General features: G+C 39.1%; 1 pseudogene; it reads left to right on the forward strand.

The window, feature by feature from the left end:
• Nucleotides 1–18024: 18024 nt before the first annotated feature.
• LOC101603797 lies at nucleotides 18025–92924 on the forward strand (annotated as a pseudogene).
• The last annotated feature ends 51255 nt before the right edge of the window (nucleotides 92925–144179 follow it).

Raw genomic sequence — 144179 nt, forward strand, 5'->3', positions numbered from 1 at the left:
ATCTCCACCCTTCCTTGAAATGGAGTCTCTCCCTCAACCTGGATCCCTCAACCTGGATCTGCCAATTTCAGTCTGTGGATCTCAGTGATTTTTTTCAGGTCTTGCCCTCACATCGTTCATAAGACTAAGGTTACAGACATCTGAGACCAAGCAAAGCTTTTTGATTTGGTGCTGGGAAATCTAACTCTAGTGTTCCCAGCCCTAATGCTTAAATGGCAAGTGCTCCTACCTGCATAGCCATTTGCTCAGCGCAGTTGTTTGACTTTTAACAACATTGCATAGGTTATGAATTTAAAGAACATACATAATACGTATATACATATATACATATATATGTATATATTATACATATATATATCTGAAGACTATGAACATTAATAAGTGACTATAAAACCAACTGTAAAACCATCTGCTGTGGCCATTTATTAGAAACTTAAAGTTTCCTAAAAGTTTGTACTTTTTAGCATAAGGCATAAGTTTAGACTTCTACATCTCACTTCATTTGTGTTATTTTGAATATATAAACATTCAAATATTGTTTTTTGAATATCTTTCTTCAGATCACAGAAAAATTATCATGTAATGGAGGAACTGATATAATTTATTGGATAAAATAGGAAGGTATAAATCCTTTCATTTTGGGGGAAAAAGTTATAACGGATTCATTCATTTGTTTCTTTGCTATTTAAAATATTGTTTTCTTATACCTTGGAATTACATGAAGCCCCACATACATATGGTATGAAAGAGAGAGAGGGGGAGTTTGACATGGAACAGAATCCAAAGGAGCTGTGATAATGTTCAATATAAGTTTTACAAAGAGCTGGCTGGCACCAGAAAGTCAAGAACAAAATTGTTTCAATGAGCCTTAAATAAAAAGAAATTTATATATCTTTACACAGTGTACAGAGAGGAAAGTGAACAATTTAAACAATTGTAGTGACACTATGCACACTTGTGTTCCTAAAATTAATGATTCTAGAAACATTTTTCCCTACTTTACATTACTTCATCAAAAGCATTGTGAATAAATGAATTTTGATGATAGGAAGTCACATGACTTAACTGTCTCAGAATTTTGTTGTAATGGTTTCACAAAAATTCTAACATTTTTACAAAAATCTAATAATTTTTATAAAAATCTGGTCATTCCTAACATCTACACAGAGCAAGGCATTCAGATATCAGGTTGCTAAAAATATTCTTGAACTATGAGAAATAATTTTTAAATTCACTTGGCATCTTCTCTGAATAAATACATTTAAAAAATTGTTGCTGGGCAGCAAGGGTTGATGCTGTCCATTGTTTGCAAAGATGTTATGGTTGGCAAATATGGTGTCAAATTTGCAAAGATATTGGGCTATCAGTGTGTTTACATTGGATAAATGAAAAAAGCCAAGTTTACTCAGTGAGTTTCATTAAGTCAGCTGTCAATTTGAATAGCATAGGCCTAAAAGTTTGCATTTTCTTATCAGAATTTTTGTATCAAAATTATTGGGAAAATATTTCATCTCATACTTTGCTTGGCTTATAATGAAAGAGGATAGGTATCAAGTTTATAAAACATCCAGTATGTATTATTAGATAAGACTAAAAGAACTTGTCTTTGAAAATTCATGCTGGCAGCATACTGTATGATTTTCAGGAAACCACTACTGAGTAATTGGGTTTTTGTTTGTTTGTTGATGGTTGATTTTTAGTAGCCCTGAACTTCATAGACACGAAGTTGTATTCTACTTGCAGTAACTCTTTGTAAATAGCCCAGATAATTAAACTCTGAATCTAAATATCCATCCAGTCACTTCATTTTGATAATTTCTGTTTAGTGTGTTCTGCCAGCAACATATTAAGTAGATGTGACCCAGATGTTCCAGGTCAATGCAGGAAAGTAAACAAAGCTGGAGGGATTACAGGCTGAAACAACTATCTTCTTGGCTGCTTTGTCATTTAAAGTATAGACCTGCAGAAGTTTTCATAAAGAATTGGGAAGTATATAGTTTGGGGCAAAGCATTCCCAGGAATGTTTGTCTGTGTTACATGTTAGCCTTGCCAACATAGATCTGCTCAAAAAAGTCTTAGCAGTACTCCCTACACGGCTGAGGATATGGCTCAGTGGTTAAAAGCACCTGCTTACAAAGGCCTCCAGCCCTGGTGCAATTCTCCAGTACCCACCTAAAGCCAGATGCACAAAGTAATCCATACATCTGGAGTTTTATTTACAGTAGCAAAAGGCCCTGGTTTGCCCACTCTCCCACTCCACACCTCGCTCTCCTCCCTCTTTTCTCTCTCTATCTCAAATTAATAGGTAAAAATATTTTAAAAAATCTATATGCATGCCTAGTTTCTAAGGAAGCCATTCAGGTCTAAACAACAACTTTTATCTTATGGAACAGTTGATAAAGAAGGCCACTGCTAAGTAATCAAAGTGAGTATGGAAAACACTTATTAAAACTTTCAGTTAAAAGGGACTTACTGTATCACTTGTCCCCCAATATCAACATTTAATTGGTCCCTTAAAAGATTAATGGCATAACAATCTCATCTTACTTAGTATAGTAATGAAAATAAAGATCAATGGAAAAGTCAGTATTTGTCTACAACATTGAATTGTCCAGGCAGGGTGGTATACACCAGTAATCCCGAGCAGTCAGAAGGCAAAGGGAAGAGAATTTTCACAAATTTGAAGCTAGTCTGGTCTACTTAGTAAGCTCCAGGCTAATCTAAGCTACAAAGCAAGAACTTTTCAACCAAAAAGAAAACATTGATTTAAGTCATTGAATTAAATTTACTACAATTAGAATCTTTCTCCCCCCCCCCTTTTTTTTGAGCCAGGGTCTTACTCTAGCCTATGCTGGTGACCAGGATCTCACTATGTAGTCTCAAACTGGCCTTAAACTCATGGCGATCTTCCCATCTCTGCCTCCCAAGTGTTGGGACAAAGGCAGTGAAAAGCTTTTCATATATGAAAATAAAATTGTGCCAACATGCTCTATATGTAGTACTGGTGATTAAATCATTACTAACAGGAAATGAATCCCTATAGTATGTTTTCATTCTTAGAATTTCATGGTTGGAGGGGTGGGCCCTGAACTTTAAACAATTTCCCTATCAGAACTGGGCAGGGATGAGATAGATGCTTTTGCCTTTCCCAGTAGGTTGTATTGTCTTTGGAGTCAAATTCAAGTGGAACCTAGATACTTTCATACCTGCTGCTCCAAATCCTGCCCTGATTTTACAGCCTGTGGTTTTCTTGAGCTAACTCATATTCATTGTTAAGATTACTTCAAGAAGAATCTTCTGGGCTGGAGAGATGGTTTAGCAGTTAAGCGCTTGCCTGTGAAGCCTGACCCCAGTTCCAGGCTCGATTCCCCAGGACCCATATTAGCCAGATGCACAAGGGGGTGCACGCATCTGGAGTTTGTTTGCAGTGGCTGGAGGCCCTGGTGGGCCCATTCTCTCTCTCTCTCTCTCTGCCTCTTTCTCTCTCTGTCACTCTCAAATGAATAAATGAAAATAAACAAAAAATTAAAACAAAAAGAAAACCCTTGTCTCAATAAAGTATTTTCTCTAAAAAGAAGAAGAAGAAGGAGGAGGAGGAGGAGGAGGAGGAGGAGAAGGAGGAGGAGGAGGAGGAGGAGGAGAAGAATTTTCTATCCACAAAGCGCTATTGAGATCCATGGACCTCACTGAAAACTTTGAGGAGAGAAAAAGAATGTTTTCACTGCATACCTAATAGAAAACAACTTAAAATTTATATACACACACGCAGATATATCTACATATATAAGACTACTCCCTCCAAGCTCCCTCATTAGACATTGCTTACTCTTCTCTTTTTTATCTCGATATTCTCTATTCTTTTTTGTATCAACCTGTGAAAATTTCCCATAATATTGAACAGAACCAGTCAACTTATCCTCCATGCCAAACACGGCACACTAAAACCCAGCTTGGTATACTGACAAAGGATCTTGTCAAGAGATGAGACCCACATGCCTTGTATATCAACCTACTGACCCACAGGGATCTAATATTCTATACTAATCAGTTTGTTCATCTCCCTAAAAGAAATTCAAAGGAATAAAAATGTCTCAATTTCTTTAAATAAAGCAGCCACTTGCCTTTCTCAAACAATTCCAATAGCTTGTAACTACATAGTAAGAAATTCCAGGAATGTGGTGGGTACATAAACATATTGATTAGCTTCCTGGAGATTTATATCCTAAGATTTACTCCAGGAAATCCTAATGTTAAAGTATATTTGGTCACTCTAAAAAAGTGCTTGTTTTTGAAAGATATCCTTGTTGGATAATGACATCTGATTACCTATATCATACCTCTATTCTGATCCCAGACATTACATAATTTTTGAGACAAAATGCTTCAGAAAATTTTGTATTTCATAAGCTCATATCAAAGAGATCTAAACCATTTGACCGAACACATTTAACCAATGAAAGTTTATGTTCAGGGAAGTCTTTTTTTAGACAATATCTAGGGAAATTAGACTTATAAATATAGGTGGTAAAGATGTAGCTGCAGGATTGAGTAATTGAGAAAAATGAAATTAGCATAATTTGTTAATCTATAAAAGGGCCTTGGTATGATGATTGTAAATGATGCCTGTTTGATTTTCTAGTTGTTGTGCTGTGATGAGTGTTTAGTTGGTAAGAGAAAGGACTTAGCTATTTACAATCACACTCCCAGTTCTGATTATAGACCCATCTCTAAGTATGTGGTATTAGTGATTTATTGAAGGTTTCTTTTTTAAAAAAATATTTTTTTTATTTATTTGCAAAAGTGGGGGAGAGAATGGGAACACCAGTTATTGCAAACTAACCCCAGATGTATGAGCCACTTTGTGCATCTGGCTTTACATGGCCATTGGAAAATCAAACCCAGGCCATTAGGCTTTGCAAGCAAGTTCCTTAATTAATAAGCCATCTCTGGGCTGAAGAGATGGCTTAGCGGTTAAGCACTTGCCTGTGAAGCCTACGGACCCCAGTTCGAGGCTCGGTTCCCCAGGTCCCACGTTAGCCAGATGCACAAGGGGGCACACGCGTCTGGAGTTCGTTTGCGGAGGCTGGAAGCCCTGGTGCGCCCATTCTCTCTCTCTCCCTCTATCTGTCTTTCTCCCTGTGTCTGTCGCTCTCAAATAAATAAATAAATAAAAATAAGCCATCTCTCCAGCCCCTTATCTAATATTTCTGAGTTCCAACTTTCTAATCTGTAACCAAAAAAAGATAACAAATCCTGCCTCAGAACATAATTCTGGGCATTAGTCATAAGAACGCTTTACACATGGAAAGATGTTATATGACTTTTCTGAAGACATATGAAAAAACATCTATTCAGCCTAGATAGGGCACTAAAGACAAACCAAAACCATAATTCCATCTGAATCTACCTTGGTGAGCCAATGAATTCATTGGAGTTAGTGATAGGAGCATGGATAACTGAGACAGCTGCATTATGGAAAAGCCTACCTTAGCAAGGGTGATGACTCAGCAACCTTGCATCTCCCAACTTCCAGGCAGCTCCACTGAAGAATCTCCTCTCCCCAGCTACTGCTTTAATAAACAGTCTTGGGAAAGGCCTTGTGAATCTTGTCACTTTCTGAGCTTTCAGAGCCTCATGAGTTCCAGGAGCTTCCTATGCCTTGAGAGTTTCATTAGCTTCTTTCCTTTTATGAACCTCAGTTCAAGAAGGAACATTTCAATGAGGAACACTTAGCAGTACAAAAGATGTCATAATCATAACTGCTGTTAGATTTTTCACAAATGCAGACTGGTCAGGGACTCCTGTTTTGTTTATAAATGGTTTATTTAAAAATTTATTTATTTATTATCATGCATTTATTGTGAGCCACATCTCCCTTCTCATTTTAGTTCAAGGTATCTCCCTCCAAAACCTACAAATCTGCATTTAGCATTCAACATCCTTTCATGGATTTGATTTAAAATGTGCAGTTAGCTGCAAGTTCACATTCTATAAGTTCAAGGCATTTCTGCTCTATGTAACTCTTCCTTTATAAAACATATTAAAATGATGTTTTTAGAATGGTATATTTATAGAATGATATTTTACTTTTTAAAAAAATTTTTTATTTATTTATTTGAGAGTGACAGACACAGACAGAAAGACAGATAGAGGGAGAGAGAGAGAATGGGCGTGCCAGGGCTTCCAGCCTCTGCAAACGAACTCCAGATGCGTGCGCCCCCTTGTGCATCTGGCTAACGTGTGGCCTGGGGAACCGAGCCTCGAACTGGGGTCCGTAGGCTTCACAGGCAAGCGCTTAACCGTTAAGCTATCTCTCCAGCCCTAGAATGATATTTTAGACTGGTATAGAATGATATAGTTTGGGCTCAATACATTTTACATGTAAATAATAGTAATAATAATGTTTTAGTTTGATCTATAGAAAACTTAATACTTTTTTGTTAGCCCCTAAAAGAAGCTTAGGAACAACTATACCTAATGGAGAGAAGTCAGTCCTGGTGGGCTTTTTGTGGGGCTCCAACTTTTCATTTCTGGACCTTTTCTCAATAACTAATGGAAAGTTCTGTACCCTTTCTTCATTTTCTCTTTGTTGCACACATTAATATTCTCTAATCTCTCTTCACAGACTCAATCCTCCTACCCTTTTATCATCTGGGCTCCATTCTGTGGATATTTTTGGATTCTAGCCAAGGCATTGATGTTTCTTTTTCTTCATGTAAGACTATACATGATATCCCTGGTCACCTGATGATGACCATATTCAGTAAAATGATTTATTTCCTCTTTGGACATTTGAAACTTTGCTTCTTAGCTTTTCCAAGAGTATTGTGATTTTTAATTTGCATTTGTTTTTAGAAACTGTCAGGACATATTAGTTTCTTCTGAACTCTTGCCCCCAAGTTTCACTGCTTGCTGAATGTCATTATTTCACTTGTCTCTTTGACTTCATACACAGAATATTCCCAAATCAACAATAACTCAAACACTTAGCTATGGGGATTGAACACACCATCACTGGTCTTGAAACTGTAGGCATTAAAAGAAAGCAGCAACAATAGGGACTGAATTTTTCACAAGAGCATACAATGGACTAGAATGAGAAACGTGACATAGTCCACCTTTTACTAGTATTTGGTGATCACATAACCTCAAATATATACTTCACAAAATTCAGAGGGTGATTTATAATTATTGTGTATTATTTTATTTACTAGTTAATTTTAATTTTAATTTTATTCCTTTATTCCTGGATTTTACAGTAGGGTTTAATTTTTAAAAAGTTGTTTATGGCTGGGCAGATGGTTTAATCATTAAAGTGCCTGCGAAGCCTAAAGACCCATGTTTGACTCTTCAGATCCTACATAAGCCAGATGCACGAAGCTAAGGCAAGAATAAGGTCATAAATGCCCACTAGATGGCACAAGAATCTGGAGTTCAATTGCAACTGCTGAGACCTGGTGTGCCAATTCTCTCACTCTCTCTAAAATTAAAAAAAAATGTAAATAAAAAATATTTTAAGAGGTTTGTTTTCCTCCTGTACAGTTTCACCAATGACCAGTAGATCTGTAGTCTTAAAAAATTAATAAAATAAGTTTTACTTACACTAAATCTTTTCATACAGAAAAGATTTAAGGTGACTTATAATGAGGTTTATTGCCATACAACATGGTAATAAAATGAATTTAAGATTCATTTAGGGGGAACTCATGGAGGAAATACAGGAGTGTGTGTTCTAAGTTCATAGACTCTTGCTGGAAGCAGGCTTGACTTTTAGTTCAACTTTTGGATTCTATATAAGGTTATCAATTGAGGCTATATTTTTCCCACCTAAACTCTGGTGGGAAAAATAACTGACTAGACACTTACATGATGTAATAGAAATAATATTCATTTTAAATGGTTGTGATGTCTTTAAAGAAAAGAAGAAATGCTATGTTTACAAAATTATCTTTGAGCCCCCAACTTTTCACCACCTAGATCTGATTTCTCTGAAACACAAGGAAAACAGTCAATTTTATAGAGTCAGAAATTCTTGTCTGCATTTAAAAAAATTCCCAGGCTGTGCACACCTAAATTACAGAGGGAACTATTTACAAATTACATGGTAGAAATAAAATAGTTGGAAAATATAAAACTATATAGAATATATAGGATACTATAAAATAGCATGTTAATTATGCATAGATTTCACTTATAATCATCATATCTTTACAAATTTAAAAAAAACTTTTTATTTTTATATATTTGCAAGCCAAGAGAGAGAAGCAAAGAGAGAGTATGGACACACGAAAGTCTCTAACCCCTGCAAACAAACTCCTGTTGTATGCAGCACTTTGTGCATCTGGTTTTATGTGGGTACTGGGAAATTGAACCCAGATCATTAGTCTCTGTAGGCAAACACCTTAACCACTGAGCCATCTCTTCATCCCTCTTTACAGTTGTTTTTAGGACAACTTGCTAAAAAGATGATTTTATGTATCAAAACATATGATTATTTTTTAAAACCTTTGAGGCATTTTGCTGGCTCATCAGCCAATCTGTAATGTTACACATAATCACTGCAGTAACCCTTGTATCCTTAGCATCCTTGGCTTAGTTTCCTTGTTTATAACAAGGCTGTCTATTCAATCTGCTCATAGTTTCATTTGCTATACAGAAGCTTTTTAATTATATATAATTCCATTTGTTAATTCTTAGAGCTATGTATTAGTTACTTTCTTGTTACTGTGATACAAAAAGCACCTGACCAGAGCAACTTAAGGAAGGAAGACCTTATTTCATATAGCTTGAGGTTACAGTTCATTATGGTGGGGAAGACATGGTAGCAGGAGCAGGAAAAAAAAAAAATAGCCAGTCATGGTGCATCCACAGTCAGGAAGCAGAGAATGAGGGATGCTTGTATTCATCTTACTTTCTGATTTTTATTCAGTCCGGGACCTGGACCCATGGAATGATGCTGGCCACAGTTAAGATGGGTCTTTCCATCTCAATTTACCCAACCAAGACAATCTCTCCTAAGCATGCTCAGAGGCTTGCCTCCTAGGTGCTTTTAGGTGCTGTTGATAATCACTATAAACCATCATAAGTTATTTCCTGTGCCTTTTGTCCTGTTCAAAAAGGACTTGTCTATTCCTGTAACTTGAAAAACTTCTGTGTTTTTCTCTAGCAATTTCAGAATTTTAGAGTTTTTTTTTTCCATCTATTTAACCTTGTACTGGAAATCCACGCAAGTTAAATATATCAGGGAAAAAAACATAAGTTATGAGGACTAGAAATAAAAGAACTTAGTATTATTTACAAAAGATATGATGATATTAGTAGGAAATTCAAAGCAATCTACAGAAAAATGATCAGAATTACTAACAAGTTATCTAATTATAAATTTAATATATGATAATCAACTATATTTCTATGTATTACTAAAACTTATATAAGAATTTGCAATGGGATCAAAACAACAGATACTCTGAAATAAACACTACAAATACTTAACACTTCTACACAAAAAATAAAAATTATTCACAGACAATGTAGCATTTCTCAATAAATGGAGGGTTATGCCTTGTTTCTTGGTTAGAAATATAAGTATATACAACATCCTAACAGATCCATAGGAACTATTCAATATTTAGTTAGGTTTGGTTAGGTTTAGTTTTTGAAATGACTGGCCTTGAACTTATAATGCTCTTGTCTCAACTTCCCAAATAGCTGGAATTACAGATGTGCAGTTTCAATGTACTCTTTTTTTAAAATTTTTTTGTTCATTTTTATTTATTTATTTGAGAGTTACAGGCAGAGAGAGAAAGAGGCAGATAGAGAGAGTGACAGACAGAGAAAGAGGCAGATAGATAGAGAGAGAGAGAATGGGCATGCCAGGGCTTCCAGCCACTGCAAATGAACTCTAGATGCGTGCGTCCCCTTGTGCATCTGGCTAACGTGGGTCCTGAGGAGTTGAGCCTCGAACCGGGGTCCTTAGGCTTCACAGGCAAGCACTTAACCGCTAAGCCATCTCTCCAGTCCTCAATGTACTCTTAAACTGCAACCAAATATTTTCGAGAATCATAAGCTGATCTTAAAATTTATACTGAAATACAAATGAACTAGAATATCTAATGGATTCTTAGATGGCAACACAACTGCAGTAACAAAAACAAATAATATGACACAATGAAATAGAATTATAAGTCAATGAACATAAATTGTAACATTTGGTTTATAGCAAGGGTGTCAGTACAAGACCATCCAGAAATTATGCTCTTTTTCTGGGGGGGGGGGCAATCTTTCTGTCCCTTTTTATTTTTTTGTATTTTTTTTCTTTATTAGTTATGTACATACTCAGCAAATGAACAGCCATATTGGTACCATCCTTAGCCTCCTCCCTGTCCCCCCCACCCCAGCTGAAGGGACCCTCCTCACTGGGGATTGTGGGTCATGCATTGTGAGGGTAGCCATCAGTTATGGATAAGAGACCATGTCTTTGTGCATAATACCCTAACTTGTGCCTCTAACAACCTTTCTGCCTCCCTCTTCTGTGAATTTCCCTGAGCCATTTTGGGTTCTTTTAGGTCTACTTCAGTGATGAGGTCCTGGGAACCTCTGTGTCTCTGGATATCTGGTTTGGTAGGAGTTGAATGTTCTCTGTGTCTATCTCCTTCACGCTTGTGCTGGTACCAGGTTCACCAAGAAAGCAGCACTCTTGCTCATTTCCCCAATTACTCTATGGTTTCAGCTGGGGGCCTGGTGAAGTGTGATGGGCTGCTTCTCTCTTCAGATTCTGCCTCCGTCTGAAAAAGAGAAGCAGATTCTCCAATGGAGAGTGAAATAACACCTTATACATGGTATAACCATTATAATTTTAGAGAGAATTTAATAGGTGTAGGCCCTCTTGTAGCTCAAGATTGGTGGGAGCTTGATATTGGAAAGTTAACTTGCTTTTTTTTTTTTTTTTTAATATGGCTCTGACTTATTTCCCATTTCCAGTTATAGGTTCCATTCCACTGAGTGGATCCATTAGCCAATTCAAGAGTAGTTGGTTACCCACCATGGCTGTGTGCCCCGATTACACTTGGGTGAGCATTATGTAAGGTTGTTCGCTGCTGTGTCATTTAGAACACAAGTTGCTCAGATAGATGTTGGCCAGTTTCCCCTAGTAATCACATGCTCTGACAGAAATCTGTCTTCTTTTGGGAAACCTTGTAGGTCTCTCTGATCAACAGCTCATTTTGGATGTTAACCACATCCTGGTACTGAGAGTTACAGGCCAGTACCAAGGGAAGAAAAGGAAAAAAAAAGACAGGTAATATAAAAGTGAAAGAGAGAAGAGAGAGAGACAGAGAGAGAGAGAGAGAGAGAGACAGAGAGACAGAGAGACAGAGAGACAGAGAGAGAGGAAAAGATTAAGGTTAGTCTTCATCATACTCTCTCCAGAGCCCTTTGATTCAGGTGTTCCCTCTAAGGACCTGATGAAGGTTCATCCTTTTAGTCTTTCAGGATATAGGATTTTATGGTATCAGTTCCATTTGAGCACCCCCCACAGACCTTATTCTCCCCTCCAGCCCCAACCTCCCTATTGTCCCTATGTCAGAATCTTGGGAAGATTCAGGTTAGGAGCCACAGATGAGTGAGACCATGTGCCAATTATTTTTCTGTGATTGGGTAAGTTTGCTGAGCATGATCTGTCCCAAGTTTGACCAGTTTTCTTCAAATTTCATTGGGTGTTTTTTCCTTATTGCTGTGTACAACTCCATCGTGTAGATATACCACATGTTGGTTATTCATTTGTTTATTGATGGACATCTGGGTCAATTCCAGTTCTTAGCTATTATGAATTTATCAGCTATAAACATGGTTAAGCAAATCTCTCTGAACTGAAGCATGGAGCTTTTAGGATAAATGCCCAGTAAGGGACTAATTGGGTCTGTTGGTAACTCTAACCTTTTTAGGAGTCTCCATGTTGCTTTCCATAGTTGTTGTACCATCTTACATTCCCACCAAAAGTGAATGAGGGTTCCTATTTCTCCACATCTTCACCAGCATTTGTTTTCAATTGATTTTTTGATGTTTGTAACCTTACTGGGGTGAGGTGGAATCTCATAACTGTTTTAATTTGCATTTCCCTGATGATTAGGGATGTTGGACAGTTTCTTAAGTGTGTGTTTCCCATTTAGGTTTTAAGTTAAGGTCATTTGATTTATTTTTAATTTATTTTTGTGTAGAATGAGAGTCATGAATCTGATTTTGTTCTTCTGCATTGGTATATCCCGTTTCTTCCACACCATTTGATGCATAGATTGTCCTTACTCAATGTATGCCTTTTACCTTTGTCGGGTATTATGTGGCAGTATCTAAGTGGATTTTATGGTCATGACTTTTTGTGACAGCAATATGCAGTCTTTGTCAATATGGCTCTGTAGTATAATTTGAGGTCGAGTAGTGTTACACCTCCAGCAGTGCTATTCCAGCTTAGATTGGCTTTGGTTATTCATGCTCATTTGTGTTTCCATATGAATTTCGGGCTTGGTTTTTCTGGCTTTCTGAAGGATGTCATTGAAATTTTTGTGAGGACTGTGCTGAGTCTGTAGATTATTTTAGGTAATGTAGCCATTCTCACAATATTAGTTCTGCCAATCCAGGTACCTAGAAAAGTCTTTACGTCATCTAATAAATTATTTAACTTCTTTCTTCAGAGCCTTAAAGTCAAAATTGTCTAGGTCTTTAACTTCCTTGGTTACATTTATTTATAGGTATTTTTTAAAAGCTATTGTGAATAGGACATTATTTCTATTTTTTTCAGCAACTTCATTAATGGTAGATATGAAAGCTGATCTTTTAAAATATATTTTTGTTGAAAAATTCTATACTCACATACAACAAACCATAATACCCTCCCCTCCCCCAGTTTCCCCTTTGTAACTCTGCTGTACATCACATCCCCTCCTTCTCGACATTAGTCTCAGTTGCTCCTTTTTGCATGTTATTTTGTGTCTTGAAACTTGACTGAATATGTTTATAAAATCTCAGAATTTTCTGGTGGAGCCTGTAAAGTATTTTAAGTATAAAATCATGTTAACTGTGAATAAGGATAATTTGAATTCTTCCTTTTCTATTTTTATATATTTTGTAGCTTTCTCTTGTCTTACTGCACTAGCCAAGACTTTGAACACTATCTTGAATAGGAGTGGATAGAGTAGGGACCATTGTTTAATGACATCTTTTAGAGGAAATATTCTTAATTTTCCTTCACTTAGTGTAATTTTGGCTATTAATGTATCATATATAGCCTTTATTATTTTGATGTTTCATCTATTCCTAATGTTCTCAAGAGTTTTATTTCTTTCTGGCTTTTTTTTTTTTTTTTTAATGAAACAGAGTGAAAGAGAGAGATAGAGAGGGGATTGGCATGCCAGGGCCTCCAGCCACTACAATTGAACTCCAGATGGGTGTACCACCTTATGTGCATGTACATCCTTACACATTTGCATCACCTGCATGCCTGGCTTATGTGGGACCTGGAGAGTCGAACATGGGTCCTTAAGCCTTGCAGGCAAGCACCTTAACCACTAAGCAATCTCTCCACAGCCCTGTACTCAGGTTTATCATTAAGGCAGGCTAATCTCTATTAACCTCTATTAAATGAATTTTCTGTATCTATAAAAATGATTATGTTATTTATAACCTTCACTTACTGTGTTATTACATTTATGGACTTGCATGTGCTGAATCAGCCTTTGATCCTTGATATCAAACTAATATGGTTGTAGTACATGATCTTCTAATAGGTTCTTTAATTTAGTTTATACACATTTGGTTGAGAATTTTTACACCTGTGTTCATCAGAGAAATTTTTGTTCAGTTTTTTTTTTCCAATATCTTTGTCCAGTTTTGTTTTCAGAGTAATACTGTAACTATTCAAAAAATGAGTTTGTAGTGTTTTTTCCCTTTCCGTTTTGTGGAACAATTTGTGGGGCATTGTTAGAGCTTCCTGAAAATCTGGTAACTTCATCAGTGAATCCACTCAATCCGGGACTTTTACTTGTGAGAGATTTTTTAAAATTATATTTTATTAATTAGTTTTGTATTCAGTGAACACAGTCAAGTTTGTACTATTGTTAGCCTCCTCCTTGTCCTACCCCTCCCCCTGACCCCTCCTTGTTGAGGTATATGGGTCATGCCTTGTGGAGTTAGCTCTCAGTTCTGGATAGGAGGAAATGTCTCACTATCATGACCCAACGTGTGGCTCTGACATGCTTTCTGCCTCCTCTTCCACAAAATTTTACTGAGCCAGGTTGAGTTCATTTTAGGTCTGCTTCAGTGATGAGGTGTTGGGAGCTTCTGTGTCTCTGGATATCTGATTCGGTAGAGGTTGATAGTTCTCTGTGTCAATCTCCTTCACCCTTGTGCTGGTACCAGGTTCACCAAGAAAACAGCATCCTTGCTTGTTTCACCAATTATTCTTAGTTTCAGCTGGGGCCCTTTTGAGGTATGATGGGGTGGTTCTCTACTTAGGATCTGGGTCTACCTGGAAAAGAGAAGCAGATTCTCCCATGGAGAGTAAAGTTAGCACCAGATAAATAGGATAACCCTATTTTTTTTAGAGAGAATTTAACAGGTGTAAGCCCTCTTGTTGCCCGCAGTTGGTGGTAGCTTGATAATGATAGCAGGCTTGTTTTTGGATCTGGTTCTGACTTGTTTCCCAGCTCCAGCTATGGGTTCCATTACACTGAGAAAATCAGTTAACCAAATCAAGAGCAGTTGGTCCCCCACCATGGCTGTGTGCCACTATTGCACTTGTTTGAGCATCACGACAGGTTAGGGAGATTTTAAATTCCATTTCATTGCTTGTTTTAGGTCTGTTTAAGTTGTTTATATCTTATAGATATAATTTTGGGTAGGCCATATGAGTTTAGAAATTTATTTATTCTAGATTGTCCAACTTTTTAGAGAGTAAGTTTTCAAAGTATTCCCTAAGATCTTCTGGATTTCTTTAAAGTCTTTTTTTTTTTTTTTTTTTGTAGTAGCTGCCTGTTCATCTAAGACTTTATTAATTTGGGTCTTTTTCCTCTTTATTTTTCTTAGTTTGGCTAGATACTGGTCAATCTTGTTAATATTTTTAAGTAATCAACTGTTAGATTGATTCTATATATTCCTCTTTAGTCTCTATTTTCTGCGATATTATGCAATTTTCATATGAATTCAGTTTGGGTTTGACTCTTTGTTGTCTAATGTCTTGCATTATGTCACTAGATTATTTATTTTGGATGTCTCTGCTTTTTTTAATGTGGACACTTACAGCTATAAGTTTTGTATTAATGATGGCTTCCTTTGTAGTCTATAATGTGATTTATTTTGGAGTAGGTTCCATGTGCCACTGAGAAGAACATATTCTTCTATCTGTTGGGAGACATAGTCTGCAGATACCTGATAAGCCAGTTAACCTGTGATATGATTTCACCCGGAAGTTTCTTTGATGATTTTTAGTTTGGAATTCTATCTAAATATGAAAGTGAGATATTGAAGTCTCCAACTATTATATTATATCATATTATATTATATTATATTATATTATGTTTGATTATATTTGATTACATTATATTATATTGTGATGTCAGGACCTATGGGCCCCTTTTCCCTTTATTGTTTGCCTTATGATATTGAGAACTCCCAAATTTGGTACATAAATATTTTTAGTTTTTATATCTTCTTGATTAATTGTTCTCTTTTTTTAAAAAAATGTGATGTCTCTTGTTATCTCTTCTGATAAGTTTTGGCTTGAAGTTGTCTTTATTTATATAACAATTGCTATGCCTGTTTGTTGACAGCTTCCATTTACTTAGTGGTTTTATTTCATCCTTTTACACCAGGTTTTGGACATATTTTCTACCTACATGCATTTCTTGTAGACAATAGTTGCATGATGTTTTTATAGTCTGACTAACCTCTTTTTATTGTTGGACTGAGACCATTTATATTTGCTGTTATCACTGAGATGGGTTGCTAGTTCTTGTTTGGCTTAGGCACTGTTCTGGCTAGTTGAACAGTTAAGCACTTGTGATCACTCTCCCCTGACAGTGCTGGGGTTTCATGGTCTGCTGTGTTAGACATGGCTGATTCCTTCCTACCTCATCATTGTTATCTGTTCTCTTCATAGAATGGATTCCTTTCTGCTTTCTTCTGGATGAGACTTTGTTCTTCCATGCATTGCTCTGGGAATTTCCTGCAGCGATGGTTTAGTTGTCATGTCATGAATTTCTTTGATTTGTATCGTGAAATATCCTTATTTCTCCATCAATTTCAAATTTATTAGAATAATAAATTAATAATTAATAATTTCTCTTTTTACCATTCTTAGGATGGTTTGTTTGTTATATGAGTCCTATGAGAGCACTGTTTTCACTAGCAATCAAGTCCTTACTGCTGTTCAGCTGGAGGGCCCAAATGTTCCCTACTAATTTACCAACAGTCCCAGATTTGCCTTGCTGTGGGAGACACTTAAGCACTTTATTGGGTTTCTGTTAAAGTTCTGAGACCACAGCTTTGGAGTGCAAGATAGAGAAGATGTAGTTTATAGACATTTTTAGAACAAAGGTTATCAAAATTTAAGTAGGGGGCTGGAGAGATGGCTTAGTGGTTAAGCGCTTGCCTGTGAAGCCTAAGGACCCAGGTTCGAGGCTCGGTTCCCCAGGTCCCACGTTAGCCAGATGCACAAGGGGGCGCACACGTCTGGAGTTCGTTTGCAGTGGCTGGAAGCCCTGGCGCGCCCATTCTCTCTCTTTCCCTCTATGTGTCTTTCTCTCTATGTCTGTCGCTCTCAAATAAATAAATAAAAAATGAACCAAAAAAAACTTAAAAAAAAAAAATTTAAGTAGGTTTGCCATTTGTATTTCTTCTTCTGTGAACTGCCTGTTCTGGTCTTTGCCCCATTTTGTGAATGGGGTGTTTGACTTCTTACTGTTTAGATTTTTGAGTTCTTTGTAGATTCTAGAGATTAGGCCTCTATCATTTGGATAACCTGCAAATATTTTCTCCCATTCTTTGGGTAATCTATTGGCTTTGCTTATTGTATGCTTGTCTGTAAAGAAACTCTTCAGCTTCATGTGATCCCATTGGTTGAGTGACTGTTTAAGATTGTGAGCTACTGGCAAAGAAAGAATGTTTTGAATTGATTCAACAATTGCTGACTAACATTTTGTTACATTTGCTTATCTTTCTATGCTGTTTGGCATAAATTTGGAATGTTGTTTGATCAGCTTTATAACATGTCATCTCTAAATTTGTCTTTATACTAGTCCTCAGAATAAGAATTTTATTTTTACAGTTATCTTTAGGAAGCAAACAGTAATTTTGTAATATTATTAAGCTATCGCTTACACTTACAATTCCATTGTTGTTCCGAAATAAAATCTATAAACGAAAAAAAAAAAGTAGGGAAATGAGTGGGAGCAGAGGAAGGAGAAAAAGGAAGTAAATTATGAATAAAGTAAAAAGTATGTATCTTAGACATATGATACAAAGTAGAGACTATTATAGATTTAGAAGTACAGAAAAAAAACATTTTTGTTGTAGAAAAATAAGAGATGATCATGAAATTCTTTTTTGGTTGAGATAAGAGTTAAAATAGAGTAGCTTAACAATTCACATACAAAATTATATAGAGTAATAAAATATTAGAAAGAAAATTTGGGAAAAATCCTAAACAACTGAAAAGTTAAAAAAATTGGGGGCTGAAAAGATTACTCAGTGGTTAAATATGCTTGCTAGCAAAAACCTACCAGCCTGGGTTCAATTTCCCATTCATTTATGCAAGCTGGAAGTAAAATGTGATACAAGTATCTGGTGTTCATTTGAGCAGTAAGAGGCCATGATATGCCTATAAACACAGACAAATAAATTAATTCATTAAATTAAAAAATAGAAGTAATGTGAGATAGAAAACACTATTCTATTAGCATTCTCCTGATTGGTTTTCTCAGTGGATTGATGTGATTTCTGCTCCCAAGGGATTGTCATTTGTGTCAGTCCGGAAAGATGAGGGAAAAGACTTCTAATCTCAGCAGTTCTGACAGGTTAAGTCAATGTGCTCCTCCAAATAAGAAAGATATCTGTAGGTACAGACTACTTTCTGTTTTTAGAATTTGTTTTTATTTATTGGGTTGGAGAGATGGCTCACTGGTTAAGGTGCTTGCCTGCAAAGCCTAAGGACTGGGGGTTTGAGTCCCCAGTATCCACATAAAGCTAGATGCATAAGAAGGCACATGTGCCTGGAGTTTGTTTACAGTGGCTAGAGGCTCTGGTGCACCCATTCTCTATTTCTCTCTCTCTATCTCGTGTGCTCAAATAAATAAATGCCCTTTGTACATCTGAATTTACATAGAAACTGGGAAATCAAACCCAGGTCTTCAGGCTTTGAAAGCAAGTATCTTTAACCACAGCCAACTCTCCAGTCCCTTCTTTCTACTTTCAGCAGGAGTTCCCTGGCCAGAACCCCCATACACCCCAACCTCAGCCAATTACAATCGAGACTGTGTGAATCAGGGATGGGACTTTTCATGCTTTCTGTAATTCACTCTTTCCGGAGTGGGGGAGGGGGTGGGACTTGGACGACCCTCCCTCCTGAGTGTGTGTGTGGGCCCCTCAGAGCGTCCAGTTCCATAGCACAGAGCAGCTCTGTAGCTCCCCCTGGCAATGGTGGGACAGTACTGATTCTCCCTGCTTGGCAGGCTACAGTTGGTTCCCTAGCCTCGAACTCTCCGGATTACGATTGCCTGCTCCATGTTTACTTTTCAATCACTGGGTAACTCTCTGAGATTCTCTGGGCCGCACCTAGGGGAAGTTCACTCGGATCCACATGGTGGCTGGGGTTAGAGTGTGGGCAGCCTGGCTCCCTTTGCCGCAGTTCACTGGTGGCAGGCTTCTGCAGGCAGTTCCCTGACACAGTCAGGTAAGCCTGATCTGTAAAGTGGCCATGTGGCTGTGGGCCCAGAGACCGTGGTGGCCACAGGGAGAGACCAGCTCTGTTTCTGGGGAAAGTTTACTGGTGTGAAAAGCAAATGCTGGTTAGTCTGTGAGTAGGGAAGTTAGCAAAGCGATTCTCTCTGTCTTCATTTCCATTCCCTCCTGAATACTCATCCTCTAGCTCTGACCAGGCTTCTAGTCTGCCATTTTTCCAGGAAGTATTGTGTTGCTCTAAGTGTTAATTAGTAGTAGGTAAAGCACTTATGACAATTGCACACACATTTTTGCTGTCATTATTTGGAAATTTGTTAAGAAAAATAGTTTATTTTATTATGTATATCAATACCAAGATATGGAGTACATTTGTGTATTTATTGGACAGTTCTGTTTCTTCTTTCATAAATTGCTTGTTTATATCTTTAACACAACTTTCTAGTTTTTTATTTTATCAAGTACATTGCAAGAGGCAGTGGCCTAAACATTCATAAGAGTACTGTCAGTAGCCTCTAATGATTTTTTTTCATTTTTCTTATTTATTCTGTGTACTCTTAACATACTTAGGAGATTAACTTTTCTGACAAAAATGTCTTAAATATTTCTCTCAGCTTCTACTCATTTAATTTGGGCCACACTTCTTTTTCACATGTAGACGCTTTGATTTTTTTGTTACATAAAACAGTGAATGTTTGTACATGTTTGCTTCCTTTCTTTATAGAGTAGTTCCAGCTTTTCCACAGTCTCGGTTACCCATGGTCAACCATGATCCAAAAGTATTGTACAGGAAATTCTATACTTTGATAGAAAGGGATAGACCACATTCACATAACTTTCATTGCATCATGTGGTTATAATCATTCTTCATTCTATATTAGCATTAGTCATTTATCAACTCTCACTGTGCCAAGGTTATAAATTAAACTTCATCATAGTTATGGATGCATTAGGAGAAAACATGACATACATAGGGTTCAGTGCCATGTGATTTCACTCAGCTTTTAGGGGCTAAGGAGCACATCCCGGGTGGTTAATGGAGAACTATTGTACTTAGAAAGTGTAACAAATGACCGACCACAAGCTGATGCCACAAAATCACAGAAGTTTACTCTTTTACAGTTCTTGAGGCTAGAAGTCAGTGTTCCTATGAATCCTAGCTTTCAATGGTTGGAAGTGATACTTGGCATTCCTACTTGTGCAAATGTATCATTGCAAGATCTGTTTGTTTCTAAATGGTCTTTGCCTGTGTGTATCTTTGTGTCTGACTTGTCCTCTACTTACAAGGACACCAGTCATATGAAGATTGAGACTCATCTTAATGTAATTCATCCTCATCTTTATTTTACTAAATCTGCAATGTCCAAATTAGGTGGCAGTCACAGGTCCAGGTGGATATAACTTTGTGAAATATGATTCAGCCAAGGAAATAATTCCATATTCCAAGTTCACAAAAATATTCAGCTATACATTCTATTATATATTTGTTTCTATATTACATTTAATTCCTCAGTTCTTCTGGCTGCTTAATGTTTTGTAGTGTAATTTAGATGGGCATCCTCTAATGAAGAGTGAGGATAAGAGTGCTTCCTTTTTTGAAAGTTTTAAGATAAAAGTAAAAAAAAAAAAAAAGTGCCATTTAAGTCAAAAGTTACTATCTCCACACAGAGGGAAAAGCCAAGGAGGGAAAATGGGAGGGAATTTGATGAATGAGAATTTGTCTAAGAAATGTCAGACTTGTTTTCCATTGCCTATGGCAGAGTAAAACTTACTCTTGGAAATCTTAGTATTCACTAGAGAATCCTCATCCCCCTACCCCCTGTAAGACTTACATAGCTTTGCAGCTCAACCAAACAGAAGACACTATTCGGCATCACTTCTGGCCCTTGATTATCCCTTCTGTTTATTTTCCTGTCACATGCTCCCTTGGATCTGGCTTTCAGAGGCATGGACAACCACACTCCTCATCCTCACAGTGCTCCAGCTGTTTAATTTCCATATTCTTCCTCCTCACCCAGGATCAGCTGTACTGAAAAGGCTTGGTTTGCCATATGCTTTCTCAAATTCTCTTTTGGCTCTTCACTGATCTTCAAAATTTTTACAAGATTTCACTGAGTTTCCTCTTTGGGTTGCCATGTTTATTGTGTTCTGTTACATGTCTCAATACTGTGTGCTTTGATTCTCCACCATATACATTCTTTTCTCTAAGATTAGAAGCCTCTGTATCTGCGCTGAAATGTCTGTGCATAGACAAGCCTACTAAGTTAATCACATAGCTGCAGCATCCTTTTGCTGAGGTCTATGAATGTCTAGGAAAGATTTTTAGATGGTTATATGTCCCAATGAAAACTACTGTATCAAAAGTATTCCATCCACAGCAATGTTTTCTGGATCATATAGATGACACTAAGCATAAACACATAAAATTTAAACTTCTTTATTATTATGTTTCTTTTTTTTTTTTCTTGAGGTAGGGTTACACTCTAGTCTAGGCTGACCTGGAATTCAGTTGGTATTCCCAGGGTGGCCTTGAACTCACAGCTATCCTCTTACCTCTGTCTCAGAGTGCTGTGATTAAAGACATGCACCACCATGCCCAGCTTAAGCTTCTTTTTTATTTGACTTTCACATCTAATATTAACAGACTTAAAAGTGAAATTTGGAAAAATACTTAGGGTCAGTAGTTAAATATGTACTAATACAAATATTCCTTCTGGATTAAAACTCCTTAGAACTAGAAGTACACAGGCTAATATCTAATTGAGTCAATACCAGTGCAACAAAAAACATTGTTGGCAGAATAAAACACATCAACAGCTTTTTATATCTCTTACCTAACTCAGTTTAGAAAGTAAATGGGTAATTAGTGCTTCAACAATGGACTTGTTTGGATGTTGCATTTAAACCTTTATTTACATATAAATATGTACATAGACACCAGGCCAATTCCTAAATCTGCTTCTTCAAAACAGAAAAGTTGTTCCGAGATATAAGTATGACCACAAACTCTGTTTCTTGACTTCCTACTAGAACAAATAGGTACTAAAAAATAGTTAAGGGCTGTGCTCCTCTCTTGTGAGTCAGCCCTGGCAGCCAGTGCTTTTCCCAAATAAAAGCTTTCATCTTTGCCTCAGAGTGGATTATGTGGTCTTGGTCACTCCCAAACCTTACATTTGGTGCCCTGACTCAGATAGGAGGCTTCCAGTTGTCCTCATGGGTGGCCAAACCTCCTTTCCCCTGACCAGACCACTGAGTTGACACTGACCCTCTGAAGGCTACAGACCATCTCTGCCCCATACCAACTTTCACACCCACCACAATTCAGCCTTGCTCTTCTTCCCCTCTTTCCTCCTTCTCATTAAGTGTCCCTCTTGGGTTGGCCTGCTTTTGGGTTTAATCCCTTCTCTTGGAGGCCATGCCAGCATGCCAGGCTACACTCCTAGCCCACTTTTCGGTGACAACTCCAGGTCTCAAGAAAGACACACTCTCAAGCCACCTCCGGGTCTCTTATTCTCTCATCTACCATACCCTAAGGGGAGCCTTTTGGTTTGGTTGCACCATCTTGGGATGCTCTCACCCTTCCTCTTCTCCCTCAACCTTATGAGGTCTCATCTTTCACTGATAGCTGCTTATGCCGTTGGGAGCACAGTCACCCACCTTGCCCACTAACAGGCTAAAAAGCCAACAGTTGCAACCTGTATGTCATCTGTCCATGTGGGAGGTGCAGACCCCATTCACCCTAAGGAGCCAGAGGGGGTCACATTGGTGTTCTGTGTAAACCCAGCTTAAGCCCTAGTTCCTTTCTCTCATCCTTGTTTTGCTCTTTCCCTGTTTCCCTAAGAACTTAAAGCCTCTACAACTCTTGAACAACATCAAACCTCATCATCTTATCTTTCTCTGCAAGTGTGCCTGGCCACAGTACAAGTTGGACAATGGTTTCAAATGGCCTCAGAACAGAATTTTTAATTTCCAAATTCCCACTGATTTAAAAAAAAACTCCTGCCAACATACAGGCAGGTGTTCTGAAATATTCTACATTCAAGCATTTTTCACTCTGTGTGCACGGCCTTCTCTCTGCTCTACCTGCTCTTCTCACCAGTCCTTCTAGCCAAGGTCTCAGGAATTTGCCCTCATTCAACCCTCCCCCATACTCATCCTCACCCTCTGCTTTTGACCCAGATGCCATAGATGACCTGGCCCCAACAGCTCCTCCTGGCTCCTCCAGCTCTCTTAGCTTCTCCTGACCCCCTGCCTGGTAGTAAGGCTTGATTTTGGTCTCTAGAGTTTTAAATAGTTAAGAACTGGGAATGGTAGTGCATATCTTTAATCCCAGCACTCAGGAGGCAGAGGTAAGAGGGATCACCTTGAGTTCAAGGCCACCCTGAGACTACAAAGTGAATTCCACATCATCCAGGATTAGAGCAAGACCTTACCTCAGAAAAAAGAAAAAAAAAAAAAAGAATGAAAATTTTAAATGGAAGTGCATAGCTTCTGCATGAATGAATATGTAAAGGGAAATGGTTGTCTAGAGTCTGTATGAAAAATGCACTTAAAATGAATGAATGCGTGTGAGTAAATATGTGGTTCACAGCCCTAAGGCTATAAAATGATTTCTATTCTGAACAGTGCCAGTTCACTGTCGGGGATGTTCTCCACCAAACCCACTGTACTAGATGGCATAGCCAACTGTTACTGTTGAGTGTACCCCAGAAGGAACATCAGTTATGCTGTCCCACTGTGTTCCCTAGAGGCCAGAAGTAAGTTCTAGACCATTTCAGGCAGATGCACCTGTAATGTGTTACTTAGTGCTTTCCCCTAAAGGGCTTCATCTGTAGATGGCCAGGTGGCCCTGGGAGTAAGAGGGGAAGCCTAACACACAAATCTCATTGTTGGACAGAGAGACAAGACACAGGTCTCTATGGGGTTTTTGCTGCCCCAGGATAATCCCTAATGGCTCTTTCTTAGCTTCCCTACCTTGCAGGGTCAGACGGCTGCAGGCACAGGGAATCTGAGGATCCTGGCCCCAGCATCCATGATGATTAGTGCCAAGTCACTGTGAACAGATGGGGACTTCTTACAAGAAATTTTTAACTGTTTTTTATGTTTACTTTATTCTTCTACACTTCTGTGGAACTGTTAACAGATAACAGCCTCACGATTTATGTTTAAATTTAAAAGTACTTGATTCTGAGTTTGTAAAAAATTTCTAACACTGTTCCAATCTGCTTTCATATTAAAAAAAAATGTGTTTCAGAAAGTTATAAGAAACGAAGTTCCAAAGTCAACAGATAATAAGATATACATGTTTATTCTGGGTAAATAGCATAAGTCAAGTCTAGTCTACTCTTTTATATAAAGGTTATTTCAAAAGACCACTTGAGAATAAAACCACACCTGCTGGGAGTGATGACGCATGCCTTTAATCCCAGCACTCGGGAGGCAGAGGTAGGAGGATTGCTGTGAGTTCGAGACCACCCTGAGACTACATAGTGAATTCTAGTTCAGCCTGGGCTAGAGTGAGAACCTACCTCAAAAAATAAAATAAAACCTTAAATGGTCATATTAAAAGTCTTATTGTAAGGGCAATAAAATTTTTTGTCTGTAGTTATGAGATGAGTTGACTAGAAAAGATAAACTGGAGAGGAAACTTTAAATGTTGAATGTTAAATGTTTGATGAAAAATTATTACAGAGAGATTATATAGATTGTGAGGTAAAAGTATGTGGATGAAGGTATGAGTAAGCTTACCAGAGTGCCACAGGAAGAATTATAGAGTAGGTTAAGGTTTGAGTAGTTATAGATTGTGTCATGAAATCTTGTGTGTGATTTGGAGATTGAAAATATTTCTTTCTGGCTCAGCAGTTAAACATGCTTATTTTCAAAGCCAGACACACATAGTGGAGCATGCATTGGAGGTTGTTTGCACTGATAAGTGGCCTTGACATGCCCATTCTCTCTCTTTTCCATGAGACTTGTATTTTTTTTCATTAGATCATGGCAGTTTAGTCCAGTTCCTCTATTGTTTGGGTATGTTATATATAACTGAATTAATTTCAGAAACTGACTTATAGATTAGGTGGACCTCTTATTTAGCTTTTAAAAGTGCTAAATATTGTAATATATATATATATATATATGTATATATGTATACACATACATATATATGGAAATCCACAATGGCAGGGGAAAATGATGGCATGAGCAGAGGGTGGACATCACCCCCAGGCCCATGTAAGGTGGATAACAGGAACAAGAGAGTGTGCCAAACACTGGCATGGGGAAACTGGCTATAACACCCATAAGCTGCCCCCAACAATATACTCCCTCCAGGAGGTGTTAATTTCCAAATCTCCATCAACTGTGAACTTAGCATTGAGAACACCTAAGTTTATGGGACACCCGAATCAAACCACCACATTCCGCCTCTGGCCTCCATAAACTGATAACCATATGCTATATAAAATGCTATGCACTCATCCAACTTTAAAATTCCCCATAGATTTTTTTTTATCAATTTCAATGATGTTCATACATCCCCATACTCCAAGATCTTTTAACTGAGCCATAATACCAAAAACTAACCTCAAAAAGCCTATAATGGTACAGAATAAACATTCACACTGCAAAAGATGGCATTGGGCCTAGCAAAGAAATACTCAAACAATACATGATTTAAACAGGGCAAACACCAAACTCTGTAGCTCCAAGTCCAACAACTCTAGCCAGTGACAAATCTCCAAGTCTGATAATGCTAACCAGCAACAAATCTCTGGTATTCCAATTCTGCCCCTTCAGTTAGGCTACTCACAGTCCAGGAAAACTTTGTGGGGGCCAGCAGCTTTCCTTAGCAGCCATTTTATGGTCCTGGAAGCTCCACTGGGTCTCCACTGCAATCCACAGTTCATACTCATGGCTCCTTTGGGTTTCCATGCAGGCATCCACCAAACCTGCTTAACACTGCCCATGGACATTTCAAAACACAAGATCGTGTTACAAACTCAATGACTCTCTCTTTCCTGTAATTCTTATACTCCACTGCCAGGTAGGGGGCCGGTTTGTTAATCTAGGGTATGGGGGGGGGTAAGAAGACTGAAGAACAGGACAGTGCTTGAGCAGTCAGGCCCCTTCGAAAGAGTCTACATCCTTCCTGTTGCCCCAGTGCAGGTCAGCTGGCTCAATTTCAAAGGTTGTAATCTTGCAATTGTAGCTGAACAGGCAACAACTCACCCAAAGAATTTTCTTTCTGTGCCATATCCCTCTGTTCACACTAGTTCATTTCTATGCAAAACAACCCTGCACAACTTCTCAGAACCCAGGCAAAACAGTGAGCCTCACACAAACTGCTAGTCCAGTCCAAACAAATCTCTTTCTCACCCTCATAAGCCAAATTTCACAATCCAGAGTTCTTCCTGCATTCAAGTCTTTCAACTCTGACCAGAATAGTCCATCAAGCTGTATTTACAGCACTGCAAGGCATCTCTTAGGCCAAGGTCAAATCCTTCTACATTCCTCTTGAAAATCAGCTCCAAAAGGCCAAAGCCACACAGTCGGGTATCTAGCAGCAATCCCACTCCTTGGTGCTACTTTACTGTTGCAGTCAGGTTGGCATTGCTGGTAGATATCACCCAACCAAGAGCAGTTTGTGGGGGAAAAAGAGGTTTATTTTAGCTTATAGGCTCTAGAGGAAGCTCCACGATGGCAGGGGAAAGCAATAGCATGAGCAGAGGGTGGACATCACCCCCTGGCCCAGGTAAGGTGGACAACAGGAACAGAAATGTGTGCCAAATACTGGCATGAGGAAATTGGCTACAACAACCATAATCCCACTCCAGGAGGCCTTAATTTCCAAGTCTCCATCAGCTTGGAACCTAGCATTCAGAACACCTAAGTTTATGGGGGACACCTGAATCAAACCAGCACAGTATGTTAAAATCGGGCTTGCTTTACTCAACAATGACCAGCTTTTATTTTATTATTAAGCTATGTATAATCAGCCTCAGTCAAGGTTTCACTTAATTAATTGTCTCCTTTCTGGTATCTTAAGTTCACTGATTATAGAAATATCAATACTTAAGACATGTTGTCTGCCCTAAAAAAAATCTTAAATTTATGTTCTGCTTCCAGTCTAGAGAGTAATTGGTACTTGCATTGGTATACAGACTAGCTGAAATTGTTTTCAAACACAGATGCCAAGTTTTTATACTGTCTTGTCTTTTCCTGGCTTATAATTTCTAGATTAAATCAATTGACTTAAATTTATTGATAAAATTTTGTTTTCAGGGCTTCTAAAATGTTCTACATATACTTATAACTGACAAAACTTAGAAGATAGAATGTGTATGCTTTCTATGTTCCAGATATATCTTACACTGTCACCTAACAACTAAGCTTAAATATTAATCAGAATGACTTAAAAACTATAGTATCATTCTCTAACCAGATCTGCTTTGCTAACTAGATATGTTCTGCACCTTTTTAACTAATCTGTTTTATAATCAGATATGTACAGTCTTTCTGAGTAATAACCATATGAAGAAGTTAAATTCAATTGAAAACATTTGAGTTAAAAGGATAACTAATATTTTGGTTCCTACTTCCAGGTCAGAAGGCCACAGGAGATGATGGGACACTTACTAACTTCTAGATTCTGATAAGTTACCCATATTCTTGATCAGAAAGGATATGGAGACCCAGAAATGAATTCCAGGTCAGTGTATCTGCAACAGGAGAGTCACATCATAGGAAAATCAGTCCTCCAGGCTTCCCAAATGAAGGAGAGCCACTCTGTCAGGACAGCCTTTATTTATCCTAGCAGATGACCATGCTTAGCATCATAGAATTCCTCACACGTCCCTAAAAGTCTCTCCTGCAGCATGATTATTGACCTCCAATATATAAAGTTAATTCTAGCAGCCTACATGGTCTTAGTCACGCAGTAAGAAAAGTGTAACTATAATAGAAAACAAAGATTCAAACTAATAGACTTGCCTGTCTGAGGCTGGCTTACAATACTAAACTCTGGCGTTAACTCATGCCTTCTGCCTCTGCCTGCTCCTAGTTACTTCTGAACATCACCTACCCTGGCCCCCGCTCCTTCCACTTGCTTTAGTCAGATTCAGAGCTATTCCTCAGGCCCCCTCCTTCCTTAGCCCTTACCCTACCTCATCCAAGGATAAGTACAATGCCACCCCTACAGACGCTATCAAACTTAAACTCTCTCATGTTCTTATCTTCCCCTGATCCCAAAATGCTCATCATGTATACACCAATGCCCCTCTGCGTCCTCTTGCTCTTGCCCCAAGCCTGCTGTCCCTCATCTCTGAGTGCTTATGCTCTCCTTGTGCCTGGAATTTTGATGTTGTAGCTGTTGACAAGGGTAACAAGCACCTTAATTCTTCCTTCTGTCCTCACACAGGGTGCACAGAGCCCATCTCCCTCACCTTCTCTATTATAGATGTCACCAGAAACTGCCCCAAAGTCAACTCAATATAGGGATGATACAAGAGAAATCTCTGCCTTGCTCAGGACCAAGTTGTAACAACATGCTACGCTGGCACTGCAGAGGGTGCTCATTATAAATCTCACCACTCTGCTACCTCTATCCACCATGAAACTGCCTCCTCATCAACTGCTTTGAAGGGAGACCCATCAACTGCATTATCTAGCTTCTCCCACAAGAACTCATTGTCCCTATGGTCAGTATGAAAAAGTTAACCTTTGTTTCTTATCAACAGGCTTCAATGTTAGGTCAGGACAGGCTCCCAAAATGGAGTCACCAAGGAGAGCAGGACACATAATGAAGTGGATTATCCTCATTCCACAAGAAACCTGCCTAGCCATTATTCTTTCCTAGCCTAATAATGCTCTCAGGTTATGTTTTCTTACCCCCTTAACTCTTAAGGCACCAGGTCATTGTTCTTGTCTCACACCCTGGCTATTTTAGCTCTCCTCTAAAGGAACCTTTACTATTCAACTTAACAAATGAGTTATTTTCCCTTCCTCACCTTCCCCCAACTAAAGAAGCCTTATAAAGCCCACTACCTGAAAACTCAGGTTGGCTGTGTTCAGCTCATGCTTTTCCTGAATAAAAGCTTTCATCTTTTCCTCAAAACAAAACAAAAAAATCATTAAGTTCTCTCAGGTGCTTTCTTTGAAAACAAGCTGTTATTAGATCATAATTAAGAATGCTGGGCTGGAGAGATGGCTTAGTGGTTAAGCGCTTGTCTGTGAAGCCGAATGACCCCTGTTCAAGTCTTCGCTCACCAGGACCCACGTTAGCCAGATGCACAAGGGGGCACACGCATCTGGAGTTTGTTTGCAGTGGCTGGAGGCCCTGGCGTGCCCATTCTCTCCCTCTCTCTCTCTCTCTCTCTCTCTCTCTCTCTCTCTCTCTCCCTCCCTCCCTCTTTCTCTCTCTGTCTGTTGCTGTCAAATAAATAAATAAAAATAAAATATTTTTTAAAAAGAATGCTGGCAAAATTTTGATTCTGGAGATCATCACCAATATCTAAAGTTTCTTACCTGCAGTCATGTTCCTAGGAAGGCCTGCCTACCATCATGACCAGCCCTTTTCATTCATTTCACAAGTGTAATATGTATGTATGTGTGTATGTACACACACACACACATACACACACACATATATATATATACATACATATATATTTGAGTTAGAGTCTCACTCACAGCAGTCCTTCTACTTCTGCTTCCCAAGTGCTGGGATTAAAGGCATGTGCCACCATGCCTGGCTTAATTCACAAGTGATATTTGAGTATCTATGGTATTCTAGATCCAGTTTCAGGCATCATTAACAAAACATGGAATAATTTATTTTTTATTCTTACAGAGCTCACTGATGACTGGATCCTCTAATTCAGTCCATAAAGTCTATAATATCCTGAGAATATTACTTCAGAAAATGCTATTTCTAAGTAGCAGAAATAACTTAGTTTTCATTGAACTTTGATAAGAGTGACAAGTGACATTTACTTAATTTTTTTTTCTGAAGCAGGATCTCATTTTAGTCCTGGCTGACCTGGAACTCACTTTGTAGCCCAGACTAACCTCAAATTAACAACATCCTCCTATCTCAGGCTTCCCTGTCCTGGTATTAAAGGTGTGAGACACCATTTCCAACTAAGAGTAACATTTAAAAAAATTGTATATATGCATATATATAATTTATTTATGAGAGAGAGGGAATGAAAAAGCAAAGCAAACGAGTGTGTGTGTGTGTGTGTATGTATGGAAATAGAGAGAGGGAGGGATGGAGGGAGGGTGAGAAAGGGCATGACAGGGCCTCTAGTCACTGCAAATGAACTCCAGATGCCAGTGCCTTCTTGTGCATTGGGCTTTTTGTGGGTACTGGGTAGTTGAGCCTGGCAGGCAAGCACCTTAATCACTGAGCAATCTCTCCAGCCCAGCCCAACATTGTTTATGAATTAAAAAATTAACTCTTTTTTTAAATGAATTCTTAATTGACAAAAGTAATAATGTCCATAGTAACATTCTAATAGTAGAAGAAACTATTATAAGGAAGAGTTTTACTACTGTGTGGATAAAATAATGTGTAGGAATCATTTGTTGTAGCAAACAATGATCTCTTGGCCTTAGATTCACTTTAGAAGTTGGCTAAGTACTGCTCATTAATATAGGAGGTTAAAAGCAGCTGGTCATAACACAAATTGGGAAGCTTCAGATTATGCTTCCAAAAAAATTCTACACTATGAGTAAGTAAAGCACCAAACTAAGCACTGTGTTCATTTGTCCTTTAATCCTTTGGTCTATCAGTGAAATGCTTAGTGACAGGAGAAGCATCTTTATAAACAATGATGATTTGTGTCTGATGTCAGCTGCAGGCCATCTAGAAAACAGTCCCTCACCAATGCCTGGCTTAGCTGAGCAGCTGCCATTTCCCCAACCCAGCTTTTAATGTTACATAGCTGGAAAGTTCAATCAGTGGTCTTGCACCTGCTTCAAAGCCTGTCAGAATGATGGTGGTTTCATCTCTCAGGCCAAGAGGAATGGAGCCATCCAAATGCACACACACCCTTGCTAGCTCAGCTGCTCTCCAAGGTGCTGCTCTTCTGCCAGATCATTGACAGCCCAGCTTGCCTGACAACTATGTCAGGAACACCAAGAGCATTGTAGGAGACAAACTTATGCAACAGTCTCTGGTCAGGTCAGGTTCAGCTTTATTAACTTCTGGTGGGAGAAGAACATATACTGGGCGTAAGAAGGGACACACTTGGGAATGCCTAATGCAAATGCCTATTTTCAGTTTGCTTTTCACTTGGGTCCTTTGCCAACACAGTTGTAGTGTGATCTAACCTGTTCACCATACCCAGAAAGAGCCATGAGGAGCTTAGGCTAGCCCACACCCTCTTTGCCTTTTCTTACATTGCAGACTAAGTTCACCACCTTCTCTTGCACAACTTTCCAAGCTGATCACTTCAATGCAGAATTCGGAAATTTCGGTGCTAAAATTGACCCTGAAATCATCCTATCCAACCTCACAACTTTAAAGATTGAAAAACTGGACTTCTGTAATGTCAAGTGACTTTCATACATTATGTAAAGAAGGCATAGGAGAGCCAGTTTAGAGACTATCTCCTGACTCCCAACCTCAAGCTCATTCCACTCCTATGCATCATGTCTAATGTCTCATCTCAACCCATACATTGTATCTAATGCTGCCTGACCCCCAATCTACTGGTAACCTCACCCCTGCCTATATCTCTAACACTTCCTGACCCCAATCTACTCTCATCTCTCTCTTTCATATTGTCGCTAATACTTCCTCTAACCCCTGCACATTGTCTCTAAAGCCTCCTGATCCCCTATCTATGCTCATCTCAACACTGAACATCATCTGTAATGCTTCATGACCCCAAATTTAGAGCTCAGCTCACCCCTGCACATTGTCTCAAATGCTCTAACAACATCTTGCCCTTGTGTTTATTATTTATATAAGACCTGAAATCAAGAAAATGGTATTCTCTGCCATTCTCTATCTGTCCTCTGTCACATCTCCTTTTTCTCCTCTTTGCACCCTTTCTATCACTTTCTCCTTCCTCCCCTGTCTTGTTCCATTGCCCCTTTCCCCCCTCTCTTATCTTCTATTCTCATCTGTTCTCCAAAATAATGTTTTAAATACTTTACTTTATAGTAAAACAAACATAAGAGAAAGTATCCCATGCTAATCCCTGGGAGTACAGCTCACTAGAGCCATTCTGTTATGTGATGAGCATTTAACTCTTTCATCTTAAGAACACCAAAACTCCACAAGTTTATACTTGTATGACTGCAGCAAGTATCTGAGAAAAACAGTATAAAGGAGGAAGGATTTACTTTTGGCTTATGGGTTTAGAGGTTTCAGGCGAGGCCCAGCAGGAACCTTGCCTTGGGCCTGGGGTGAGGCCAAAGTCCAGGGTAGAAGCCCACTGTGACTGGAAGCTGCCCACCTCATGGCTACTATGAAGCACACAGGAAGGGGGTAAGGAAAGGACTATTTTTCCATGGTATACCCTTGTTACCTCCTTTGTCAAACTAGGCACAGCTTCTGTTTCTGATAAACCCCAATAATGCCATCATATTTTGAATTAATTAAGGGAATTAGTACATTGATTTGGTCAAAACCTTCATGATCCAATCACCATTTATTGATTGCCTGGTGACTAGGCCTTTAACACATAAAATGTCCAGGGATATGCTTCAAATCTAACCCATGATATCATTTAACAATTATTCCCCATTCTCATCACTTTCAACCTCCTTGGAAAACTTCATTGTATTTTTCATCACTTTAGATTTGACTATTATTAGTAATTCATATAAATGGAATTATACAGTATTTATCTTTTGTGACAGATTTTCTTGCTTACCATGTTGTTCAAATCTAGAATAATTCTTAACTGTACATATATTAATGTATTTAATTTAACTTATCCATTCATCCACACACTTGTTTACTTCTCCTTTTGATTGTGGTGAATAATGTTATAATGAACATGCATAAAAACATATCTCTTTTATGGCATGTTTTCAATTCTTTGAGTATATATCCAAAGTGAAATTTCTGGCTCATGGGGTAATTGCCTAATTGTTTAGGAGCTACCATACTGTTTTCTGGAATTCTATATTCAAAAGTTGATTTTTAAAAAAAATATCTTAAAATTTAAGATGTCACTCAATATCTAAAACCAGAGGTTACAGAAACCATGGAACTGCTATCCATCCTTCTTTGGTCAGATAAACCTTAGCACCCATATATGTGCATACTCCTCACATACAAGCGTGTACACCCCCCCCATGCACAGTAGTTCACAGACTAGTTCAAAGGCCTCCCTACAGGATAACATTATTAACAGCATATAAATATTTGGTTTGCTTACTTCACATAATGTACATATGTGTGTTTTACAAATAGCCTGGGTGTGTGAGTAAAAGCTAGGTACTGTTTCAGTAGATATCAACTTTGCCATTAAAAGGGGCTTTTTGTTTGTCAGCATTGTGTGGGATTCCAATTTGCTAACTCTTCATTAATGCAGGGAGCAATTATGTAACTAGGAAGTTGATGTTTTTTCCCTCTATTTTTTCTTATCTCCCCTATGCTTTGCTTTATGGTTTTCATTGCTTATTAAATGTTTGTGCAGCAGTAATAAAAATAACTGAAATTAGTCACTTTTCTACTTTTTTAGCAGTGGAGATTTAATTTACTAAAGGAGGAAATTGGAACTGTGAACTAAAATTAGGCTTCTGAGTTATCAGATTTCATTTATTCCTGTTTTTTTTCCCAACCTTAAGGTCTTTACCATGAGGGCAGAGAAAGCTTCATGCATGAACACAGCCCAGTTCCCATTGCTTATTCAGTATGTTAATACCAAACAAGCCTATGTTGAGTTTACTTCTTGAACATTTAAGTTAGTAATTTTAATTTAAAATATGCTGTTCATAATTTCATCATTTATGTATTTGTTAATCAAGCTGGTAATGTTTCAATTTAGTTTTGCAAATGTATTTTTCACCACTTACAACACTTTCACTGCTAGCATAGATACAGAGCATTCTTTGAATAGAATATCATCATTATAGAAATCAAGCCAATATTTAAATTTCCCTTCAGTCCTCTGATAGGGCATCATTTCTGACTGTAACACACTACTGACTTATCTACCCCCTTAGTCAGAGACTGACTTTAATGCACCCATTGTTATTTCAGAAGCTGTGCTTCTTCTTCTTCTTTTTTTTTTTTTTTTTGGTTTTTTTTTTTTTTTTTTTGGAGGTAGGGTCTCACTCTAGCTCAGGCTGACCTGGAATTCACTATGTAGTCTCAGGGTGGCCTTGAACTCACAGTGATCCTCCTACCTCTGCCGCCCAAGTGCTGGGATTAAAGGTGTGCACCACCATGCCTGGCAGCTGTGCTATTTTTGTACTTGATTTGTTTTATGTTCATAATATCTTTGTTATTAAACAACTATTTAAAGTTAACATCACTGAGTTTCTGTGGAAGTGATTCAATGCATTAGAATAAAATTATGATTCATTTTGTTAACATCTTTGTTACTTCGTTACAAACTTCACAATAGTCACTGCTGTCGATTGCACACTAGAAGACTAGCTTTCATATGCCAGAAGGTTCTATACAGGTTGATAAGAAAGAAGTAAAATCAATAATTGTACGCATCTGTGGGCTCTGCAAGCTACACTACCAACCTTCCAGGTAAGATATGTACACTGGTACAATAGTGGCATGACTGTTATGAAGGCAATCAACTGCTTTCAAATTGAATTTGAAGCCCACTCCACAGGAAAGATTTCACATCTGGTATTGCAAACTGCTCAAAAGCTCATGGCTTGAAGATAGTTAGGCCCTACTGAGGAAGCTACTTCTGTGGCCTGCTAAGTGGACATGATGTGCCTGTCAAATTGCCTTCTCCCATCAATGTACTAATAATATTTGAGATACTTTCTTCAGCCAGACATGGTGGCACATGCCTTTAATCCCAGCACTCCACTTGGAAGGCAGAGGTAGGAGGATCACCATGAGACCTTACCTCAAAAAACCAAAAAAAATGTACATCATATACATATATGAAAATCAAATCTCATAATCAACCCATTGTTACATATACTTAATATAGTCTAATAAACTTGACAAGAACTTTACTATAAAATTCAACATAATTGCTTTATAATGACAAAATTCAATGAGTGACATGATGCATATGTCATTATGTTTCTCATGTACAGTTTCCCAAAGTTGTTCAAAATATCACTGACTCACATGACACTCCACAGGAAATTGTCCTGGATAAGATGAGTTTGGAAAATTGTTTCATACTAATGTCCAAGCTCATTAGTATGTTATATAGCCAGAATAAATTTGCTGTAACACAATCTATAAAATGTTGTCCAAGTGATTTCTATTTATTTAGAAGAACACTTTTTCCTCCTGTCATAGGAATTGTGCTCTAAGAAATTTTGATAATCACTGATTAATTTTTCTATGCTTAAAGCACAGTTAGTAGTGTGCTATTAATATGTGTTAAATATGCAGTACTGTTCTATTAATATATGTTAAACATACAGTACAAACACAGCTGACTTCTAACGAATTATGTTCAATTTTAAACCAGAATGTATATTGGAAATAATATGAATCAGATGGCCAAATAGGAAATCTCTTCATTCTGCTATCAAAACATCTATTCAATAATGATATACAACCCAAAATGTCTTTATGAAAAGTTTGAAATCCAGTTTATAAGAATATAGTGAACAGATAAGAATAGAACCAATAATGGTGGCTCACTGAAATGGAAAAGATGAACAGTTTCAGTTTGTTCACACAACTCCCTCACTGAAGAAGGTATAGATCAGCACCAAAAATGGTTACATAGACCCATGACTTCCTTCTTGAAAAGAAGGAGAAGGAAGTGTGCACCCAATACTTAACAGTCTTACAAGGCAGTACCTGAGGGAGTCTTCCCTGGCCACTTCATAGAGTGATGAGGGAACCAATTTTAACATCTGGAGATAGCTAACAAGGAAAAGAGGGTGTAGGTGGCTTAAAATAACTGCATAGCTCTGCAACATTGAGAGAAGACCAACTGCTGGGAGCAAGGGGGATTGGTGCATGCATCTTATATGCTGGTCTGGATAGGCACTGCCTCAGGGAAAAAGAAGATAGCACACTGAAATTGGCATAGTTCTAAAAAATGAAAGAATTCCCACAATTCTGAATGTTCTCTCCCAGGAAAGAAACAGAACAGTAGGTCATTCAGACTCCAAGAATTTCTGACAGGATAACTGGCTAATATCTTTCCCTATTGAAGCCAGTTGTTGAGGACTAAGAGAAAAAAGCTAATTCTTCAGGTGTGTATGTATAATATAAAGCTACAAGAAATGAAGAATTAGGAAACTATGACACAGGCAAAGAAGCAAAACTCTCGAGTAGCTGACCCTAAGAAAGATTTGTGAGTTACCTGCAAACACTCCAAATAATCACTTTAATAATGCTCAGTGAGTTACTAGAGACCACAAATCAAAACTTCATGAACTTGGAAACTCATAAATGAATAAAAGAGAATATAAAAAGTAATGTGATGAAAAAGTTCATGTCTATAATCCCACTATTAGGGAGGTAGAATCAGAAGAATCACAAGGTTAAGACTCACCTGGGCCACACAACAAGTTCAAGACAAGCCTCATCTACATCATAAGAACTTACCTCAAAAACAAAAATAAACCAAAAATATTAAAAGGACAAATAGCAATCTTGGATCTATAGGATATAATAACTGAATTGAAAAATTCAAGGTAATCTGACCTCTCCAGTGACTAAACAGATAGAAAATGTCAACAAACTTAAGACGCATTAGAAATTATCTAATTAGGTGAACAAAGTGTGTGTGTTTGTGTGTATGTAGAAAATTTAAGGAACTTAATGGAGGCTATCTAGCAAATGACTTTGCATACTAAGGGAATTCTTAAAGAAGAGAGAGACAGAATACTTATAAATTTTAAAGGGCTGGAAAGATTGCTCAGTGGTTAAAGGCCCTTGTTTCAAATCCTTGTAGCCTGGATTCAATTTTCCAGTACCCATGTAAAGCCAGATGCACAAGATGGTGCATGCATTTGAAATTTGTTTGCATTGGCAAGAGACTCCGGCGTGCCATACATCTATTCCTATTCATTCTCTCACCCCCATCTCACTCCTTCATCTTTGCAAACAAATAAAATATTTTAAAAATTTATTTGAAGAAATAATGGCCCAGTATTTAAATAATTCCCAAACCTTGGGATATACAAGGACATGAAATGCAGAAAGTCCAAGGTACTACAAAAATGGATGAGCCCAAATAAATTTAAACTTAAACACACCATCATCAAATTTTTAAAAATCAAATTCAAAGAAATAATTTTAAAAGCATCAAGTGAGGGCTGGAGAGATGGCTTAGCAGTTAAGCTCTTGCCTGTGAAGCCTAAGGACCCCAGTTTGAGGCTCAGTTCCCCAGGTCCCACGTTAGCCAGATTCACAAGGGGGTGCATGCGTCTGGAGTTCATTTGCAGAGGCTGGAAGCCCTGGCGCGCCCATTCTCTCTCTCTCCCTCTATCTGTCTTTCTCTCTGTGTCTGTCACTCTCAAATAAATAAATAGATAATTTATTAAAAAAAAAGCATCAAGTGAAAAATGACTTGTAACAGACAAGGGAGTCCATACAACTATTAGATGGATTTTTCAACAAAAATTTGCCAGAATGGAGTAGAATAATGCATTCAACATGTTTTAAAAAACTGGTAACCAAGAACACTAAAACCCACAGAAGTTATCTTTCAAAATTAAGGACAGACAAGTACTTTCCCAGACACACAGAGTTGATGGAGTTCCTCACACTGAAGCTGCCTTACAAGAAATGCCCAGATTTCTTCAAGGTGAAGTGAAAGGATTATGAATAGAAACACAAATGCACATAAATGTACAAAGCTCACTTACAAAGGTAAACACAGGCACAAAGAGAATACTATCATACTGGCAATGTTTACTTTTAATTATACTATAAAAGTTAAAAGATAGAAACATTAAAAATACAGGACTGGAGAGATGGCTCAGTAGTTAAGGTGCTTGCCTGCAAAGCCTAATGACCCAAATAACTATAACTAGATGTGGGGAAGACAGCCCAGTCAGTAAAGAGCTTACCTTACAGGAATGAGGACCTGAGTTCAAGCTCTAGTGCCCACACAAATGCCAGATATGGTGGCATGAGCCTATAATCCTGGCACTGGGAAGGATCCCTGGAGCTCACTTGCCTGACAGTATAACCTAATGGGTGAACTCTAAACCAATAAAAGAAGTTGTCTCTCTTGGGTGGAGAAATTGCTCAGTGGATAAGGCACTTGCCTGCAAACCCTGACTCATGCTCAACTCTTCTGACTCTCTAGCTAGTCTATCTCTTTGCTGACTAGTTCTAATAGTGCTTAAAAACACTGTGAGAAAAAGAAAGTCACTAACAGTGTGAACAAGCAGTGGATCCTGTAAGCTACAAACTCATAGCCAGGCAACATATACCCACTGGTGCAATAGTAGCACACTGGTTATATTGGTAATCAACTGCTTTCTAATTGAATATGAGGCACACTCCATAATAACAAATTAATGTTTTGTATTGAGAACCAAGTAAAAAGCCAATGGCTTGGAAGATCATATCCCCTAGAAGGAAGATTTCACTGTTCTTTGGCTAAAAGAAGAGGTTATGTAGTCAAAAAGTCTTCTAACTATTTATTTTCATTGATCAATGCTTCTTGGCTAGAGAATCTGCTTCTTACAGATGGCTGTGAATGCCAGAGAAACCAAAGACCCATCAGAATGACAAGAATAGCAAACAGACTTCTGGGTAAGATTGCAGCATACTAGCCACACCAAATCAGCCTAGGGTGGGAAATAAACAGGAACACAGCAAAATACACTCTTCTACTGGAAAGGGGGGGTGTATAAATTATTATCAACCACAGCAGGGAAGCAGGAGAGACCAAGATCTTCCAGAAAGGAGGAAAATGGCCAGAATCCCGCCAGGGCACCAGCATCTCTGATCTGTGAGCCTGCCCACCTGGCAGCACAGAGTGGAAGGAGCAGAAACAAAGTAAAGGGATTTTCTACCCACATCTGCCTTCTCACAAAGTCAAGAAACCCGAAGGGGAAGACACCAGAGACTAGCTGAGCAGCTGCTGAAGAATACAAACAGGACCAGGATGAGCCGAGCAGCTCCAGTGCAACACCGGGCACCCTGCAAAGTTTCCCATCCCCCAACCATCTGGGCTGTGAATGTCAGGAGAACTCAATCAACTCTGGATGCCCAGCACCTAGAGAGATCAAGGTGGGCCCTCAGCATTGGTACAATTGGAAGCCATTCCAAAAGGTAACAGGACCTACTTATACAAAGCCAGATACATAGGCCTGAACTGAAATACTAATGTCTCTTTCCATGTCAGGAAAGGTTATGCATTGCATTTGAATGACATATGCTTGGTTGGCTTTACCCTTCTCAAATAAGCTGTATTTTGGTGTTGATTATTGTTGCCTTTGTTGTTTACTGACTTTTAGGGATTTTGCCCTTTTCTTCTGTCATCACTGGGGGCAGAGAATGACTGGCCCAAGGCTGACTTGAATCCTATTTCAGACTAGAAATGTCAACCTCCTAGTTGACGGGATTAAGTATGTGAAGCAACACACACTCTCAGAGACTTTGGCTTTGCTAGATTATCTGTTTAATTTAATTCCCACACTTGTATAAATATTCTGTGCTGGTTTTGATATAATGTCTATATTACTCAGTTGAATTTTAGAATTTGCCAGTAATATGCTTCACCAAGCCTACTCCAGTACTTGAATAGCAGGCAAATTCAGCACATAGAGTCACTTCTGCTGCTTCTCTTGAAATATAAGAGCTACACCTGGAACCTTAAACTCCTGTTCTGAAGATATGTAAAGTCAGATTTGCACAGCTTAGAACACTGCAAATAATTAGAAAATCCAAACACAATCAAACACAAGAATTCAACGCATAGTAGAAGGAGAAGAAATTCACTCCAAAGATGACAGGTATTTTTCAACAAAAGCATAGAAGAAAACTTCCCCATTAGGGAAAGTGATGCCAATACAGATATGTCTATATCTATAGAATTCCAAACAGACAAAACAGGAAGCTGTCACCATCATATTATAATTAAACTACAAAACACACAAATGTAAGAAAATATACTGAAAGAAGTTAGAGAGAAAAATCAAGTCACATGCAAAGGCAAGCCCATCAGGATAGCAGCAGATTACTTAACACAAATTTTAAAAACCAGAAGGGCTTGGGATGATATATTCCAAGTTTGGAAAGATAACAACTGTCAACTAAGATTACTTTATGCTGCAAAGCTATCCATTCAAATAGACAGAAATAAGGACATTTAATAACAAAAGTAGGCTAAAGGAATATATGAAGACCAACCCAGCTCTACAGAAAATACATGAAATGATCCTTCATGCTGAAGAGAGAGAAAAGCAGACACATAGGGAACCTGGAAAAAAAAAAAAAAAAGAACTCAAATACTAGTTAATACAAGAGAGCAAAGGTAAAACCAGAACTACCAAACATGAAAAATGGTAAAAAATAAATACACAACTTTCAATAATAACTCTTTTTTTCTTTTTTCTTTAATAGTTTATTAGTTATGGAAATACTCAGTATATAAACAGCACATATTGATACCATCCTTTCCCTCATACGTCCCACCCACCAAAGGGACCCTTCTCATTGGGGATGCAGGTCAACCCCATGGGGATGGTGTGTCATGCATTGTGGGGGCAGCAGTCAGGGAGAGAGTCAATGCCTCTGTGCATAATATCTCAACCTGTAGCTCTAATAATTTTCCAACCCCTCTTCTGTGAAATTCACTGAGCCATGTTGGGTTCATTTTAAGTCTACTTCCATGATGGGCTTTTAGGAACCTCTGGCTCTCTGGTTTGGTAGGTGTTGAGTGTCCTCAGTAGCTATCTCCTTCACTCTTGTTCACTAAGAAAGCAGCACTCTTACTCATTTCCCAAATGCCTTTATGGTTTCAGCTGGGGCCCTGGTGAAGTGTGATTGTTCATTTCTCTCCTCAGGTATCCTTTCCATATGAAAAAGAGAAGCAGATTTTCAAAAGGAGAGTGAAGTCAGCACAGGTGAAATGGAATAACCATGATTAGCTTATAGAGAATTTAATGGGTGTAGATTACTGTTTTCAATTCTTTATGAGAATATGTTGATGTTATGACCAGTTCTTGGCACCCCCAGTGACCACCAAGGAGAACCAAACATGTATGCAAGGGCAAGGAGCTTTTTTTAAAAATTTTTATTAACATTTTCCATGATTATAAAAAAAATATCCCATGGCAATACCCTCCCTCTCCCCCCCCCCACACTTTCCCCTTTGAAATTCCATTCTCCATCATATTACCTCCCCATCTCAATCATTGTACTTACATACATACAATACCAACCTATTAAGTACCCTCCTCCTTTCCTTTCTCTTCCCTTTATATCTCCTTTTTAACTTACTGGCCTCTGCTACCAAGTATTTTCCTTCTCACGCAGAAGCCCAATCATCTGTAGCTAGGATCCACATATGAGGGAGAACATGTGGCACTTGGCTTTCTGGGCCTGGGTTACCTCACTTAGTATAATCCTTTCCAGATCCATCCATTTTTCTGCAAATTTCATAACTTCATTTGTCTTAACTGCTGAGTAGAACTCCATTGTATAAATGTGCCACATCTTCATTATCCACTCATCAGTTGAGGGACATCTAGGCTGGTTCCATTTGCCAGCTATTATAAATTGAGCAGCAATAAACATGGTTGAGCACATACTTCTAAGGAAATGAGATGAGTCCTTAGGATATATGCCTAGGAGTGCTATAGCTGGTCATGTGGTAGATCAATCTTTAGCTGTTTTAGGAACCTCCACACTGTTTTCCACAATGGCTGGACCAGATTGCATTCCCACCAGCAGTGTAGAAGGGTTCCTCTTGTTCCATATCCCCACCAACATTTATGATCATTTGTTTTCATGATGGTGGCCAATCTGACAGGGGTGAGATGGAATCTTAATGTAGTTTTAATCTGCATTTCCCTAGCAACATAGAACATTTTTTTTAGATGCTTATATGCCATTTGTATTTGTGGGAGCTTGATATTAGAAAGCAAAATCATTATCTGTATATTATTCTGTCTTGTTTCCCAATTCCAGATATGGGACCCTTTCTAGTGAGAAGATCTGTTAGGCAATCCAAAAGTAGATGGTTATCCACCATGGCTGTGTGCTGCTATTGCACTTGTATGAGCAACATGTTAGGTTGCTTGCATCTGAATAGCTTAGACCTCAAGTTGCTTGGACAGATGTTGATACTTTCCCCCAGCAACTCATGTAACACCTTCTAGCACTAGACAAGCTGTCTGGGGACTGGCTCTCTTCCAGCTTCCAGCTTCCAGCCAGGTCTATCCATGTTTTGTACCAACAGCATGTGGTATCTTCACCACTAGGATCTTACCATTAACCTCTGATGGGTAATCAAGTGCTCTGACAGAAGTCTGACTTGTTTTGGAAACCTTGTAGGTTTTGCTGATCAACAACTCATTGTGGGTGTTAACCACATCCTGGTATTGGGAATTACAGGACAGTACCAAGGGAAAAGTAAGAAGAAAAAGAAATAAAATAGAAAAAAGAAAGAAAAAAAAAAGAAATGAAAATGAAAAAAGCAGAAGGAAACAGAAGTTTAATGTTAGGCTTGGTCACCCTCTCTGGGGCCCTTTGATTCAGATGTTCCCTCAAAGGTCCTGATGAGGGTTCAAAGTTTTAGTGTACTGCAGGATATAGGATTTTATATTACTAGTTACATTTAGATTCAATTATGTGTTCCCCCTCTCCCCATCTTTACCCTCCCCTCAAGCCCTATTCTCCCCGTTGTCCAGGTCTGGAGAAGCCTACTAGATTTGTCAGCATCTTGGGCTGATACAGGTTAGGAGCTGCAAAAGAGTGAGACAATGAATGATTGTCTTTTGGTGATTGTGAGTTCACTGAATATAATCTATTCCAAGTTCAAGCAGTTTTCTACAAATTTCATTGTGTCATTTTTTTTTTCTTACTGCTGAGTATAATGCAATCATGTAGATATACCACATCTTGGTTATCCACTCATCCAGTGATGGGCACCTGGGTTTGTTCGGCCTTGAAAGGCCTGGACGTGAGGCCTAGTGGAACTTCCTGAGCTTAGCTAAAGTTTGGCAAACTGCCTCTGGCCAGCTATGATTCAGCAGGGGGCCAAAATGGCCTCTGGCCTGCTACTTCCACATAGAAAGTTAGAGTTAGAACCAGTCATCTCAGAGGCACGGTATGTTATTGGCCCTTACATCTCATCCCATCCTAAAGTCCCCACCTTTGTTCTCAACATTATATAAAACACCTGCCAGTAACAATAAAGTGAGTTCCTGCTTTGACAAGACTCCCAGCTCCATGGTTTTGTTCCTGGCCATTGACACCCACCCTCCTCCCCAACCCTTTGGGAAGAACCAGTGGGCCTGGTTCTCCCCCAGCATTACCTGCTGGGGGAGCCCAGCAGGGTTGATTCCAGTTCTTAGCTGTCATGAATTGATCAGCTATAAACATGGTTAAGCAAATATCTCTGAACTAAGGCATGGAGCTTTTAGGGTAAATGCCCAATCATGAAATAACTTGGTCTGTTGGTATCTTTATAGTCAACCTTTTCAGGAGTCTCCATATTGCTTTCCATTATGGTTGTACCAGCTTACATTCCCACAGTGAATGAGGGTTCCTATTTCTCCACATCCTCACTAACATTTGTATTCATTTGATTTTTTAATGTTTGCTCTCCTTTAATGGGGTGAGGTGGAATCTCATAATTGTTCTAATTTGCATTTCCCTGATGGTTAGGGATGTTAAACATTTTTTTAAGTGTGGGTTTGCCATTTGTATTTCTTCCTCTGAGAACTCCTTATTCAGTTCTCTGCCCCACTTTGTGAGTGAGTTGTTTGACATTTTATTGTTTATGTTTTTGGGATCTTTGTAGATTCTAGACATTAAGACTGTCAGTTGTATAGCTGGCAAAATTTCTTCCATTCAGTGGGTAATCTATTGGCTTTGCTTATGGTATGTTTGTCAGTGCAAAGCCTTTTCAGCTTCATGAGATCCCAATGGTTGAGTGGTTAAGTTCCTGAGCTAGTGTGTTTTGTTAAGGAAGTCTTTCCTCACTCCTGTATCATGGAGCATTCCTCTGATATTTTCTTCCAATAGTAGAAGAGTTTCAGGTCTTACATTGAAGTCTTTGATCCATCTGGACTTGATGTTTTATGAATGGTGAGATGTGTGGGTCTAGTTTTATTTTTATGCATATGGTTACCCAATTTGTCCTGCACCATTTGTTAAAGATGCTGCCTTTTCTTTAGTCTACATTATTCGGGCCTTTTAAAAGATCAAATATCTATAGTTATTTGACCTAATGTCCAGATCTTCAATTCTGTTCCATTATTCTATATTCTTGTTTTTATGCCAATACCACACTGTTTGTGGTTTTTTTTGTTTGTTTTTTACTAATACAGCTTTTTAATATAGCTTTAGATCAGGTTTGGCGATGCCTCCAGAGGTAGTTCTTTTGCTGAGGATATGCATGGATATCCAAGGTCTGCTCTAGATGCATGCGCCCCCTTATGCATCTGGCTAACGTGGGTCTTGGGGTATCAAGCCTTGAACCAGTGTTCTTAGGCTTCACAGGCAAATGCTTAACTGCTAAGCCATCTCTCTAGCCCTAGTTTTCATTTCTTGTTGTATCTCTGTCTGGTTTTGGTATTATGGTACTATACTAACTCCATTAGGGGGTTGGGGAACTTTCCTTGTTCTCTGATTATGTGGAATACTTTGAAGAAAATTAGTTCAAGTTCTTCTATGAGGACTTGATAGAATTTGGCTGAGAAGCCCTCTGGCCCTTGACTCCTTTTGGGGGAGGTTTTTGATGACATTTTCAATCTGGATGGGTATGATGGATGTTTTTAGATAAATCTTCTCTGAGTTTAGTTTTGGTAGGTGATATGTGTCCAGGAATTTATCCATTTTTTTCCATATTTTCCAGTTTTGTGGAGTAGAGGTTTTGGAAGTCCTGATGATTCTTCCAATTTCACTTATATCTCTTGTGACATCTTATTTTTTTTCATTTCTAATTTTGTTAATGTGAAGCATCTCTTTTTCTTGCTTGATCAAATTAGGCAGGGATTTATCAATCTTGTTTACTTTTCAAAGAACCAGCTCTTTGTTTCATCAATTTTCTTAGTATTTAATTCATTAATTTATGCTCTGATCTTGATTATTTCTTTCTGTGTGGAGCTTTTTGGATTGGATTCTTATTATTTCCAATACCTTCAGATGGATGGTAAGGTTACTGATTTGTGAATCTGTCTGTTTTTGTTATGAAGGCATTTAATGCTATGAATTCTCTCTAAATAACTGCCTTAATTTTGTCCCATAAGTTTTGATATGATGTGTTCTCATTGTCATTCAATTCTAGAAATTTTGCAATTTTATTTTTTATTTCATCCTCTACCCATTTATTGTTTCATATGTTCAGTCTCCAGGAGTGACAGAGTTCCTGGCACATAATTTTTAGTTAATATCTAGTGTTGCAACACTGTGGTCTGATATCATGCAGTAGATTATGCCAATTTTTCTAAATATATGGAGGCAGGCTTTATGGCTGTATATATGATCTAATTTGGAGACAGATCTATGGGCTGCTGAGAAGAATGTGTATTTTGTAGATATAGATTGATGATTGTGATATCCTCTTATCAATCATTCCCTTGATGAGTAAGAAATGGCCTTCATCTTCATTTGTCATTTTTGGTTACTTTTGGTTTAAAGTCTTTATTTTTTATTTTATTTTTTTAATATTTATTATTATTATTATTATTATTATTATTATTATTATTTATTTATTTGAGAGCGACAGACATAGAGAGAAAGACAGATAGAGGGAAAGAGAGAGAATGGGCGCGCCAGGGCTTCCAGCCACTGCAAACGAACTCCAGACGCGTGCGCCCCCTTGTGCATCTGGCTAACGTGGGACCTGGGGAAGTGAGCCTCGAACTGGGGTCCTTAGGCTTCACAGGCAAGCGCTTAACCGCTAAGCCATCTCTCCAGCCCTTTTATTTTATTTTTATTAAATAGTTTTTGTATTCAGTAAATAAAGGCAGTTTGGTACCATTATTAGGCTCATCTGTAACCTACCCCCTCCCTTTGGCACCTCCTTGTTGAGGTATATGGGTCATGCATTGTGGAGTTAGCCCACAGTTATGGGTAAGATAAATGTCTCTGCATATCATGACCCAACATGTGGCTCTGACATTCTTTCCGCCCCCTCTTTCACAAAATTTCCCTGAGTCATGTTGGGTTTATTTTTAGTTTGCTTCAGTGATGAGGTGTTGGGGGCCTCTGGGGCTCTGGCTCTCTGATTTGGTAGGAGTTGATATTTCTCTGTGTTGATCTCCTTCCCCCTTGTGTTGTTATCCGGTTCATCAGGAACACAGCACTCTTGCTTGTTTCGCCAATTTTTCTTAGTTTCAGCCCGGGCCTTTTTGAGGTATGATGGGGTGGCTCTCTCCTTATCTGAAAAAGATAAGCAGATTCTCCAATGGAGAGTAGGTTATAATCAGGACAAATGAGATAACCCTTACTTTTTTTTATAGAGAATTAACTAGGTGTAGACCCTCTTGTAGCCCATGATTGATGGTAGCTTGATACTAGAGAGTGGGCTTATGTTTGGATATGGTTCTGTCTTGTTTCCCAGCTCCAGCTATGGGTCCCATACCACTGAGGGTATTAGTTAGCCAAATCAAGAGCAGTTGGTTCCCCACCATGGCTGTGTGCCACTCTTGCAGTTGTGTGGGCGTCACACCAGATTATTTGCTGCTAAGTAGGTTAGACCATGAGTTGCTTGGATGGATATTGGTCATTTTCCCCCAGTCACCCATGTAGCACCTTCTGGCACTAGACACGCTGACTGTCTGGGGACTGAGTCTCTTCCAACTTCCAGCCATGCCATTCCATTTTACATGTCAACCACATAAGATGTCTTCAGCAGTAGGATTTTACCACTAGCTTTTGGTGGGTCATCAAGTACTCTGACAGAAATCTATCTTTCTTTTATGAAACCTTGTAGGTCTCTCTGATCAAAAGCTCATTGTGGATGATAGCCACATGCTGGTACTGGGAATTACAGGTCAGTGCCCACTAAGAAAAGGAGGAAAACAATAACGATATACAAGGGTTAGAGAGAAGAGAGAGAGAGAGAGAGAGAGAGAGAGAGAGAGAGAGAGAGAGGGAGAGGGATGGAGGGAAGCTGTGGAAGATTAAAGTTAGTCTTCATCATACCATCTCCGGTGTCTTGTGGTTCAGGTGTTCCCTGTAAGGGCCTGGTGAAGGTTAAACCATTTGGTCTGCCTTTTAGGAAGTAGAATTTTATGGTACCATTGCCATTTTGGTCTAGATTTGTGTTTCCCACCCATTCGATGCCCTTCTCCCCCTCTCCATCCATCTTAGTGTCTAGTCCACAAGATGCTTGCTGGGTATGTAACCTGAATCTAACCAAGATACCTTTTTTTTTTTTTTTTTTTTTTGGTTTTTCAAGGTAGGGGCTCACTCCGGTCCAGTAGTCCAGGCTGACCTGGAGTTAACTATGTAATCTCAGGGTGGCCTCAAACTCACGGTGATCCTCCTACCTCTGCCTTCCAAGTGCTGGCATTAAAGGCATGCACAATCATGCCAAGCTTTGAAATCTATTTTGTCTGATATTAGTATAGAAACACCTGTTTCTTATTTCAATTTTCTTTGAATGTAATTTTCCATCCTTTCATCCTGAGGAGGTGTTTGTTTTTAGTGGTGAGGTGGCTTTCTTGACAGCAGCAGACTGAGGGGCCCACTTTTCTAATCCACCCTATTCACTTCTGTCTCTTGACAGGTGAATTGAGGCCTTTAACATTTAGGGTAATAATTGTGAGTTTCAGTTAATTGCTGCCATATTGTGGTTCTTTATGGAATTTGGTGTTTACTTGGAGTTTTTAGTTTTTTGAGCCTTCTCTAGGTTTGATTATTGTGGTCTGCTTTTTGTAGGCTCTTGAGGTTTGTTGTTTGACTCTTATGTGGGAGAATCTAAACAATGAAAGCAAAGAGAAAGCCTTAAACGCAACAAGAGAAAAACAACACATTGCATATAAAGGTAACCCCATCATAATTACCTCAGACTTCTTAATGGAAACCATAAAAGCCAGAAGGACCTAGAATGGAACACTGAAAAGTCAAAGAACCTATGGCTTTGCTGCAACTACTATTCCCAGAAAAAGTATCCTTCATAACAGATGGCAAAAGAAAAGCTTTCCACAATAAAAGTTGCTTTCGTTGTTTAGATTCTTAATGATTATATGTCTTGGAGAGTTTCTCTCTTGGTCTAGTCTGTTTGGAGTTCTGTTAGCTTCTTGTATCTTGACGATACTCTCTTTTGAGAGGGTGGGAAAGTTTTCTTTGATAATTTTGTTGAATAAATTCTCCATGCCTTTGGTCTGAATTTCTTCCCCTTCTGGTATACCTATGATTCAAGTGTTGGGATGTTTAAAGGTATCCCACAGTTCCCTCACATTCTGCTCACACAAAAAAAATTTTTTTCAAAGTTTTGGACTTGTGAACTGTTTGTTCTGTCTTGTCTTCCAGTTCTAAGGTTCCGTCCTCCACATGACTAACTCTGTTCTTGAGGACTTCTAAAGAGATTTGGACTTGTTCAATTTGGTTTGTATTTATTAATGTTTTTTTGAATTCATCCTTGCATTTATTTATGTTTTCATTGGGCTTAGACATCTTATTATTGAGGTCCTCTTTATTTTTTATTTTTTAGTTCCAACCTAGCAAGGACAGCATTCACGCAATTGTTGGTCTTTTTTTGATTTTTCTATAAGTCCTGCCATTTTCTTGGTCAGGGTCACATACCTTGTGTCATCATTTTGGGGTTCTGATCCTGTTGTCTCTTCTGTGTTTTGATCAGAGACTTCTATTGTGGAACTAGGCAATCTTGTTGGGGTTGCTTCTGTTTGTTGTTTTGTGTTGTTCCTTTTACACTGTGATCTGTCCATAACAGTGTGGGAATCTTATTTATTTTAGGAGGAAGCTGTAGTTTACCTTTGAAGTGTCTTCATTGATTGTTTCCTTTTATGTCTGACTCTATTAGGCTTTTGATTGCAAGGGAACCTGTCTGCTCAGGTGGGAGGTGGCTGTATGGCCCTGGTTGTGGCCCAGAGAAACAGTGGTGGTGTGGGGAGAGGATCCTGGAGACTGTGTGGTACTGGAGGCAGGTGGCAGGCAGGGTTATAGGATGGTACTGACACATTGGTGGGTGGTAGGGAAGGATGATGGGTTGCACAGTCCAGGTGGTGGGTGGCAGGGTGACAGAATGGGACTGCATGGTCTCAGTGGAATGGTAGGGCTTGGTGATGGGACAGCATGGTCCTGATGGTATGGGGGGGTATGGGATGGTAGTTCCAGTGGTGAAGAAAGGGAGGAAAACTGTGGGAGGGATGGAGGGAGAAATGGGAACAGGTTGATGTAGAGAAACGTGAGAAGTGCCTGGCCTGGATCCACAAAGCATGCAGGTAGCACAGGATTAAACCTGGGTTTTGGCACTTGGATGGCTGCTTGAGGGGTTTGGAGGACTGGTGGGCTATCTGAGAGCATGAGAATGAGAAGATTCCCTACAGTACTCCTCCATGTCCTTCCACTGGAAGTCTGCTAGGACATGCTGACCCTGAAACCCCACGTATCTTGCCTTGCTACTGCCAAGATCTGAAGCATGGTTAGGTGGATGCCATCTTGACTGGAAGTCCAACCATGACTCTTAATACCAACTGCCCCAATGCCCCAGACAAAAGACTCAGGTTTGCAAACAGTATTAAAAATCAGGATCCTTCAGTTTGTTGCCTTCAAGAAACTCACCGCTCCATAAAAGATGGACTCTTATCTTAGGTTGAAAGGTTGGAAAATAGTGATTCAAGAAAATGGGCCTAGAAAACAAGCAGGTGTTGCTATACAAATATCTTAAAGGGTAAACTTGAGACCAACTTTAGTTAGGAAAGATAAGGAAGGTCACTTTATACTGATTAAAGGAACACTCCAATGGGAAGATATTACAATCATAAACATATGCACCTAACAGGGGGGCTCCCAAGTTCATAAAAAAAAAAAAAGAAAACGCCATCAGAACTATGGTCACAGATAACACCAAACACAGTTGTAGTGAGTGACTTCAACACCTCACTTTCATCAATTGACAGGTCATCCTAGCCAAAAATAAACCAAAATGCATCTGAATTAAATGAGGTCATAGAACAAATGGACCTCACAGACATATACAGACCATTTCATCTAAATGCTTTAGAATACATATTCTTTATAGGAGCACATGGAACATTCTCTAAAACAGACCATATATTAGGACACAAAGGAAATCTTAACAAATACAGAAAAATTGAAATAAATCCTTACACTCTATCTCATCACAATGGGATTAAACTACAAATCAATAGCATATGCAAAATCATGGAAACTAAACAATACACTATTGAATGACAAATGAGTCAATGAAGAAATCAAGAAAGAAATTTTAAAAATTCATAGAATCAAATGATAATGAGAACACAACATATCAAAACCTTTGGGACACAATGAAGGCAATCCTAAAAGAGAAATTTATAGCTTTGAGTGCCTACATTAAGAAATTAGAAAGGTCACATATAAATAACTTAATGATTCACCTTAAGGCCTTGGAAAAAGAAGAAAAAACAAGGCAAACCAAAAATCAGTAGATGGGAAGAAGCACTAAAGGTTAGGGCAGAAATTAATGAAATATAAACAAACATAAAAAGGCTGGAGGAATGACAGTTAAGGCATTTGCCTGCAAAGCCAGAGGACCTAGGTTTGATTCCTCAGAACCCACATTAGCCAGATGCACAAGGTGTTGCATGCATCTGGAGTTCATTTGCAGTATCTGAAGAACCTGGTATGCCCATTCTCTGTCTCACTCTCTCTCTCTCTTTCTGTCTGTCAAATAAAAATTTAAAAAATTCCAAAGAATCAATGAAACAAAGAGTTGGATTTTTGAAACGTTAAACAAGGTTGATAAACCCTTACCAAATCTGACCAAAAGAAAGAGAGAAGAGATACAGATTGATAAAATTAGAGATGAAAAAGACATCATTACAACAGATACCAGAGAAATTTTAAAAAATCATAGGGACATACTATAAGAACATATACTCCAGTAGGTTTGAAAATCTGAAAGAAATGGAAGAATTTTTATTTATATGACCTACCAAAATTAAATCAAGATGAGAGTAACCACTTAAATATACCTGTCACAAGTATGGAGATCCAAGCAGTTATAAAAATAAAATCACCCAATTGAAAAAGTCCAGGCCCAGATGGATTCACTGGTGATTTTTACCAGACCTTCAAGGAAGAACTAACACCAATGCTTCTCAAACTTTTCCATAAAATAGAAAAGGAAGGAGTCCTACCAAACTCCTTTTGCAAAGCCAGAATCACCCAATACCAAAATAAGGCAGAGCTAGAACAACAACAACAGCAACAAAATTACAGACCAATCTCCCTCATGAACATAGATGCAAAATTTCTCTCAACAAAATATTGGCAAACAGAATACAAGAATATATCAGAAAAATCATTCACCTTAACCAAGTGGGCTTTATCCCAGAGATGCAAGGGTGATTCAACATATGCAAATCGACAACTGTAATCTATAATATAAATGGACAGAAAGACAAAACCCACATGATCATCTTATCAGATGCAGGAAAAACCATTTGACAAAATCCAACATCACTTCATAATAAAAGTCCTACAAAAACTGGGTATATGAGGAATAGATCTCAACACAATCAAGGCTATTTATGGCAAGCCTGCAGCTTACACAATACTAAGTGGGGAAAAACTTGAAGACATCCCTTGTTTCTGGATTGGAAAAATCAATATTATAAAAATGGTAATCTAACCAAAAGCAATCTACACATTTAATGCAATTCCCATAAAAATTCCAATGGAATTCTTCATGGAAATAGAAAAAAACAATCCAAAAATTAATTTGGAAGCACAAAAACCCTCAAATATCTAAAACAATTTTGAGCAACAAAAACAAGGCTGGTGGTATCACCGTACCTGATTTTAATGTTACAGAGCCATAGGAACAAAAACAGCATGGTACTGGCACAAAAACAGATATATAGATAAATGGAACAGAATAGAAGACCCAGATGTAAGACCAAGTAGCTACAGCCACTTGATTTCAACAAAAATCCCAAAAATACCTATTGGAAAAAAGACAGCTTCTTCAGCAAATGGTGCTGGGAAAACTGGATATGTATCTGTAGAAGGATAAAAGTAGATTCTTTTCTCTCTCCATGCAGAAGAATTAAGTCAAAATGGATCAAAGGCCATAATATCAGACCTGAAAATCTCCAACTGCTAGAGGAAAAAGTAGGGGAAACATTTCCACATATTGGTATTGGCAAAGAATTTCTTAAGATAACCCCAGTTGCTCAAGAAATAAAACCATTGACCAACTGCTGGGATGTCATGGAATTACAAAGCTTTTATATAGCAAAGGACACCATGAATGCAGCAAAGGTGTAAACTATAGAATGGGAGAAAATCTTTGCAAGCTATACATCTGAAAGAACTCAAAAAATGAAATTATAATGAATAAAACAACCCAATTCAAAAAATGGGCTATGGAACTAAATATAGAGTTCTCAAAAGAAGAAATGGAGATGGCATATAAGCATTTTTTAAAATGTTCTATATCCCTAGCCATCAGGGAAATGCAAATTAAAACTACTTTGAAATTTTATCTCACTCCTGCCAGAATGGCTACCATCATGAAAACAAATGCCAATAAATGCTAGCAAGGATGCAGAAAAAGAGGAACTCTTCTATACTGTTGGTGGGAATGCAATCTGGTACAGCCATTTTGGAAATCAGTGTAAAGGTTCCTGAGACAGCTAAAAACAGATTTACCATATGACCCAGGTATACCACTCTTAGGCATATATACCCAGGACTCATCACAATACCTTATAAATACTTGCTCAACCATGTTATTGCCACTAAATTCACAATAGCTGGGAAGTGGAATCAGCATAAATGTCCCTCAACAGTTGAGTGGATAATCAAAATGTGGTACATTTATACCATGGAGTTCTACCCAGAAGTAAAGAAAAATTAAATCATGAAACTTGTAGGAAACTGGATAGATCTGTAACCGATTATAATAAGTGAGGTAACCCAGGCCCAGAAAGCCAAGTGTCACATATTCTCTCTCATATGTGGATCCTAGCTACAAATGATTGGACTTTTATGTGAGTTGGAATAAAACTCAGCAGCAGCAGAAGCCACCAAGCTAGAAAGGTGATATAAAGGGAATAGAAGGGGAGGGAGGGGGGACTTAATAGGATGGTTTATATACATGTAAGTGGAAGAACAGTTTAATGGGGGTGGAAAGGCCTAAGTGAGTTCAGGGAAGAGATTGAGTAAAAGAAAGTTGGGGGGAGGGCTAATTACAATCTAAGAGGCTATGAGGGCTGGAGAGATGGCTTAGCGGTTAAGCGCTTGCCTGTGAAGCCTAAGGACCCCGGTTCGAGGCTCGGTTCCCCAGGTCCCACGTTAGCCAGATGCACGATGGGGCGCACGCGTCTGGAGTTCGTTTGCAGAGGCTGGAAGCCCTGGCGTGCCCATTCTCTCTCTCCTCTGTCTTTCTCTCTGTGTCTGTCACTCTCAAATAAATAAATAAATAAAATTTAAAAAAAATCTAAGAGGCTATGAATAAGTTACATAGAAACTGAATTTTATGGACAATGGAATACCCAGAAACCATAGATTGTTACTAGAAATTTTTCCTTGCCAGGGATGGGATACTTTCCAGTGAGTTGTTGGCTAGGGAGTTCCCTGATGCCCCCAGAATGTTACAGGCCATTGCTGAGGCTCTTGGTTTCTCACCAGGAATAGGCGGTAAGACTGTATTGCTAAAGACTCCACATACTTGAGCTGCAACATAACTGAGAAATCCAGCTGAGCTGAAAACCTCCTCCATACAGACCAGCTGTCAGAAAGCTGGAAAAAGCTACATTGCATGAAGCTACATGGGAGAAATAGAAATCATCAGTGGAGATACTCAAAAATGGATATTGCAAGTCTTAAATTTGGCCAGGTAGACCAAATGAGTCAACAGGTGCAATTGTGACATATCTGTTATGGAGGAAACCAACTGATCTGGACTTGAGGCCTGCTCCATGGGAAGGAATACATGTTTGATACTGAAAATATATGACAGGGTAGTCATGAGCCCTAGGGGTGTAATATCTGCTGGTGTCTGGATAAATGTATATACTATGCTCACCAAACTGCCCCATAAGCACTTCTCTTAATGTCCATACCCATATATTAATGCTACTCTCACTTTTAGTTACAGAAGCTTCTCTTCAGATGGTGGTGATCTTGGGATGACTCAGAAGGCACCATGGTGCTGAGAAGGGGCAGAGGAGTGCTCAGCACTGAGCCATCTCTTTCACACCTTCCAAGACTCAGGATCCATTGCAGAAGAGGTGGTGGAAAGAATGTAAGAGTCAAAGGAAGCTAGGACTCCTTACAATGCACTCTTCCAGACAAAAAATGGCCTGGATATCCATGACTTTACAGTGTTTAACACGACCTACACAAGACCACCATAATAGGAGGAAACAATGATGACATAAAAATGAAAGAGAGACTGATTAAGAGGGGAAGGAGATATAATAGAGAGTGGAGTTGCAAAGGGGAAAGTGGGGGGAAGGAGGGAATTACCATGGGTGATTGTCGATAGTTATGGAAGTTGACAATAAAAAATAAATTAAAAAATTTTTTTAAATGGGGCTAGAAAGATGGCTTAGTGGTTAAGCACTTGCCTGTGAAGCCTAATGAACCCAGTTAAAAGCTCAATTCCCCAGGACCCACATTAGACAGATGCACAAGGGGGCACATGCATCTGGAGTTCCTTTGCAGTGGCTAGAGGCCCTGAGGTCCACATTCTCTCTTTCTATCTGCCTCTTTTTCTCTCTGTCTGTCACTTTCAAATAAATAAATAAAAATAAACAATTTTTTTAATTTAAAAATGAAGAAGAAAGGGAAAAGAAAGAAAACATTTTCTATCATGAAATGTTATCTCTATCACACCCATCAGGACCCAAGAAACATTACAGAGGAAGTGGCCGATTAAACAGCGGCGCTGCTCTCACTGCAAGCCAGATAACCTCTTCCAGGGAGATGGCAGTAGACACTGAAGAGACTCAGAACTCATCAAAGCAGAAAAGTAGAGCCTTCTAATTTTCAACACTAAAGGAGATTTGTAACATGCCCTCCAAGGCTCAGGAACACTGGGGGATTGGGGGACAGAAAAAATGATAGAACCACAGGGTGGGAAGGTGTACTCTGAGGAATGAATCACTCCCCCCCCCCACCCAATAACTTCACTGAGAAGGGCTTCAGTGGAATGTAGGCCTGAGAGGGGAGATATAAGAGTACAAATGTTTTCATATATTAAAGTTCTTAATAAAAAGATCAAACTATATGATATCTGTAAGGGAACTATTTTATAGTTATGAACACACATAGATTGAAAATAAAAGGCTGGAAAAAGCTACTCTATCAAGTTATAGCCATATGTAAACAGAACAATTATGCTTACCTCAGACAAAAATACATTAATTCAAAATGCAAATTATAATTCCTAATTCAGTGATATATTGTTCCATTAAAAAGGCAGGTTAGGTCTGGAGAGATGACTTAGCAGTTAAGCACTTGCCTGTGAAGCCTAAGGACCCCAGTTCGAGGCTCGATTCCCCAGGACCCACGTTAGCCAGTTGCACAAGGGGGTGCACACATCTGGAGTTCGTCTGCAGTGGCTGGAGGCCCTGGTGCTCCCATTCTCTCTCTCTCTCTATCTGCCTCTTTCTCTCTCGGTCTGTCACTCTCAAATAAATAAAAATAATAAGCAAAAAAATTAAAAAGGCAAGTTAAATGATAATGGAAGACATTAGTATTAGTATACTGAGGAAAAGATAAAAATGAACTGTTACTTGGCTTTACCATTTAAATAAAATCTAAATTGAGTCAGGCATGGTGGAGCATACCTTTATTCCAAGAGGATTGCTGGGAGTTCAAGGCCACCCTCAGACTACATAGTGAATTCCAGGTCAGCCTAGGGTAGACTAAAACTTTACCTCAAAAAGCCAAATAACAAACAAAATAATCTAAGACAACATTATATACCCTAAGTTACTATTGGTTTCCTGTTGAAGAAGAAGATGCTAAGAAGGGTGAGAAGGTTAATATAAAGTTTTTCCTCAGTAAGATGAGCATTTAAAAGGGCTATTTCTTCTTAAAGATGTTCATTCCTACCAGAAATCTTTTGGTTCTAAGAACCAGAAAAAAATGATAGCATTTTTCTGTGTACTTTTGTCTTAGGCTGATATTACGTTTCAGTGAAAATGTATCATTTTCCTTCTAGATATACTTTAAAGGAAACTGACAATTAAATGGACCTTTGAGATGTTAGAGGAAAGGTCATCCAGCATTCTTCAGGATCCACATCAGCATCCCCTCTCTGCTGTTATGAATGAACAAACTCATCCTCCTTCCAAGTTTTTACAACTTGGTTGATAAATCAAAATAAAAAGTAAATACATTTTAAACTACCTGGTTTTCACTAGGGGCTTGGCAAATAAATTAATATGTAATATAAGCTAGATGTCACCTCAAAAATAGCCCAACCCAGTAGCTCTCAGTGAGAACCTTAGGACAATGTCCTTGGAAACTTTGGAAAAGTCAAGCAAACAAACCACTGGAGATGTTTGGGATTCCACACAAGGGGTCATACTAACTGCTCTGTGATGATCCCATGTTTTTAAGTTCTCAGGCTGGGGTGGTAATAAGAACAGTTATGTTTGAGAATAATGAGTCTATCTTCTCAAACTTACTTTATGAGTGAAGACACTCATATACTTAAGCGACATGCCTGCTTACTATGACAAAACTAGTTAATTCATGAGTTAGAAACCCAGCTCTGATTGTTTCTCAGAGTACTTTCGACCACATGGAGGAGCCTCATGTCAACTCTCCTTAGCTATAAGATCTGGAGGAGCTACACCCTCACTGGTTTTCAGTATTTGCTTTACCTTCCAATGGTGCACAATTTAGGAATAGGGTTAAAAAATATACCTGTGCATATTGAGGCAGTGTTGCTGATTCATTAGAATTAGCCTAAACCACATTGCTCATTTGCAGTAACTAATAGAATATTTCCCACCTGCTTTCATTTTAAAAAGTGCTTTTAAAATTTTTTATTAAAATTTAAGCTGGGCACAATGGCTCACACCTTTAATTCTAGCACTCATGAGGCTGAAGTAGGAGAATCCGTTAGTTTGAGGCTAGCCTGAGTTATAGAATGGGTTCCCAGTCAGCCTAGACTGAGTCCCTACCACAAAACAACAACCACGAAATATAAAACTATCTCTTGGCCTCTTTTACTCCCAGATTCAGTATCTATAGTGAATCCACTGATATTTTTTTAATCATATAATCCACTCCAGAACACAATCCCTTCTTAGTAGCTTTTCAAAAGAAAATAAAAATCAGAATCTTTAAGTAAGTATGTGTTTTTCCATGCCTTGGGTCATGGTAACTTGCTGATGCAGTGTAAGAGAAGACATTAGAGCAAGTGAAGAGAAAGTGCTTTCCCTATTTCTTCTCAAAGGCACCCAGTCATTATTCTTGTCCTTTGGAATGGTCACTTGATTTACCTGTTATTTAATGGCCACCCATCTTACCTGTTACCTCTGAGCTCCCATCTCACAGGAATATTTCACCACATAGCCAACCTCTCCCTCCTCTCCTGTAGAGCTTCCTTCATCAGTGTTCGTCTTTACACATTTCTAGAATAAGGTGGAAGGAGGGGTGGAATGAAGAGTGGGGCATCAGGGCTGCAGATGCGCTAGATTTCCTCAGTGTTGGAAATGAAGTCTTGGGGTGCTTGTCATTGCCCTGGTATTATTTGAGCTCTGTGAAGATGGCTGAATTGTTCAGTACATGTATACCTGGGGATTTATGGGAATGGAGGAGGAACAGATTCTTGGAGTCTTAATCAAAGGATTGAAGAAGCCCACACCATCAGCTGACAGTGAAAGATTTAATTCAAAAAGAGAACAATGGTAGGTAGGTGCTTTGCAAAGAGGTAGCAGGCTCAAGCAAGATGCTTCAAGAGCCCTGCATTCTTTACTTGAGGTTGTCTTTTATGAAACTTGATAGAGGGAGAAGCCATCCCCTGGGGCAAGAATGGGGTGGGTCTGTACCCTGACTGGCAGATGTTCTGTATTTATAACCCATTTGTACATGTGAGGCCAAATATCCCATAATTTTGAGCATATATCTGTCCTGTTGTTTTTTTGGCAGGTTACTTCAAGGACATATTGGCCCTGACTGCCCTAATGCCCAACACAGATGGTCTACACTGGATTTTTTTTTAATCTCTCTTTCTACCAAGGTGTGCCTGACCAGAAATTATGCACAGGGGAGCTGGGTGTTGCCCTTTTGGGAAGGGGCAGGAAAAATGTACTTTCAAGGGGTGGTAATGAGGGGTTGCTATGTTGTCCCTATGTTTGCCTGCCTCAGGTGGCTACTACTTTGAGCTCTCACCAATGGAAAAATGCAGAAAGTATCACTAACAAATGCCTAGCTGCAGCTGGCTACGTGGATTCAGGGGCTGCATTATTCCTAGGCTTCTGAGCTTTAACTTGACCCACCCCTGGGAATTGCAGGGCTATCTGTCTGGTCCTCATTACCATGAATAATTGAAAGTTGGAAGAATGTCAGAGGGCATCTATGAACACTGCTTTTCACCTACAGTAAAGTGATGGCAGTTGGCAGGAAAATCACTTCATGGAAGGTCCCTAAAACGTGCCGATCCATGTAGCTAACATCAGCTTCTCTAAATCAATCATTCCATGGTTTCTGCCTAATTACTGGAATTGTTCAGACTGAAGAAGTCGGTAAATACCAGAAAGTATATTTTATTGCAAAACAGATTGCAGTCCCAAGTAAAGATGCTGCATGTGATCAGAAACGTGCTGCTTACAGATGTCCTTCATCCCCAACCCTATGTAATATATTTTACACAAAGGGGGAGGTTACCCACAAGTGGCAAGGACAGATGCGTGTAGCAAGCATTACAAATCAAAAGCAAACCTGAATATCACAAGAGATGTGCCACGACCGGGTAGAATGAAATCAGATAGGCTCAATTTTTAAAACTACTTTAGGTATCTGCCTTTTCCAGGAAAAACTGCTTCCCCAACCTCTGATTACTCTTTTTACTATTATTCATTTAGTTCTTGAACTTTTAAATTGTCTGCCTGTTGTTCTCACATAATTTAGGTACCTGGTGGCCAAACAGATCCTATGAACTTGATGGAGAGCACACATTTCCAATGGCTTTTTATCAATCAGACTTACTGCTATGAGTTCTGTCTTCTGAAGTATGGGAGAGTAAGACTTCTGAGCATGGGATGGAATATATGGTGGTTTTATTGTTGGAAATTAAATCAATTTCCCATACTGTTTTCTAGAATCTTCATACTGAAGTCCCTTGCATAAAGCATAATCCATTTATTCTCTAATTCACCATTTATTCTCTAATTTCTCCTCTGAGGCAGGGCAGGTAATTGTATCTTTGAAGCTGAGAATCTCCTATGCCTTTGACCATCAAGCTATGAGCCTCTTTGAAGAGTGTAACCATTTCTCCCAACTAGAATAATTGATTGTTAACAAGTAATTACATATTCTTGTTAGATGTATGTCTTTCATAATGGACTTGAATTGCCAAACTAACTTTTTATATTTTGGTCACTTGTGTATTTCCACAAATGAACTTCATTTATTTATTAATTTATCCTCCTCTCTTCCCTCCTAGTTTCCCCCTTCCTGACCCCAACTTCATGGTTTCAAGTTTTTAGGGAATTATCTCCTATTTAATTGATATAATTGAAGAGCTAGTGATAGAAACATTCAACTAATAATGCAAACTATAAAAATCATTAATTTTTAAAATTTTATTTTATTTATGAGAGAGAGAGAATTGACAAGCTGGGGCTTTTACTGCAGACACATGCTCCCACTTATTCATATGGTTTATGTGGGTCCTGGGGAATCTGGCATGGGTCCTTTGGCTTTGCAGGCAAGAGCCTTAACCTCTAACTCATATCTCCAGCTCCAAAACATCATTTTAAGTAATCCAATTTCTGTCATATCCTGATGTAAAATTAAGGTGTTTTAATTTTTCAAAAAATTATCTTTCTTTGTGTGTATTTGTGTTCATGTATGTGAGTGAAGGCATGTATGTGCTACCATCTGCCTGTGGAGGCCCTCACCTTCCACTTTGATTGAGGCAGGGTCTCACGTACACTGTTGTAAGAGCCACCTCTGGAATACAAGAAAAACTTCATTTTAGCTTATAATAGTTACATTTGTTTGATTTCATAGTAATTGTCCATACTAGTGATCAGAAAGCTAAGATAAGGCATAAAGAGAGGAGAAGTGGGGAAGGCTAGGGGAGAAGTAGACTGAGGGTGGGGCAGAATACAGGGGATGGAAAGGTCTAAGTCGGGGCAGAGGAAAGAGAGAGAGGGCTGGGAAAAGGACATATGAAACTAAAGACAATATGAATAAGCACCATAGATTTCTATTTTCTTAAATAGCTAGTTAAAAACACATTTTTTAAAGATGCAAAGAAAGAGCTTGGGAAGACGTACACTGCTGGAATGAAGAAACCTTTACTCTGAAGCCATGGATTGTTGCAAGTGACTCCAAGTTCCAGAGATGGGTTATCCCTACCTCCACAGTGAGTTGTTGGTCAGGGAGGCCCATGAGGCTTCATAAACAATGCAGATCATTGCCAAAGCCCTTAGTTACCAATGGTAAGACCCTATTGCTAAAGACACAGGCTGTGATCACAGGACACTAAGAAATCAAGTTGGGAGTGAGATGGAAGCCATTTCCCTGCTAGATAACTACTATTGTCTTGGAAGGTATTATGTGAGCTACTAGGGGAGAAAAGCTATCTATATTCTGAACAAGTAGTACATTCTGCAAGCTACAAAATCAACCAGCCAGGAAAGATGTGCCCACCAGTGCAACCTAAGTTATGCTGGTAATTAACTGCTCTCCAACTAAATAAGAAACCCCAGTCAGTGGGAGGGAATTTTTGCCTGATACACTGCGAATCATATCAAAAGCCTATAGCTTAGAAATTAACAGACCCTGAAGGGAAGCTTCAATTTTCCTTTGGCAAAAAAGGGATGTTATGCCCACCAAATAGTCTTCTGAATGTGTATATTTAAGCCCTTTGGTTAATCCTGATCTCACTTTTGTTTAGAAAACCTGCTTTTTACAGATGGCAGAAAATATGAAGGATACCCAAGATGTTTTTCTTATTTTAGTGTTTCATTTATTTAATTATTTAAGAGGGAGAAAGAGAGGGGGGATGAGCACACATTCCACTTTGTGCATTTGGCTTTATGTGGGTGCTGGGGAATCAAACCAGGATCATCAGGCTTTACAAGCAAGCACCTTTAACCACTGAACTATCTCCTCAGTCCCAATTTCTTCTTCTTTATGATTTCATTTTTATTGGTTATAGATATACTTAGTATGTAAACAGCATATGTTGGTACCATCCACTCTCTTATCCCTGCCCCTTTATCAAAGGGACCCTCCTCATTGGGGATGCAGTTCATCCTCATGGGAATTGTGGATCATGAATGGGGGGAAGGTAATGTCTTTGTGCATAATGTCCCAACTTGTGGCACTAACAATCTTCCTGGTTCCTCTCCTGGAAAATTCTATAAGCCATGTTGGGTGTGCTTTATATCTTCTTCAGTGAAGGACTCTTGGGAGCCTCTGGATCTCTGGTTTGGTAGATATTGAATATCCTCAGTGTCTATGTCTTCTATCACTTTCACCCTTGTGCTGATATCAGGTTCAATGAGAAAGCTGAATTCTTGCTCATTTCTGTAGTTCCCTTGGGGTTTCAGCTGGGGTCAGGATAAAGTGCCATGGGTCATTTCTCTCCTCTACTTCTGCTCCTGTCTGAAAAGGAGAAGCAGATTCTCCAATGGAGAGTGAAGTCACAACAGATTAAATTGGATAACCATTGTTAGTTTAGAGAGAATTTAATGGGTGTAGACCCTCTTGTAGCCCAAGATTAGTGGGAGCTTGATATTGGAAAGCAAAATCATTATCTGAATATGATTCTGACTTTTTTCCCAGTTCTACATATGGGTTCATTTTCACTGAGCATATCTGTTAACCAATTCAAGAACAGTGGGTTACTCACCATGGCTATGAGCCACTATTGCACTTGTGTGACCACCACGTCAGGTTGTTTGCTTCTGAGTAGCTTAGACCTCGAGTTGCTCAGACAGATGTTGGCCACTTTCCCCCAGTAGGTCATGTAACACCTTCTAGCACTAGACAGGCTAACTGCCTGGAGACTGGCTCTCTTCCAGATTCCAATAAGGTCTCTCCATGTTCTGTTCTGACAGCATATGCTGTCTTCAGCAGTAGGGTCTTACCATTAACCTCTGGTGGAGACCCAAGACTATTAAATGACAAATGACTCTGTCCTTCTGACATGAGCTATCTGGTGTATTCATGACCCTGTGGAAGTTACCAATAATCCCACAAGAAAAGCATGGCACAGGGCCCAAATGGTATGAATTTTGAGTATACCATTGGACTAGACATTCCCCTTTTACAGATGAGGTAACTGGGGCTTAGACAAAGTAGCTGACTGCCATATAATTGTCAGCTCCAGGTAAGCACACCTTGAGCTCTTTTCCAAAACAACGCTATCTGCTCTTAAGGAATTCTAGGAAATAATTGAGGGAAAGACAACAAGAAAAAGTAGTGTGTGTTCACTGATAGCCAGAAGAATGGAATGGAACAGAATTGTGACTAGAGTGTAGGAATAGAGCTGGGGTCCATTAACAGAAACACCCAACCAGGAGCCAAACTCAAGACACTTGTTGTGGGCTGGAGAGATGGCTTAGTGGTTAAGGTGCTTGCTTGTGAAACCTAAAGACCCAAGTTTGATTCTCCAGTACCAACAAGGTGGCACATGCATCTAGAGTTCATTTTCAGTGGCTAGAGGCCCTGGTGCACCAATTCTCTTTGTCTTTCTTTTCCTCCTTTCTCTCAAATAAATAAAAATATTTCTTATAGGGGCTGGAGAGATGGCTTAGTGGTTAAGTGCTTGCCTGTGAAGCCTAAGGACCCCGGTTCGAGGCTCGGTTCCCCAGGTCCCACGTTAGCCAGATGCACAAGGGGGCGCACGCGTCTGGAGTTCGCTTGCAGAGGCTGGAAGCCCTGGCGCGCCCATTCTCTCTCTCTCCCTCTACCTGTCTTTCTCTCTGTGTCTGTTGCTCTCAAATAAATAAATAAAAAATTAAAAAAATATTTCTTATAAAGATACTTGTAATACTTGTAGTTACTTTCCCATTGATGGACAAACACTCGACCAGAAGCAGCTTATGGGAGAAAAGGGTTTATTTCAGACTTACAGATTCCAGGGGAAACTCCATCATCATGAAAGAAGATTGGTCACTTGCACTGATCCACAGCAGAGAGACACCAACAACAGCCAGCAAACAGGAACAACCAGAGCTCCACCTGCTCTGAACATACTTTAGGACTGGACTTAAGATTTAACCCCAGTGACACACCCTCCAACATGCTGCTGGGGACTCAAGTTGCATGCTTTATCAAAATACTTCAGGGGGCTAGAGAGATGGCTTAGCAGTTAAGGTGCTTGCCAGCAAGGCCAAAGGATAAAGGCTTGATTCCCCAGTACCCATGTAAAGCCAGATGCACAAGGTGACATACGTATCTGGAGTCCATTTGCAGTGGCTCAAGGCCCTGACATGCCTGTTTGTCACTCTATATTCCTCTCTCTCTCTCTCTCTCTTTCTTTCTTTCTCTCAAACAAAGAATTTTTTTTAATTTTTTAAATTCATTTTTATTTATGTATTTGATAGTGACAGACAGAGAGAAAGAGGCAGAGAGGGAGAGAGAGAATGGGTGCGCCAGGGCCTCCAGCCACTGCAAACGAACTCCAGATGCATGCACCTCCTTGTGCATCTGGCTAACGCGGGTTCTGGGGAATCAAGCCTCGAACCGGGGTCCTTAGGCTTCAAAGGCAAGCACTTAACCACTACACCATCTCTCCAGCCCCTCAAACAAAGAATTTTTAAGGTTCTTTAAAAAAAAAAAAAAAAAAACTACCTCAGGCTAAAGGGACATGCATTCACATTCAAACCAATAGGTACAGTTCTCTCTTTCTTTCTCACTCAAAACAAGCAAACAATCAAAAGAGGTGGAAGATGAACTCCAAGAATTACACCTGAGGTTGTCCACTGGCTTCCATAATACACATGTGTGCCCATACATATATGAACATGCTTACACACATGCATATACACATGCAAAATTGATGATTAGCAAAAATATAAATTTTGGTGGAGGGGTGGAAAAAGGGGACATACATTGTGCAGTGCAAATTAGCAAAGCCTTATGAGAAGTAGTATAGAACTAAAAAATGTAACACACCGATTCTACTACTGGATATATGAAAGAAAATGACATCAGTTTTTCAGAGATATCTGTACTCCCCAGCTTATGTAGCACTATTCACATTCACAACAGGCAAGAAACAGAAACAACCTGTCTGTCTACATATGAATGGATGAAGAAAATGTGTTGTTTAGGTACAATAAGATATCATGTAGCCATCAAAAGAACAAAATTCCATCATTTATGGCAGCATGGGTGGAACTGGAAGGGAAAGTAGACAGGCACAGAAAGACAAATCCCTCCACTGTCACTCACCTATGGAGGCTAAAAAAGAAGTAAACAGTGCAGTAGAGGTCACAAAAGCTAGGGAGGGCAAGGACCAGGAGGGCCACAGGGAGGTTGCATAGTGGGTGTCAATATGTAGTTAGATAGAAAGAATAAGTTTTAATGTTCTGCAGCACTAGAGTTCATAGCACTTTATTTTAGAAAGATCTAGCATAGAGGACCATGAAGCTTCCAGTACAAAATAAAATAAAAACTGAGGAGATGGAAATGCTGAATGCCCTGATTAATTATACATTGTATATGTGTACAGAATTAGCACACTGTACCCCATAAATATGTATGATTGTCATGTGTCAAAAATGAATACATTTTATAAAATAATCTCTGGAGGAAATTTAAAAAAGCCAGAATCATCACAGTTTTGGTAGAACTGGGAAAATAACAATAGCTAACATACAGTTACCTACCATGTAGGCCAACTCTAAGCACTTTCACATACATGACCTCAGTCAATCGTCACAGCAGACTTAAAGGTTGATGGTCTTGTCACCCCCCTTTCACAAGGAAATTAATGATTTTTCCTGATTCCCATGTAAAGCAACGATTAGAGCAGGCAGTCTGGCTGCAGAGTTTCCCCTCAACCTCCACACATGAGGTTTGGTGTATCAGCACTAAGGCAGAGAAGATCTCTTCCCATCTGTTGCATCCCCAGTGCAGAAATTTAGAAAGCAGGTGGATGTTATTATAAGAAGTAACACATGCAAGTGAATTTTACACATACTGTGGACTTGCAATCTGCAGTGAAAGTGAAATATCTAAATAGTGCACAAATTCAGCTGGTACCCAGGTCAGAGCACTGGCAAAAGGCAGTAGCAGGCAGACTGGATCACCATGAAATAAACATATTTCATTCTCCTACCTGAGCCTTTACAGTATACCATTATAAGATCTGAAGCACACTGCACAGCCTTTTACGATTTATTTTGAATTAATCATTAGTTTTGTCCCTGTGTTTATCACACTGTTGCATTTACTTTTCTGGGGAGATGCAAACAAACTACTATTCACCCCAGATATGGGAAGGAAGACAGGCACACCGAAGTAGAAATTCCATCAAAATCCAATTCGTTGAACCACAAGTTTACTGCAATTACTGACAGAAAAGGTGAAGGGTAGTTACAGATGCATAGAAGGCAGCTGCATTACCAAAATGTCCCAGCCCTGGATGGCCATATCAAGGAAGCTGAAAGATGGAGTACCCTGACAGTTAACCTTCTACTTTCTATATCCTATAGCATTTCCCAAATCACATGGATCACTCAGCTGGAGGGAAGGCAGGAGGTAATAGTAGATGGAATCCCAGGGAAGGATGCTGTGACCCTCTCCTCCTTCCACTGGAGATGGTCAGTAGCCCCGTTACCATAAACCTGGCTAGTACCATATCATTCTGCAAAATTAGTTTGCCATGGCTACTGGGCCAATGCATTCCCTGGGCCAAGATGGGGATCTGTTCTGCCTGAAAGAAAACAGCCCATACTGCTACATACCCCTAACTAAAATTTTGTGTGTGTGCACTTGTGTGTGGGGGGGGAGTGCATGTGCAGATGCATGCACCTCATACATACATGTGGAGGCCAGGAAAGAACTTGCAAGATGCCTTCTTCTGTGCTTATATTCTTATTTCCTTGTGATAAAATCTCTCACTGAACCCACAGCTGCCATTGTTTTTTTGATTAGACTGGCAGACCACCTAGTCCTAGCAATTACTGGGTCTCTGCTTCCCACAGGACTGGGAATTACAGGCACATATGGCCACACTCAGCTTTTTGAGATCTTTACACCCCCATTTTTGCAATCTTCCCTGAGCCATAGTAGGCCTTTTGGCAGTCTGATTTAGTGTTGCATTTTCTGTAACCTCTGGCAGTCTGTTTTAGTGGGTTTTGATTCATCACCATGTCTATCACCATTACCCTAGAGCTTGTTGTCAGGCTAGCAGTAATCATGTAGCCTCTGCCTCTGCAATTTCTCCTGGGTCCTGGCAGATGTGATAGAGTTGGCAAGTCTTATTGTGGACAGTGGGATGTCTTCTTGTCTTATTTATTTATTGGTTTTTCGAGGTAGGGTCTCATTCTAGCCCAGGCTGACCTGGTATTCACTATGGAGTCTCAGGGTGGCCTCGAACTCATGGCAATCCTTTACTTCTGCCTCCTGAGTGCTGGGATTAAAGGCATGCGCAACCACGCCTGGGTTCTTCTTGTCTTATTGATGGATCTTGGTTCTCCTCCATTTTCTCTGATATCTGTAAAGTAAAACAGATTCTCTAACAAAGAGTGAGAGCGGCTTGGGTTAAAGGGGACATGCAAAGTTATTTGAGAGACTTTTGGTGTATAAACCTACTCTTCTTCTCCAGAGAGTAGTGAGAGCTTCTCTCAAGTCTGAGTTTCATGACTATAGGATTATGACTTTGTTTCCAGCACCAGATATGAGTTCCCTCCCACTGTGCAGGCCTCATGTATAATCTGAGAACAGTTGGTCACCTGTAGAGGCTGTGTGTACTTCTTGTCTGGCTGCAACCTCCACCTTGCTAGAGGTCTGAAATATTAGAAGGGTCAGGTTTTCCCCTTATTTCTTCTTCCCTGAAGAAGTTCTCCTCCCCTAGAAACCTGCCAGAAAGATGTGAATAAGATTAAGATGTGCCTGGATACATGGTATGGGAACTGGACTGACCAGCACTGTATCCATTCCGTAAATTCCTATGAAAAACCCCCAGTCAGAGTCATCAGATTTTTTTTCCATTTGGGGGGTTCTCTTCTTGATTTTCAGGACCTTTGCCTTTTTCCTTTTGTTAAGCTTTATAATAAAATATTTCTAAACTTCACTCTCAGAGCCTCAAGTGTTTGTGTTTAAGCTCTCTACTTAGTCTCCAGCAGGTGAGAGGTGTGTCAATGGGGGAGGGGGGGCAGAAAGGTGGACGTGGAGTCTAGTCATACTGTATATTTAGAGCTAACTCACACATGCTGGTCTGTCCGTGCAACATATATGTGATGTAAGCTACTTGTGTCCTTTCAAAACTATAATGCAGAAGTAAACCCTTTCCTCTTATAAGCTGCTTCTGGTCGAGTGTTTTGTCCCAGTAGGTTACTTCTACAACCTCTATAGTCTGTGGATTATTCTTCCCATTCATAGGACAGGAACCTGGAGCTCACTGACTCAGTGGAACTTTTATGTGACCATGACCATCCAGCACCATAACTACTGAGTAAGAATGTAACCAAGAGCTGGGAATGGCTCTATCACTCTCAGACACCCCAAATTCTGATATCATGTGTAGCTTATAGATATTTTCAATTACCTTTACCACCATATACAGAAACTCTACCTGCAAAATGAGACCATCATACTGAGAAGACATTTCAATATGGAGAGACATGTGTTTGTTATTTCATGAGTCTCTACATCCTACTATGTTCACAATAGTACCACCCCTGCATTTCCCACTTAAACAAGTCCCAAACATCCTTCTTGCTTCTTTCTCCGTTTGGAGATGGAGCTCTACTGTTGCTGACAACACCCTATGTTAGAATTATAGACAAACACACTTATAATCTTTCTGCGATGTCAGAATTTACCAGATAACAATGGCTTCATAAGGCCCTGTGATTTCAATGGCAGAAACTCCTACTTTCACTGGTAGTTTTGATCAAAGAAGCCAAGATTTTTTTCACTCCAATGTTAATTATTAATGTTGACTCTCAAATCGTACACCACACAATCTCTCTCTCTCTCCACCATATATATATTTACAGAATGAAGACAGAGGGTTAAAAATGAGTTCAAAGAGGCCTGAAAAGCCAGAACAGAGAAGCTGATAAACATCTAGTGCATACTTGTAAGATAACCTGCCCATAGGGTTCTCCCTCATATGTGGATCCTACCATGAAACAGCTTGAGTTGCAGGTATACCTGACAGGCAACTTGAGGGACAGATAATGAGGATGGAAGGGTTTGAGGGAAGGGAATGGGAAGGCAGAGGGGGCAGAAATAAACAAAACTAAATGCAAAGTAAATTGGTACTATAGAAGCCTTCTTCCTGGACAGTAGACTAAAAGATATCAACCTCAGTAGGCATATGAGATCTTCTGATAAGAAGTGCCTGGAAAGGGTGGGATGAAACCTAATCCTAAAATATTTGTCTCTGGCCTCTAATTCTAGAGGCCATTACTAGAGGCCTTACTAATCAGTCTGGGAATATAGCCCAGGGAATGCCACCCACAATTAGGGTGGATTCTCCTACCTCAATTAACTTAATTCAGAAAATCCTTCACAGACATTCCCAGGGATTTTTTTTGTTTTCACGATGAATCTAAATCCTGTCAATTTTACAACGATATTAACCATCACAGTAAGAAATCAATATATCTTGTGTTTTGGGTACAACCCCCCTGCCATAAATCCAGATTAGTACTTTATCTTCACTTTGGAACAAACGTCCAGTCTGCTCTTACTGTTCCCCACTGCAAACACCAGGTTGTGACCCCTGAACTTCCAGGGATTTTCCTGGATGTGTCTCCCATCTCACTATAGGTGTTCTGGGATTACGGATACTACTGCATCTGTGTCTGGCTTTATATAGGTTCTAGGGGTCTGACCTCATGTTTTAAGGTCTACACAGAAAGTGTTATCCACTGAGAAATCTCCCTAGTCCTCATCATTCTTGTCACTTCCCAAACAGTACAGGATCTTACAAAAACTTTACTCTATCAATCTTCTCTCATTAGTATTATAATGCATTTTATTTCTATATATTGTAACTCTAAATTATAATTATTAGCTTAAATATTATTTATCAACATATTTATCATTTCCATAGAAGTTTTGTTTCTCTTGGGCAATCTTCATGCCTGAGGAGCTACCTGGAATATTGATTTCATTTTGGTATGTTACACTTTGTATTTCCATCTCCTTTTCTCTCTCTGTCTTCTTTTGAAGTATACTTAGGGGTATGCTTATATATTTTTAAATTTTTAAACTTTATTGTGGAGTGTAACATGAGTGTAAAGTGTATGTGCATATGAGTGTGGGCATATACATGCTGTGGCACATATGTAGAAGTCACAGGACAACCTTTAGGTATTGGTCCTCACCTCTACCTCTTTTGAGTCAGGAGCAGTCTCTCATTCTTCCTCACCCTTAGAAATTCACTTGTCTCTTCCTCCTTTCTCACCTTCAGTGTGCTGGGATTATAGAAGCCAACCACAGCTTTTATCTTTGCTTTTGTTATTGCTTGTTTTCTTGTTTCCTGTGGGTTCTGGGACTTGAAATCAAATATTCAAGCTTGAGTGGCAAGCATTTTACCAACTGAGCCATCACCCAAGCCCATAAAATTTATTTCTATTTTACATATTTAAGGAATAAGATATGACATTGTAAAAGACATAAATAGTGAAATTTTTACTACTGTCAAGCAAGCTACCATATGTGACCACCCTATCCATAAGTCTGTGTTGCAATACCTTATACCTGTCTTGGCAAAATTTCAACGTACAACACAATGTTACTGACTACAGCCCTCCTATGACATTATATCTTGAGACTAATTCATCCCACACAACTTCTTTTTTTTTTAATTTTTTTTTGTTTTATGTTTATTTATTTACTTGAAAGTGACAGACAGAGGAAGAGGCAGAGAGAGAAAGAGAGAATGGGCGCGGCAGGGCTTCCAGCCACTGCAAGCGAACTCCAGACGCGTGCTCCCCCTTCTGCATCTGGCTAACGTGTGTCCTGGGGAACCGAGCCTCGAACCAGAGTCCTTAGGCTTCACAGGCAAGCGCTTAACCGCTAAGCCATCTCTCCAGCCCCCACACAACTTTTATTCTGTATCCTTTGGCCTTCATCTACTCCTTTCTTCTCATTTTCCTGCCTCTGATAGACAACATCCAATTCTTAACATTTTTATATTCAACATTTTTGTTTTCGATTCCAGGTACCAGATCCATCTAGAGACAAAGCATACAGATTTTCTCTATGGATTGTTACATTACATATGGACTTTCCAGAAATGTCTTTTATTATGTTCAAGGAATTTCCTCCTATACTGATTTTATTGAGCTTTTGTCATGAAAGGAAGCTAAATTTTCTCAATTTTTTGACACCTATTAAGATGGTAATGGTTTTCATTCAACATATTGAGGTAAATTTTGAAATAAATCTCACATTTTCATAGTGTAAGATCTTCCTAATCAATTAATTTGGTTTGTTAGTATTTCACTGAGGACTTTACATCTGTGTCCATCAGAGTTATTGTCATATAATTTTCTTTTTATGTAGAATCCACATCTGGTTTGAGTATCAGTGTGATGCTAGCTCATAAAAGGAGCTATTAAGAGTTCCCACTATTTCAACTTATAGAAGAGTTTTAGAAAGATTGGTCTTAATTCTTTGAATGTTTGATCAAATGTACTTTTTGCTATTTCTGCTTTTGAAAGGCTTTTATTTACTAATTAATACTTTTATTTCTGTTACTTTGTTCAGGCTTTCTGTTACTTCCTAATTGAATCTTAATATGTAGAATGTGTCTAGGAATTTATCCATTTCTCTAGGTTATCTAGTTTGCTAGCACAGAATTGTCCTTGTGACACTGAAATTTCTCCATTTACATTTTTAACATAATATATTTGAAGTTGAGGGTTTGAGACCTTAATGTAGCTAAGGATTTATTTTTATTTTACTAATTTTTAGTAAACATTTAAAATAAAGGGTTTTACTATGAGATTTTGATATATGTATATCATTGTATCTTGTTATTGTCCCCCAGCTATATTCCCTTACCACTACTGCCACTTATGCTGGTTGCCGTTTGCTTGATTCCCGCCCCCCTCCCCCCTGTGTGTGTGTAGTTAAATCTAGGTTCTGCTATGAAAGAAAATAAGTTTTACCTATTTCCCACCATTATTCTCTCTTGTTCTCCCCTCCCCTTAAGCTTCTTCCTCCCCTTCACTATACACCTTTTACTTTCATGTGTTATGCACTTAAATCTAGATCTCCCACATGAGAGAAAGCATGAAATATTTGTTTTTGTTCATCAGACTTATTTCACTTAACATGGTGATCTATAGTTCCATCAATTTTCTTACAAATGACATTCCTGTTTTGTGACCAAATAAAATTTTACTGCTGATGTGCACCACATTTTTAAATTTTTCATTTATTGACAGAAATCTAGGCTAGCCCCATTTCTTAGGTATTGTGAATAGTGCAGCAATAAACATGGATGTGAAAGTACCCTGTGATATGGTGACTAAATTGTAAACTTAATCTCCCCAGCACTCTCAAATCAAGTTAATAACTTGGCAAGTGAATTGAACAGATAGTTATCACAAGAAGAAATACAAGTGGCCAATAAATATTGGAAAAATCAGTTGCCAACTTTATTTTCCTTTTTTTCATGTGTATGTGTGTTCATATACGTGTGGGTACATATGTGTACTGGGGCATGTATGTGTGTGTGTGTGTGTGTGTGTGTGCAGAGACCAGAGGTTAATGTAGTAGGATGTCTTTTTCAATCACTCCCCATCTTATTTATTCAAACAGGGTCTCTCAGTTGAAACCAGAGCTCACTGATTTAGCTAGTCTACCTAGCCAGCTTATCTAAGGCATTAGTGCTAGATTTTTTTCCTATAGGGTTTGTATTCTCTTTTTGTTTTATGTTCCTATCATTGTTATTTCCTTCCTCCTTTAAGTTTTGTTTGTTATACCTTATGAGTAGAAAATACTAATATTATTAAAGTATACTGAAAATTGTTGTTATTATGCTGCTATTTTCCTGATGCTTTCAAATTCTTTGTCTTTGAAGTTTGGTGATTTTATTATAGTGTGTCTTGGTGAATATTCCTGGATCAAACTTATTTGGAGACTGTTGAGCTATGGGGATCTTGATGTCTATATGTCTTCCAAGGTTTGGGATAGTCGCAGCTATTATTTCTTTAAATAACCTTTTTGCTGTTTTCTTCCTATTCTTCTTAATTGGAACTCCTATGATGCAGACTTCGTTCACTTAAAGGTGTCCTATAGGTTCTTTATGATATCCTTTTTCACTTCTCTTTTATTTCCTTCTGACTAGATAATTTCAAAAGAGCTGTCTCTAAGGTTATAGCGTCTTTTGTTCCACTTGATTACATCTACGTCAACATGTTATGGTTGAAACAAATATTAGAGATAAAATAATGGTTTGGGAGAACTAGGGGAGATAAATTAAAAGGCTTGAAGTATAAGGTAGCCAAATTATATAGATAAAAGAAAGGATATAGCTTTAGAAAAATAACAAAACCAGTTATGACAGGTTCTTATAAGCACTCATAAAGTCCCTATCCAAGGCACACATACTAGACACCCCTTCCCCTTCCCCTAGCAAACTTCTCAACTTTATTTATTTTTAAATGCCAAGCTTCTATATATTTATTTATTTGAGAGAATATGGGTGTATCAGGATCTCATGCCACTGCAAAGTAACTACAAATACACGCACCACTTTGTGCATCTAGTTTTACTTGGGTACTGGGGAACTGAACCTGGGGCATCAGGCTTTAGTGAACCAGCTTCCTAGCCCAACTTTATATGTAGTTCTACCTATATACATATTCCTGTAACTAAATGCATCTAGTTGTAACAGATTGAATTGTGGGTAAGAATAGCTTCTGAGACCCTCTCCAACTATACCAGGAAGAAAATCATCCTAGACTGTCCTAAAGCTAGGTAAGAGAGGGAGAAATGATAGATGAAAACTGTAAGTCCAGATACCAGAAGGGACCATGGTTGGGATCAGAAAGAATGTGGCAGGAGGCAGATCTCACCATCCTTAGCCAAAGCTCTCTTGCATCTTTCCTTTCTTTTATTGTGTTATATATTCTAGGGTTTATATATGCTTCTTTCTTATGAACACTAATTTTGTTGAGTTTGGATTTTTTTGTTTCATACATTATTTTCATGAATTCAATAAGTTGCCGGTCTATATTCTCTTGTATCTTATTGAGCTTCTTTAATATGCATTTTAATTTCATTTCAGGTAGTTTACATATCCTTATTTCTTTGGGGTCCATTATTTCATTTTTTCTTTTTTTGGGGGGGTGGGTTTCAAGTCAGGGTCTCACTCTAGCCCAGTCTGATCTGGATTCATTTTGCAGCCCCAGTCCATCCTCCAACTCACAGCAACCTTACAACCTCAACCTCCCAACTGCTGGGATTAAAAGTGTGTGCTACCGTAACTGGCTAGAATTTTATTTCTTTTGGTAGAATGCTTCTTTTATTTTTCTATATTTATTGTGGCTGTTCACTCATGTCTGCATAGTTGATGGAGATGTCATCTTCTTCAGACTTTACCATCTGGGTTTGGTAAAAAATGAAAGTAAGACTTTCATTTCTAATATGTAGGTACAAGAGCAGCAGAATGATTGTAGTCACCATACAGTTCCATCAGCTAAGCCAGCACCAGTGAGAACTGTGGGGCCTTGGCAGGTAGTATTTATGGCAGCTGTCATGGCCACATAGACTGCTAGGGCCTTTAATGGTATAGTCTACTGGATTCTTCCTTTTCTTCTTTTCATCACAAGGGGACACCCATTGTGACTGGATCTTGTCCATCCCAGAAGGTGTAAGCATTTAGCACTGCTGTCAAGCAGTTCTGAGGCTCAGAAACTCTCAGAACTACAATGACACCAGGATGATAGAAATGGAAGTAACAGTAGAGAGTCATTTGATTCTAAACATCAGTGTATTTTCTGCAGGTCTGTCTGGCATTTGAAATACAGGCAAGCATCAGGGAAGTCAGTGTTCTAACCACAGCAGATATGCCAGGCTGCTTCTCCATGAATGTGTCCCACCAAGATTTCAGAACTACTTCTTTCTTGATCTACACACATGGGACATGACTTTTAGTATCAAAGGGTTAATTAAGACAGATACCAACAAGCCGTTAGGTCTCCATTGAGATAAGAAACAAGGAAGACTTCAGCACCTGCATTTCCTTCTGTGGAAGGTTGTCTCTGGCATTCCACCAGTCTGCTTTTCTGTTATCTTTTCTATTTTTTATAGCTTGTTTCCCAAGAATCCCATAGAGCACACCTTTAATAATTTTTCCTTTAATAATTTTTAAAGATACAATACACATGACTTTAAACCTTACAAGATTTTGACAAACCTTTAAGCTTTGAAAGTGTAGGGGAACAGTAGGACAGAGGAAGACAGGAGAGAATGAATAGACTTCTCCACTCTCTTTCATATGCAATTCTGGGCTCTCTCAGCTTATAGCTGTTATAGATAGAGCAGAGACCTCTTTAAAAGAACTGTGAAAAATGTGGATTTTGAGTAATAGCGTCAGGAAAAGAAGGAGGAACAGCCGGGCGTGGTGGCACACGCCTTTAATCCCAGCACTCGGGAGGCAGAGGTAGGAGGATCGCCATGAGTTCAAGGCCACCCTGAGATGACAGAGTTAATTCCAGGTCAGCCTGGACCAGAGTGAGACCCTACCTCGAAAATCCAAAAAAAAAAAAAAAAAAAGGAGGAGGAACAACTATGAATGAAGTGGTGTCCAAAGGCATCTGTAAGAAATATATGCTTCAACTTCTGGTCAAGATGGCGACCGCCTAGCTGCACTACAAACAACAAGGGGAAAAAAGGTAAGTATTCAAGGGAAATTAGGAACTTTTTGAAGAGGGAGGGCACAGATCGGGGTAAAAGAGGGAAGCACACACCCCCACAACCCACGCACCGCCACCCCGCCGCCGCGAATCGCCGCATTGGGCGCGGCCCGGCGCCTCAGCCGCCCGGCGCCCCGTGAGCACCAAGCCCACGCGGCCCGGGGACCCGCGCACGCCCCACAACCCCTGGGCCACACACCCACGCACCCCCCCCCGCACCCCCCAAGCGCGCCACACGCTCCCTATCCACACGCAGAGGCGCAGCCAGAGTGAACCTAAGCTTCCCGCGCCCCGGGTGACCAGGCCTGCCCCGCGCCCCACGCCCCTCCCCCCCAGCCCCAGACCCCGCGCGCCCCACCCCCGCCCTCCTCGAGACACAACCCGCCCCGCCCGCCCCAACCCCCGCGCGACCCACCCCCCCCCCCCCCGCGCGACCCACCCCCCGCGCTACCCACGCTCCCTATCCACACTCAGCAGGCACGCCCCAAGCGCCCCACGCCCCGGGCGCCCAGGTGTGCCCCGCACCCGTGCGCCCCGAGACCCCCGCGCCCCACCCCCACGCGCCTTGAGCCCCCCCCCCGCGCGCCCCGCCCCCGCCTCCCCTCCCGCCTTCCCCCCCCCGCCCCCGCCCCCCCGTGCCCAACGCTCCCTACCCACTGACAACAGGTGCGCTCCAAGCGCCCCTGAGCGTCCCGCGCCACGGGCGCCCAGGTGTGCCCCGCGTCCCCCGAGACCCCCGCGCCCCACCCCCGCGCTCCTCGAGCACCCCCCCCCCCGTGCGCCCCATCCCCCCCGCGCGTCCAGAGTGCCCCGCGGTGTCCCCCACGCTCCATCTTACCTCAGCGTGCTCCACACCCCCTGCAAGACCCGCGACCCCCTTGACCCCCTCCCCCACACGACCCGCCCCTCCCCCCAGTCCAGAGCACCGTCAGCCCAGCCCCTCCTAGCCGTCCACCCTCCCCACGCGCTCTGCGCCCCCACCCCCACGCGCCCCGGAGCATCCGCGCCCTGAGCGCTCCCTGCCCCCCCTGCGCCCCGCCCCGGCACCTCCCGCCCCCCACCCCGCAGACCCCTCGTCCCCCGCCGCAGGCGGCCCGGGCGCCCCTGCATGCCCAGGCGTGCCCCGTGCCCCCCGTGCCCCACCCCCACGCGTCCTGCGCCCCAGAGTGCCTCTACCCCGACCCCCTCCACAACCCGCGCCCCACGCGCGACCCCCCTCAACACCCCACAAGCCCCGCCCCCCCCCCCCCCCCCCCCCCCCGCGCATCCAGAGCACCCTGCGGTGTCCCTTGGCAACCCGCACCCCCGCCCCCCCACGCGCACCCTGCGCACCCCTCACGTGCCCTGTGCCCCTAGCCCCCCGCGCCTCCCGCAAGCTCCTCTGCGACCCCCTGCGCACCCCGTGACCCCCCGCGCGCCCCGCACTCTCCTTCGCGCCCCCCAGGTGCCCTGCACCCTGCCGCGCCCCGCACACCCCCCCTACATGCGCACCCCCCCCACCAACAGCGCACCCCTTGCCCCCTAACTGATCAGAGCGCCCCACGCCCCCCGCCCCTCCAGGGCACCCCACCCGGCGCCCCTGAGCCCTGCTACCTCCCGCACACCCCACCCTGATTGCCCGGTGCCCCGGTGCACCCCGACCCCCTCCCCGCCGTGTGCCCCACTCGCTCCATACACACCATCGCACCCTGCGCCCCCTTCTGCCCACCCGCCCACACACCCTCTGCACATCCCGCGTGGCTGTGCTCTGATCGGGCACCCACCAGTCACGCCTGCCAGCCTGCTGCACTGAAGCTGAGACCTCCTACCTCGCCCTTGTTCTCTGATCCTGTGAGTAGACCAGCCACGTGGTGCTCGGTTCGCAGGCCTGTGGGGGCCACGCCTGCCGTGAATAGGTGGCTGCCAGATCCCCTGCTGCTGTGCTCACATCACTTGACACGGGTCAGCTTCTGCTGTGTCCTGATTACTACCCACATCATCTGCCTCTGCACTACAATTGCACGTGGAGTGGGCCCACCCCACAGCAAGAGCCATATAAGTCCACACTGAGTAACTAGCGCCAGTGCAGCTGACATCCCCTACCTGTACATCGTCACCCAGCCCCCCACTCCCCTGAGGTGGAAGAGCACAGACTGTTTACAGACCCCAGTGTACCCAGCCAGAATCTAGGCACCTTCAGGGCTTGCTACCTCAGTCCCCTTTCAAGCTCAAAGGCAGGCAGCTTAGGTGCATTACTGGGTGAGAATTCAGGCAACTTTGGTGCCCCTGCCAGGCTATAGGTAGGCGGCTTTAGCAAGACTGAGCAAAAACCCAGGCTGCTTACAACTGCCCCAGGCTGCCTTGGATTCGCATTAAGCTAGATCCCAGGCTGCTCCACCCACCTACCTGCCCATACACTGACATGGGTAGACCACAGCGCAAAAGAAATAACACAAAAAATAAAATGGAAGAAAATCCAGATAGATCACCCAGTCCAATAAGGATCACAACTAACCAAAACATAGAAGAGTGTTTAGGATCAGAACATCAAGTGGAAGCAATGAACAATGCAACCCTGACCAAACTACTGCTAGAACTGACAGGAAAGCTACAAAGGATAGATAATCGTATGGATGCTACCATCACTAAGCTAGAGCAATATGATAAGACACTGGAAGGAATTCAAAGAGAGCTAAGAGAGTTGAGGGAGAGTGAAAAAAAAGAGGACCTTAAAAATCAGCTGGCCACACTAAATGAAAACATAAAGAAATGCAAGGATGATTTCCAAGAATCAGCAAGAAAATCAGAAAATGAGACAAAAAGGGAGCTGGACAAAGCGATGGAAGTGATACATAGGAAAGTAGTAGAAAATGCAAACTTAATTGAACAAGTCCAAAACTCACTAGAGGCTCTCAAGAATAGAGTCAGCGAAGTGGAAGATAGAAATTCTGATCTGGAAGACAGGATGGAAGAAACAGTTCAAGAATCCAAAAATTTCAGTAAGTTCAAAAGTTCCTGTGAACAGAACATGAGAGAATTGTGGGATACACTTAAACGTCCTAATATCAGAATCATTGGAATACCAGAAGGAGAAGAATTTCAGACCAAAGGCATGGAGAACTTATTTAACACAATAATTGAAGAAAACTTCCCCCGTCTCTTAAAAGAAAGGCCCATCAAGATTCAAGAAGCAAACAGAACTCCTAACCGACTAGACCAAAGGAGAAACTCCCCAAGGCATATTATCATTAAGACTCTAAACATTGACACCAAGGAAAAAATCCTAAAAGCAGCTAGGGAAAAACAGCACACCACTTTCAAAGGAAACCCCATCAGAATTACTTCAGACTTCTCAATGGAAACCCTGAAAGCTAGAAGGGCCTGGAATGAAACTCTTCAAACTCTAAGAAACTATGGCTTTCAACCCAAACTACTCTACCCGGCAAAAGTCTCCCTTATAATAGATGGTGAAAGGAAAACTTTCCATGACAAAACTCAGCTTTACAATTATATGAACACAAAACCAAACCTACAGAAAGTACTCCAGGAAATTCTCCACAGAGAAACAAATAACCAAACACAAATGCCTACAAGAAGAAGATCACAGCAACCAAACCCAGAGTAGATAGAAAAAAAAAAAAATTAAATCCCATGAAAATGCCAACACACCTCTACCACCACAACATGACAGGGATCAAATCAAATCTCACAGTCATCACCCTAAACATTAATGGCCTTAATTCACCCATCAAGAGACACAGGCTAACAGGGTGGATCAAAAAATTAGACCCCTCAATAATCTGCTGCCTTCAAGAAACCCACCTTACCACTAAAGACAGAAACCTCCTCAGGGTGAAAGGGTGGAAAACAATATTCCAAGCAAATGGGAATAAGAAAAAAGCAGGTGTAGCTATATTAATATCAGATAAAGTTGACTTCAAACCAAAAATAATCAAAAAAGACAAAGAAGGCTACTTCCTACTTGTAAAGGGAACAATCCATCAAGAGGATATTACAATCATAAATCTGTATGCACCAAACACAGGGGCACCGCAGTTCATAAAACAAAACCTACTTGACAATAAAACAGAAATAACCACCAACACCATCATAGCTGGGGACTTTAACACACCATTATCAGTAGTAGACAGATCATCCAAACAGAAGCTCAACAGGGAAGTAAGAGAGCTCAACAAAACCATAGAGCACTTAGACCTAACAGACATCTACAGAACTTTCCATCCCAAATCGACAGACTACACATTCTTCTCAGCAGCCCATGGAACATTCTCTAAAATAGACCACATACTGAGTCACAAAGATAGCCTCCACATATTTAGGAAAATCGACATAATTCCCTGCATGATATCAGATCATAATGCTATAGTCCTAAAAATCAACAACAAAAAAACCAACAAGAGCCCCAACGGCAACTGGAAACTGAATAGCACACTCTTAAACAATAAATGGATAGTGGATGAAATAAAAAATGAAATTGCAAAATTCCTGGAATTGAATGACAATGAGAACACATCATACCAAAACTTGTGGGACACAATGAAGGCAGTCCTCAGGGGAAAATTCATAGCACTCTATGCCTTCATAAAAAAGACAGAAAGATCCCAAGTCAATAGCCTAACCATCCACCTAAAGGCATTGGAAAAACAAGAAAAATCCAACCCAAAGAGCTCCAGAAGGAAGGAAATAATTAAAATCAGAGCAGAAATTAATGAATTGGAAACCAAGGAAACAATTAAGGCAATTGACAAAACAAAGAGCTGGTTCTTTGAAAAAATAAACAAGATTGACAAACCTCTGGCCAATTTGACCAAGCAAAAAAAGGAGAGACTCCAAATTAACAAAATTCAAAATGAAAAAGGAGATTACAACAGACATCAGTGAAATCGGCAGAATCATCAGGACTTATTTCAAAACCCTCTACTCCACAAAACTGGAAAATGTGGAGGAGATGGATAAATTCCTGGATGCATATCATCTACCAAAGCTAAACTCAGAGCAGATCAACCACCTCAATGAACCCATCACGCTCATGGAGATTGAAAAAGTAATAAAAAACCTCCCAAAAAAGAAGAGTCCAGGACCAGATGGATTCCCAGCCGAATTTTATCAAACCTTCATGGAAGAACTCAAACCAATCTTCCTAAAACTGTGCCACACAATTGAAGAACAGGGAAAACTAGCCAACTCCTTCTATGAAGCTAGTATCACCCTAATCCCAAAACAAGGCAGAGATGCCACAAGAAAAGAAAACTACCGGTCTATTTCCCTAATGAACATAGACGCAAAGATCCTCAACAAAATTCTCACAAACCAAATCCAACAACACATCAAAAGCATTATCCACCTTGACCAAGTGGGATTTATCCCAGGAACACAAGGGTGGTTCAACATACGAAAATCTGTCAATGTAATACACCACATAAACAAGCTTAAACATAAAAATCACATGATCATTTCGATAGATGCTTTCGACAAGATACAACATCACTTCATGATCAAAACATTGGAGAGAATCGGCATGGCTGGTTCACATCTTAATATAATAAAGGCAATATACAAAGCTCCAAAGGCCCAAATAATACTTAATGGAGAGAGACTGGAGGAATTCCCATTGAGATCAGGAACAAGACAGGGATGTCCTCTCTCACCTCAGCTTTGCAATATAGTTCTGGAAGTCCTAGCCCAAGCAATAAGGCAGGAGAAGGAAATAAAAGGGATACAATTTGGAAAGGAAGAAGTTAAGTTAGTGCTATTCGCCGATGACATGATTGTATATGTAAGAGACCCGAGAGACTCCATCCCAAAACTCCTGAAGGTGATTAACTCCTATAGCAAAGTAGCAGGATACAAAAACAATGCACAAAAATTGGAAGCATTTCTGTATGCAAATGACAAAGACACAGAAAAAGAAATAAAGGACATAGTCCCATTTTCAATAGCAACAAAACAAATAAAATACCTTGGAATAACGTTAACCAAGGAAGTAAAGATCTATACAACGAAAATATAAAAACTCTCAAAAAAGAAATTGAGGAGGACTTGAAACGATGGAAAGACCTCCCATGCTCCTGGATAGGCAGAATTAACATTGTGAAGATGACAATCTTACCAAAGGCAATATATAGATTTAACGCAATTCCAATTAAAATCCCTACAGTGTTCTTCACAGACATAGAAAAAATGATCTCAAATTTCATATGGAAAGGCAGAAGGCCTCGCATATCCAAACATATCCTCAGCAAAAGAAATACCTCTGGTGGCATCACCATACCCGATATAAAGTTATACTACAAAGCCATAGTAATAAAAACAGCATGGTGCTGGCATAAAAACAGGAGTATAGACCAATGGAATAGACTTGAGGACCCGGATTTTGGGCCAAGCAACTATAGCTACTTGATATTTGACAAAGGCCCAAACAATATAGACTGGAAAAAAGATAGCATCTTCAACAAATGGTGCTGGACAAACTGGATAACCACATGCAGGAAACTAAAACTTGATCCACACAATTCACCATGCACAACACTCAAATCCAAATGGATCAAAGACCTCAACATAAGACCAGAAACTCGAAAACTACTGGAAGAAAATTTAGTAAGTACCTTCCATGATATAGGAATGGAAAAAGACTTCCTGAATAAAACCCCAGTGGCTCAAGTTCTTAAACAGTCACTCAATCATTGGGATCATATGAAGCTGAAGAGTTTCTTTACAGACAAGCATATAATAAGCAAAGCCAATAGAATACCCACAGAATGGGAGAAAATATTTGTAGGTTATCCAACTGATAGAGGCCTTATCTCTAGAATTTACAAAGAACTCAAAAGTCTAAACACTAAGACAAATACCCCACTCACAAAATGGGGCACAGAATTAAACAGGCAATTCACAGAGGAAGAAATACAAATGGCAAACACACACCTAAGAAAATGTTCATCATCCCTAATCATCAAAGAAATGCAAATTAAAACAACGATGAGATTCCACCTTACCCCAATAAGGATGGCCAACATCAAAAGGTCAAATGAAAATAAATGCTGGCAAGGATGTGGAGAAGCAGGGACACTCATTCACTGTTGGTGGGAATGCAGGATGGTACAACCACTTTGGAAAGCAATATGGAGACTCCTGAAAAAGCTGACTATAGAAATACCAACAGACCCAGTTATACCATTACTGGGCATGTACCCTAAAACCTTCAAACCAAAAGCCAGAGAGATTTGCTCAACCATGTTTGTAGCAGCTCAATTCGTAATAGCTAAAAGCTGGAATCAACCCAGATGTCCATCATTAGAAGAATGGATAACAAAGATGTGGTATATCTACACAATGGAATTCTATACAGCAGTAAGAAAAAACAACATAAAGAAAATTGAGGAAAAATGGTTGAACCTGGAACAGATCATTCTCAGCGAACTTACCCAATCACAGAAAAAAAATCGACACATAGTCTCACTCATCTGCCACACCTAAACTGAATCTGCCCAAGATGCCTTACATACCCAGGAAGCACCTCATGGACTAGACAATAAGATGGATGGGAGGGCGGGGAGGGAATCAAAGAGTGGAAAACAGTAATCTGGACCCAAACGGCAATGGTACCATAAAATTCTACTTCCTAAAAGACAGACCAAATGGCTGAACCTTCACTAGACCCTTACAGGAAACACCTGAACCACAAGACACTGGAGAGGGTAGGATCAAGACTGACCTAAATCTCCTACATCTTCCCTCCCTCCCTCTCCCCCTCTCCCCTCTATCTCTCTCCTCTCTAACTCTTGTATATTAGTTATCTTTTTCCTCAATTTCTTAGTGGACACTGACCTGTAACCCCCACTTCCAGCTTGGGCCTACCATCCACAATGAGCTTTTGATCAGAGAAACCTACAAGGTTTCCCAAAACAATGACAGACTTCTGTCAGAGTACTTGATGACCCACCAAAGGCCAGTGATAAGACCCTATTGCTGAAGACTCCATACACAGCTGACGCGTAAAATGGAATGACATGGCTAGAAGCCAGGAGAGAGTCAGTCCCCAGACAGTCAGCGTGTCTAGTGCCAGAAGGCGCTACATAGGTGACTGGGGGAAATGACCAAGATCTGTCCAAGCAACACATTGTTTAACCTAATTAGCAACAAATAACCGGATGTGATGCCCACACAAGTGCAATAGTGGTACACAGCCATGGTGAGGAATCAATTGCTCTTGATTTGGCTAACTGATCCACTCAGTGGTACTAGACCCTTAGCTGGAGCTGGAAAACAAGTCAGAACCATACCCAAACACAAGCCCACTCTACAATATCAAGCTACCCATCAATCACGGGGTATAAGAGGGCCTACACCTATCAAACTGTCTATCAAAAAAGTAAGTGTTATCTCAATTTTCCAGGTGCTAACTTACTCTCCGTTGGAGAATCTGCTTCTCTTTTCCAGATAGATGCAGATCCTAAGAAGAGAGCTGCCCCAACATACCTCAAAAGGGGCCCAACTGAAACTAAGGACAACTGGTGAAATAAGCAAGGGTGATGTTTTCCTGTGAACTGGATACCAGCACAAATGGGAAGGAGATCAACGCAGAGAAAAATCAACTCCTACCAAATCAGAGAGCCAAAGCCTCAGAGGTCCCCAACACCTCAGCACTGAAGCAGACCAAAAATGAACCCAACATGGCTCAGGGAAATCTTGCGGAAGAGGGGGCGGAAAGAATGTCAGAGTTACATGTTGGGTCATGATTTGCAGAGACATTTATCATACTAATAACTGGGGGCTATCTCCACAATGCACAACCCATTTTCATTAACAAGGAGGGTCTAATGGGAGGGGGTAGATCACAGATGAGCCTAAATAATGGTACCAAACTGCCTGTATTCACTGAAATGAAAACTAATAAATTAAATTAAAAAAAAAAAAGAAATATATGCTTCATTTATAAACTATGTCATCTAGGGAATTGCTATGCTGGGAATTCTCTCCCTCTTTTAGTAAGCACATTTTACAAGGACTAGTGCTAGGAAGGGATGAGTAATCTATTATCCTAAAGGAAATAGTACCATTAAAAAATTTTGTATACAGCTAGTCCAGACAATAGAGGAAAAAATACTTTTTATTTTCTCCCAGATTTTTCATCCTCCCCTATGGATGTCACTTCCATAAAAAGGATTTTCTCTTCTTCCTCCACGTTCCTGCTTGTTTATCTGTCCTAACAGTTCAGACTATACTTTACTCCTACATAAGGGATACTGAGTTTCAGTTACAGTGTTCCATATCTACTTTTTACAGAGTTAGAGATGTGTAAGAATTTGCTGGAGGGCTTTAAATTCTCAGGTACCTTGGGATAGTATAATCATACAGTAAACACCCAACTGTCTTAGTTGCTCCTTGCAGCATAATGACAGTGTGTTAATCTTATATCTTCTGCTGTGTTAGACATCTAATCCTATTGCTTTGGTTTGGCTTGTACGGTACTCAGGGAGGGAGACATCAGTTCTTCTCCCTGACCACTATGAATGAAGAGAAAACAGACCCCTTCCAATCTGGCACCCTCTTGAAATACAGGACAGGTGCTTTGTCAATTCTTACCAAACAAAACATAAACTTTCACATAGACTAGAGAAATGCAACTTGCAAAGTGCTTCCTAGCTATTAATGCTGAGAAGATTTGGAAAACATTATGCAAAACAGACCATCTGGTCAAGTAGGAAGAAAAATGTAAAATAGGGAATCACCTGACAATTCCAGGAGCCAATAACTAGAAAAGGCTGAAACCCTTGACCACTTAAAGTTGCAATATGGGCCCTCTACTTTCTTAGCATTTCAGCCTTTTTGTCAAGGGGCACTAGTCTGTGGGACTCTGAGAGCCCCACGTTAGGCGCCGGATGCTGGTCTCCTCCCGGCAGGTAGTGCTGTGGAAGGACCAGGCCTGCTAGATCCTCCCAAGGGGTTAAGGAGGAAGATGAGTGTCCCACAACTTGGAAACCTCTCCTAGCCACGGGAGAAAAACCACACTGAGTCAGGAGTCTTGTGGAAGCATGAACTCAAACTCACAGTAACTCTCTTTATTGCTATGAGCAGTTGCCTATATAATGTTGGGGACGAAGGCAGGGATTTTAGGACGGTGGGGAGAGGTAAGGGCCAATAGTAAACTGTAACTATTGGAATGGTAATTTTAACTGCCACACGGAGGTGGCAGGCCAGAAGCCATTAGGCATCTTGCTGAGTCCTAGGTGGTCAGAGACAGGTCGCCAAACTTTAGCTAGGCTCTGGAAGTTCCACAAGGCCTCACACCTGAGCCTTTCAGGGCCCAACAAAGTGCTTCCTAGCTATTCATGCTCATAAGATTTGGAAAATATTATGCAAAACAGACTGTCTGGTCAAGTAGGCAGAAAAATGTAAAATAGGGAATCACCTGACAATTCCAGGAGCCAATAACTGGAAAAGGCTGAAACTCCAACCACTTAAAGTTGCCATATGGGCCTTCTACTTTCTTAGAGTTTCAGCCTTTTCTGCTCAGAGGTGTTTCTGACTATCACCATGAAACTGCCTTTACAAAGCTTTGTGCACCTACCAACTTCTTTATTTGTAGAAGGCAATCTTTGTAAATGTTAAAGCTAGTTATAATTAAGAGCAATTATACCAAATATGGCATATATAAGTATAAATGGTAACATAATACTGATGGATTAGTTTGATGATATTCAATAAGTTGTTATTTTTAAATATTTTTAAAAGAAAGTAATAGTTTTTAAAAATTATTTACTAATTTAATTTATTTAAGAGAGAGAGGCAGATATACAGACAGAATGGGTGTGTCATGGCCTCTAGTCACTACAAACTCCAAAAACATGCACCACCTTGTGTATCTGGCTTACATGGGTACTGGGGAATTGAACCTGGGACCTTAAGCTTCTCAGGCAAGTACCTTAACCACTAAGTCATCTCTCTGGCCCTCCAATGTTTTCTTTCTAATAGTATAATTATACTATTTTCCCCTCAGCAATAGAAGTGTCTTTAAAGCAACTGTTTTATATGAAACTGGAAATATTAATCAAATCACTCTTTTATCCTTTCGCCAGATTCCAGAAGGTTGAAGCAACATCAGTAATGGAGAAACCTGGTGTGGTGGTTTGATTCAGGTGTCCCCCATAAACTTAAGTGTTCCAAATGCTAGCTCCCCAGCTGATGGATATTTGGGAATTAATGCCTCCTGGAGGGAGTGTATTGTTGGGGGTGGGCTTATGGGCTTTATAGCCAGTTTCCCCTTGCCAGTGTTTGGCACACTCTCCTGTTGCTATTGTCCACCTTATGTTGGCCAGGGGGTGATGTCCACCCTCTGCTCATGCCATTGTTTTCCCCTGCCATCGTGGAGCTTCCCCTCGAGCCTGTAAGCCAAATAAACCTCTTTTTCCCAGAAGCTGCTCTTGGTTGGGTGATTTCTACCAGCAATGCGAACCGGACTGCAACAGTAAAGTGGTACCGGGAGTGGGGTTGCTGCTAGACACCTGACTGTGTGGCTTTGGCCTTTTGGAGCTGATTTTCAAGAGGAATATGGGAGGATTTGAAACCTTGGCCTAAGAGATGCTTTGTAGTGCTGTAAGTACAGCTTGATGGTCTATCATGGTCAGAGCTGAAAGACCTGAAGGCAGTAAGAACTATGGACTGTGAGGTCTGGTTTATGAGGGTGAGAAAAAGCTTTGCCTGGACTGGGCTAGCAGTTTGTGTGAGAAGCTTGCTCTTGTGCCCATGTCCTGAGAAGTTGTGCAGGGTTGCTTTGCGTAGAAATGAACTGGTGTGTGCAGAGGGATATGGCACAGAAAGAAAAATCTTTGGGTGAACTGTTGCCCATTCAGCTGCAACTGAGAGATTACAACCTTTGAGACTGGGCTAGCTGACCTGCGCTGGGGCAACAGAAAGAATGTCGACTCTTTGAAGGGGCCTGAATGTTCAAGGAGTGTCCTGTTCTTCAAAGTCTGCTTTATTCCCCCCTGGATTAACAAATTGGCACCCTACCTGGTATCGTGGAGTATAAGAAATGCTGGAAAGAGGGTCATTGAGTTTGCAACACGGTCTTGTGTTTTGGAAATGGCCATGGGTAGTGTGAAGCGGGTTTGCTGGTTACTTGCATAGAGACCCCATGGGGCCATGAGGATGAACCGTGGATTGCAGTGGAGACCCAGTGGAGATGCCGGGACCATGAGATGGCTGCCGAGGAGCTGCCGGCCCCGATGAAGTTTCCCAGGACTGTGAGTAGCCTAGCTGGAGGGGTGGAATTGGAATGCCAGAGACTTGTTGCTGGTTAGAATTATCGGACTTGAAGATTTTTCACTGGCTAGATTTGCTGGACTTGAAGCTATAGAGTTTGATGTTTGCCCTGGTTATTTTAAATCTTGTATTGGTTGAATGTTTCTTTGCTATGCCCAATGCCATCTTTTGCAGTGTGAATATTTATTCTGTGCCATTCTGGGTTTTTTGAGGTTATATTTTGGTATTATGGCTCAGTTAAAAGATCTTGAACTATGGGGATGTATGAACATCATTGGGATTGATTAAAAACTATGGGGACTTTTAAAGTCAGACTGAATGCATTGTATTTTATATCATGTATGGATATCAGTTTATGGGGGGCCAGGGGCGGAATGTGGTGGTTTGATTCAGGTGTCCCCCATAAACTTAAGTGTTCCAAATGCTAGCTCCCCAGCTGATGGAGATTTGGGAATTAATGCCTCCTGGAGGGAGTGTATTGTTGGGGGCGGGCTTATGGGCTTTATAGCCAGTTTCCCCTTGCCAGTGTTTGGCACACTCTCCTGTTGCTATTGTCCACCTTATGTTGGCCAGGGGGTGATGTCCACCCTCTGCTCATGCCATTGTTTTCCCCTGCCATCGTGGAGCTTCCCCTCGAGCCTGTAAGCCAAATAAACCTCTTTTTCCCAGAAACTGCTCTTGGTTGGGTGATTTCTACCAGCAATGCGAACCGGACTGCAACACCTGGATATAATAAAATGTGCATCTAATAATGTGTATGAAGGCAGGCCTGTTGCTGTGTCACTGTGCTTTTCAAAGTTAACTAGAATTATTGTAAACTGTCTTATAAACCCTTGTTTTGATGAACAGAAATGTCCTCAGTGGCCAGAATTACTCATTTTTTATGAGTAAGACATGTCTAAATACCATTATTCGCCATTATAGATACTGTGTTATTAAATAAAATAAAATTACTAAGACAGATTAAGAGGTCAGGCTGTCATGTATTAAATATGTCATAACAACACAAATGTTTTAGTAAGCTGACCTTCATGTTTCAAACAAAATCAAGTATATAAGCCTTTTCTGTTACATTAACAATCATGTAATCCTCTAAAGCTGCCTTTTACACTATGGGAGGATTCAACATTTTTAGGACATATTAGAGACATTCTTAAATTGAATATTTTATACGGTTATAATGACATCATAGTCATTCTGAAAGGTTCCTATGGGAACTAATAGCTAATCAACATATATAGGTTGAACAACTAATGTAGAACATTCAATTTGTTAAGCATTTCAACTTATTCACTTATTTATTATAAAAGGAAACTAACATTTACAATCTATTTTTCTGAGAATGAAGTTGTATTTTTACATAATTTTTTGACATGTAAAATAACACCTATTTATTAAGATCTATCTGATGCTTCAAGATGTTTACTTCATGTGTTTGTCTTAGAGTAGGCATATCTGTATTCTCATTTGTCTTTTATTTGTGGTAACATTCAGAAATGATTCTAGCTTTATTGAAACATAAAGTATATTATTATTATTATTTATAGTAACAAAAGTGTGCACTAGATCAGCACCAATTTGTTCAATCTATGTCAGTTTAAATTAACCTACTTTCCCCATCCTCCTCCCTCTACCCCTGCTTCCAGCATCTGGCCAGTATTAACCTATTCAATTTCTATGATATCAATATATTTTAGATTCCAAACATAAGTGAGATCATGTAGTACTTATCTTTTTGTACTTCACTTATTTCACTCAAGATAATGAACACCAGTTCTGTCCATATTGCTACAAACAACAAGATTTCATTCCCTTTCATGGATTAATAGTATTCCATTGTATACATACACAACATTTTATATTCATTCATTACTTCATGGACACTTAGTTTGTTTCCATTTCTTGACTATTGTGAATAGTGCTATGAGGAACATAGGAATGCATATATCTGACAGGCTAATTTAATTCCTGTGAATATATTCACAGTAGTGACTGCTGAATTATATGGTAGTTCTATTCTTATGGTTTTGAGATGCCTGCTTACTATTGGCTTTCATGGTCACGCTACCAATTGTGTGCAAGGTTTTCTCCCTTTTCTTTACCAGCACTTGTTTTGCTTTAACTCTGATAGTAGTCATTTTAACAAATGAGGTTATATCTCATTGTGGTTTGGTTTCATTGTCTCCTCACTGATTAGTAGTATTGAGCATTTCAAAAATATATCTGTTGGTCATTTGAGTATGTTCCTTTTAGAAATGTCCACTTAGAAAATAGTTTTAAGAAATTATTGAAAACTATTTTGACTTAGTGGTTAAGACACTCTCATTTTCTCCCTCCTTCTCTAACCCTCTCAAATAAATTAAAAAGGTAAACAAAATTACTAGAAATGTCTACTTAGGTCTAATGTTCATTTTTAACTAGATTGTGGGGCTTTGCTAGTAAGTTATTTTTAGTTCATTAAATATATTAGGTATTTAGCCTCTTGTCAAATATATAACTTGCAAGTATTTTTTTCCATTGTGTAAGTTGTCTCTTTGTCTTTCAAGTACTTGTAATAAAATGTCAAAAAACTTTTTAAGAGTATTTATTTTTATTATCAATTGTGTTCATTTCATATTTGGCACAACTACCCTGAAGTATAAATAGCTTTAAAATTTGCTGTGGAAAATGTATTTAGTCTGATGAAATTCTATCAGTTTTTGGATAAGCATTTATTGATTAAACATTTCTTGACCCCATACGATGTGCTGAGCATAGAGAGTGAGATAATGTGTGCAAAAGACCAGATTATGGAACAGCAGGGGAAGAGACAGTGGCCATTCCACAGCTGGCATGGACCATGAAGCAGCTGCAAACATTATCAAGTTTCTGCAGAATCACTGTTCAGACACATTTCTTCCAGAGCATACATTATTAGGAACCACTAAAAATGTAGCTAAAACAACTAATAAAGACAATTTGGTTACAGTCTACAACCATCTTTTTGAGTTTTGGTATGTTGTATATTCATTATCATTCACTTCTAGAAATTTTACAATTTCTGTTTTGGTTTCTTCCATGACCCATTCATTGTACAATAGCATGTTGTTCAGCCTGCATGAGCTGGTGATTTTCTGTTGTTTCTCTTGTTATTAATTTCTAGTCTTAATGCATTGTGGTCAGATATGATGTAGGAAGTTACAACAATTTTCCTGAGCTTATGGAGGTATGCTTTATGCCTTAATTAATATAAGATCTATTTTGGAGAAGGTTCCATGGGCTGCTGAGAACAATATGTGTTCTGTATAATTGGGGTGGAATGTTCTGTAGATGACTGCTAGGTCTAATTGATATATGGTGGTGTTAAGATCTGTAATTTCCCTGTTGATTTTCTGCTTCGGTGATCTATTGGCCATAGTGGGGCACTGAAATCCCCTTCTATGATGGTATTGGAATTTATTTCTGGTTTGTCATTGAGTAGGTTTTGCTTTATAAACTGTGGTGTACCAGTGTTTGGTGCACCACAGTTTATAAAGCAAATATAGATTTATGATTGTGATGTCGTCTTGTTGGATCATTCCCTTGATGGGTAAAAAGTGGCCTTCTTTGTCCTTTCTTATTACTTTTAGTTTGAAGTCTGTTTTGTCAGATATTAATATATAGCCACAGCTGCTTGTTTCTTATTTTCATTTGCTTAGAATATCATTTTCCATCCTTTCACCCTGATGAAGTGTCTGTCCTTAGTTGTGAGGTGGGTTTCTTGAAAACAGAAGATAGAAGGGTCTAATTTTTCTGATCCACCCTGCTAACTTGTGTCTTTTGATGGGTGAGTTAAGACTACCAATGTTTAAGATTATAACTGAGAGGTTCAATTTTATCCCTGCCATATTGGAGGTTTTATTGGGTTTGGTGTTTTCTTAGAATTTGTACATTTTTTTTTTCCTCCTCTAGTTTTAGTTATTGTGCTCTTCTTCTTGTAGGCTCTTGTGGTTAAGTGTTTAACTCTTCTGTGTGGAAAATTCCTGAAGTATCTCTGTGAGTTTGACTTTTTGTTCATAGAATCATACAGATAGTTTTTATCATGGAAACTTTTCCATTCACCATGTTTTATGAGGGACACTTTCACTTGGTACAGTAGTTTGGGTTGGAAGCCAAAGTTTTTTCAAATTTGCAGAGCTCCTTTAAAGGCCTCCTGGTGTTCTGGGTTTCCATTGAAAACTTTGAGGTAACTCTAATGGGCTTGCCTTTGTTTTTAATGTGCTGTTGCTCTTGCTGCTTTTAGCACTCTTTCTTCATTTTAATTGCTTAATTTTCACTATGATGTGCCTTGGAGAGTTTCATCTTTAGGCCTATCTGTTTGGTGTTCTGTGAGGTTCTTGTATCTTGAGAGCATGAGTAAGTTTTCTTCAATAATTTTGTTGAATATGTTCTCCATGCCTTTGGCTTCAATTTCTTCCCTTCCTGGAAAATAAACATTTCAAAGAGTACTGAAAGTATAAGTAAAGTGTCTGAGTAAGTGGAAAAAATGTGAGGCTCAGTGAAAATAAACCCAAAAACATGTAGTCTAAGGAGTCACTGGATGAGGGTCCATAAAAATATACAAAATCAGTTCTTAAGAATGGAAATAAAACAAACTTACCCAAATAGGGATATGTTGTTCACTTCTGGCACACAGGAATACTACAGGATTTTTTGATTGTTTTGATTTAAGTTGATTGATTATTGATACTAATATTCAAATAAACTCAAAGAAGAAGAAAAATGTCAAGCCTTTAAGTTTTAAGGTTAGAGTAGGCAAGGTTATCAGGGGTTGGAATGAAGCACTCTTTACTATGAGTAAAAGAGGAAAAGTCTGACTAGAGACTGAACCAGAATGGTCTTGTGGAAAGAAAGGACAGCCTGCTGCCAAAATTCCACTAAATGCAAAACTCATTTTTGAAGTGTCATTCATAGATGTTGACTGAAATAGCAGAATTTCAGATCTAAAGACATCAGCATCAATGGTAAGACTTGACATTGAAATTTCCATAAGTACAGCTTATTTCTAGTGTAAGGGAAGAATCAATTGGAAAATTCAAGAAGTTAAAACTTGTTTACTTGAAGCTATTTTTTATTTATTTGAGACGGGGGGGGGAGGAGAAAGGAAAGAAAGAAAGAAAGAAAGAAACAAACAAACAAACAAACAAACAAACAAACGAAGGAAGGAAGAAAGAAAGAGAGAGAGAGAGTGAATGGGGCCAGGGCCTCCAGCCACTGCAAATGAATTCCAGAGGCATGTGCCCCCTTGTGCATCTGACTTATGCAGGTCCTGGAGAGTAGAACTGGTATCCTTTGGCTTTGCAGGCAAATGCCTTAACTGCTAAACTATCTCTCCAGGCCTTGAACCTAATTTTTAAAAAATTTATTTATTTGAGAGAGAGAGAGGAAGATGATAGATAGATAGATAGATAGATAGATAGATAGATAGATAGATAGATAGATAGATGAGTGAATGGACATGCCAGGGCCTTCAACTGAAGCAAACCCCAGATGCATGTGCAACCTTATGCATCTGGCTTACATGGGTCCTGGGAAATTAAGCCTGGGTCCTCTGACTTTGCAAGCAAGTACTTTAATCACTAAACCATCTCTCCAGCCCTTGATCCCAATTTTTGAGAGATGTAATCTCTTATAAGACTTACATATTCCCAAGTATTTTACTATAGCTGTGCAAAATATTAAGGAGAATTGTGCAGGGAGCGGCTACAGACGCCATTACAAGATGGCGCTGACTTCCTGCTGAGAGTGGTGACGAACAACCCCCTACTTGGTCATATCCTGGCGACAGTCTTGCTTGATGCTGCGCGTGCACATGATGTAATGCATCCTGGGCCTATCCCATGGCCCTGGGTGATGGGGGAGCAGGTGGCGGCCAATCCGTAGGTGTCTAGTAGTATTACACCCTATAAAAGCAGCTACACTCCTGCGCCCCAGCCTCTCGCCATCAACTTTTCTGTTAACCAAGAGGCTCTCCAATAAAGTGTGATCGAGAAGGATCTTTGTTTGCTGGTCGTTCTTATCCTGCTGGTCAGGAAGCTCACAGCAGAATTGCTTTTCCTTTTACCTCATATTGTGAACTTAAAGGCTCAATAAAATGTATGACTAGGGCTGGAGGGATGGCTTAGCAGTAAAGGCACTTGCCTGCACAGCCAAAGGAGCCAGTTTGATTCCCCAAGACTCATGTAAGCCAGATGCAGAAGGTGGTACATGCATCCATCTGGAGTTTGTTTGCAATAGCTGGAGGTCCTGGTGCACCCATTCTCTTTCTCTATCTTCCTCCTTCCTTCTCTCAAATAAATAAATAAAATAAAATAAAATAGCATATTTAAAAAAAACATGAACTGAATAAAAGACCAGATTATGTCCATCGATGAACAGAACTTTTGGAGAAGAAAAGAAATACAAAATAATTAGAAAGGCAAAGTATAATGGCTGTGAGAGAGATAGCAGTGAAGAAGGAGTGATGTTAGAGGGAACATGGAGCACAGTGAGGTAGTAGAAACTGGGCTGGAGGAATGGCTTAGTGATTAAGGCACTTGCCTGCAAAGCCAAAGGACCCAGGTTCAGTTCCCCAGGACCTACATTAGTCAGATGCACAAGGGGGCACACACATCTGGAGTTCGTTTGCAGTGGCTGGAGGACCTGGTGTGATCATTCATTATCTCTCTCTCTCCCTCTTTCTCTGCTAAATAAATAAATAAATAAAATATTTTTTTTAAAGATAGTAGAAACCATCCTGAGAAAAATGCTAAAAGCCAAAAATCAGGCTGACTGTAGCACCCAGTGAAATTAATCAGTAAGGCTATTCTCATTGGGGGTGGTCAGGTGATAAAGTTTTTGTTTTTCCTTAGGGGGAAAAAGATTTTTAATAGCCACTGGAGCCCTGGTGATTTTCTCAGTTGGTAAAGATGAATGGCAGGTAGGTGTTGGTGGTGTTCACCATAGCACCTGCAAACATGAAGATTAAAGAAGGGTTTTGGCAGCAATACATACAGTATGTACTTAGGTCCATTCCAGAGCCTGTAGGGGAAAAGTAAATCTTAGTACAGGAAGATCAGATTTGCTTCTGGTAACGACTGGAGGAAGGTAAAGTGATGAAGATAATGTTGAAGTCAGCCCCAGCACAGGGTCTGTCAGAGCTAATAGTCAGTGGATGGTGCTTGAGTGGGTGGCTAATTGTAAGTCTCAGGCTATGAGCATAGGTGGCTGAAGTGCTGATAAACAACAAATGATAGATAATGAATCATAAACAATTTTAAAATACCTTAGCTGGTGCTGAACTACACAAAATTGAAATTATAGTCGCTCTAGGTCACATCATTTCAGTTTTAAAATAGCAAAGTGGCTAGTTTTATTATTATTATATGTAGAAGAGACCTCTATCATCTGAATATTTCCTTTTGTATCTAGTTGTGTTGGCTCTTGTGGGAATTTCTGCTCATAGGTTCAGGAAAATGAACCTATTTTGGGGGTTAGGGATACACTGAACTTCTGTATAGTTTCTCCAGATATAGAGGTTGTTGGAACCCACAATAAGCATTTTCCACAGGATTCCTCACTAAGGTCCAAAGGTCCAAAATTCAGAGAACTTTTCATCGAGGACCATGTGGTATTTTTTCCTGTACACAAATAAGCTGTTCTGTTAAGGAAGGAAGTTCTGTCACCTTCCACTGTCCTTTTACTGGTCGTCACCTCTTTTTTCTACTCCTGGTTTTAAATCACATCTTTATTGTTATTACCTTGGCTCAAAGCTCCCATAATAGCTTCTTGCTTAAGCCTAGGGAAATGGAAATCAGAGCAATGGCCATAACAAAACAACATGGCTGGGTATAAAGGACTGAAAATGCCAGTAGGTGACAAGAGACTGACAGAAATGATGAATTATATTAGTGTCAAAGATACAAGCCACAGCTTCATTCTCATAACATCATGTTTCTTTACCACCCTTCTATAAGCCTGAATTTGTTTGCAAGGGAGCATTTGCATGTGAAAGTCAAAACAAGCAGTGTTTGATCAGAGTCTAGAAGTCATCGTTGATAATTTAACGCATCTTACAAAGGTCCAGGTTGGTGATACTGTGTGCGAGTCTATTCCTGGCCTGTGTATGTATAGTTATTGTAGTGTTAGTTCTACTTAAAACTATGCTGGGGAGCACTGGAAAGCTGTGAAGGTACTGCCACCTTCAGGATTTGCCTTACATTTTACCAAACATGAACAGACTTGTTTCACTCCGTAAAGTAACTGAGCTAAATTCTAGTTCTCCCATTTTAGATACTGTAGAATATGGAAGCAAACAGCCTAGTAGCTGATGGAACTGCAGAGTTTTCATCTATGCTTTGGTATCAGATACCACTGGCAGTGGTGTGAGGTAAGCGTTCATGTTTCCTTCCCTGGTATGGCCTTGACTCACCAGTGCCTTTTATACAGCCTTCTTCCCCTCCTCCGCCTTCCATGAGCACACAAAATGGCTGAATAAGGAAGAAGTGTTTATGTTTCATTGAAATTGACATAAAACGGACAATCCAAAAAATCAGAAAATAGAATGGCAATACCCTGACCCCTCCAGTTGTCCTGCATGCTCAGTTCTTTCAGCATTAACTTACAACCTAAACCAACTCTGCTGTAAACAGTCCATGCTCAGAAAATAGAGTTTGGGACCCCATAACTAAATTCATAATAAGGGGCACAAATGGTTGCCAAATTCATTATCATCTACAAATGAAAAGACAACATGATGTGTTACCAAAGGTGTTCTTTATTGACTGGTCTTCATTTGCCAGAGCTTTAGTTCTATGTACATTAGGTTGATGTATTTAAAAAACAAACTTAGACTGATAATTTTGGGTTTCAGCTTTTGGAATCCCTTTCCATTAACCCTTTAAGGTGCTCCCCTGGGTTCTCCAGCACTGTGTTCAAGGTACGTGTTTGCAGCATGCTGAAAAACAGAGGGCTGAACTTCTATTGAACCTGAGGTCTCGGCACTTCTATGAAAGCAGACATGGTTCCATTTCCCCATTAAAAAGCTTTCCTTTGCAAACACAGATGAAATTTCATCTGCTTTGCATCAGTCCAGTTTATAACTCAAGAACTTGGCACCACAATTCTAAGCCCCATTATCGGTATTTCCCTTTCGGGGGGAAACAATACATTAACGGCTTCCTTTCTGTTTATTTTGCTTTTGCTTAAATAAAATGCAGTGGTGCCCTCACATTTTTGCTCCTCATTCAACTGTCTGTTCCGGGATTCTCTCAATGGACCATCTCCAGAGTGATGGCCATATGGGGTTTGAGTCTTTATGCACATTGCCAAGCGGCCTGGAACTCTGCTGGCAGCTACAAATGCTCTCACAGAGTGTTGAATCCACTTCCATTGGAAATACCGCTTTATATATAGCAAAACAACATGGCATGCTTTAAGCTTTCCCTTTAGAGAATGAAATCATGAGGAAAATATGCTTTCTTGCCAGAGAGTCTTATACTGCAAACGCGGCACCCAGGAGGTGCTTATTAGACCCAGATAAAGTAAAACTGAGAATAAAATCTCCAGAGTTAATTGCCACCATGTGAAAGAGTCCATCAAGAGCATGGTAGGCCATATCTAAGTCAACAATAAGCTCTTTGAGGACAGGTGTGAACACGTAAGGAATACATATTCGTCAATTAATGGATAGAGCAGGATGTATTAAAGGAAAGGGTGGGAAGAGAGGTTCTTGGTTGGGATCTGACAGTTATCAATGACAACTCTCAGAGAGTCCAAGCCCACCAAGAGGGGGCTAAGCAGAGGATATGATCAACACTTCTTCTACAAACACTATATTCTGGGTTCAACAAGTTCCTTCTATACAAATAGAATGGAAACTGATTGTGAATTAACCTGAACCCAGCTGAAAGCTGAAATATAGTCCCTTCTCACTCTAAAAAGAATGCCTTTACCTTCTTTCTTGTTGTTAATTTTTTTACTGAGGCAAGTACTCATAATTTGGGTAGTTTTGTTTGTTAGTTATACAGTAGAGAAAAATTGACCACCAAGCAGTTGGCTGAATTGTCATATTTCACTATATAATCAGAAGTCAAATCTTTGTAAAAAGTATACCAGCAAATGAAATTTGAAAAGAAAAATGTTCAGCTTATATAACAAAGCTAAAAAAGGAAAATGCAATTATTGAACTTAACAAGTTAGTATAAATATTGAAGCCCATCTTCCAACTAGGATTCTCATACCTTAATCTTTAAAACATCTTTAAATAACTTCATGTTTAGCTCAATGAGAAGTTAATACTATTCATTTTCTTTCTTTCCCAAACCTGAAAACAAATAAAATATTGTCATTACTGTAACCATATAGATTCATAGAACTATGATAATTTAAAATTCAAATTAGTCATATGAATATACTACTAATCTGGAGAATAGTAACATAGTCTATAAATAGCAATAAACAAAGGCAATCATTTCTTCAGTCCTATCAGCCCTAGGGGCAGGTCCCTTTTGTTTCCTTTCACTAGAGCCCCACAGAAACAACCAGCCTAGAGTCACACTGCAGTGAATGGAAGGTCCATGTTCAAATCATTGAGTCTAACTCTAGAATCACCATGAACAGCCACAAGTTAAGGATTGCCTTAGAGTCATCCACTTATTCTGGCTCCATTTCAAGATTCTATTTATAGACTATTAGCCTTAATATATTACTTTAATACATGTTGTCATTTTCCTAGTGATTTCTGGTATTCATAATACCTATATTCACTTTAGGGAAGTTCTGAAAGGATATATTCAAATTTGGGGTTGTTTTTTTTGGGGGGGTTGTCATATTTTTCTTTTCTTTCCTAGTCATGATGAATAAGGAAAAATTCATCTAAAATACTTAATATCTAAATGTCAAAAGAATGTCATTTCAGATAAACAAAGCTGGCAGGTAGGTATTTTAGGCTAAAGAGGACATGTGATTACAGAGCTGGCAGTTAGCTCTCTAATTTATTCTGTCATTTACTCCACCCTGAAAAAAAAAGACAAAGGAAAACAAAGAATGCTTCAGAAAGAACCAGTAAATATGTTTGGAGTTTGATAGCATAGGCAACAGCTACCAACTTTAGAACTGATTCTTTACCTAGAGGAGGTGTCCTTGTACATTGCTGCTTGGTCATGGCAGCCTGTCCCTCATTTTTTTTTTTTTTTTTGTTTTGTTTTGTTTTTCGAGGTAGGGTCTCACTCTAGCCCAGGTTGACCTGGAAGTCACTATGTAGTCTCAGGGTGGCCTCGAACTCACAGCAATCCTCCTACCTCTGCCTCCCAAGTGCTGGGATTAAAGGTGTGCGCCACCACGCCTGGCCCTCATAATTTTCATAGAACAAAGTGCTATGGATCCCTGTAGCTTGGCCTTACCTGGATGGACCAACACAACACAGTTTAAATCTATGCACACATTTGTGCTATGTGTTCTGACTAACAAGCAGTGTTGCAGCTTTCCTTTTACGTGTATCTGGTTCACTGTAAATGTTAAGTAGCACAGTGAAGAGAGAGGTTGAAAGATTTCCAAAAAGACCTTTTCATGGTTCCCATGCCAGACAGGCATGTGCAAGACCCATTTACAGAAGAGGGCAGGGGTTGCAATGAGAACCTTTCCCCTGATTTTATTATTTTGTTAAAAATAAGCACAGTTGAATTAGGAAAGCTACTGAAAACTGTCTTATTAAAGGCTTCACTTTGCAGACAGCTACAACATATGATTTTTTTTTTTTTTTTAGTCTTTCTGTAACAAACATAAATAACAGGTAAACTTCCTGGGAATTCTGTTATGAAGTAATATTAGCCATATTTATGAGGTGTTTTCAGACCTAACAGCAATCCATAGAATTTGTTTTGTTCTCCTGTAAGGGTAAAAAGAAAGCTTAAGTTGTTTTAATTACTCAGAGAGAGCACATGAGCATTATTTCACAGTGAAAACTCAAAAGACCCTGGTAGTTTTCAAAAGCAAGGGGGTGCTTAGACACAGACTACTCACATGGGTTTTCTTCCTGAAGTCTGTGCCTCATTTCCATAACACAGTGACTTTTTTTCTTTTTTATTTCATTCTTTTATTTTTCGAGGTAAGGTCTCCCTCTAGCCCAGGCTGACCTGGAATTTTCTGTGTCAGGATGGCCTCCAATTCACTGTGACCCTCCTGCCTCTGCCTGCCAAATGCTGGGATTAAAGATGTGCGCCACCATGCCTAGTACACAGTGATTTTTTTTGGCGTGCATTTCCTACAGAGCTGGGAAAAACTTTAAGCTTCCCACCTTTCCACAAGCTTCCTTGACTTGAAATGGTTTTACAGTCCTTTCCACCTTACCTTTTAACACTGGGACACTTTGCTCACTTTTTTACACCTAGGGTTTTCAATATGAAGTTGGTGAAAGCCATGGTATTATTTATAGACTACATATAAGACACTGGGTGTGAGACATTTTCGTATCTTTGAAATCATGCCATTTAATTTTAAATTATATTTCTGTTGGTTGGGATTTTATTTGTATTCTTGCAATTATGGCCACAGTTCAGTTTCTTTTTGTAAAGAGCTTGGCTCGACGGAAGGGGTGAGTCACCCCTTACCTATGATGCTGTGTACACTGTGACATAAGCCACCTTGCTGCGGATTCTGGGCACTTAATTATTTCCATTGCTGACAGACTCCTCAGTGATCCTATTCCAGAAGCATGATCAAACTTGAAATCACAGAGTACTGAGGCATACATCTCTGAAAGGTAGTTGTGAAAGCTGCCTCTTTTGTCAGGCAAAGGTAAGTAACTGGAACTATTCACACACTTATTTTGGCCCTTAAGTGTGCATTTTCCAACATGTACACACTGCTGCATTATCCTCTCTGACAAAATGCCTTTGCTTTTTCTCTGAGTTTCCTACCTGTGTCCTCATATGTTAATCAGGAAATTATTCCTATGATCTAAAGAGTGGATGTCTGTCTTACATGTAATGAGGAACTTTCCTGAGTGGAAATCCTCATTCTAAAAGATGTTATTTTAGAAACCAGCCAGCAGTAACTTGTATTACTATGTTCTACTAAAAAGAGTTCTTCCAGCCTATACCAATAAAAACAAAAATGAATGTTTACCCATGAAGGACATAGATTATATGACACCTCTGAGAGGCACCTAAGGCAGAATATTACCTGAACTTTGACTGGGGCAAAGTCTGCTTCCTAGATAGGGTCAACTGGAGTCAGTTTGAACTACCTTGGGCCTTGTTCTCCCCATCTAAAATAGAAATTATTTTAGGGGCATGTGAAAACTTTCCAGTATAGTATAAACATTGCAACTTTATAAATGCACCAGATGCTATGAGCTCTCATTTTGATTATTCCTCTTGCACACCCACACCTGTCCTCAATTCACATATTTAGTCTATCACAACTCTTCTCTACTTTGCCAATAACTAAATCATGTAGGTAAATCCAATTAAGGGAGGCTTTCTCTCTGGTCACCAGCAGAGCAACCAGCTGCTGATTATTAGAGACCCTCCAGATTCAGGTAGCTTGCCTTTAAAAACTAATTATAGCTCTTACATTGGAAAGATATTTTCTGAGAATAGCTTTGAGATAATGTGGACAAAATGATAACCATCTTTATTAGATGGCTACTAAAATGTTGAACAAATTATAGCACCTAAAAGTAAGCAGTTGGAAGCTGCATTATTTTTTTTTTTACATAAACCTCCATGTGAAGGAGTTAACCCATCTCAGTCCATTCTTTATCTCTCTTTTTTTTTTAAATATATTTTTTGTTCATTATTTATTTATTTATTTGAGAGTGACAGACACAGGGAGAAAGACAGATAGAGGGAGAGAGAGAGGATGGGCATGCCAGGGCTTCCAGCCACTGCAAATGAACTCCAGATGCGTGCGCCCCCTTGTGCATCTGGCTAACGTGGGATCTGGGGAACCGAGCCTCGAACCCGGGTCCTTAGGCTTCACAGGCAAGTGCTTAACCGCTAAGCCCTCTCTCCAGCCCCGCTCTTTGTCTCTTTTAGAACCTTCTTCATGTGGGTCTCTAAGAAAGACCCTCTGAGATGCTAGGAAACTGAGGATGTCCAGCACAGCAGATATTTCTCAGTCACCAGCCTTCATGGTCACTATGGAGAATTTTTTTTTTTTTGTAGAAATGCTTATAACTTTCTTGATTGTCTGTTTCTTCATTCTAGCCTGTCTGAGGGAACTCCCGCATCACTCCCTCTTCCCCCAGCTGAAGTTTGATGGTGACTTCATATGGTCTGCATTTCCCTGCTTCAGACAGCAGTTATTCACATATCTTTCCACTCTTTTCTCCCACACAGGTAGGCAAGAGTCTACAAAATAAGCACAAAGCTATGTAACCTTCCAGCCCATTTTTGTAGGCAATTGTAAAGATTTTACATCTTTGTTTTGTGGATTTATTGAAAAAGAAATCACCACTGTCATGATGTTCTAAGGGAAAGGACAAATTTAGGGGCCATGCCACCAAAATAAAACATATCTACAGGCAGGCAAAAATCAGCTGATCTGTAATTCACCAATTTATTTGAAAGCAGCCCCAATCCATAGCCAAGCCAAGAAACACATAACTCTTTATTTTCCAGCAATTCAGATAACAGTTATATTCAATGATTTCTGAGCACTAACTATGGTCCTGACTGCTTTGATTCATTTTGACAATTGCACTTTAAGATAGGCCCAATTATTACTCTCATTTCAATTTCATATGTAAGAAAACTGTGGCACAGAGACATTAATTTGCCCAAAGTATACTAGGGCTTGGCATTGACATTAGTGGCTTGGCTCTCAAGTCTGCATCCTCAAACTCTTTGTATCATCCTGCCATTCTATGTTGGCTCAACATGCATGGAGTGCTTGGCATCTTGGCATGTGCCAGTGAGGTAGGGAGGGCATGCTTTCATTCCACTGAATAATCAGGATTGTAGGGGTCTTCCTTCCCATCTGATTGAGAGTAGGTGATGGTGATTGTTGATTTGTTGAATTTATTTGTTCCTATGCATTTTTTTCCTTCATGATCCTTAAGCTATTCTACAGCCTTTACATCCCCTTCTTTTAATTTATAAACACTCCAGTTCAAGTCTGTTTCCAGCATTTGCCTTTTAAACCAAAGTGTATACAGAAAATCTGCATTATCAAACAGATAAAACAATCTTTTTACACAATAGTGCTGTAATCATGCCTTCACAAGTATTGTATAACATAGGAATCTCAACTGGAATGAGGCAGATAGTTAAATGTTTCAAACTATGAAAGATTTTTTGTAGTTTATTATTTATTATACTTATTTAGGGGGGTCAGGGGAATGAAAGAAAGACCACAAAACAAGAAATGAAACTGGATATACCCATGTGGTCTGGGAGCCCATGTGGGAGGTGAACATGGGCCAGAACTGGAACCCCTGAGATCCAGGTACAGAGAGGTGAGCAACCAAGAACTGGGAAATAGAGATGAAGCATTTTGTTGTCGTTGTTTGTTTGTTTTTTGTTGTTCAATGTAGGATATCACTCTATCCCAGGAAGACCTGGAATTTACTATGTAGTCTCAGGATAGCCTTGAACCCAGAGTAATCCTCTTACCTCGGCCTCCCAAGTGCTAGGATTAAAGGTGTGTGCCACCACACACAGCTTGGAAGACTTTTGTCTATATGTACATATATATATATATATATATACATATATATATATATATATGTGTGTGTGTGTGTGTGTGTGTGTGTGTGTGTGTGTGTGTATTCCATATATATATGTGTGTATATATATATTCCATATATATATATATATATATATATATATATATATATATAATTGATCGAATATATATATATATATATATATATATATATATATATATATATATTCGATCAATTAGTAACATGGTTAATTTGAGTTCTATTCCCATCAGGGTGGTCATTTGCTGAGCAAGAAATAGATGTAATTTCAGGCTTGAGAGAGTACTTAGCAAATTCAAGTCACCATAGTCATACAGAGCTCAAATTCATTAAATAGAATCACAGAATTTAACATGGTTTAAATTTGAATACATACTGCACTTTCAACATCACTTCAACATACAAAGCAACACACACACACACACACACACACACACACTCACACTCACAAGCAAACTTAAAAGTTAGCAGCACCACACAGTGGTGGGATGAGGAACAGCTACTGTTCGACAAGCTCAAGCATTTGTTGCCTTGGAGATAAGGAATGTTTCTTTGTTGTTTCCAGAATTAGATGTAATCAATGTGGTGGTATTGTTTTGTGAAAAAGAAAACATTTTTATATTTTTACTTCTTGACAAAACAATTATTGTCTGAATTTCAAGTCTATTTAAAGATGGAAATGCTAACAGTGAAAGAATCATTGTCATATTTTACCATGTGTGGTTATGTTTATTACAACCAAATGCATTTCAAAAACCCCCAATGATTAAAAAATCACGATGGCCTGAGGACTTTCCTTTTATCCCCTGACAAAAAGGACATTTTATTGCTAAATTTAATCTGCTGAAAATCAAATTTTATAACTGAAAAATTGGCACAAACTTAAACATGGGCTACATTTGTTTAATGTAGTTGTGGTGACTTAGTTAAGTAAGTGAAAGTAAACTACACCTTTGCCATTATATGTTTAGCTGAAGCATAACTCATAATTTATTCTGCACGTGGGATATAAAACAAAGGTCTGAAAATCACTTCCACCTAGTTCAGTCTAGATGACCCTAATTTGTGAAATGTATTCTCTTTGTGTTGCAGTGGGATGTTCTTCTTTCCTGAACAATGCTTGATCTCTTAGTACTTGCACGACTGCCCTTGGTGGACAACATTCCTCGGCATTTCTCCATAAGTGAAGAGTTTTCAAGAGAACTTCAGCAGGATCACTGGTGTCTAAAGAGCCATTTTCTCATTATTTAACTTTTGAGGCCATTTATTATTGAAGGAAAGATGATTAGCAGCAGGGCTACAAAATAAAGTGCAGAGAGGGAAAATGCTTGGCCAGCATCAAGAGACCTTCAAATGGTCAACAGAGCATGAAAGTCAAGTCAGCCCCCATGGCGAGGTAGGAGACTGAGGGATGCCAGTCTTGTAGTTTTCAGCACTTTAAGTTTCTGCATATCTCCAGAATGCCAAAGAATTACTTCCTTATTTCCTGCATTCCTAACTTTCTACCATCTGGGCCTTACCCACTAAAGGAAGATTGCCCCTCACCAAAACTAGTCAGTCCCCTAAGCTGATAAAAGACTTGCCTGCAAGATTACTGTTCCTATGCAAAACAACCAATTTACAACCCATGCCACACATACACCCGCTCTACTGAACTGAATGAACATTTACACATCAAGCTACGGTCACTCAGGGCCAAGTACAAGGAAAATAGGAATAGACCTGACACCTGCTGAGATTATACTGCTTAGCCAGTCTTAAACTCACTTATCTTCCTGGCCCCATTCTGTCCTCAAAAAACTACAATAAATGATCTTGCCCACACTTCTCCTTCTCCCTCCCAACCACCCCTACATCTTCCACAGGCAGACATGACAAGGCAGCTCCATGTTGCCTGCTTTCCTCCTGCAAGGTCTTCTGCACCACTTCTCAGAAAGCTGAGACAGTAAGAACTTCTTTCTTCACGTAATCACTCCAATATCTGTGCCTTTGTATACCTGATAAAAACAAATCTGGGTTGTGTACTATCTAATATAGGTCCCTAATAATGTAAGACGCTATATTAGCTTTAACCATGTTTTTAACTGCACTGGCTGTTAACTGAGTTTAAAGTGCTAAAAACAAATATAAAAGTGATTAAATCACCAAGGCATTCATTTGGCAGTAATCAATAGTCATCACATTTACGTATTTGCCCCACGTGGCCTGATGTGTTTGGCATTTGATGACGTGTTGTATTTTCACAAAATAATTAACTTCCACTTGGCCTGATAGATTGTTTTGCCCTTCTCATAGCTTGGGCCCAATTGACTCTGCTGTTCACTTTCTTCTATTGGAGCCAGAGTGCCCCCAGGCTCAGACCAATTCATTTGTGCAACACTATTCTTGTAGGGTTATATGTAATTAAAATACAGAACAGTATCTAAGAGAAATGTTGCACTTCTGAAGTCTAAACCAATCTTTGCTACTATAATTACTTTGCAAAAATTATACTGTGGCAAGATAGAAAGACAGCAATGCACATGCAATTTTGGAGTCAATGAAAGCCAAAAAATGAAGTAGTCAAGAAGCAGAATTTTCTTTGGTCTTGATACTATTTAATAGAGCCATGGACTAAATATGTCAACAAAATGTCAAAAGTTCTAGTACATTTTAATTTTGTTATGTACAGAAGGCAGCCTTTGAAACTCATATGTGAGTGTGGTAGGCATGTATGGATGTGTCAGGTGTATACCTAGGTGGATAAATAAGAGTGTATATTATGATACATAATCATTAATTACAATAGGCACTTTGTTTAAACACAATGCATTTGTTCCTTTACTTAGTATTATAATTCTATTACATATCAATATTGGTGTAACTATATCCCCATATAATTAACTCATCACTCTAAATATTATCTGTAACATTAAGATTCATATGAGTGATATGTTTTATGCATAGATAGGAAACTGCTGAAATACAAAACTTGCTAGAAATTCTACTTATCTCACATACAGCTAGCAAGCACTCTCATGCCATGCCAGGCACTGTGTTAAGAAGTTTCCATATGTGTCCCATTTAAGCTTGGCATCAGTTCCTTTGATGGGCTTATCCTCTCTCTTTAGATGCAAAGAATAAGACTCCCAAGAGGTAAAATGAGCATTCAAGTTTGCTTAGTACTTGCTATACTGCAGAATGTTTTTGTCAAGAGACATTCAAAATGTGAGGTAGATAATAATTTGAGATATTGCCAGAAATTGCCTTCTGAGCATGTTCTTGGTTTTCCTGTTGCTTTCTCCTTAGCAACTCTAAGGTATTCACTGGCTCCTCCTGTGCAGTGTGCAGATGCCACTTCCCACAATGCAAAGGAGAAGCTCAGTCTCAGTTCAAGGAGGTACCTGGGTAGGAAAACGTAAAACGTCTAGGCCAGGGACTTTCAAACTTGTGGCAGTGAAGGGCCAGCTGTTTCTTAAATGAATATAAATTAAAATAATAAAGATGAATGACAAGATACATAAAATGACAAACTCAAAGAAATTTATGAAGCCCCTGGGTTTCAATTATTAAATTCTTGTCCTGTAAAAATTTCCAATTCCTCACTCTGTTTCTTACTTAATCTCATTGAGAACTAGTATTACTGCTTAATGTCCTTTAAAACTTCTATGCTAAAATTACCATCTTTCATGTGATGGTGTTGGAGAGAGGCTTTGGAGAGATGATAGTATCATGAGGAAATACCCTCAAGAATGGGATTAGTGTCCTTACAAAATAGGCTTCAGAAGGAGCCAAGTGTGAATCAGAAAACAGTCCTCACCAGACCTGAATCTGTCAGCACCTTGATCTTAGACTTCCAGCCTTAAAACCTATGAGAAATAAAGTTCTGCTCTTCAGAAGTTACCTAGATTAAAATACCAATACTATTTTGTCATAGCAGTTCAAATGGTCCAGTAAGAAAAAATTTGATTGATGCATTAGTACCATGACTATACGCTACTTTGTTTGCTTGTTTGTGTTGAGACAGTCCCTCACACTGTGATACATGCTGGCCTAGACCTCATTATGTAGTCCAGACTGGTTCCAAACTTATGACAATCCTCCTGTCTCAGTCTCTCAAGTGCTGAGATTACATGCATAAACCACCACCCATGACTTACATGCCACACCTTGTATAGCATGAGTCCCTGTCTAGGCTTGAGGGTAAATACTCAGGCTCCTACTCACCTTTCTTCATAGTAGTGAAAAACAGTCAGTCATGTTATGGTCCTGGCTAGAGGATCTAAGAAAATTAACAGGTAAATGAACTCTTGTGATTGGGTCAAGAAGACTGCAGACAGCATGAAAGAGAGATGGGGCAAAGGAAGATGGCAAACATCTAGGAAGATTGAATGGAGATAGAAGTCAATACATGAGACCTGGTGGGGTGAGTTAGTTATTCCTCAGTGAGGGTACAGCACACAGACCAGACATGCACCTTTGAGTGCACCACTATTTCTTTGTACAGGGGTCCAATTAAACCCAGATTCCTCCAAAGTTAATGGAAGAAGAATAAATGAAGAAGCCTGAAAAATCTCAAAAAAACAAAAAAAAAAAGAGAGAGAGAGAGAGAGAGAGAAGAAACCCCAAAGTGATTAATTATATCTGTTTGGCAAAATTCTGTTGTTGAAGGGAAACAGGCTTAAGCACTAAAAAGAATTAAATTCCAGATTTTTTTCATTGTTTTTTTGAATTTTGAGTATGTTTAGCAAGACATCATATTTTCTATATGTAAATTATTTGTATTTTAAAACAATGGCTTACTCTAGAAAAGGGAGTTTTTATTGTCATATGTTAATTAGATAAAACAATGAGTTTCATTATGACATTTTTCTAAATGCACACAAAGTACTTCTTATCATATTCAACAGCCAGTACTCTCTCCCATTCCCCTCCCAATCCTACTGCTCTCTCCCTGTTCCCAATCAGTCTGCCTTCTGCTTATGTCTTTTCTTTTTCTTTCTTTCTCTCATTCCTTCTTTCTTTTTTGATGACCCAATAAGTTTTATTAAGATTGTCTATAGATTCCTGGGCAAGGGGTTATCTACAGGAACATGAGTTGCTTCTTCTTCTTCATTTATTTATGTATTTATTATTTTTGGAAGTAGGGTCTCACTCTAGCCCAAGCTGACCTGGAACTTACTCTGTAGTCCCAGGCTGGCCTCAAACTCACAGCAACCCTCCTACCTCTATGTGGCTACATCACTAAAGAAATTGTCTTTCTCCCCTAACGAGAAGTAATTTCCTACATACACTCAGTAAGGGGTGAGGCCCTTCCCCTTAATTACCACTATCCACCTGTAAGACCTCAGAGGTAGGCAGGGCCTCATGGGCCTTCTTATCTATGATAGCTGTTGATAGGCCCAATCTTCCACAGGTGTTATTCTGGAAGTCACAACTGCTATGAGCTCAAGCATTCAATGGCTATGGATTGGGAAGATGGATTAGTGGTAAAGGCACTTGCCTGCAAGGCTACAGGACCTAGGTTTGATTTCTCAGGATCCACATAAGCCTTATGCACAAGATGGTGCATGCATGTGGAGTTCATTTGCGGAGGTTGAAAGCCTTCTCTCTGAGTCTGCCTCTATCCCTCCCTCTCTGTCTCACAAATAAATAGATAAATAATAATAAAAAATTAAAGAGACTTCAATGGCTATGTCATGATCCAAAGACAGAGTTCTCCCTCACTCTACTCTTTCCTCTGGCTCTTATATTCTTTCGGCCCCACCACTTTTTTTTTTTTTTTCCCCTGAGCCTGGCAAGGGGTGTTTTAGATGTCCTATCTATGGCTGAGGCTTCCACAGTCCTGTATTCTTACAAATTTGAACAGTTATGAGTCTCTGCATTTACTGCCGTCTACTGTGAGAAGGAGCTCAGACCAAAGCTGAAAATAGCCCTGATCTATGAGCATAAACATAATCAGTTAGAGAACAACTTAACGGATATATGATCAATTTAGTAGAACCACAGCAGTAGCTTTCCCTCTTGGACCTTTCTCCACCCAGGCAGAGAGTTTAGGCCAGGATTAAAGTACACGACTCAGGTTGCCTCCTGTGCAGAGGCAGCTCCAGTTAGAGGGCAGTTTTGGTTTGAAGTCTATTTTGTTAGATATTAGAAGAGTTCTCTCTGTTTCCTGGGTCCATTTACTTAACAATACTTTTCCTACCTTTTCACCCTAAGTTTTTGTCTATCTTTAATGGGAAAGTGTATTTCTTGAGGCAGCAAAAAGATGGACCCTGTTTTCTAAATAATCCTCAAGCCTTTAATTTTTGATTAGGGAATTGAGCCTATCAATATTCAGGGTTACTACTGAAATATGTGGATTTTTACTATAATCTCTTGGATGAGTTTTGCTTAATCTTTACTCTGAAGTTTTCCTTACAGCCTCTTCTGTAAAACAGGCCCAAGGCCATAAGTTTCTTTAGTCTTCTTCTATCTTGGAAATTTGTTTTCCTTCAATTATGACAGATAGTTTGCTGGATGAAGTAGTCTGAGTTGACAACTGTGTTCTTTCAGAAATTGAAACATATTCTAAGACCTTCTGGATTTCAAATTCCATTGAAAAATGAGCTGTTTTTTCTGATATACCTACCTTTATTTGTGAATTTGTATCTCTCTCTTGCAGTTTTCAACACAATTTCTTTGTTTTGTATGTTTAGTGTTTCAACTATGGTATGATGTGAAGGGTTTCTTTTCTTCACACCCACCCACACATTGCTTTGGCAGAAGTAGCAAGGAGGTACTAGAGACCATGGAGACCTGCAGACAGCAGGGTGGAGAAAGAACAGGCAGAAGAGCTGCCCAGAAGGGATCAGGGAGGAATGGTGGTGGCTGTGGTTCTGCCCTTTTGGGGCTCTGTATGCCTCTTGCATCTGTATGGGCATCTTTTCCCACTGATTTTAGAAAGTATTTCTATGATTTTATTGAAAATATTACCTATTCCTTTGGCATGGAGTTCTTCTCCTTCTTCTTTGTCCATAATTCACAGACTTGGCCTTTATATGGTGTCCCAGAGATCTCAAATGCTCCATTCAGACCTATTAAATTAAAACAAACATCATTGTCTTTGATTGAATGATCAAATTTCCTGTGTTGTTTGAAAGCTTTGGTATTATATCCTTCACATGATTCATCATATTGAGACTTTACCCTGAGCCTTTTATTTGACTTAAGTGAAATTTCAGTTCCAACATCAATTTGGTTTTTCCTGAGCATCTCTATCTCTTTATTGAATTATACTCATATCCTATATTGACTTCCTTAGTTCATTCAGCTGATTGTTTCTGACCTCTTAGATTTTATTAAGTTTACTAAGGTCTTCTTTGAATTTTGTGAACCTATGCATAATTGTTCTTTTGAATTCTTTGTCTGGATTTCATGTGAGATACTAGCATTGGGGACCTTTATTATAAGTTTCATAATTTTTGGAAGAGACAAGTTGTCTTGATTTCTTCACGTTACTTGTGATTTTCCCTTTTGACTTGTGTATGTAGAGTTCATTTGTTAGTTGAGTTTTCCTTTTTAATTCAAGTCACCTATCTTCTTTCAGGAGAGGTACTTACATTGTTCAGGAGGGACTATGTTGTTGTAAGGAGGAGATGACATTTTCCTCTGATATGCTAGAGTTTAGGTCACCAAGCTCTACCCCTAGTCATTTCTTGAGAATTGAATACTGTCTGCAACCACAATTACTATTGAGGGTTAAACCCACTTTTAAAATAGAGTAACAGCTAACTACAAAAATGATCACTCTTTAAATACCAATTATTTCAGGGAATAAAGGAACATCAATATTACTGATCAACTAATATTTTTGTTATTGTGGGTATAAGTGGAAAGAAAATAAAATATGGTGGGATTCATGATGAAAAATCCAGAACACAACCAGGAAAAGTGCCCTAACTGATAAAGCTGATTCTGTGGTGGGGAACTATGTCCCAGGCAGAATGTGAGTTCCTAATACCCATAAAGAAGTACACTTGGGTATTAAAAGTATGGGTGGACTGTCTCCCAGGAACTGCAACATCAAGTCCTACTTCATAGACAACAAGACTGACCAACTGTACTGACTGGAAGCGGAATTTAACTATTAAAAAGGAATGGAAGGACTGAGACTCAGCCGAGAAGTAGCCAAGGCAACCATCAGACATAAGGAAACCACATGCCTCCTACCATGATGACAGGCCTTCCATAGCCACCACCATTCCTCCCTGATCCCTTCTGGGCAGCTCTTCTGCCTGTTCTTTCTCCACCCTGCTGTCTGCAGGTCTCCATGGTCTCTAGTACCTCCTTGCTACTTCTGCCAAAGCAATGTGTGGGTGGGTGTGAAGAAGCAAGAACCTCCCAAGGCCTTCACACTCTCTGTGCCCCTCTAGGTTCCTTTACCCATGGTCTCTGCATGGGCTGAACTGGGGCTTTTACTTGCACTTTGGAGATCAGGCTGGGTTATCCTCCAGCCCCATGGCTCTCTGGCCAGATCATCTATCACTGTCTGTCACCATGTAACCATGGTATTGTAACTGCACTAAGGACTCACACTAATTCTAACTCTTCATGTCTTTATGAGCATGTGGCCCCTCTGTCCTTGCCTTGTCTGCCACTGAAGGAGGGGTCTAGGATGTTCTGTTCTTGTTTTTCCCTACCCATCTGAAAGACTTGGGGAGGAGTGCCTGCAATGGCTAGGGGTCAAATTAATATAATTCAATGCTTCCAGCCCCATCCAGGAGGTGAAGAAGAATGGGAAAACTCATGCTTCCACTTCCTCTGACCCTACAGGAAGCTCTCAGAGCCTTCTTCCCTTGAGATCCTGGGAGAGACAAAGCCAGTGGCCAAGCTGTACTTATTTCTGCTGGGCCCTGTGGCCTAGAATAAGTTGTCGTTCAGTATTTATTGCCTCCACTTGTGTGGTACTTTGGACCAGCTGGTCTGCAGCCTCTGGCCTAATACTCAGTGCCATTATCCCTGGTCAGGTCCTCCATGGACTCAACCAGGACAAGCCTAAGACCAAGTGCTCACTAGCTTTCTCCTATACCTCCAGTCTGTGCCCATGGTACCTGTTGGACCCAGGCTTTGACAGGCAGAAAAGCCTGACCTGCTTCTTTCTCGTTGGGAAATACAGAAGCAAATATTCTATTATCTCTTTCTGAAGGAATAATATCTGTAAGGAACTAATGTTAAGATAAATTGTTGTCATAAATACCAATATTTTCAGGTAAGTATTTTGTTTAAAATTTCTCCTTTCAAACATTCAGGATAGTTAAATATGGTTCCAGGGTTTTAAATCATATGAGCCAATGAAGAAACTAATAAGAAGAAAAGAAACTGATAGAAATATAATGATTTCCAGGGTTTACCAGTGCCCTTGATTTCCAACCTCAGCTCCAGCAGTCTATGATCTTAGGCATCTGTTAGGCAGCTCCCTTAGATGTGACACTATGAAAGACTGCTCTGAGAATTCCCAACATTTCAGCAATGTCTGTAGATTACTAAACATCTCAGCCATGACCTAGGTGAAACTTGTGAAAAATAACTGGCTGGCTTTCATTAGTTGAAATTTGAAGTTTCATTTCATTTGACACATAAATTCTGTCTGCCTAGAGCTCATTGGTATGAAAAACTTAAGCAAAGATACTTCCTTTCTGCCTTGCCATCTTCAACCATGTAATGACTTACAGAAGGGCTGGTTCAGATAAGGTGCATAAACACTAGGTGGCAGTGTAGCTTGAACTAACAAATCAAAGAGTAAATCCGTATACATAAAATTTATATTCATGATGAGAAAATACAAAATACTAAAACTTTTAGTACTTATTATAGAAAAGAAATTAACACCGTTAACTTAATGATTTCATTTAATGAATTAATTTACACAATCTCATATATTATTTAAAAAGATAAACTTTACCTTCTAATTAAAAGTAGACTGGTACTTTCTGAACCAGTAACTACTTAAACCAGTTTTAATTATTCAAAGTTACTTTCACTTTTCCAAAGGAAGACTAAATTTTGGTTTCAGCATGTTTACCAATTTGTACAACTAATTAATGCTTTTCTCAGAAAACAAGCAATATATATACTATGATTCTTTAACAAATTATGTGAAAATGTTAAGCATATTGTTTATAGTATTTCCTATTTAAATAATTGGTACCTGGGTAATTTGTATCAAATAAGCTCAGAATATTACATATACTTCTTAAGACTTTCACTTATTTGACAGAGAGAGAGGGAGAGAAAATGAGAAAGAGAGAGATAGAGAGAGAGAGAGAGAGAATGGACACACTAAGGGCCTCAAGCCACTGTAGATGAACTCCAGACACCTGCGCCCCCTTGTGCATCTGGCTAATGTGGGACCTGGGGAATTGAATTTGGGTCCTTTGGCTTTGCAGGCAAACACCTTAACTGCTTAAGTCATCCCTCCAGCTCCCTCTTAAACCTTTTAAATCTTTACTCAATGTTAGCTTTTCATATGAAAATGAAGCAGGATTTTTTTTTTCTTTCTTGAGCTGTTATGGTCTTTGTTGACCAGCTTTAAGACAGCACATTGGTCTGAGCTGTGAACTTCTTGAATGAGTGCTCATTAGGGTCCACATGGTTAGGGGCCCTGAGTCATCCAGAGATAACTCAATTGGCTTCTAACCTCATGTCATCTGTTCTTCAGAGCTCAGTCTACACATCTGATATCAGGTAGGGGGGCTTAGAGCACACCACCTGAAATCACAAGGCAAAGCCTAATGATGAAATAAAACTGATTTTTAAAAACTTCATATGAATATTCAAGTCCATATAACCAAAAAGAAACATTGTAGTATAAAACTTGGGGTTTTTTTTTGTTTTTGTGTTTACCCATGTGGGACAAAAAATATTGTCCTCTATTCTAATGAATCTGTTTATCCTCCTGAAGTGTTCTGCTAGGCTCTTTCTTCCTTATCAAATAAAAATCCTTTTAAGTAACCAGGAAGAGTAGTTGCCAAAGTCATTGTATAGGTTTTGTTAGGGATTTCACCAAAACTGACTTTTCTCATAACATATTGTTATTTTGGTTCATTCTCATGGAATGCACTCACTAACTAAGCTGAAATAACTTTATAAATAGGCCAAAATAACTATGAATGAGGTTATAAATTCTGTCATTGATATTGTTTTATGTATTGGCATGTGTATGTATGTTCATATGTGAAATGCATGTTTGTGAGTGGGTACAAAGGCATGTGTGATGATGTGTGCATTTGTGTGAGCTGGTATGTGCGATGACCAGAGGCTGATGTCAGGTATCTTCATCACTTACTATTTGGTTTTTGACATAGAGTCTCTCACTCATCCTGGAGCTCACCAACTCAGCTAGACTAGGTAGCCAGCAAGCCTTAGGGACCTTCCTGCTGCCACCTCATGAACACTATGGTTATGGACATACAATATCACATCTAGCTTTTATGTAAGTTCTGGTAATCTAAACTTATGTACTCATGATTGGACACCAACCACTTTAAAAACTGAGCCATCTCTCCAGCTCCTTGCTATTGTTTTAAAAAACAAAACTACTGTATTTTGGAGGAGGAAGTGCTAGCTAAATTATAAGCAAGTATAAAAGCATACACAGGATCAAAGAAGCCAGAAATTATATGTATGTTACTAAGGAATATTAAAAACATGAGATGAATTCGGTCCTTTAAGAAAATTACAATTTTGTGGAGAAAAGTTACAAATGTTTAACAGTAAAAGCCTAAAAAATACCTAAGTAGTTCAAAGCAGATACATACAAGAGGTAAATGTAATGCTAAAGATCACCTGAATGAGTCAGAGAGACAGGGGAAGAGAGAAATAGGGAAAGGGGGAAGAAGGGAGAGGAAAAGAGAGACAGAGAGGGAGAGAAAAAAGAAGACAAAGAAGAAGGAGGAGGAGGAGGAGGAGGAGAAGAAGAACAAGAAAGAGAAGAAGGGCTCAAAGAGCGCAGATGTTTGGAGGAAAGAAGAGTGAGATAGTCCAGGGCAGGTATGGAGCCTGGCTCCACCAGGTCATCCCAGAACCCAAACCTCCTTTAACTTAGTTGTTATTCTTCCCTCCAGCATATTTTGTTAGGCTTATAACAGCATCTGGGCTGGGGAGATTGTTAAAGGCATTTGCTTGCAAAGCCTGCCAGCCTGGGTTGGCTGAGGTTTGATTCCTCAAATGCTCATGTAAAGCCAAATATACACAGTGGTGGGCATATGCATCTGGAGAGGTGCAACCATTCATTCATATTCTCTCTCTCCTTCCAAATAAATTATTTTTAAGAGATTATACCAGCATCTAAGTATATAAAACACACATATCAATGGCTAAACATCAACAATTCTCACAAATTCCTAGAGGATTGTATTGGGGCTGAAGCAGAAAGGGTGGAATTTTGGCCCATGCAAACACTTGGTGATCAACGATGACACTTTCTGCTATCTTCTCCCTGGCACTGGACACAGATATCAGCCAGTATTTATGGCTTGTGAAAATTATAAGTCTCAAAAAATATTTAATTCTTTTTCATTTTATTTTTGTCTCTTTCACGGTTACTTTGGCAATAAAATTCCTCTCAGTCCTTACTAGACTTCAAGCTTTATTATTCCTGTCAGTCCCTGTGATAGGCAGAATCCTAAGACAGTTAAGATTGCTACCCCAAAGCATAGAGTTTTGTCTTTTATAGTGCCACCACTTTGAGTTTGCACAAACCCATGAATAGGATGGAATATTATCTCTGTAATCAGGTTTTAATCAATTAGCTTTGAGTTAGTCAACAGGGAAATGATAAGGATATGCAAGTCCTAATCATTAAGGTCCTTTTAAAAAAATTTTTTTTGTTTATTTTTATTTATTTATTTGAGAGTGAGAGCAAGAGAGAGAGCGAGAGCGAGAGAGAGAGAGAGAGAGAGAGAGAGAGAGAGAGAGAGCAAAAGAGAGAGTGGGCTCGCCATCGCCTCCAGCCATTGCAAATGAACTCCAGACTCGTGTGCCCCCTGGCGCATCTGGCTAATGTGGGTCCTGGAGAATCGAGCCTCGAACCGGGGTCCTTAAGCTTCACAGGCAAGCGCTTAACTGCTAAGCCATCTTTCCAGCCCCCTAATCATTAAGGTCCTTAACAGAAACCTGATCCTTCCTGAAGAGATTCTCCACTGTTGACTTTGATGATGAACAGCACCCACTAGGAGCTAAAAGCAACCCCCTTGTCCCAGCCAAGAGCCAATAAGGGTAGGGGACCTCAGGAAATTGAATTATGAACTCTGCCAACAGCTAGTGATTTGGGAAGTAGACCTTGAGCAGCAGGTGACACAACAGCCAAGCCTTAATTATAGCCATGTGAGATTGGAGCAGAAGACCCAGCTATATGATGCCCAGACTTCTAACCTAAAGAACTATATGACAGTTAACATTGTTGTAAGCAGCTGAGTTTACATAAATAGTTACACACCAATAGAAAGCTAGTAAAATTGCAGTTCCAATCCATATTCATTAAGCCCAATGTCTGCCTGTCATTCAAACATTTGTTGAATCTTGAAATATCTTTCTTGGGTTTGGAGAGATGGCTTAGAGGTTAAGGCACTTGCCTGCAAAGCCTAAGAACTCACATAGGAATCTCCAGGTTCCAGGTAAGCCAGATGCCCAGTGATGCAAGTGTGCAATGTTGCACATATGCACAATGGGGCACATGCATCTTGAGTTCATTTGCAATGGCTGAAGGCCCTGGTGCATTCATCCACCCTCTCTCTCTCTCTCTCTCTCTCTCTCTCTCCCCCTGACTTTTTCTCTCTCAAATAAATAAAAAGTATATATCTTGCTTGGCCTGGAGTGATGGCATAGTGGCTAAAGTGCTTACCTGCAAAGCCTAAGGACCCAGGTTCAATTCCTCAGTACCCATGTAAGCCAAATGGCCAAGGTGTTGCATGGATCTGGAGTTCTTTTGCAGTGGCTGGAGGACATGGCACACCCATTCTCTCTCTTTCTTTCTCTGTCTCTCCCGCCTTCTCTAGAATAAATAAATAAAATGTTTTTAACAATATCTTTCTTGAAGGCACTAAATTTAGGTGGAAATTCTCATGTTTAAGGTGATACTATCTATGGCTATTATGTGCTTCCTTAGTTAAAGAACCTTGGCATTTTTGTTCCTTCCCACTGGGGGGTCATAAGCAGTTAGCATTTCTAATTTCTCTAGATCTCATCATTCCAGACTGACTCCTTTCTCTTACAAACCTGCTAATTTTGGCTTATGATTTTATTTTTCATATAATGAAAATGACATTATTTAAAAGTACGAACATTGCTAATGTTTTATTTTATAAATACTTTTGAAAATCTGGATAAAAGCCTAATTTATATATATATGTACAATTGAATAATAGAATAAAATGACAGTTTTGAATGAATGACTTTGCCATCACAGCATTAGGCACAGATAACATTTTCAAATTCATTAAACCCACAAGAGACAATTATTTTCACATGAATTATGCATTTTCAGAGCAGAGAGGAAGAAGAAACTTTTTTTAAATGCAACTATAGCCTTAAAACTAAATTCTAACAAAAAGAGGATAAAGTAATTTTAATGGTATTTAACACAAAATATGACAAATACAGATTTTGAATGCTCACATAAAATTCTGGGTTGGGGAAATGGCTTGGAGGATATAGGTGCTTGCGTGCAAAGCTTGCTGGCCCACATTCAGTTTCCTTGTACCCATGTAAAGCCAGATGCACAAAGTGGCACATGCATCTGGAGTTTGTTTGAAATGCCAAGAGGTCCTGGTATGCCCAATTTTTAAAATATTTTATTTATTTATTTGAGTCAGAGTGAGAGAAAGAGAGAGACAGAGAGAGAGAGAGAGAGAGAATGGGCTTCCCACAGCCTCTAGTCAATGCAAATGAACTCCAGATGCATGTGCTATCTTGTGCATATGGCTATACATGGGTACTGAGGAATCAAACTAGGATTCTTACATTTTGCAGGCTAGTGCCTTAACTACTGACCCATCTCTCCAGCCCCCTGCATGCCCATTCTCTCTTCTTCCTTCCTTTTCACAAAAATACATAAAACTATTTTTAAATCCAAAATATTACTAAAGAATCAGAAATATAACAAAATACAATTCCCTCCCCACAAGTTCTGTAAGCCTTGTTTATTAGTTATGATGACAAAATAGATATTACACAAAAATAATCCTAAACAGAAAAATCATCTTTGTAGATTATAGAATTATTTGATGATATTTGTATTAATCAAGGTTCTCTAGAAAAACAGAACTTATAGAATGAACACACACACACATATTATAAAAGGGATTTATTAGGTTGATTTACAAGATATGGACCAGGCATCCAACAATAGCTGTCTTCACACTGGAGAGCCTGAGAACTGGGAGTTTTTAGTCCATGAGGCAAGATGCCTCAGATGTTCCAATTTGCCACTGAAGGCCAGTGAGATTATTGAAGAGCCACTGGTTTGCAGTCCACATTTTAAGGATGAAGAAACCTGGGTTCAGATGTCCATGAAGGATGGGGACAAAAGGGTAGATATATTCACCAGCAAGTAGAAGGAAAGTCAGGTAAAATAAACCTCTTTATATATAGTCTGCCATCAGAAGGCTGCCTACTCTGGAAGGAGGTCTTCCTCCCTCAGTTAGTCCTTCCTGTAAGAACCCCCATAGACCAGCCAGGAGGTGTGTCTCTTCTTTGATTCTTTATCCAATCAAGCTGATAATAGGAATTTAATTGCCACAACATTTATCATTATTTTTACTAATAGCCTCAATTATATTAGATATACCATATTTCCTTAATGTGGGGAGGCTGTGAATATATATATCTAACCAATAGCCCATATCATGTTTCATGGGAAGACTGAGAATCAAGAATATTTATCACAACTGCCATTTACCAAAATACTAAAATTTGAAGTCACTGTAGTGGTTTGAATAAATAATGCATAAATTCATGTGTTTTCAATGCTTTGTTCCCAGTTAGTGGCAACTTGGGAGGTAGAGGCTTGCTTGAGCTGGTATTCTTTTGGAGGCAGGCTTTGGGGTTTTATAGCCCAGCCTCCCCCTTGACAGAGCTCAGCTCATTTTCTTGCTGCTGTCTACTATCTGCTGTGTCAAGGAGTGATCCCCAGCCTCTGCTCTGTCATGGTATCCTGCCATGATGATGCTTCCCCCAAGACTGTAAGCCAAAAATCTTACTCCCATCAGCTGTTTGCAGTCAAGTATTTTGTTCCAGCAACACAAAGTAAATAGAAGAAAACTGATACTAGAGTAGTGGGTAGTTGCTGGTGCAAACCTGTCTGTGCAGCTTTTGATTGTCCAGAACTGTTTTGTAGGAGGAATAGGGAAGGATTTGAACTTTAGACTAAGAGATGTATAGAAATGCTGTAAATAGACCCTGATGGGCCATTCTGGTGAGGGTTGAAAAACCTGAGTGCAGAAAGAACTGTAGACTGTGAGGCTTGGATTTTAAGAGGAAGAATTTTGACATGACTAGCCTAGAGGCAGTTTTGTGTGAGAGGCTGGCTCTCCTCTTCCCATGTCCTGAGAACTTAAGCAAAGTTACATTAAAAGTAACTGTCTGGCTGGGCGTGGTGGCACACACCTTTAATCCCAGCACTCGGGAGGCAGAGGTAGGAGGATTGCCGAGAGTTTGAGGCCACCCTGAGACTACATAGTTAATGCCAGGTCAGCCTGGACCAGAGTAAGACCCTACCTCAAAAAACCAAAAAAAAAAAAAAAAAAAAAAGTAATTGTCTGGTGTGTGTGGCAGAACATAAAGCAGAATAGCAGAAGGATATGAAAGTTATAAAGTTTGCCTAGAAAGAAGAGAAAGTTTTGGGACAGATGACCAATTCAACTGCAATTGTTTGAGAAATTACAACCACTGAAGGGTGGGCCAGCTGTCCCCTAGTACTGGTTTTGGAAGAATGACAAATGCAGTAAAGAGAAGATCATTGGATATACATGTTTTTTGTTTTGTTTTGTTTTTTGCTTTTGAGGTGGCCCCTAGGTCCCTAGTTGAAATGGAGCAGGGTCATAGTTCCTGGGTAGAGGCCATGAAGAGTCATTGCATAGATGAACTGTGGGTTGCGGTGGAAACTCCAGTATGCTGAAGATGCTAGGACTATGGGAAAGCTGCTCTCTCTGGCTCAGGTGGATCTGCTGAAAGAGTAAGTAGAACAGCTGGAAGGGTGAGATTTAAAGCATTCTGGAGTATTTTCATTGCCAGTCATAAATGCCAGACATGCAGCTGCAGGATTAGATTGGCTGCCCTACTTGTTTTGGATTTTGCATTGGTTCAATCTTTCCTTCTAATGCCTTCCCCTACAGTAGGAATGTTTACTCCATGAAGTTATGTGTATTAAATTGTGTTTTGATTTTACAAGGTCATGGGTAAAAGACTATCTCAGATGAAACATTGCAATTTTGAACCATGTTGGGATTGATAAAGACTATGGGGCTATTAAAGTTGGACTGAATGCATTTTGTATTCATGAGATTGTCATGAGTCTATGAGTGTCAGGGGCAGAATGGGGTGGTTTAAATCAGATGTCATCTATAAACTCATGTTTTTAATGCTTGAAACCCAGCTAGTGGAAATTTAGGAGGTTGGTGTCTTGTTAGAGGAGGTATATTGCTGGTTTTAAGGTGTTATATCTCAGCTCACTCTCTTGCTTCTATTCACTGGCTGTTGTGACAAGAAGTGATGCACAGCTTTTGCTCTCTCATGCTAAAACCATCATGAAGCTTCCCTTACAGACTGTAAGCCAAAATAAACTCTTTCCTCCCATAAGTTGCCTTCAGTAGAGTGTTTTATCCCAGCAACATAAATGACAATAATCATGTTACAAAAACGTTGTAAATATAATTGTACTTTTTAAGTAAGTTCTTACAAACTGAAAGATTCCAAATAATTGAGATAATATTAAGATTAACATAATCAAGTTGAAAATTATGTTTTGAATATCTATAATTGGTCAAATGGTTAAAAGTTTAATTCATAATGAAAACACAAAACTTAATAAATGTGAGAAACATGAAAAAATGATAATAGCAGGTCAATCTTTGACAAAAATTGAGATACTGTAAGCAACCAAAAGAGCACTTTGGAACACTTTGTAGTCAACTAGAAACCTCATGAACTTCACCATAAAGTATTCCATCTGAGTAGCATTTAACTATATATGTATTCTTGTTTAAAACAGTATCAATTACAAATAGGTATTTTAAATTTTTTGAGTATGTACTTCCTCAGTTTGACTTCATTGGTTAATTCCTTTTTAAAAATATTGGTAGTTTTTTTAACCAACAGTAGCAGCAGAAAGAAAGACAAAAAGAAAGAAAGAGAGAAAGAAAAGAATCCACTGTTGAGGAGATGGCTCAGGAATTAAAGGTGCTTTCTTGCAAAGCCTGGTGGCCTAGGTTTGATTACCCAGTAACCACGTTAAGCCAGATGCAAAAATGGTGCATACATGTGGAATTTATTTGCAGTAGCAAGAGGCCCTACCATGCCCATATTATTTTTCCTCTCTCTCTATCTTTCTGTCATGGAAGGGTGGGGGGAGAGAGGTAAGGTATGAGTGAGAAAAGGAAGGAGGGCATTCTAAAATAACTCTTGTGCTAAGTAACGTTTAATTTTTAACTGTCAACTCCTTGAGTGTTTCATGGTCCAGGAAATGATAGAAGACAGGCATTATTATTTTCATTTTGCAAAGACATAAACTTAGAGAAGTTATTGTGAACATTATTAAGTAACAAGGTAACATTAGCAGCATATTGTTCATATTGTGTTAAGTGCTTATAAGGATTTCCATTTCATTCTTAACAAAGATTCCATGAGTATGTATTATTATTTAATTTATTTATTTGAGAGAGAAAGAGGCAGATATATAGAGAGAATAGGCATGCCAGGGCCTCCAGCCACTGGAAATGAACTCCAGACACACATGCCACCTTGTGCATCTGACTTATGTAGGTAACTGGGGAATCAAACTTGGCTCCTTAGACTTCGCAGGCTAGCACCTTAACTGCTAAACTATCTCTCCAGCTCCATAAGCAGGTATGATTACTGTTCTAACATTCAGCTAGGAACTCTCAAGTTCAATAAGCTCAAATAATTTGACCAGGAAGAAAGTTGGAAGCAAGTCTACATTTGATTTCACCCACCCTCACTGATTAGTTGCCTTTTTAAATTGTATTAAAAGTCTCAATCTTTAATGTAGTGGTTAAAGGCTCTTGCTTGCAAAACTTGATTGCTTGGATCCAATTCCCTAGTACCTACTTGAAGCCTGATGCACAATGTGGTTCATCTGTCTGGAGTTTGCAGTAGCAGAAGGTTCTGATGTACTCATACTGTCTTTCTGTGTGTGTCTCTCTCTCAAAACTATAAATATAGTTTTTAAACTAGACTGAGATTTTTTGTTTTTATAAAGACATACTTTTTTTCATAAGATGTTGAGAAATATGGACTTAAATTTATATAAACGTATTAAACACCAATTAATAAAATGTTGGCATGCAGTATAAAAATTTGGGAAATTATTTTTAACATGTTTAGTACTATTTATTATTCTACTATGTATTATTATTATATACTATATATACTATGTATATACTATATCCTATTATTATTATCATATACTCTTATTTATTAGAAACAGAGAGAGGGATGGGAGGGAGAGAAAGAGAGAGAGAGAAAGAGAGAGAGAGAATGGATGCACCAGGGTCTCCAGCCACTGCAAACGAACTCCAGACACATGTGCCTCCATGTGCATTTGGCTTATGTGGGACCTGGAGAATCAAACCTGGATCCTTAGGCTTCACAGGTAAGTGCCTTAACTGCTAAGCCATTTCTCCAGCCCATATAAGTGCACATTGTTTAAGGCACCAACTATACAAGAAAAAAAAAAACAAGTCCCTATCCATTAGAAGTAGGGTTATTATTATTTTTATTGTTACTATTTTGCTTTTGTTTTTTTGAGGTAGGGTCTCACTCTAGCCCAGGCTGACCTGGATTCACTGTGTAGTCTCATGGTGACCTTTTATTCAAGGTGATCCTCCCACCTCTGCCTCCCAAGTGCTAGTATTAACAGTGTGTGCCACTCTACCTGGCTATTTTTATAATACTATAACAGCAATCTAAAATAAAGTGGAATGAGAATGCAAATAGGGAAAAAATGAATGATTTTGCAAGAAAATAGGTCCCTATGCTTTTGGGTAATGAAAAAAAAATAAAATTTAAGTAATGATAAGATACTAATATTATGCTGTGAGAAGAACAAGGATGAAAAGGGATGATTATACAGAGAGCTAGAGTCAGTATGTGGAAGATCATAAATGCTTTACCCAAGGGAGAACAAATGGTCTCAGAAATAGATGGAAGGAGCCAGATGTGGTGGTGCAAGCCTTTGATTCTAGTACTTGGAAGGCAGAGGTAGGAGGATCACAGTGACTTCAAGGCCACCCTGAGACTACATAGTGAATTCCAGGTCAGCCTGGACTAAAGTGAAACCCTACCTCGATAAAACAAAAAACAAAATTAAGAAATAGATGGAACATTGTAGTCACAGGATGTCCCAAAATTGTTTCAAGCAACCCACTATAAAGGATTAAAATACTAACATAGGATTTACATAGACTGCAGCATTATTCAGTCTTAAACTTAATTATTTACATTGCCACTAGCAAATGGAAGGGTTTTAAGTAACTTACATATTCTCTAGATCCTAGATTTTATAGAGATATATAAAATCACACATATGTTTATGACTTGAAAGCAAAAGTTAGCTGGTGTGAGGAAAGAAAAAGGACTAGCAGGAGAGACTGGAAGAGAAAAGGGAGGGCATGAGAAGGTGGACACTGTCAAAGTACACAAGGCACTTAACAGAAAACATGTCTGTGAACCCATCACTATGTACAATGAATTACATTAATAAAACAAAACCCAAAACGAAAAAGAAAGAAATAAATATTATCACTACTTGTAGTGGTTATATGGATAATGGGTAAAATGAACTCACCTTTAAAAAATTGATGTATCTAAATCATAGCATAATATGGGACCAGTGAAGGTTTTGTTAATGTTGTATACTTGGGCTTTAGTGGATGATTTCCGTGTTTTCAGGCTGCACTGTCTACTCTGAAGCTGCATGAATCCAGCAGGTTCAAACATTGCACTAGCCTGCTGTGATTCTAGAGATAAACCTACAAACATTAGCTCTGCCCTGCTCTGTTTGGCCTTTGATCCCTGGCTAAGTTCCATCAAACCTGTTATTACAGGTACAAATAACATGTAGTTCTACACTGGGAGGCCATCTGAATGCATCTTCTCTCTAGATCATGTATACTGAGTTATCAGGTGCTTGTTAGCCTCTAAAGTTAGAGGATTACTACCAGCGTCTCCAACACTCGTGAAAGATGTGGAAACCCTGAGTCATGCTTAGCAGGGGACAGATCTTACTTGCCTTTAGAACTCGGCTTATGTCTTTATATTTCATTAGGTGAGCCAACTGTGGCATTGAGGGTACAGCTAATTCCCTGTGCTCTCTTGCTGGGCTATTGAATGACACCATTCATCACTACCCAAATGTCAAGGAATTGCGCACAGCAGCTACAACTTTGTTTACATTGGGCTGAGAGAACTGGCAGGCTCAGGTTTTGCCTTACTGGCTCTATTAGCCTAAATGGTCACTCAATGGGCCAAATTAGTGATTTTCCTCAATAAGTAGATGTTTTTACAAGTCAAGTAGAACTTCTAATCCAATGGACTTACAAAGATACAGTCTCAAATAATTTATTATTTACAGATCCTTTGTACTTGGGAGAATTTCTACTGGAGAACATGATATATTGCCTTTTTGTCTAATTTTACTTGGTAGTCATGATCTAATCTAAGGAAAGGCGTTGGTTTTACGAAAGTTATAGAATCTTTAATTTTGAGAATGTAGGGTTTTCCTGTCAGAAAAGGACAGTTTGCTTTCACAATGCTTAATTCTGCAAAAAGATTTCTAAAGCTAGAGAATCTTGTGTGCCTAATACAGTATGCTATTGACTAGGTAATTCTCCAAAACACATTATTTTTCATGAGGATATTTAGATTCATATGGAGATCTGTTATCTTAAGATTTTTACTTAAGTATTGTCCTAAAATTCACAAGAATTATTATGCATCTCTCATTTGAGCTAACTCACAAAACACTCCTACAGCTCAGGAGGCTGATGGCTCAGCCCTGAGACACTTACATGGTAAACAGCCTTCTGCTCAGCTCCAATCCTATATTTCTCATTATCTTCAGTATAGTCAGTATATCCTCATAAGTACCATCTTTTCTTTATGCTAGCTTGGAAATGAGCCCAGCTTTTAGTACAATGACCATGAATATCCTAAGCTCACCACAACTGTAGGCAAGAAGGCAGAGTTAGGATGGTAGATATCTGACATTTATGCTGGTACTACCCACCCTGGCATTGCACTCTCTCCTGCTACTCCTGGATATGCCTGAGAATCCTTCACAACACAACCTTCCAGTCATCCACTATAAGCTAATTAGACTTAGAATGCCAGGAAACACTTATGTTTTCACTCATGGAAAAATATTCTAGAACTTTACATTCTCCTCATTCTTGACAAATACAAAAAATATTTCTGGAATATATTAAATTTACATAATTTTAATTTTAGATAATTAATGACTCAGCCTTCAGATTTGTCCCTCTTCTTGTTCCATGATAGGATTGTCATCCTCAGTCCATTTTTATTATTTACTTCTTGGCTGAAATATGCTCAGTGCTTTTCCAATATCTACTTGTAAATTTGAAACTGCTTGTTTTGGCATTCAAGACCAATGCCATCTGTCCCCACCTATCTTTTCAGTCACCTCTCTCTGTTCCCCAGCATGAACAGCATTTCCAGACAATAAAAGCCATTCCTTTTCTAAGGCATTATTTTTAACATTATCCTCTTCTCGTGATAAGAACTGGACAGAATTGCCTCTTCTGTATCTTACTCTAACTTGACTCTTCCAAACCCCTGGCAGTTTCCCAGGTTGTCCAACTGCCATGTGCTTTTTTTTTTTTTAAATTGACAACTTGAATATATTAACACACAGTAATTTAATCATGTTCCTATCTCTATAGTCTTCTTGTTGTCCCCTCTCCCTTGTCCCCAGTTCTAAGAGCCCTCCTCATTTAAGGTAGTCTTTCCTCTGTTTTGCTGTGTCATTTCTTTTATCCTCCTCAATCCTCCATGTCAAAATGTTAATGGGCTTAGAATTGTTCTGGTCTTGTGTGGGTACAGTAACCACTATAGAGTCATGCATGAATGCACCAGTCAGTTCAGGTCAGGAGGAAAGTGCCCCAAAGTAGATGGGAAGAATGGGAGAGCCACAGGGTGCCATGAGTTTTAATCATGATTCTACCACTTAAGATTTGTATAAGCTGTATTGATTATTTCACTTTCCCATGCCTCATACTCACTCACCAGTTTTTTACTGAAGAGCATCCATCAACTACCTCATGGAGTCAATTTCTAGATAAACTGAGTTACTCCATGCAAAGGTTTAAGAAGAATTGGTACAAAGTAAGTGTTCTGGAAGTGCTTGTTATTAGTAAGGTCATTATTATTTTATTATTCATTATACTCTAATACCATTAGGTAATATCTTATGATAAGACACTTTTCAAATATTGATATGTTAGTAGTCAAGATATGTTCTGTGTTCTCATCTAAATTTTAAGCTCCTATAGTGAAGTTACTATAAGTTTAGCTAATTATAATTTCTCAAAATCAGTAGCATAGTGCTTTAAACATTACAGATGATAAAGACCCATTGAATTCAATGTTTTGACACAATAATGCCATATATATATATTTCCATTGTAAAAACTCACCTTTTCCATTATATAATAAGAAGTTTGCTAGAATTTTAATTCACCTTCTGACTTCTGGTTTATGGTGCCTAAACTATTTCAAACACTTGAGTACCCCTCTTCATTTAATTGACCTTTAGGGACAAAAACACTTCAATAATCCTCTTGGCCTAGATTATTTGGCTTGATGCTTTTCTTTATGTCTAACCAAACTCTCTTGGTACAATGAATATTTCCCCAACATATTATCTTCTCTGTCTTTAATCCAAGTAAAGCAGGATTATTAGATTTTTCTCAAAGGATCAATTTTTCTTATTTTTAAATCAACTCTAGTCCTCTTTCAAAATTCATTTCTGTACCAAAAAGAAAATGTAGTAACCAGTGCCAAAAATTCAGGATGAATGGCTTTCTGGGTACATTGAAATATTATCTTGTATTTTCATAAAAGCTGCATTTCTCCTTGTGCTCACTTGATTAATAAGACATTCAGCATGTGGCTGCATTTTTGTGGATTTTCTTCATCCCAGGGATGTCTGACTTAGTTTTATTCCCTCATTGAACTATTTTGCAATGGAGTCCATAAACCATTCCCAAAAATATCAAGGAAATTCTAGGAAGTATTATGTGTACTTGCTAATTTAGTGTTGTGAGCAGATGTGAGGAACTCTCAATTTCTTCATCCAGGTCAGAGCAATTTAAAAAATCAGAACTTGAGGAGTTCTGGAGGAGCAAGTCCTAATGGCAATCTTTCCATCTGTGGTGCAACCACTACTACTGGTGAGGTCTACATTTAATCTATTTAGTTGGTAGACAAGACTGCCAAGAGGTAAGTGGTGCTGATGGTGATGATGGAGCCTAAAGCCTTATTATAAAAATTAGCTAGGGTATGCTTATCACATTTCCTTGGTCCAGACCCAGCTCACCTCTCATGTAGCACACATTTCAATGTTTTATAACATGCTTCATTCACTCAAAGAACTGTGTCATTGACCTCTAAAATTTTTGTTTATTTATACTATTAGAGTTAATAGATCATCCATGCTCAAATTTCAAGAGATTTTCTATTACTTTTTGGGTTGTCTCAATTTAGAAGACTACTTTTAAAAGCTCCAATACACTGCAGCAGGACTCAAAATTTTACAAAATAGTGGGTGAATTTGTGGCTGAAAGCTTAAAGTGATAAATAATAACCACAAAAATCCCACATGTGAAAAAAACTCTGTTCTTTTAGGAAAAGGAAAGGCACTCGGGGAAGATTAGATCTAAAGTTTTCCCAAAGGCTTATGTTTTGAAAATTGGAAAAAGACCGAACTCTGGAAACTGTTAAATTTTTTTTTTAAGGGATTAGGCCTGAAAGCAGGCTGAGGAATAACTACGCTACACAGAGAGATGGATTGTACCCAATTGATATCAGATGTCTGAAAGTTAAACACCAAGTAATCTTTCCATTTTACTTTTCATGAGAGTGACAGGCAAATCAGAATATATTTGTGATTCTCTTTCATGGCATTACTGGAGAATCTGTCCTGCTTTTGTACATTTGGTGTTTATGATGGGTCATATTTTCTTTGAAAGCTCTAGGAACTGAACACATACTAACCCAGGAAGCAGCATAAATGGCTTAATAGAGATGTTACTAGTGCCCAAACTGTATGTAAGCTTTGAAAATAGGCCCAAGGAAAATTTAAATGTCCTTTAATATTTCCATTCGCAATGACAATACTGTTTTATTTTAATTTTATTTTTACAGAGTGAGAATGAATGGGTGCTCCAGGGCCTCAGCCCCTGTAACTGGACTCCAGATGCTTGTGCCATGTCATGTTACATAGTTTGTGTGACCTTGCATGTTCCTCACCTTTGTGAGTCTGGCTTATGTGGGATCTGGAAAGTTGAACATGGCTCCTTAGGGTTTGCAGGCAAGTACATTAACTGCTAAGCCATCTCTCCAGCCCATGTTGTTTGGCTTATAGTAAAAATTACAAATATTCACTGTTTAATAAAAATAAAAGTGAACAAAATTACAAAACAGTAAAAGTTACTTTATAGTCTTTCACTCAGATAACCAAACTTATATATGTAAATGTCTTTCTATCTCTATGAGCACATGCGAAATTGCATATCTATGTTTGTATATGTTTTTCTACCTATGAGCACATGTAAAGTTTCATATCTAAGTTTGCATATGGAGTAGCATATATTTTATTATTAATATTTTATCAATAAATAAAGTTTGAATGGTCCATAAATTATCTTGGATATATATGTATTTATGTTGATGAATATTGTTTTCAATTTTAATTATTGTATATAAAACTTTCATAAACATCCTCCAGGATTCCCCATTGCCAGACTGGTATAATGTGATATGGTGTTTCTTGGACAAGAAAATCATGTTCATTTAAATTTTTTGGACATTTTATCTAAGTTCACCTCATAAGACCTTTATTAGTTTACTCTTCAAATACTGTATATTAGTAAATTTTCACCATTAGAGCTACCAACTTCCATCAACTCTTCCTACTATTGCTATTCTGATTTCTGAAAATGGTTTCAACTGTTGTGTTTCGGTTAATGTATAGTGAAGCTTGAGATAGTATTATAAAATTTTTATCTTCTGTGAAATTTAAACTTATTATGTCCTTGGTCATCTCTTTTTCTATTACTGACTTTAAGAAGCATATTTTCTTAGTACATATTAGGGATGAGCAAGTTTATCTTCCATATTTACTGCAAATTATTTTCCTGGGTAGTTAGTTGTGTTTCAATATTGATTTTATATTTGTAGCATTTTAATCATATAATTTTTAAATTTAAATAAACACATTTTAATTTATTCAATTTATACTTCAGGTTTTCATGTCATAACATGCTTAGACACACACTCAACTGTAATTATTTTACTTTCTACTTTTTTCACCTAAGTTTTGTGATTCGTGAGTGATTGACTTTTATGTGAAGATTGAGGTCAAGATTTTTAAGCTTTCATGCCTAAAATGTTGCCCCAGCATAATTCATAAAATAACTCTTTTGCCCTCTTTTCTCCCCACTCTTTCCCTAACTCTTTCTGTCTCCCAATTTCTTTCCTTCTCTTCTTCTCTCTCAATTACAATAAAGACTTAAACTTAAAACTTTACTCTTTCACATGACTATCTAAAATACTTTTTTTTCATTACATACACAATTGAAATACACACATGTTATCTCCTTGATAACTGGACGATCTCTTATCAGGTGTAATTACTATAGATTTTGATATTGCTTGGTAGCTAGTGAAGCAAGAACTTTCTTTAAATGTAAAGGACAATTCTAATTCTCTGTCTAAATAGTCTTCCAAAAGAAGCATTTTGTCAAGTTCAGAAAACATCCATCCTTTAGGCTGGGGAGTTGGCTTAGCAGTTAAGGCGCTTGCTTGTGAAGCCTAAGAACTGAGGTTCAATTTTCCAGTACCCACGTAAAGCCAGAAGCACAAGTTGGCTATGTGTGTGGAGTTCATTTGCAGTGGCTAAAGGCCCTGGTGTGTCCATTCATAGTCTCTTTGTGTAATAAATTTAAGAAAAAAACTTAAAATATTACAAAATGGAGAAAATACCCCTTACCTATTAAGTGAATAGTTAAATAAGAAGTTTGACCCACAATCCCCATGGGGTTGACCTGCATCCCCAACAAGGAATGCCTCTTCAGAAAAGGGGAAGGAAGGTGGGAAAGGATGGTACCAACACGTAATGTTTACATACAAAATATGTCCATACCTAATGATAATAATAATAATAATAGAAAAAAGAAGTTTGAGTGTAATTTTTTTATATTGATGGCTCTACTGTATGTCAGCTGGGAAGCAAGGGTAAATTACATTTCCCACGTCCCCTTTCCTCTATTTTTCCATTCAGAATGGTGCACAGAAAGATTCTTGGATGAGAAGGAAGATTTGGAGTGGAGATGAAGTAGCAGCCATGATGTAGCTTACATACTGGAGAAATCTGATGAATTTCGTTGTTGATATGCAACAACAGCTGGGCCTGTCAGTGTGGCACCCATCCTCTTTCTGCATCTCTAACTCCTGTTAGAGTGACCCCTGGCTAGGATGAAAGTCCCTAAGCTTTTGCAAGATACCCTGGCATCAAGATCTGAGATATGGGCATGATGAGGGTGAAGAGAACCAATAACTTCAGGGCATGAACTTGAAGGGAGCACTCACCCTTTAATTTATATAATTCACTTCATTCTTGCCCAAACCTGAGAGTGTGAACCCACTTCAGTTTTTACCACAGGAGCCTCACTTAGATTTTGGCACTATGTGCTGCAGTGAAAACTGATCCAGGTTTTTGTTCAGCTCAGCCAGCTCCACATTCTGCTTGAAAGTTTCAGTTTGTTATTCTGTCCTACCTTCTAGTCATCCTTCTGTCCTAACTATCTCACCTGTGGATTTCAAGCTCCAACAGCAGGCACAAAGAAAACAAACTTACAGAGGCTGCTTAGCTCCCACAATTGTGTAAGGTTAAATCCTTATCACAAACCCCTACACACACACACACACACACACACACACAGTGTTCAGTAAATTCATTATGACAGATAAAGTTGAATATTTACTTTATATAAAAATGCTCTTGGGAAGACAGATTGCTTAGTGGTTAAGGCACTTGCCTATGAAGCCTAAGGACCCAGGTTCAATTGTCCAATACCCACATAAACCAGATGCACAAGGTGGCACACACTCGAGTTTGTTTGCAGTGGCTAGAGGCCCTGGCACACCCATTCTCTGTCTCTGTCTCTGTCTCTCTTTCTCCCTTTCTCTCAAATAAATAAATAAATAAGAGGAAAAAAATAGAAGAAAAATTTTAAATGCTCTTAAGAATGAAGAAAAAGCTAGATGATCAATAATATAATAAACCAGCAACTCATAAAGTAATTCAAATTCAAATGAATACTTTAATCTTTACAACTAAATGGATATAAGTGCAACAAATACCATTTTTTACTTTACAGATTGGCAGCAGTAATAGGTCCATTATTTGTCCCTCCTCCCTCAGTAACAGTAATTTAATGATGTACATGACATAAATCAGAACTGTTTACATTTCATCTTACAACATCATCTACACAACTCCAGTCAGCTTTTCTAATTCACTGAATATTTCCTACATATAGTTCTATCATTGTTGGTGCTGATATCTCAAAAATTACCTTTCAACACTGCAGATTCCATTTAAATACCAAAATAAATAAGCAAATATTTGTAGTAAGTCAAGTCTGTGAAATGCCACCATTAGTTCATAATGAATTTCATATTAGAAAAGTTAATATGATGTATAATTTAAAAGCAGTAGTTATGCCAGGTGTGATGGTACATGCCTTTAATCCCAGCACTCAGGAGGCAGAAGCAGGAGGATCACCATGAGTTTGAGGCCAGCCTGAGACTACACAGTGAATTCCAGGTCAGCCTGGGCTAGAGCAAGTTAAAAAAAAAAAACAAAAAAAAACAGTAGTTACAATAAGAAGTAAAGGCAACAAGAAGATGACATGATTACTTTTTAAACTTAATTTTAGTGAGTTTGAGTAACCTATATAGCTACTGGTATTTTTTAAATTTTTATTAGCATTTTCCATGATTATAAAAATAATCCCATGTTAATTCCCTCACTACTGGTATTTTTGTTTTATGCTTATGAAATGTGTTATTAAAATATGAAACTAATGCCATTTGTCCATTTTGACTTATGAAGCTGGCAATTTCATATGGTTCAACCAATATATATGTATTTGTTTCTACTTATATAGAAACAGTGTTTTAAATAGGTAACCAAGAAAGCCACAAACACTACAAGTAGTGAGGATGCTCAACAAAGTAAACAGTGAATGAGGATCACCTGTGAGAAGTACCTGACAGAAGTGAAGAGAGAGAGCTGGAGAGATGGGTTAATGGTTAAGTGCTTGCCTATGAAGCCTAAGGACTGTGGTTCAAGGCTCGATTCTCCAGGACCCACATAAACCAGATGTACAAGGGAACGCATGCATCTGGAGTTCATTTGCAGTGGCTGGAGGCCCTGGTGTGCCCATTCTCTCTCTATATATATTTGCCTCTTTCTCTGTCTGTCTGTCACTCTCAAATAAATAAATAAAAATAAACAAAAAACTTTTAAAAAAGAAGTAGAGAAGCATTATCAGAGGTCAAGAATAAGCCAGTTTACAGTGTTCCATGCAGTAGCAACTGAACATTGATTATGTCAGCCATCAGCCAAATGTGGTCAAACAAGTCTTGACAGAATGCCTTAAAGTTCTTATGGAGCATAAAAGAATGAGCCTCGTAAGTGCTGCCTAAAGAGGATCCTACTAGGGTGTGTCTCCCTCATCTCTTGAGTTCACTTTGACCCTCTGTAGGATGCAGGTGCAAGCTCTCTTTGAATCTGTAAAACTACATGGCTGACACTGAGGTTGACTTCTCTGTAGCAAATGATACACGCTACTCACATAGCACATACCATCTGCCCTCTCTGATTTGGGACCATCACCACACAGTTTCTTTTTGCTGTCTGAAACAATTTGGGTTATGAGTTTGCATTGTTTTTATTTATTTATTTATTCTTGCCAGTTGAAGTTATGAGCAAAGGCACTAAACAAGTGCAGTGGTCACAATCATGGCCTTTGTGTGGCCATTTTAAGTAGGCCTCTATCTAACCCAACATAGAATCAATTGTTGAGGAACTCAGAAATGAAAATGTTTAAGAGTTTTATTCATAAAATCCACATATTTGGATTTACTCATGACTTGCTAATTGTGTAAACGGTGTGCAATTTAAATACTTAAATTGTTACATTTAAAATCAAAACTTAAAATTAATAGTAATTGTTTTTTTTCTTCATACAAAGAACTCCAACATTAACTGCCCTTGTTTCTCAAATAGGCTCCCTCTACTTTGAGGAATGTATGTAAAATACATATATATTCTGCATATGGAAGAAAACAATTTGATATGTTATTTGTCTTTCCAAGTCTGGCTTATTTCTCTTAGCATGACACTCTCCATTCATTTCCATCCATTTTTTCCTAAATGACATAATTTTACTGTTTTTAGTGGCTGAATAAAACTCACTATATGTATGTACCTTGTTTTCTCTATCCAGTCATCTGTTGATGGAAACTTAGGCTAGTTCTATAAGTTGGCTATGGTAAATGGAGATGCACCAAACACAGACATGCAGGTATCTCTGTTGTATATGGACTTGAATTTCTTCAGATACATACCCATAGGTATATATAGTTCTTTGACTTACAAAATTTTAACTACACTGATCTCACTATTATACACTCCATTGTCTCCTTCACATTCTCATATTTCTTCCTGGATTAGAGTTTATATTTCTTTACTACAATTGATTCTTTTCAACCATGTTCTCACTCTGCACACACTCAACTGATAGATACAGTCCAATATTAACCGAATTAAATGCCTACTTACTCTAAAACTTACCACAAATAGCTGACTGATCATTCCTTATACTTATGGCCCACACTCCAAAACAGGCCTTCAGCCTTATTCTATAATCCTAGAAAATCCACACTCAATCCTGAGACAATGTTTTTCACTTCCTTCTCTGCTTCAATTCTTTGATAGATTCTCCTCCAGTAACCCTTTGAGCTGAAAATCTTTTTAATCTCACTAAAAATGTAGAGTCAAAGAAAATCTAGAAACAAATCAAAACAATAATAAAATACTCCATCATCATTGCACCAGAAAACCTCATGTAAGGATATAAACTGCTGTCCTCCCATCATTAGGGAAGGTTACTACCTACCTCTATGTAATGAACTGCAGCCTTCCTTACCCACTCAAGGACTCCTGCAACTAGCTGCTTCTCAGCGTCTTGGTCTTTCTAGCAGCATAAAAGCATACTAATATTCACAGGAAAAATATCCTTATGAACTCTAAGTCTTCCTCCAACTTCCACTTGTCTTCTCATCTGAATTTCAGGAGTACTGTTTGTGTAGATTTTCTTATTCAACATTTTTCTTTCTTGATATTCATTCTCTCAATTTACTTAATCCAAATCACAAGAAAGGTTCTTGCCAGACATGCTGGGCACTCCTGGAAAACCTCTTTGCTCCTGGAGAAGTGTTTTTGTGGAGCCCAGTCTCTCCTCCCCTCCATATGACCAGAAAGAAACTGTAATTGTTGTGCCAACTTGCCAAAGGTCTGAGGATAAATACGTCCCAAAGAGAGAAGTTAGAGGAATAAATACCATGGGAGACAATTCAGCCTCATTCTGAATCTAGGCTTTATTTATTCTTTTCATTAAACAGTATTTACTGAGCATTTCCCATGGGCAAGCAGTGCTCAAAGTATTAAGAGTCCTATGAAGATAAGGATGGAAAATTTTAATAAGCAATTAAAGAAATTTAATTGAGATAGGGCTAAGAAAAGCAATGTCAATTAAGATAGAGCAGGCTAGAATATGGTTCAGGGAGTGTGTGTATGGGGTGTAGTCTCACTTTCATCTCAATACACTAATAGTGTCATTTTCTTATGCCTGGACCAGTGATTGATATTAAGGATAGGATTTTTCTTCATTCAGTTAGGAATATCACTGGTACTAATAGAGTTGATTTCAACTGCATCAGGGTAGATATCTAACTAACGTACAGAACTTAAACTTGGATAGGCAACAAGCAATGCCTCTTACAACTTTGGTGAAATATTACACTCTAGAAAGGCTTTTCTACTTTCTTACAAATATTTTTATGCTTTTATTTATTATAAAGAGAGAGAGAGACCCAGACCATGGTGTGCCAAGGCTACTTGCTACTGCAAACAAACTCCAGAGAAAATTTGCTACTTTGTGCATCTGGCTTCATGTGAGTACTACGAAATTGAACTCAGGTTGGCAGGCTTTGCAAGCAAGTGCCTTGAATTATAAGCCAAATTCATTTCCTGAGAAAGGCTTATCTTGGCCTGTCACTTTAACCTAGAGATCATTGTAATTTCTTCTGCCATATATGCTAACTATTTTCCTCACAGCACTTACTTCCAATTAGTATTTGCTTGTGCAATATTTTATTTCTATTTCTTCTACCATAAACTATAAACTCCATGAATTAAGGATGATATTACATCTGTTTTACTCACCATTATTTACCCATATCTACCATATAGTATGGAACATGAAATCAGTTTTTGTTGAATAAGTGAAGTTGAAATAACTTGGTTATTGCCTTCACAACTTGGTTATTGCCTTCACAGTCCCTATTATCTACAAGTAGATGTCTTTAGAGCTAATTAGCCTAATTGGAGCATTTTATGATGAGGAAACAGGTTGAGTTACATTCACAACTGCTTCTTCAGCCCTGTTTCCACTTCTGATTTCTATAAGCTGTTTTTTGCTCACCCAGAGCTGTCTCAAGCTAGGGATGTGAGTGAGTCCTTCAGAGTCTACACTGTGAGTTCTCTCATTACACTACAGAGCCACAGAACCTATTCTTTCCCCTAGTGCAAATCATATTAGACCTTTGCAAAACTTTTAGAAGAATTTATGCAATTACCAGAGGCATTTTCTAGATTTATGTATTTATGTAAACCCTTCCCAGGAGTTTCTGGTCCTTATTGTTTGGTCATATGAGTACCAGAAAGAGGAATTTGGGCAGAGTGTGGTGGCCTTTAATCCTAGCACTTGGGAGGCAGAGGTAGGAGGATCGCCATGAGTTTGAGACCACCATGAGACTACATAGTGAATTCCAGGTTGCCCGGAGCTAGAGTGAGACCCTACCTTGAAAAACAAAGAAAAATAAAGAGAGAGAGAGAGGAGCTTAGTTTCCATCTTTCCATATGTCTCCCAAAATACTTGAAAGCAGAGTGTTGGCAAAAGAAAACTTACCCAGAACATTTCACAAACCTGATTCAAAATTATTTTTTTGAGGAATTTAAATCCTGTATATAAACTCATTTTTCCACTACAACTACTACAAAATATATGTATCTGAAATATCTTTATACATTTTACACATAACAGACTATGTACTACTACACAAAAACCAACCACAAAATAATCTTTTCAAAAGCAAAAAGAGAGTAAGTATCTGAAAAGAAAAATCAAGGAAGAGTTAATCTTAAAGTAGAAGGGCAATAAGGTCAAATGAACACCAAGATTTAGCAATTAGATTTAGCAATATGTCAGTCATTAGTGACTTCAACAAATACAGGTGTGATCAGATAGAAGGCACAAAGCTTCAGGTACTAAAGAGATCATAGGAGAAAGGTTTGAGACTTGCAACTATTTCAAACATCATGTGTTTGCATGTGTGCGTGTGTGTGTGTGTGTGTGTGTGTGTGTGTAGACATATATACCCCAAGTGCCTATGTGCAGAGACCAGAGGAAGCTATTGGACATACTCCTCTATTGTTCTGCCTCAATCCTTTAACATAAAATCTCTCATTAAACTCGGAGGTTGTACCAGTCTTTTTCAGTTACACTGGTTGATCAGTCCCCACCCCATCCCCATTCCCACCTCAGCACTAGAGTTACAGGCATGCACAGCCACACCTGGCTTTTTACATGGATACAAGGGATTAAACACAGATTCTAGTGCTTTGCATGGCAAGTACTCTTACCCACTAAGCCATCTCACGAGCCCTACTTCAAGGATTGTGTTATAGGAGATACATGAACTATAATCAGAAAAAAGTAGCATGGTGAAGTAGTTGAATTTTTCTCTTTAAAAATATTTTACTAGGGCTGGAGAGATGGCTTAGCGGTTAAGCGCTTGCCTGTGAAGCCTAAGGACCCTAGTTCAAGGCTCGATTCCCCAGGACCTACGTTAGCCAGATGCACGAGGGGGCGCACGCATCTGGAGTTCGTTTGCAGTGGCTGGAGGTCCTGGCATGCCCATTCTCTCTCTCTCTCTGCTTCTGTATGTGTGTGTGTGTCTGTCCCTCTCAAATAAATAAATAAAAATGAACAAAAATTTAAAAAAACATTTAATATTTTATTAATTAAGATCTTTACTGTATGAATTTATTTTCCAGGTGTTCAAATGCTTCTGGTAGGTTGTACATCATAACAGCAGAGAGGGTCAAGTATATGTTCAGAGACAAATTTGATCTGCAGCCCTATACAGTTCAGTTGTTCTAGACTTAGCTAAGGGTATGATATATGGGCCCTCTCAAACTCTGACATCTGATCTGTTGGCCAGGAATTTTAAGAGGGATATGCCTTGGACTGGAGAGATGGCTCAGAGATTAAGGTGCTTGCCTGAAAAGCCTAAGGACCCAAGTTCAATTCCACAAAACCCATATAACACCAGACATACAAAGTGACACATGCAAGGCCCTGGCATGCCCATTCTATCTTTCTCTCTGTCTCTCTTCTCTCTCTCTCTCTCATAAATAAATAAGTAAATAAATAAATAAATAAATAAAATGTTTGAAAATAATTTAAAAAGAAGGGTATGCCTTTATGTTTGAGGGTGTCATCCTTCTAGCAATTGATTTTCCTAGAGCATCTGGCTTTAGAACTATTCCTTAGTGATACCTGAAATAAGGAATTTTTTTCAACCATGAGACATAGTTCATGGTAGTTTTTCCATAACTGTATCCATTTTTAATCTTGGCATTGCAATTTCCTTGTGTGTTTACATTCAAATTTGGGGCAGAGTTCATTAATTAAACTCACTCCGTACTTTCTATGAACAAAACCTTTTGGGCCTGAGTTCCATCTGTGAAGGAGCTTTATCTGATGGAGCCCAATCCTGCTCATCTTCTCCAAGGAAAATATTGTCATAACTACAGCTCAAGGGTTAAGCCTAAAGGGTTCAGAAAAACCAACCTAGGAGAAACATCTTGGGAGAGTTTACACTTATCTTCTTCTTTTCTCACAGTTTCTACCATGTATGGAATATAATATTACTAAACCCTCTCTATTACTCCATAGATGGATGGGATACTTTGTCGGATATGTATTTGTAGGAAAAATGAAAATGAGGCATGGAAAACCTATTTATTTATTTATTCATCCCTAATTCCTTTTCTCTGGCAAGCAAGCCTAGCTTCAGAGCCTGATTGATTGCGGTGGCTCTCTAAATTACCTGATACCTTACAAATGGCAAGATGATGAATAACTTTGTACTTTTGAGTCTAGTGCTGCCTGTAGTCAAGGAGGGTACATCTGCCAGATTCTGTAAATCCCATTTCACCTTAAAACCAACCTTCTCAGTAAACAAGATAATAGTTTAACCCCTGAAATTTCTTTTTTTTTAAATTTTTTAAAATTTATTTATTTGAGAGCGACAGACACAGAGAGAAAGACAGATAGAGGGAGAGAGAGAATGGGCGTGCCAGGGCTTCCAGCCTCTGCAAAGGAACTCCAGACGCGTGCGCCCCCTTGTGCATCTGGCTAACGTGGGGCCTGTGGAACCGAGCCTCGAACTGGGGTCCTTAGGCTTCACAGGCAAGTGCTTAACCGCCAAGCCATCTCTCCAGCCCACCCCTGAAATTTCTTGCTCTTTGTCTGTCTTTTGAATTCCCAATGTTTCCAAACTCATGCCCAAAAGAAAAGCATTTTGTGCTGGGCTAGCTTAGATGCATAATGCCAACAATCTCTCTCAAGTAAAGACTGTGAGTTCAAAAGCCTCTATTAATACATTTGAAAGTACAAGATTCTATTTTCATTAGTATTAAACTTTTCCTGAAATATTTGCATATGAATATCTATTTGACTAGTAATGCCAAGTCTTTAGAATTCATGTGCAGAATATGAACCATTGGTAGAGGAAAACTAACATGTTGCAGAGCCAGCTGAAGGACCTTAGGCTTATTGTTTTATTATTCATATTATATGTGAGTAGATTTCTTTTTGCACTTTGAAATTATTTAAACACTACTAGTTTCTAGTATCTATTTACCTAGATGATCATACATTAAAATTCAGTATGCAGCCGGGCGTAGTGGCGCACGCCTTTAATCCCAGCACTCGGGAGGCAGAGGTAGGAGGATCGCCATGAGTTCAAGGCCACCCCTTAGACTACAGAGTTAATTCCAGGTCAGCCTGGACCAGAGTGAGACCCTACCTCGAAAAACCAAAAAATAAAAAATAAAATAATAAAAAAATAAAGTAAAATTCAGTATGCATTATAAACCACATTGAAAAGTTTTAATTTTCTGGGCAAAGAATGGAGCTGTCTACCATCCCACACAAGTTAGTGGAAAATAGAAAAAGCAGTTGTTTAATTAAGATTGCTAACTTTCTCAAATAAAGATGCTAAGCTGGTACCCAAAATTGAAAAGCTATGCCCTCAGTAAGTGGGTATCATGTAGCAGTTCAAAACAAGAAAATGTCATAAACACAGAGTCTTCATATCAGCCCTTCTAGTTGTCACAACCTAGTGGTTTCAGCAATGAAAAACTCATGCTTTAACAAAAGAGATATTTACAAATGCAGATGAGTTTCCAAAATGAAACTTAACTGTAAATAAATTTCACAACATCTCTGAAAAAAGTTATATTAACAATTTAGGGCTGGAGAGATGGCTTAGCGGTTAAGCGCTTGCCTGTGAAGCCTAAGGACCCCGGTTCAAGGCTCGGTTCCCCAGGTCCCACGTTAGCCAGATGCACAAGGGAGCGCACACGTCTGGAGTTCGTTTGCAGTGGCTGGAAGCCCTGGCGCGCCCATTCTCTCTCTCTCCCTCTATCTGTCTTTTTCTCTGTGTCTGTCGCTCTCAAATAAATAAATTTAAAAAAAATTGACTTGTGTTCACCAATTATGTTTTAATATTTAACTAAAATTTTAAAATGTTAGCTTAGTTTAATGTAACTTATATTCAGTTTTAATAACTCTTTGAAATTTCTAACAGAATACTACATGAAAAACATAAATATTCATTCTACATCTTTTGTGGGGTGGTTTGAGGTAGGGTCTCACTCCAGCCTAGGCTGACCTGGAACTCACTCTGTAGTCTCAGGGTGGCCTAGAACTTCTGGTACTCCTCCTACCTCTGCCTCCAGAGTGCTGGGACTGAAGGCATTCACCACCATGCCCAGCTCATTCTACATTTTACAAGTCATGCATTTATCAGTTCTCATGTCCAAGAGACAGTGAACCGATGTTAAAAATATTAGTGTTTCTTGACTATCTTAAGCAATCACTTAAGTGAATACATTTGATATTAAACTTAAACTCTTTAATTCATCAGATCTATGATGTAGTGATATGAATTTATCACTTAAAAGCTTAGGTAATTAAATTATCTAACCAATAAAAAACATCATATGTTCTTTTCAATTGAAAACTCTGAGTTGACATTAGTAGCAGTATTCTGATCTTTGCATTGAAAATAAAGCCACAATTAGTTGTAAAAATGAGTACCATTTTTAAAGATTGTTCTTGAATGAGGCACACAGCAGGTGCTCAATATATGCTCATTCATGTCATTTGTTCTCTATAATAATACTGAGGTAGTTAGCATTATTCCAGTTTTACAGATTTATAGTAAGAATAAGTAACAAGATCACAGATTATGAGAGCTAATTTAAACTTCAGAATATCTTCCTTTCACACACAATTTTTTTAAGTTAATAAAAATTATGACATTTTTTCCAACATACAACTCATTTTACATTGAAACACATGTAATTACCAATTCAATCATAATTTGAGAGTCCAAATAATTGTTGAACTTATTCTATTTTAAATTGTAAATGATGTGTGCTTTCAATTAAAAAAAATGTTTTATTAGGGCCGGAGAGATGGCTTAGCGGTTAAGCACTTGCCTGTAAAGCCTAAGGACCCTGGTTCAAGGCTCGATTCCCCAGGACCCACGTTATCCAGATGCACAAGGGGGCACATGCATCTGGAGTTCATTTGCAGTGGCTGGAAGCCCTGGCGTGCCCATTTTCTCTCTCTTTCTCCTTCCTTCCCTCCTTCTTTCTCTCTCTGTCACTTGCAAATCAATAAATTTAACAAAAAAACAACAAAAAAATGTCTTATTAAACATCTAATAGTAGGGATCTGGAGAGATTGCTTAGTGGTTAAGCCAAAGGACCCAGCTTCGATTTCCAAGACCCATGTAAGCTAGATACACAAGGTGACATATGTGTCTGGAGTTCATTTGCAGCAGCTGAGGGCCCTGGCATGTCCCTTTTTTCTCTCTCTCTCATAAATAAAATAAAATAAAAATTTAAAATTTAATAGTAGTGAGTCTTGGAAGATGGATTGGCAGTTAAAGAGGCTTGTTTGCAAAGTATGCCAGCCCAGGTTTGATTCCCAAGCCACCCTTCAGCCAGAGGCAGTAAGTGATGCCACTGCCTAGTGTTCATTAGCAGCAGCAAAAGGCCCTGGAACATAAATACAACACAGGCACACATACATAAATAAATGCATTTTTAAAAGTCATAGAGTACTAATGATAATAATACCTGAATATGATAGGAAAACAAAATGCGTGGAGATGACTAAACACCAGTTCTAAAAGCTAAGGGGAACTGTCAAAAGCAGGAGCTGGCGGCAGGGCGCAGCACTGCTTGTCATGCGATCTTCACACGGCTCTTTCAGCTGGTCTTCCACCTGTCCTAAGAGTTTAGTGGTGCAGGATTCGGGTTACAAATCCCTGAGTTCTAAAGATACTAAGTATGCTAAACATTCACCAAAGACTCACGTAATCCATCTCCATTAGGAGAGTACAGCACACTCCCAGCAGCGAAAGTAACAACCTGCCCTCTTCCGGTACTGAGTCAGGAGGTTTCAATGAAGCCAGTTTTCTCAGAATTCTTCAATCCCTAATGTGTGCGAGTCCTTTGGCCCCAGTTCCACTTCCAGGAAGTTATATCCCACAGCACTACTTCCTACATCCATGTATGTAGCAGGGTGTTCCTGCAGCTTCGCTGGTGAAAGCCCACAGTCAGTGAACCTCTGCCAGTCACATAGCAATCAGCGCTATGAAGCCAGCAGTCATAAAAGAGTAAGAAAGTATTTCAGTATTGATCTAAAAAGCTCTCCAAAATAAATTCCTGGGTGGAGGTAGACAAAATAAAGTATGACATATGCAGTAGGATATGATTTCTCTAAAAATAAGTATTAGTATAGGTAGATAAGGGTGCAGAAAAGGTATTGTGAATGGTTCTAAATTTTTAACATTAGTTACTCAGGAAAGGGGAAAGAAAGGCTAGAAAACAAAGTGAGAGAAAGTATGTTCATGTTCAGTGTATTCTGTACGATTTTTGATATTTTATAATACAAACCAGCACTTGGTTTACTCACGAAACACAAAGACAAGGAATTCAGTATACTAAAACATCCTTTTGTTATCTAGTCAATACAAGCATTAAAGGAACATATATATATACACACATATACACATGTATATACATTTGATTCTCTTCTTGGGATATATTTACATTTAGAAACAGTACTCTACATCCAAATATACATTGATGTAAATACCTTTGTTGAAATTGTATGACAATAAAAACATATTTTAATCAAGTTAATCCAGTCAGTAAAAAAATGTATTGAGTATATAATTATAGTACTAACTTGGTTTTTTTTTTCATTTTAAAAGGTTTAAACTGATGCATAGAGCATTGAAATTGCAAATGTTCATGAAATATGTACCATAGCTTCAA

This window comes from Jaculus jaculus, chromosome 7 (assembly GCF_020740685.1).
Source record: "Jaculus jaculus isolate mJacJac1 chromosome 7, mJacJac1.mat.Y.cur, whole genome shotgun sequence".
Taxonomy (NCBI): Eukaryota; Metazoa; Chordata; class Mammalia; order Rodentia; family Dipodidae; genus Jaculus; species Jaculus jaculus.